Source organism: Callospermophilus lateralis, chromosome 17 (assembly GCF_048772815.1).
Source record: "Callospermophilus lateralis isolate mCalLat2 chromosome 17, mCalLat2.hap1, whole genome shotgun sequence".
In the NCBI taxonomy this organism is placed as follows: Eukaryota; Metazoa; Chordata; class Mammalia; order Rodentia; family Sciuridae; genus Callospermophilus; species Callospermophilus lateralis.
In genome coordinates, this window is record NC_135321.1 from 39,305,327 (window position 1) to 39,449,505 (window position 144,179).

Sequence of the window (144,179 nt, forward strand, 5' to 3'; positions counted from 1 at the left end):
CCAGATAGACTCTTGGCTTAAAAAACTGTACGAATGCCTTGGCAAGAACACTTGTGATGAAGTTTGACACAGACCCACCATCTCTGCAGCTCCAACCTCGCATCTTCAATTATTTGTACAAGCCCTGAAAGCATTAGGCTGTAGCCCTGATTGACAGGGCTTAGCACTTTGAACATGCCAAAAATTGAGTTGGCATTCATATTGGAACTTAGTGCTCATTCTGCATTGGTAATTATTTTTAAAACTAGAAAATTAGAAAAAGTGTTTGGTTTGCATATGTTAAAATATTAAAATCTATTAGAGCAACATGACAAAAAATTTGTTGACTGGTAGATAAATGAACAAACACATAAGTAAATAAGTTATTTTGAAGGCATAACATATTAATAGAATATCATGTTTTATTGATTTAGAGAAAAACTACATATTTAAATAATATTTTATTAGTAATTTGTGGCAAATTCTGAATCTATAAACAATAGTAATATATATCATGGGGCAATTTTTCATTCAAACAAAACTATTTTTTTTTAAATTTATTAACTATTGAAAATGAGTGATAACTGTTTTAAATATTGTGAATGGTCTCTTATTCTCAGTTTCTTAGAAAAGGTGCTTTTTGATAGAAAATTGGATATTGGAACAAAATGTAGTCTTAATAAGTTAGATTTGATTTTATAAGATATCCATAATGTGCAATTTTTATAACCATTATAAGACAATTTGAGGGCGTAATGTAATTTTCATTTCATGATGTACATGTTACTCTGAAAATGATATGCATTTAAAAAATTTTAAGTATAGCATTATAAAATTAGACATATCATAATATTGTCAATTATATTATTGAATGTAGGTATAGAATATTCTCTGAGAAATTAAAAATTGTTTGCTGAATGTAAATTTATATGTGTTTGTCTTCATATTTCTCTTATGCTTGCTTAAGTATGGAAAAGAAAATTTATAACTCAATATAAAAGTACAGTTAATGTCCATAGTTAGATTTCTCAGTTAGCAAGAAAAGACACATTAAAAGTATTATAAGAAATATTTTTAAAATGTGGGAAATGAATTTTGTATTAAGTAGTTTGGATTTTATAAGTATTATTAAAATGTGTCTCACAGTCATGTACAGTGGTGCATATCTGTAATCCCAGTGACTAGGGAGGCTAAGGCAAGAGGATCATAAGTTTGAGGTCAGACTCAGCAACTTAGTGAGACCCTGTTTCAAAATAAATAAATAAATAAATAAATAAATAAATAAAAAGAACTAGGGATATAGCTCAGTGGTAAAGTTTCTCTGGGTTCAATTCCTGGTACAAAACAATCTTTCTTCTTCTCCTTCTCCTTCTCCTTCTTCTCACAGAGAACCTATAACTGTTGTTTGATTTATTTCAGCAATTCAAAATCATTTTCTGTTTATGCACAAAGTAAGTGTAAATTGTATGATTGGTGAAATTTGTGAAACTCCACCAGACTGCTAATAAATTAGTTTGTTAATAAAATGCTATATTTTATAATGCTATATTTCAGCTAATTGTCAATTCACAAGTTAATAGTTATACTTAAGTCTATAGCAAGGGAAAAAACAATTCAAATTTTCTCATCTTGATTCAGATTTCAAACATTTCATGTAAAAAAATTCCATGAGAACCCCAGGTAGATAAAAATTGATCCGTGTAATTTTTTAAAGTGAGTTTCATTAAACACTTCCTAACTTTGAACTTTTAATTCCTCCTGAGTTTATAAAAAGCATTTCATAAAACCTGATACCTATATATATATGTTTATTTGTAGAAAATGCCATATGTTTCACTATTGGGAAAATGTTCAAACTAGGTGTTTTTGAGTTGAGGATGTTCTTGATACCTTTTGAAAATGTGTTAGTTGTGAAAGTCTTTACCCATTGAAAATCTTAACTACATTGCTGCATTGATCTAACCTCTTTTACCTCTAATAAATCTAAAAGTGTCTGACCAAATAAATTTAATTGTACACTGCCTTTGTCTTTTTGCTTGGATATGGAAAAGGAAAAAGAAGTATAGCAGGAGAAAGCATTACTAAGGATGGGTATAATGCCCTTGCATATTTTATAGGGCTTTAAAACTCTTGGAATAGATATTGTTTGCATAAAAGATAAAAACTTATACTTACCTCAAATCTTTAGTATCAACAATATTATAATGACTGCTTTCAAATATATAAACAGAGACTAAGTATATAAGTTCTATGAAAACAAATGTGTGAAGTACATTCAAAATGTATATTTTATAAAAAAATGATTTTTAAAGTTTTTACTTTTTAAGGTAAGTTTTTGATTGATGGAAATAAAGTATCCTTTGATCAATGAATTTACAGAATTAGATATTGCTTATTCTCTAACTTTGGTGGAAAACCAAAAAAAAAAAAAAAAAAAAACCCAAATTTGGCCCTCCTTTGATTTGCATTTTACCTGAGAATACACAAGATTAAAAAGAAAAAAAAAAAAAGACTCTAATTGTCAGTGTGCAATAGTCAATATCTGTAGTTGTGGATTTTTTGTCCATGTTTTAGGAATTTTTAAATGACAATTATTAATACTAAAATGAAAAGTCAAGACTTCATTTTAGAAACATGAGCTTTTATCTAGAATTCACACTTAAAATAGATGGAGAGTTATTTCAACCAGGTGAAGTTCAAGAAAAAAATTAAAAACAAAATAACAAACACTCATCCAAAGTGCAAATGAAAAGATTTCCTTTATTTGCTTTTGCCTTCCTGAAAATATATAATTAGGAATTAAAGGGTAACTAAGGAGTGGATAAACTTTCAGTCTCCTTTATAATGGAAATCCATCAGGACATTTTATCCATGGTAGGTATCCTACAAGGATGTGCGGCTATTCTAGACCTACCATATTTCTCTTCTAGGAGTACCATAGTTAAGAAAAAAAAAAATTACATTTCTGTCGGGGATTTAATTCCAGACCTTACTTTCTACCCCTGAGCTACAACACTGATCTAAACCTGAACTCTCAAAAAACTCTCAAAAACCCTCAACCCCTCTACTAAAATTCTAAATCATTGATTACAGATGTGATTCTTGGACCAACAGGATCAGCATCCTCCCTACACTGCATTGATATGTTAGAAATGCAAATTCCTGGATCCCTTGCCCACATCTACCGCAGAGGAAGCTCCAGGCTGTTTTAACCAGATCCCAGGGGGTTTCTGATGTCCTATCAAGTCTGAAAATGCCTGTCCTTGTGACATCTTTCTCCTCAGCACCAGCTCTTAGGTTTCCAGTATGCTATGCAGGCCAGCAGCACTTGGGGTAGTGGATTCCTGAGACCCACTCAGCCCTGTGGGATTAGAATCTGCATTTTAACATGATCCCCAGGAGATGTGCATGCCCTGGCAACTTTGATAAGCACTGCATTTATAGTTAAGTGAGATGAAAAGCACCAAAAACTAGTAGGTGAACATCATAGTTAGTCAATTAGAAGGAACAACACAGGCAGCCTAAGGCTGCAGGTCCATGACCAACCTACAGGGAAGCAAGTTTGTCCTGGCTCAGTTAGACACAAATTCAGGACCTGAGGAGTCTCACCTCTCACAAGGCAGTAACCCCTCCCTCTGTATATTCTTACCTCCCTGGACACTGATTTACACTTAATTACTGGGACCACATATTGGAGGGTCTACAATGACATAAAATAAATCAAATTTAAGAAAATCATGTATTCATTTCCACTTTACAGAGTAAATTTGTTTTGATAATCTATAATTAAGAAATCATATTAGTTTTGGTCAAGCCTATCCAACAAATTTACCAAATTATGTTTGAAAACCAATGTAAATATCCCTGAAAGTTGATTAAAAACTCCTGAGATCATTTTGACAAGTAGGTGCCTTGATGTAATCTTTGCTTACTAAACCAATTTATCCCCATGCATGCTCTAAAAACTTTAAGTTTGTGGGTGTAGCTGACTTCTAATATCACAGGTGTGGCTAAGATGTTGTCAGAACCAGTTATTTATATTAAGCAAATATATTCTATCAAGATTTTTTTTTGACCTGGAAATCATGCAAAAAAAAATTGACAGGTTTATATCCATTTTAAAATTGCAACATTTCAATGTAATATTAATTGAGCATTAATTTTGTTGCTAAATGTTGTTAAATATTCAGTATAAATATGTTATCTAATATAAGTAACAATTATTAAATGTAACATATTATTTATCATATTAAAATTAATTTAAAGTTAATGTCTTAATATTAAATATATTCACAGTTAAACATTAAGAGGACACTTACCACTAACAAACACAGGTCCTTTAGTATCTTATAAGAGTTGTGGCAGTGACTCCCAGCTATCTATTAACTCTCTCTTAACCTCATTCTTTTCTGGAGATTAAGAGTTTCATTAAGAGTGGCTCTGTGCCTAGCTGAGAGACCATTATTTCCCAACCCCTTGAACTAAATGTGACAATGTTTTAAATTCTGACCAATAAGAAGTGAAAATGTTATAGATGAGACTTCTGAGTCTGTAAGGAAATTGATGACGTTGGAAGATTTATTTTCCTGCTTCCCCAATTGTATTTCATAATATTTGAAACACAGATGTGATTCTCAGTGCCTGGGTGGTCATTTTCTGATCTTCACATTGGAAACCTGGGACTTCCCTGCCTTTGTTTGCTCATGTGAGTGAATTAACTTCTGTGTGTTTAGATCAGAAAATTACAGGTTTTCTATAATTTATAACTGAGTCTAATTTGACATAGGGAGGAAACAAAGATTGTATGGAGATAAATTTTACCCAAGTCATCATTCAATGAAGCTAAAATGCTGTAAAACCTCAATTTTTAAAAATTAAGAGTTAAAAAAAACTATATTGTCAATATCTTTCAGTGTTCATTTAAACAGCCTCAAAGCAATGCAAAAAAGGGATATTAAGGGCTGGGGTTGTGGCTCAGTCATAGAGTGCTTGCCTAGCATGCACGAGGTACTGGGTTCGATCCTCAGCACTACATAAATGTAAAATAAAGATATTGTGTCCACCTAAAACTAAAATATAAATATTTTTAAAAAGGGATATTAATTATTTCATGGAAATCACACAGTGTAACGATGGGTCCCTTGAACGTACTCTTCCATCCTCTAAAGTCAGAAAAGCCTTACTTTGTAAGAAGTCACAGATCTAGGAGCTGGGAAACTCATATTTATTTACAAATCTGCTGTGTGATATTTATTAAGTCATTTAATCTCATTTACTTTGACCCTTCAACTCTGAGAAGTATTTTATCTGTTGTTTTACCAAATTGTGGTTGTATGTGTGGGGTGGGCGGGGAGAGGGTTGGAATTGAACAAGGACCTCGTGCATGCTAGGAAAGTGATCTACCACTGAACTACATTCCCAGATCTTTTAATTTTTATTTTGAGATACATTCTAAGTTGCAGAGGCTGGCCTCAAATTTGTGATCCTCCTGTGTCAGATTTTAAGTAACTGGGATTATAGGCATGCACCACCACATCCTGATAATTAATGATGATTCAGGGATAATGTTATATTAATTTCCCTCCTACCTGTTGTTTGACAGGGTTTTGTTATATTTTGTTTTTAATACTCTTTTTCTTCTCTTGCAATGCCAAGATCTAACCCAGGACCTTGTGGGTGCTGAACGCACTCTTTACTACTGAGCTCCAGTGTTGTTGTTTTTTGAGTGTGAATACAAATGGAATTTAATATTTAATTGTTGCATTAAACTAAAAGTATAAGTGAAAACATATTAAGAATATACATTTTTTAATTGGCACTGCTTCCTGGGTTCCCAATGGTCCAAGGCTCTGTTTCTTTGACTTGATACTGTTTTTTTTTTTTTTTTTTTTTTTTAATGATTGCTCATATAGAACAGAATGAGTAAAGGTGAGTTTAACAAATAGAAATTGTGGCAGTTTCAGCTTGTGACAAACGAGAAGATTTTATGATTTTGTTGTGTGACCAATGGTGATTTCATACTCTAACTCACCAAGTTGGAATTCTGCTCCACATCAGAAGCTATATAAAAAGACATTTTATTTTATTTTTTTAATGAACTGGCCAGGACTTCCATGAAGCTGCTGGTAACAGAAATAACAGTGGCTTAAACAGGATGCAAGTTTATTTTTCTCTAATGTAAAACAAGTTGAATTTGGAGCTCATGCAGATATTCTTAATGCTATCCAATGTCCTAGGATTCTTCTCTTTTTCTGCCCAAATATCTTTTGTACCAGTTGTTTCACAGTCACAAAATGATTAATTCAACTCCTGCCATCACATGTGTGTCTAAAGCAAAAAGAGAGAGAAAGGGGATCTCTTGTTCTTATAGAACTTTTCCAGAAGCTCCCCCACAACAACTTCTGGTTGCCACACATTGATAGACCCAGCCTGATTTTCTCTTTAAATTGGGAGCCATCTCGCCACAAAGCCATGAAAAGATAATTTCGGCTTTACTATAAATTACAGCAAATTCTGAACTTGCTTGGAATGTCTGCCAGTGCCTTGAACTCACCCATGCCTGGCTCTCTGACCAGATAGCAGCCCTCTCTGAAACTTTAGTGACGCCTCATAAATCTTGGCTTTCCCTGGCCAGATAACGACCCTCTCTGAGGCTCTGATGACCTTCATAAATTTGGGGCCAGCAAAAATGTAAACTAGCCTTTTTTGTTGTTGTTGTCTGTAACCCCACTTTGTGTAATTTTCTGGGCTATAAATCTGGGCTGCAAAAAACCTGCGGGGTTGTCTTGTTCCCGCGGTTTTTGTTGGGAGAGGTAGCCTGGCCAGTCGAAATAATAAGCTTGCTTTAATTTGATTTTAATTGGAGTCAGTGGTCTTTTCTTGGGTCCTGGTCTAACAACATCCTTGTGAGCACTTGGTCACATGATCAGCTCTGTCTGCAAAGGCAAGTGAGAAATGTGGGTTTTTAGATGAGTATACCATACTGTAACTAAGGCTATCAGGTAATCCAGGGGGAGAGATACAAATCTTCTTTACCAATGTAACACTGTCCTAGGTCAATATAATTTGTTGCAAAATGTTCATTCCTTATATAATAGGTAAGGGACTGTCTACTTAGAGTGGAGAAGCATGATGTTTCATTCGCCAAGTTTTATTAAATATAGCAAACAAATACCTATTTAAAAGTTACATAAATAAAATCTCAGTATTTTTCAGAAATTAAAACCTGACCTACCAGGCCAGATATGGCTTGAGTTTTTTTAAAGAATTATGTTGGGGCGGGCCTTTTATAATTTAAAAAATTGTGAAGAAATCAATTCAATAAAAATGAGAACATTTCACCCAAATGCAAAATTTTGGCTTCTTTTGAAAAATTAGAAGACCTGGTAACAGTCCATATTCCAGAAGGATACACCAATTGACTGGAGGTAACAAATACCTCCATTTAGACAGTGTCCTTTGCATCTTGCCATTCATATCACACAGAAAGAACTATTTGCTACATTATCATGACATTTGTATGATGGTTTTCTGAAGGAAATTTAAAAGGGGAGTATACTTTCTGTATTATTACCTTTATCAAAAGTGCAATCATAAAACAAACAACAATAACAAAAAACTAACCAAAAAACAAAACAAAAACATAACAAAATAAAACACCAAAAAATAAAGAAAAAGAAAAGAAAAAACTGCTCTTTTCACCCAGCCTGCCATTTTTATTATTTTCCTAGACCCTGGGGGACTCATATTGGTGACTACTCTCACTATGTGAATTTCCAGCATAAAATGGATTATGTTGCCATTTGTCATATACTATAATGCACTTCTTTATCATGTTCCTTTTATGTTGTTTTCTCTCCCCTTCTGACTTAGAGTGCAAATTTCATGAGAAAAGGGCCCAGGACAGTGCATGCCATAGGTTTGTTAGTATATGTTTGTTGAAGAAATTGAAGGGGCAACTACTATGGGAAAGCATTACAGAAATATTTCCCAAGTGTTATCTCTTTTAAAAAGTTCATGATCTACTTTGAAGTTTAGGTCTTAATTTATTATTCCTATTTACCAATAAGACAACCAAGGCTAAGAGATGCTAATTTACTTAAAATCAGATTGGTAGATTTTCCCTGAGCCAGGATTTAAATACAATTCTAACTAATGATTGCCACCTGAACATTTCTTGAGACTGGCTGTCTCAGATCCATAGTACAATAGAAGAAGATGCTTACAGCTTCTTAATCATAACTGGAATTCATTTCTTATGAATTTGTGTTAAATATTTCATACAATTCATACCTTTGTACTACGTGAATTTGATCTTCAGCTAACAAATTACTGCGGGAAGAAGAAAAGCAAAACACAATCTTTTTTCCATTCACAAAACTCTCCCTGAGAATTTTATAGTCATTGTAGAAAAATTGTGATGTTCCTCAGAAAATCAAAAATTGAACTGTCATGCAACTAAGCAACCCCTAGGCAGGGCTAGCACCCAAAGGAAATGAAAGATATCTGCATGCCCATATATTTGCAGCATTTTTCAGAATAGCCAATCTAGTTAACTAATGATGGATGAATAGAAAAAAATAAAATGGAATATTGTTCAGTCTTTAAAAATGAGGAAATATTGCCTTTTGTAGGTATGAACTTGTAAGACATTATTAAGTGAAATAAGCTAGAGGTAGAAAGAAAAATAGTGTAAAATCTCACTTATATGTGGAATCTAAAGAAAAGTTGAACACATAGAAACAGAGAGTAGAACATACCTGGGGCAGGGATCGAGTAAAAGAGAGAAGAGGTCAAAGGGTACAACCTGCAGCTATACAGGATGAATAACTCTAGAGATCTAATTGACAGAGCCATGCTTATTATTGTATCCTATGCTGGAATTTTGCCAATATACTTGATTTTGGGTGTTCTCACCATATACCAAAAATGTAACAATGGAAGATAATGGATATATTAATTTACTTGACTGTGTAATCATTTCACAAAAAATATACATATCAAAACATATTTCATACCTTCAATATAAAACTATCAATGAGTAATCCCCTCACGGATAGAACATATGAGTTAATACCATAAAGAAATTATAAGTAGGGCTGGGGATGTGGCTCAAGCGGTGGCGCTCACGTGGCATGCGTGCAGCCTGGGTTCAATCCTCAGCACCACATACAAAGAAAGATGTTGTGTCCGCCGAAAAACTAAAAATAAATATTAAAAAAATTCTCTCTCTCTCTCTCTCTTTAAAAAAAAAGAAAGAAATTATAAGTATATGAGACGATATACATATCCTGATTTAATCATTCCACAATGTGTACACATATTATAACATCACATGTACCTTAATAACTATAAGTAGTTATTATTTGTCAATTGAAAATAAAATTAAAATTTTAAAATTAAATAGATTGCTCTAATTAGTTATCTGAAAAATATATTTATAATCAAATTTGTATGTGCACAAATCAAATGTGTCTTCTGAATTCCATATTCATATTGCTTACTGATTACTTCCATTTTTATTGTCCACAGAAATCCCATTCAATATTTTCAAATTATTTAACTCCTTTACAGAATAACATTTTCTTGCTATCCCTACCACTGTTTCCAACAACATCATCCACCAATTATCCAAACATATAATTAATCTGGAATTCTGCAATTATGAGAGCAAATGAAAATAGAAAATTAGTGTACTGTAGAAGAGACAGATTTATAAATCAAACAATTACAACACTTTGGTCAGCTGTGATAACAGAAGTACATGCCAAAGTTGTGTGTGTTCATGGAAGAATCGAGTGCTTTTTCCAACATGGAAAAGTCGGTGACGCCCTATGCAGGGGAGAAGAAGGTATTCTAGTTGAAGTAGAAGTAAAGACTCTAGCTGGGTGTAGTGGTGCACACCTGTAATTCCAGTGGCTCGGGAAGCTGAGGCAGAAGGATCGTGAATTCAAAGCCAGCCTCAGCCAAGCTACTCAGTGAGACCCTGTCTCTAAATAAAATACAAAACTAGGGCTGGCGATGTGACTCAATGGTCAAGTGCCCCTGAGTTCAATCTCCAGTACCCCCCCCCCCACAAAAAAAATAAAAGAAAAAGAAAACAAACTAAAAAACCTAAAGTAGAACAAAACAAGCGAGCTAACAAGAATCACATGAGATCCTAAAGACACTGTTTGAAAACAAACTTTATGCAGAATTGGTTGGAGGTGTTATGGAGCTGGGAGACAATCAAGATGGGAACCTGAAGATTGACAGGATGTGAGGAGGCGGTGGAGAGGATGTCTGGGATGACGCCCTAGTTTCCTTCTTGATTACCTGAGAGGATCATGAAACCATTAACCACAATGAGCAGAGAAGCAAAACAGTTTGATTGTGGAAGGGTAATGGCTTCGGCTTGGAATATTTTGAACTTGAGATATTTGTGGATATTTCACAAGTTGGAAATAAATAATGTATTAAAAGCATCCCCTTTTGTTATTTAGCATTCATGTAATTCATTCCCAGTACTGGGAGCTCATTTAGGGCACCAGCCACCTTTTATTTAACTAAGTGACTGGTAGTGTGAATACTTCTTTCTGTAGGGATACTCCAAACATCCTTTCTTTCCTCTGCTCAGTTTTGTTATGAAAATTAAAATCATCAATAATATGCTAGAAGGATTACTTTTTTTGAGGGAGATGTACCAGGGATTGAAACAAGATAATACTTTATCAAATCCTATAATCCATCCCTATTATATATTTTTTTTTCTTATTTAAGGACAAGGTCTTGCTGAATTACTTAGGGCCTCACTAAGTTGCTGAGGTTGGCTTTGAACTCTTGATCCTCCTGCCTCAGTTTCCTAAGATGCTGGGATTACAGACATGTGCCACTGTACCCATCCTAAAGATTATTTTGAAGAGAAATAAGGATCTGTCAGATGTGTTTAAAATATGTCTTTTAGTTTTATTTTTATAAGATATGCTGTTGTTTTGTGGAACTAATTTTTTGTGTTTTTAAATTTGTATTTGTACATTCTATTTTAGATATTTCACTAGGTTGTATGTTTTTAAGATCCATTCATACTGCCACATGTAGGCTATCAGTTCCCAGTGACTCATAGGGTGGATCTGCCATCAGATTTTACCTATTTACTCCCCAAAGATGGCCACCAGGCTGCTCCCACCTCCCTATACCATAAAAAACCCTTTGTAGATGTCAACAGGAATTTCTTTGGGTTGTATAAGCAAGAAAGAAAATGCTGGATTATAGGATATGACAAGGTGTTATCTTGAATCAGTACAACTACGTTATCTCCTGAATAGTTGGTCAAATTTGTAATTCTAAAACAATGTACCAGTTTTTTGTATGTTTTAAACATTTTCCCTTGTCTGTTTTAGTTATAACAAATATGTTCTCTCAATCTAATATCTGCCTTTGCTAAATGGTATCCTTTGCTAAATAAAAAGCATGACTTAAACATAGTCAACTGCATCTTTAAAAATTTCTTTATAATATATGCTGTTTGGATTTTATTCCAAAAATCTTTTTCTACCCCTGGGTGATATAGATATTTTCCTATGCTGTCTTCTGTTAACTTTATGTCTTTGTCACTACAGTAAAGATTAACCCATGTGGAGGCCACTTTGGTGTTAGGTAGGAAGCAGTTTTATTTTTCTCTAAGAATGTCTGCTTTTCAGTTCTGCCATGTAATCATCTCTCTGTTTCTTTGTGGTATCTGCAACCACTTTAATCAGATGTTAGTTCCTATTTATGCACTAGTTTCTTTCTTTTTTTCTTTTTGAGTTATAAATTAAAATGTATTAACATATTAGTGTGCAAAAAACAACAATAGAACTTCTATTTGGCCCATCTCCCATTTTATCAAATACATTCTACTACATGTCTATTATGTTTGGCATCAGATTAAAGAAAACTTACCCTGACAAATGTGACCTTGGCATCACTCTAAAATATCAATAAACATTGAAAGCAGAAAATGAAAAGCAAAAAATGACTTTCCAAAAAATGTTTACTACCTGGGCTGTTCATTAGCTCTGTAATCATTTTCCATTTGCATACTCCTTGAACAAATACTTATTGTCTGCTATGTACTGGGAATCATGATAGTGCAAGGGAGACATGGGTGGACCCCAAAAGACAGAGTACTACAGTAGTGAAAATGTAGTCTTTGGTGAGAAAGAAAAAGCTATTAATCAAGTAATTACACAAAGAAATTTAACAATGTGCCTGTGACAAGTACTTTAAATGAGAATCAATCATTTAATGAGTTTGACCAGAGAAGAAAATAACTGACATTTATAAGGTGAATGGGAGTGAACTGGGCCAGAGAGGTGGAAGAAGATTCTAGACAGAGGAAAGAGTACATACACAGCACATATGGGAGAAGGAGCTTCATGAGTGCAAGGGTGTGAAACAATACACATGTGAGTGGTGGTATTAGAGGCACAGAGATATTTGCAAGTTAGGGGACTAGTGGCCAAAATGACACAGTCACCAGAGAATGCACAGCCACAGCTGCAAGGAAAGAAGAAAACAGGAAGATGTTGCAGTTCAATTGCCAAGATCATAAATGTTCTAGAATATGTTCTCTGTCCAGTGTGTTTCTCATCTTTAAACCCATTTAAGAAGAGAGTAACAATTCATGATCCACAAAGAGACAGGAACAAATAATTTTCATATTGGTAATTGCTCATCTTTATAGAATGCTGTTTATTAATTGCTTTATCCCAAAGAAGTCAACATGATCTAAATCTCAGGTAGAGAATACTGTTGTTCGGACTAGCTATTTTATCATTCTTAAGTGCTGCCCTTGGTCAGGTGCCATTCTGCCTTGTTTACCACATCATTGTCAGTGTCCAGAACAAAGCCCAAGACATAATAGATGCTCAATAAATATCTGTTAGACTAGTTACTTTGTAAAATCAGTGAACTTTTCATAATTTTAAGGACATATTCTTTCATAGAACTCTGGAAGGCAAGCAGTATGTGAATATATCAACTGCATCTATTCATGGCAGATCAGACATTGTGAACTTTCTCCACTCTTATTCAATTCAGTTGTTTCAGAATTTATTCATTTATTGATTGCCTTTAAAAAAATTGAGACCTAATATTTGTATGTATTTTTATGGGGAATATTATGATAACTCAGTTTACATCTACAATGTGAAATAAACAAATTAGAGTAATAAGCATTTCCTTCTCATCAAGCATTAAAACAATGTTAGGTATTGGGAATTATAATACGCTTCCTTTCTAGATAGTTTGAAAAGTTTCAAGCAGTTGTGTTAGTCAGCTTTGCATAGCTGTGACCAAAATGCTTGACAAGAACAACTTAGAGGAGGCAAAATTTATTTTGGCTCAAGGTTCCGGAGATTTAGAACATGGTTGACTGTGTCCATTGCTCAGGGCCCAAAGTGAGGCAGCACATCATGGTGGAAAAGCATGGTGGGGGAGTGCTGCTCCATTCACAGCAGCCAAGAAGGAGAGAGAGAGAGAGAGAGAGAGAGAGAGAAAGGGGCCACAGGGAGATGAATCCTTCTAAGGCACACCCACAGCAGCCCACCTTCTCCAGCCACATCCCACGTGCCTATAGTTACTAACCAGTCACTCCGTTTAAACTAGGCTGGACTGACCTCCAAACATTCCTGCATTATCATAGAGCTTTTGGGGGACACAACTCATATCCAAACTATAAAATCAATAATTTCCCTACTGTGCTAAAAAAAAAGGAATTTCTCTATTCTTTACTGTGATTTTGATAACTCTCATTGAACTTGTCAGTAGCTTGATTCTACTCAGTGTCTACTAAATAAAATATTAATTGTAAGGATTGATTTATAGTTTATTTCTTACTTTACCATTCATTTATTTTAAAAATATACTCTGAAATATAATAAAAAATTCATTTGATTAGTACACTATGTTTCTGTCTTTTCTTTCTCCGTCTTTTCCTTTTCTTCTTGTGCTGGTGTTAAATACAGGGCCTCCTCATGCTAAGCATGCTCTCCATTACAGAGCAACACTGTCAGACCTGCATATGCTATATTTCATTGAGGTAATTTTGAAAATCAAGTTTCGAAGAAATATGCACAGCATTAGAAAACATTTCACTTATTGGAAAATGCAAAAATTTAAATATTTTTCTCACATTGGAAAGGATTCCTTTTTAAGAATTGGTGCAAACCAACTGGTGTCATAAAAAAAGATGACACTAATTGCAAAATCTCTTCTTAGTGATCTGTAGTTAAGTCAACTTTGCCACCTAAGGTCTGGAATCAGTGTTGAGGGAAAGGGAGTTGAAGGACTTGGGAGTGATGAGTGACTTAACACTAAAGTTCAGTAGGAGACCAAGACAGAGAGCCACTGGTGGAGAGGTACTGAAAACACAGGGTCACAAGGAGGAGTTAGGGTGGGTGATGGAGGGCCACAGATGCATGGAAGTACACAGTGCAGGGAAGTGAGATGCCTGTAGTGATTGACTTAGGGAGCACTTAGAATGCTCAGGTTTTGTTCTGAGTATATTTTATGCAACATATAATTTAATCCTTATGACAATTCTTGGAGGTGAATAATTGTGCCTGTTTTATCTCTACTTCCACCTTTAAATATAATGTCCTTTAATTTTGTTTCTTTTCCCCCTTATATTTGTGTCTCTCTTGCTTTTGAGTTCCACCAGGAGACAGACTTCCTCTAAAGACCACATCTTTCCATGTTTGTCCCTCTTCCAGAGGGTCTGGCAGAGGGCAAGGACTGGCAGGATTCATGTGGTTCAGTAAGAGCAGCCCATATGTGTACATCAGTGGTAAGTGGGATTTTTATATTGTCCTTAATATATTAAGTTACTGGTTTCTGAAATTAGAAAATTATGAAACTTGGTGGGGTAGACTTGGTCCATACGCCTTGGACTATAGACTTTTCATCTCTTTAAGGACCCTCTGGTTCTGACTTTCTACGATGTCTATGAAATAAAAACAGCCAAACTTCTCTATAAACCTGTCATAAACATTCTCAGTAGATTACTTTTGCATGTGGAAAGTACCACAGACAGCATCTAGGAATATTTTTGAAATCTTTTAACGAATCAAAGTGCTAAGACCTGAGAAGTTACTGGAGCAGCTCAAGACATCCAGAAAGTTGCTCCTTGCTTTGGTCTGATGCACCTTTTATTTTAGTGCAATGGAAAACCTGTTCATATCAATGGAATTACATTCATAGCCAAAGGACATTCCTAAAAAGAATCACATCTACGCATGTTTCATTGTCTCTTTAAACTTACGTCAGATGCTTCAAACCTATTTAATAGAGGAGGACATTTCAGTGGCTATACAGTCTAATCAAAATACAGTCAATACGTTGAGAGCTAGTTATTTAGAGTAATTTATATTTGATTCTTTTGTTTTAAAAAAATTTTATCATGAAACAAACAAAACCACCATTTTAATTGCCCAGTCAGTTACCTAGGATGAAAGATGACAATAAATATCTACGATGACTTCTTGTCAAATTGTCCTCTGCCTTCTTTGGAATGAGGAAAAACATGAGCCATCCTTAAGGCTGAGGGACAGGCAGGAGTTTGGAAACATCCTATTGTCAAGGCTATGATGACAGTCTGAGTAGATTTCTGGAACCTGAAACTAGCTTGCTTCTTGCCTCTGAAAAGCTTCACGCTAGAGACCATGATGTCATCATTAAGTCATTAACAGGATGAGGGGTATTTATGAAGTCATACCTGTAATAAAAAAAGGATTTAAAAATACGGAAATGGATGGATGGCAATTCCAGTCTCATGCTCATGAGCCAGGCTGATTTTACTAGCAAAGGCTCAATGATAATTTTATAGATGTGGAGACAATGGTCTAGTTCATTATGTGGCATTGGCTTATAAACATATCATGGAAAGAAGACATACAAGGCAACCCAGGCACTGTCGGACATTAATTTTGAATCTGAATGTGTGCTCAATAGTACAGTATGTTTGACTCTGTGCATAATAGTGTTACCATGGTCATCATGTTCAAGAATTTTTGAGTGATATGGTTGGCTTTACCAACAAGTTTCTTCCAAATATCCCTGAGGAGATTTAAGCCAAACAAAATGTTAGAAGTTTCTCCTTTGTGGTCAGACTTACCTGGTTTAAGTCAGTAATTGAAAAGAGGTTCAGGAGGATGAGTCAGAACGCCATGTCATTGCTTTCTGAGGAGCTGAAAGTGCACAGCGTGTACACTTTAATCTTCCTGGTTATGCACTGCAATAATTCATCCAGTTTAAGTGCACTTCAATTCAAAATTTCAATTACCCCATTCTTTTTCACTTCTCACAGTGAACAGTTTTAGATGGCAGTAAAGAAAGAGACAATGTTCAGGAGTCCAATATAGGAAAAGAGTCCAATATAAAAAAGTTTCTGGTCTCTGAAATTAGAAAATTTGAAACTTGGTGGGATAGTCTTGGCTTGGCTTTATTTGTGACAGGGAAGATTCTTGGAGGAAATATGCAGGTTACATTTAGCCAACGCCTAGGACTTCAGGTCTAGGATCTCCGCGGATGCGTTTCCCAAAGTAATTCATCTTTGGTTTCATTATTTTCCTGTAGTCCAGATTCCTTAATTTTACTTACTTAGATCCCTAAGTTACGGCAATTTTTTCCTATCACTGTCATACCAGGAACTTTCTAAAACAAGAGACCCTGAAAAATGATGTGTCCAGATAAAGTCCTGTCTGAACCTCAATCAGATGTCCATAGGCATTTTATTCCAGTAAGGATGAGTGCACAATCCTCCCTGGAGTCAACCCTGTAATAGGTGGGTGATAGGCAGCAGTGACAAATAATGCAAACTCTCCAGCTCTGGGCTGTTTTCTTGGGTCTAATTGCCCCCAGGGCAGGGACCTAGTTGGACCGTGAGGGCAGTAGGTTGGGCGGGGCCTGAGCGGCCAGCAAGCTGGGGAGTGAGTCTTTGTACAGTCAGGGCTTCTGCTGGGCAGGGCCAGCGCTAATCCAGCCGGGCGGACACCCGGGCGGGGGAGGGGGAGATGGGGCATATAGGTGGCGTCTGCTGGTGAGAAACACCTAGCACAGGTAAAAGGGTGGCGGCCCAAGGGAGTTCCCACCTGTTGAGTTCTTAAAGAAATGAAGACTTAAGAAAATAGCAAGGAGGGGCTGATCGGTGTCTTTGGAGCCCCACCCTCGGCCACAGGAAAAGCCCCTTGGGAGAGAGGCGGGCGCTTCAGAACAACTAAGAAAAGCACCGCTTCGCCTCGCACTCCTGCGCGGGCCCAGCCTGCAGCCGCTTCACCCGGCAGAGCTCTCCTACCCCGGCCCTCGGGTGCCTTGGCCGGCGACCGGACCTGTCCTCTCCATGGCGGCAGCTGGACCCACGCGCTCCAGGATCGGAGCCCTCTGTCGGCAGCTCCTGCTGACCCTCTCAGTGAGTGCCGCCGAGGCCACCGGCTCGGGGAGGGCGGTTCGATCCCCTGGGAAGAAGGGAGAAACTTGGGGAGCTGGGGTTGGCCAGCGAAGCTGGAGTTAAGGGACCTAGTGGTGATTGCTAAACATGGAGTAGGGGGTGGGGGAGGGCAGACAGGAAGAGGAGCGCGACCTGGGCGCCCGGATCCCTAGGGGAGGGAAGGGCGTCTGGGGTAGATGTAATCAGCGCGAGCAGATCGGGAGGGAGGCGTGAGCCGCGAACGCCCAGCCAAAAGCGTAGCCTCTGGGTGCTCGCCGGGGAGCCGGGTGCGCCAAGGTTGCTTCTGCGCGCCTCTCCCAAGTCTGGGGAGTGCGCATCCCCTCCGCCTCAGTGCGGGCTTCAGGCCAGGGACAGGGCAGCCGCTGGGCGGACCCGACTGAAAGCGAGTGTCCTTGGATGGAAGAGGGGACTCCTGGTCTTTGGGGGGGGGGGCGGGTATTGATCTTGGTGTGCGTTTAGATCTATGTGGGGGATCTTAGGGAAAAGGAGAGGTTCCACTCTGCTCCTGAAGACCGGCACCTAGGCGGACACTAGGTGACCCTTTGAATAGTTTCCATTGTTAGCGTAGGAGGCTTCCGTCCCCACATCATTGGGGAAAAAGGTCATCCTGGTACTGATCTCTGGTTCTCGGAGGCGTCTGGATCCCACCCACTTATCGTTCCCTTGCTCCAACTGCCCCCGCCTCCACACACACACACACACTTTGAAGAGTACCACAACGTCGACTTCACCCCTTCCCAGAGCTGGGAGCCAAAGCAGAAGACCTTTGGGCAGGACAGTTCCCCCCTCTCAGGCAGAAAAGACCGGATTTCGAGGGAAAGTCTGAACTCGGAGAAATCCTAAGTGGGGAAGGAGCTCTTGAGGAAATTTGGAATCAAAGGTGCCCCAGACGGGGCTTTTCCTGGGTTTCCTGCCAGAAAACGAAAAAAGTTTAATTCGGCAAGGTGCGAAAAGGTGCTCAATACTGCCCTTTCGTGTTGAGCCTTCAGCTTGGGCGCAAGTCAACTTTTAAAGACCTGGGGAGGACCTCAGAGAACAATGGAAGAGCGATCCTTCTGGGAGTGGTAGAATTGAGGGGCAGAAATATTCGAATAACCTCCTCTTCACTACGCTGATTTCACAAAGGATTTCTAAATTTTTAAATTGTAGGTTTTACTATTATTAGAACGTTTTTGGACTTTAAACCCCTAACCAAAATCCCCAGGGCATTATTAATCATTTAGCACATAGCAGTTAACATTTTATAGTTGAAGAAACTAAGAATAAGTAACGGTCACAAAATATATTGCTGATGACAAAGAGATGATTTTTGGTTTGGTTCTTAATTAAGTTGTCATTTCCTTTTAAACCACTGGTCATTATTATTTAAAGGAAAAGGAATGCTTCAGGTACCACAGTAAATAGCCTTTCTTTGCAGATATCTGCACTCAAAGCTTTCTGTGGGTCATCTTAGATCCTTTATAGAAGAAAGCACAGTTTGAGGGAATGAACTGAAATTGAATCCACCTCCCTTCCTTGATCTCCCTTAGCTTCAGAGTTTGATAGGCCAAGAGTGAGGCAAAGAGAAATCTGGCTCTGCCTGAACTCCTCATTGTACTCTCAAGTGTTTGTCCCCCAAGTTGTTGTTCCATGTTGTAGTGCGTATCTGTTCAAAGTCCTGCCAGCCTCAGGTGGTTGGCGTGGTTGTGAGAAATGTGTGCAGACTAAGTGTGAGATATTAAGTAAGAATGACATTAAGGGGTGGGGCACCCTTTGCATTGTGTCCTTCCCATGCAACTTAGTAATCCTTCACCATTCCACGAATCAGCTTCTCCCCACTTCCTAATATTTATTCACCTCCTACATATCTTTTTTTTCCTCCTTTTCATTCAACTAATTTATTTATTTATTTTTAATTTTTTTTTTTTTTATATCTTAACCACTTGAACTTTCTTATGCTTAAACACCTAATGAAGCCTCTCAGAGATCTCTCAGGCCACCAGGGATGTCCCTGACCCAAATAAGAGACACTTTCCATTCTTTGTACAATGCCACTTTGTAGATTACATATATATTCTTGAAATTCATTCCCACCTCCCTTTTCTGACCTTTCTGATCACTCAGAATCTGACGCTACCTGGTTTCTTTTTCTCCACTAGTGTGTGTGTGTGTGTGTGTGTGTGTGTGTGTTTAAAGAGACATGACATGAGATCTACCCTCTTAGCAATGTTTTAAGTGTGCTGATGGTGCAGTTTTCAATATAAGCACAATCTTGTTCAGCAGATCTCTAGAAGTTTTTCATCTTATATAACAGAAACTTTATACCTAATAAGCAACTCCTTATTTTCTCCACACCACAGCACCTGGCAAACGCCCTCCTATTTTCTGCTTCCATGAATTTGACTGCTTTTTCCTCCAATCTTAAATGGTGATTTTTTCTTCTGGCCTTATTTTAGGTCCTATTCCTTGAAATTGACACCTTTACCAGACCATTTCATTCACTTGTGTTGCTTAAAATATCACAAGGATGATATTTAGGATATCAACAAATCCTAAATTGCTAGTTCAGATGTCATCACTGAACAATAGGCCTTTATGTCTACTTACTAGGTGTGATGCAGCATTCATTGTCTTCCCAGACAATGTTGCTTCTCTTTTAGTGTCCTATGTTTCAATGCATGGCACTCCTATAGGCCTTTCTCCTCAAGTAGAAGACTGGAAGCTGTTTATTTTTTCTTCTTTACTGCTTTCCTCCCCTCGTTTATCATTAAGTCTCGATAACTCTGCATTCAAAGGTATCTCATTGATCTGTTTGCTTGTATTTATCACTTCTGCTGCTAGTTTTTACTATTACAAATAATGTCACAGTGAATAAGCCTGGTATGTCATTTCACTGTGGGAAGGTATAACAATAGAATACCAAAATGTAATTGATAGGAAAAAAAGTATAAATTACTCTATAATTGTGGCAGATACTAATTTCATACACAATAAAGTTGTGTATGACTAGATGAAAAGCTTTTTTATAATACATGGTATGTCACTAATATGTATGATGTTATTAAATAAGAACAACACTACCTGAACTCATTAGAAATTGGCTAAAAGATAAAGTAGAACTCATGCTTTATGCATAACACTATAGAAAACTAAATAGATGAAATTTTTAAATGTAAAATATGATAGCATGTGAGTTATATAAGCAAACACAATGAATTCTTATAAATTTGGAGTCAAGCTGGACATGATGGTGCATGTCTGTAATTCTGGCTATTTAGGAGGCTGTGTCAGGATAATCCACCTGGGTCCCCTGCCAGAATCCAAGTTAAGAGCAGCCTTAACCACTTTGCAAGATCCTGCCTCAAAATGAAAATAAAAAGGGCTGCAAATGTAGCTCAGTGAGAGCATGCTCCAGGATCCAACCCCCAGTCCTGAAATAAATAAGTAAACAAACAAACAAGTAGGCCCATTTATGACTTACTTCAAAAGCTGTTTTTAAAATTGGGAAAATCATTTATATAAAACACACACACATACACATAAACACAGTCTCCATAGCAAAAAATACAAACTAAACAAAGAAGAAACACCATAAACCTTTTTTTTAAAAGTTAAAATGTAGTTGATAAATTGAACAAAGTATTTGCAAACCATGTTTTAAAAGGCTAGTCTAGTATAAAGTGTTTGTATAAATTAAGAAGAAAAAATTAGCCAGATGGTATGTTGCACACCTGTAATCCCAGCAGTTTAGGAGACTGGAGGCATGAGGATCCTGAGTTCAAAGCCAGCATCAGCAAAAGGGAGGTACTAAGCAACTCAGTGAGACCCTGTCTCTAAATAAAATACAAAATAGGGCTGGGATGTGGCCCAGTGGTTGAGTGCCTCTGACTTCAATACCTGGTACTGCCCCCCCCACCAAAAAAAAAAAAAAGAAGAAAAAATCAACATGAACCAGGACATCAAAAATTTTTTTCAAATGACTGTATTCAGTCATATCAAATGCAAATAGGAATTGTTGTATCTTTTCCAATTCATGCCTCTAATATCTGCCTATTCTCCTACTGACAACTGCATTATTTTAATTATTGAGACTTTATAGAATCTCTTAATATATGTTTGAGCTAATGTTCTTTTGTGGCTCCTCTTTTTCATAATTTTTCTGTCTAATTTTAATCTTTCCTATGACATTTTGAATTAACTTCTTTAATTTCAGGAAATATTCTGTTGAGGCTTTGGGTTTTATTTGGATCATACAATTTATGATTTAACTTAGTGAGAACTGATGTATTATGTTGTTGATTTTTCCAATCTGAGATAATGATACTTCTTTCTTTCTTTTTGTGCAATTCTACTTTTATGACCTGAAGAAATACTTTTTCAGGTGTTCTTCAAATGGGTTTTGCAAGTTTCTTGTTAAATTCATTACTTGGCATTCTAACATTATTTTATTGCTTTTGAAAATGACTTATCATGTCATCTAACTGGTTTTATTTATGGGTACGAAGAGTAATGTTGTCTATATTTTAATAGTTATGTCTGCTGCCTTGACTGAATTCTGTTATTCTTTATGGTAACTTATTGGTTCATTTCCTTGGGATTTCCAGGTAAAGTAATAGTAAGTGAAGACATTTCATTTCCCCTTTTCCTTTGCAATTCATATGTTCTTGCCTAATAAACCTTCAATGTAATGTGAACTATATATGATGAGCTTGGAAAATCTATTTTGCTTGTAAGTTTAGCGGAGTTGCTTCTGGTGCTATTTTCATTTGTTGTAATATATAAAAATCACATTGCAGAAGCACTCATTGATTCCTAGATTTTGAGGCTTTTTAAAAGATAAGAACGATATTGAATTTGGTCAAGTACCTTTAGGTCACTAGGTGGTGACCACATGCCAGGCCCCGTTCATGGCTCCAGGATTCTAGGCCAAGCAAGTGCTGTGAATGTGGATCAGGAATCCACACAAGGTCTTTCTTCCAGCTCAGCCTTAGAATGAGGGGTTAGCATTTGGGGAGCCCAGACTACTGTGGCAAGGGTCTTTTCTTCAATTGTTCGTGGTTTCTCTGCTTTGATTTCATTCCTTCTCTGTAGAAGTCAGCAAATTAGAATCGAATCTTTGCAGATTGGAATTTGTTTCTGGGTTCCTCTTATTGATCTGTGTTCTAGCTTTATCTTCAGTTTTTGCCTAGTAATTCCTTATTATTTTTGTTAGCTTTTGGATGGTTTAGGATATTTTAAAAATATGTTATCCAGCATTTCTAGTTAGTTTTGGTATGGAGTTTACCTCACCTGCCTGCATTAGAAATGAAAGTTGTTTTGCTACATCCATTTTGTACATTGCTCAGACTCATATTCAAATATAAAGATGTATATGCAATTTATTTGCTTGAAGCAACTCTTTGGTTTCTTCTCAATATTATTTTATTTTTATTTTTTGGTATTGGGGATTTAACCCAGGTTGACTGAACTACATCCTCACATCCTCAGTCCCCCCCTCCTTTTTTTTTTAAGACAGGGTCTCACTAAGTGGCTGAGGGCCTCACTAAATTATGGGGCTGGCCTTGAACTTGGAATTTTCCTGTCTCAGCTGCAATTACAGGCATGTGCCACTGATTTCTTATTATCTTTAGGGAGAAAAATTCATATATTTGGTTGACATCATTTAGAAACTATTCCTCACCTAAATCGTGAATTCATTTTAAACCTCTTCCTCTTTGTATTACACATATCAGCCATTCTAGGTTTCTTTCTCAGGCCTGTGTCATCTTTGGGACTTTATATTATTTTGTTCTGTATTTTGAATTTAAGCTCTGCTCTTGCCGTGGCTAACTTATTGCCACTTTTCAGGTAATCTAATCTGGCTCTCAGCCCAGGTTATCCCCAACTCTCTCACTTTTCCACAGTGTCCTGTACTACAGGGTCCTGTCAGTGGGAAGTTCATATCAGGGAAGCACATGAATGATGTATATAAATATTTGTTGAGCATATGAATGAATGGATGCCAGGATGCCACTACACCCCCCACCCCAAATTGTCCTCCTAATTGGTCTTTTGGCTTCCACTTTCTCCTTAGTCATGATCTGTTTTCCACAAACTTAGCAGATGTATTTACCACTCCCCATGCTCTAAACCTGCTGTGGCTTCTTTTTACATTAAAACAATATCTGTTTCTTACCCTGGCCTTTTAGACTCTAGATGATATGCCCTGACTGACCATTTGTTTTATCTCCTCATTCTTCCTCATCCTTTTCTTCACTCTGCAGGACTACCATGAGCTCTGGGAAAGTCCTCTTCTAGGGCCTTTGTTCTGGTGTTTAGCCCCACCTGGAAGAATTCCCCAATTTAGGAACTGATTTGTTTCCTCACTTCATTTAGGCTTCTGTTCTTCTCTTTGTCATCTTCTTTCTCTGATCTATTTTCCTCATAACCTTTATCTTTCTTTGCCTTAAGATTATGTGAGATTTGTATATTTATTTTTTTGTCTCTTATTACAATGTAATCTTTACGAGGAAAAGAACTTTGCTTTGTTCACTGCCTGTAGCCTTTGACTCTGTTGAACACCTAGTTACCAACCAATAAATGTTGGTTGAATGAATAAGGATGTATTCTGTCAATCACCTTAAACTAGAATCCTTGGAATCATCTGATCCTACTCCTACTAGCTCTCAACTTGCTGCCAGTGGAAATTCTTCTCATCTTTTAATTTTCAATTCAAATACAACCTCTTCATTGTGTCCATCTTTAACTTCCAAGTAAAACACAATCTCTTATCTGATCCTTTATATGCTATGTAAATTGCACGATTACAGGTTCCTTAGTATGCATTGCAAATAAAAATTGCCTTCCAAACTTAGATGGTAATAGCTCATATTTATGAATTTTGTGAATAACACAGTGTAAATGCCAGTTAGCTGTGTTGGTTTTGGCTTTGGTCAAATGCCTTTGCAAAACTGAGGAAAAAAGAATGTAAACATTTCAGAAGCAGCCATTGTCAAGTTTCAGAGAGAGAAGAATTAAATTTCTACATATTCAAATATATGTTGGAATGGGTTCATCATAAATCATTAAAAAATGATTAAGTAAAACTATTTTCTAAAATAACCTTAAATTAACTTTGACTTATGAGAAAATGCATCTTCACAGTAAGTTCTCATATCGAAAAGTTGCATTGTTTGTGTGAAATAATTACACATAAATACTCACCAGATCACTCCATGGCGTTTTCTTTAAAAGCACCATATTTTCGTATTGGAGATTTGGGAGATAATGGGTTTGGTATCATAGCTCATAGTCGATTAAAAATTTACTGCAACAATTTGCTGGCTCATTAAATTCATTTTTACTCCTCATTCCTATTTATATCCCTGTGCTGTCCTTAGAACTGTCTTTAGTTTTAAGTACTCTCTCACATAGGTTGTTGAATCCTTACTAAACCCACTAAGTTATTCAGTGCTGTTACAAGTAAATAAATTTTATAGAACAGGAAACAAAGCTTAAGAATGTACATAATTCTCTTGAGTTTATGTGCTTTGTGAAGGAGGGAGATAAGACTTTTATGGTTTCATTCACCCCTTTGATAAAATTTTCTTCTGATTTCTTACTCTAGCATGTTTTTAGTTTTATTTTGCTAATTATATAAACTGATTCAAAATTATATAAATTTTATGCAATAATACATATATTTACATATCTAATATTTTATCTATGTAATTAAGTGTACATTACTTAAAATATAAATAAAATTTATATAAACAATGTACTCATCAAAAGGATCTTTTTAAGGCATAATCTGTATTTGTTTTTTTTTTTTAATAGATCTTATCATTTGCCTGTGACGCCTGCAAACAGGTGATACTACGTGTTCCCTCCAAATTAGATGCTGAAAAATTTGTTGGTAGAGGTAAGATACTACTAAAAGTATGTAATTACCCTAATTTGTATGATCTGTTAAAAGCTAGTGTAATTTTTAAAACTATAACTGTATCAGGCAATAGTTAAAACTAACAGTCCTATATCATTTTTAATCCATGTATCATGTCAGTGAAAGAATATTAGTCTTTGTTTTAAAAATGTGCAATTATTTGAAGATAAAAAAGCTTTAGCTTGAGTAATAAAATAATTTTAATATTAGATGAAAGATATGGTATAGGCTAAATATGCTTCTAAGAAATTGAGAAATATATTGAAACTATTTCTTGAATTTAAAGATATTGTTTTTGGATTTTCATCATGAAATATTTTGACATCTTATTATATTTTATTTTCATGTACTATTTTTTATTGCTTAAGCTTTTTACATAACTCACTTATATAAGGAAAGATCAAACTAGTGGGAACACAGAATTTGATGAGTATTTCACAGTAGATGTTATGAGTTCTGTGATATTTTAATTTAAGAACCACTGTTTCTAATCAATTAGATTGTGTTAGACTTACTTCAGGTACTCTTATGTGTTCCTCTACAGCTAATTTCAGTTAATAAAAACATTTTTCATTGTTGGCTTAAACATTCAAACATTGTTTCAGGACAGACATTTTAAAATAAGAATATAAAGTAAGCCAGGTGCAGTGGCACTCACCTGTAATCTCAGCGGCTCTGGAGGTTGAGGCGGGAGAATCACAAGTTCAAAGCCAGCCTCAGCAACTTAGAGAGACCCTAAGCAACTCAGTGAGACCCTGTCTGTAAATAAAATATACAAAGGGCTGGGGATATGGCTCACTGGTTAAGCATCCCTGGGTTCAATCCCTAGTACCAATAAATAAATAAATAAATAAAATAAGCATTAGAAGTGATGTTTGTGTTTATGCACAGTGTAACCCACATAGTTTCATATATCCTTTTTTGGGGGGCAGGTACTAGTGATTGAACTCAGTGACAACTGGGCCACTCAGCCACATCCCCAGCCCTATTTTGTATTTTATTTAGAGACGGTGTCTCACTGAGTTGCTTATTACTGAGGCTGGCTTTGAACTTGCAATCCTCCTGTCTCAGCCTCGTGAGCCACTGGGATTAACAGGTGTATGCCATGGCACCCAGCCTCATATGTCCTTTTAAAAATGCTAAATATACTAGTGGGAGTGTAATTTAAGTGGCTTCCTACACAAGCATGCATTACTGTTAAAACTATGTATCATTGTGTTTCACCTTAAAAATGATTGCTATGTTTATTTTATACAGTTAACCTGGAGGAGTGTTTTAAATCTGCAAATATCATTCACTCAAGTGATCCTGATTTCCAAATTTTAGAAGATGGTTCAGTCTATACAACCAGTGCTGTTCTCCTGTCCTCAGAAACAAGGAGTTTTACCATATTACTTTTTAACACGGACAGCCAAGAGGAGAAGGAAATATCTGTCCTTTTAGAGAAAGAAACACAGGTATATGAAAATAATATGAACAAAGTATAACGATGTCTCGTCTTTAGGTTTTATAATATTGACGGGGTAGAAGTGGAATCAGAAAAGATATGGAATAGATTGGTTTGAATAATGAAAACAATGAAACAACAGTGTGTAAGTGAAAAAGGGCTGTATAAGGTAGTTTGTTAAAGGTTGTATTCCTTCTCATTTAGGACATGAAAGGAGAAATTGGGATAAGCTACAGCATGAGAATTTGAGATTAGACACACACACAAAAAAAACATTTGCTGGTCTTTACTATAGCATGGATTTCCAAAAGCAAAATTTGAAACTCTGTCTCTAGTAAAGAAAAATGTTTCTTTTTTTCTCATGCATCTTAGCATAACTTGTAGTCTTAAATAGATTGCTGTTTTAGGAGGATGGACCACATGCATGCTTATTATCTTGTGACACCAAAAATCAAGGTGTCTTTGATTCAGCATTGATCATTCCTTACTGAAGTAATTGAGAGGTGTCACCATATTTCTCTCCTCATTCTGACACAGATCTCTTTGTTGGTCCCCTGGCTCTGCTTAGTTGCTGGTGAGTGGAAGATGCTTATGCTAAATTTGGAAGGGCACATACTCACTTCTTTTCTTTGCATATGCCTCCTCCTGTGTTTTGGCATGGCAATGTGGCAACAGTCATTTTCTTTTTAGTTTTGCTTCTAGGTTTCCAATTCCATCTCTCTTTCTTCCACATTTCCACCAAGTTATTCTCTCAAAAAGGATTATTGTCATCATAGCTATGCAGCTATTAGTTTTTTTTTTTTTTCCCATTCTCTTAATGTTGATATTCCATTTGGTTTTCAAGCACTACTGTCTTATACCTCCCCAGCTAATCCTCATGAGAGAAGATGTGTCTGACTTCTAATGTTTGAGAATAAAGTGGTCATTGACTTTATTTGTTGATGTATTTCTATCTTCTAAATTGAGGTACAAAAGAGAAGACAATCTAAAGAAAAAGTTCTAAGACGTGCCAAGAGAAGATGGGCTCCTATTCCTTGTTCCATGATGGAGAATTCCTTGGGTCCTTTCCCACTTTTTCTTCAACAGGTACAGTATATTTTCCCTCTGCTGTAAAATCCGTTGTTTCCATCTTAACATCAAAATGTGACATTGATCATGCAGTTATTTAGAAATAATTGTGTCAGGGTATAGGATGTACCTCTGTGGCAGAGCACTTGCCTAGCATACACAGGACCGTGGATTCAGTTCCCAGCTATGCAAAAAAAAAAAAAGAAAAAGAAAAAAAACCATAGAAAAGTGATATCATATGAATATTTGATTGCATGGGGATATGTATACATGTTCAGCATATGGATACAAATATATTTCTTTATAGCTTTATACACTTTTTTGTAGCTTGAGCTATGCAGAGGCTAGCTATCGAACTATAAAACCCATCTAGCACTTTCGAACACCTTTCTTTAATGATTTCTTTTTTTTAATCAACAGAGGAATCACAGACCTTGGGCACAGCCTAGAAAAATTCCCAGGTGTCTTCCATAATAAAGGATGAAATTACAAATGCCACAAAAGAGGAAGACACTTCTGACTTTCCATTACAAAGTCCATTTCTTAAATCACACCAAATGCACATTTTCTCTTTTCCTTTTTAACATTTAGTGGACACCCCAGTCAATCTTCTTCCCTTCTTCCACTATTAGTGGCCACTATCACTCAATCTCTGACTTGGGTTTCTTTTCCTTTAATTTCTGAAATGGTGAGGGAGATTCTTCCTTTATACCCCACCAACAAACTGAATGCAGCTCAGAGGAGAACAAATTAAAGTTGAGAAAAATTTGTTAGGAAATAATTGTGTTAGTCATCCTGTGATAATGACAGTCAAGATCTCAAAGAGAAAATGAAAACAGCTTGGAAGAAATTTTTTATGAATCAAGGACCAAATATTACCCTTGCCTGGATATTATTCCATTTTTATTCTCCTTCACATATATTTTTTTTCACTTAGCTCTTATAATAAGGAAGATAATAACAAATACTAAAACTCAGCAAGGAATAGTATACTTTAAACCCACTTTCTTAATTATTTTGTCACTTATAATAAAAATTTATTTTTCTTTTTAAAATAGCCAAGTAATTTTTCATGCTCAGAATATTTTGTTTTCTAATACAGGAAAAACTTTTAAATGTTGATTCACATACATACCATTTAGCCTTAATATATTTCTTAGTTATTCTTGGAAACCAAGATTCTACTACATCATTTTGCTCTTGCCTTTTTCTTAAAATTTCTCAATCATGAGGCTTTTATATGTATAATCATAAATTAAAGAGGGTAATATTTATTGTGATAAAATTGAGAATGTGATTGTACAAATATACAGGTAAAAGTTGTGCTGAAAAAAAAACTTGTCTCATAATTATATCTACTCTCTAGGTCCAATCTGATGTAGCCCAAAACTACACCATATACTATTCCATTAAAGGGCCTGGAGTTGACCAAGAACCTCTAAATTTATTTTATGTGGAGAGGGATACTGGAAACCTGTATTGTACTCAACGGGTAGATCGTGAGCAATATGAATCTTTTGAGGTAAAACTTAAAAGTTTGTGTGTTATATTAATGGTTATTAAGCTTGGCCGTTGTTTCTCACATCTCTAATTCATTTACCCTTTTCTATTTTGTGAATTTGTCATTAATACTCTGGCTTTATCTGATAGCACAGCATTGACTTGAAACATAAGAATTTTCATAACAATCCTATAAGATTGTTCCCGGGATTATGGTTTTACTCTTTGTTTTTGATTTTTGTTTTTTTTCTTTCAAAAGAAAAAAATAAGTATCATTTTGAGAACAGGTCTTAAGTTGGTAGAAAAGATTCGTGAACCTCTTTATAGTACAGAAGTAACATGGGAGGTAAATGAGGTTCAGAAGTGACATATACCTGAGAACCTTTGCAATAGGAGAAAGTTAACCCATGGGATCAAGTAAGGAGTGTGGCCAGTGCGTAATGTGCTTCATTCAGTCTTCTCCAGTCTCTGCATCTCTTTCCTGTGGTGCAATGTGGGTTCACGTGTGAGAACTTGACCTCATGCTTGTTTTATTTCCAACAGGACCTGGTCCTCTTGCTTAACTCAGTTTTTATTATTTTACATCTATTATAGATGAATTAATATTCATCAGAAAATCAAATTAACCTACCAGACAGATAAATTTTGGATTAAGTGTTTAGGTTTAAGATTTCTATGATATGACCTTCTAAGTATTTGTGATGCTCTTTGTCTATGATATCTATTATGAAAAAAATTAGAATTGAAATTCATCTTATGGAATCACAAGAATGGAATATGTTCCATACATAATTTATGGCCATTCATGTGTTCTGTTTCTGAATCTTGCTTTTTAAATTAAAAAATGATTAGGAAAATACTAATCTAAGTATAAACATTGATATGCATAGAGTTTTAATTAGTAGAAAATAAGATAATATATAGTTAAATCCACCTGGAGAATTTATAGTCCTGAAGATCTAAGTTAAGAAAGATCCAGAAAGTTGTATTAAAATCCTTGCACCCAAAACTTTCAAACAAAACAAAATCCTCAAGCCTTTTTTGAAAATTATAACAAGAAAGTTATACTTATGAACAAATATAACAATGGTGAGGAAATTAAAATGATCTATGTTACTATATTAGATAAATTTAAGCATCAAGTGCTCAACTTCTCCAAGGAATTAGCAACCTCTATTGGCTTAAAGTTATGTCCACATTCAAAATCAGTAACAAGTGGTGAGACAAACATTGCAGTTCTGAACAATCTCCAAATTAAAGTCCAAGCAAGTTGAAGCCATACTTTATTTTAGAGAATAATTTGGGGGAACTGAGGGTATAGCTCAGTGGTAAAGCATGCATTTAGCATATGCAATGCCCTGGGTTTGATCTCCAGCACCATACACACAAAATGTATTATTTTCACTCAATTCACAGCTAACTGCCTTTGCAACAACTCCAGATGGTTATACACCAGAATATCCATTGCCTCTGATAATCAAAGTAGAGGATGAAAATGATAATGCCCCGATTTTTACAGAAACAACATACACTTTTATGATTCTTGAAAGCTGCAAAGTTGGTGAGTATCCACTTTGATGATAGAATACAATTTTAATGCATTTCAGCTCATGAACTGAGTTTCACTATGGCCATTAGAAAGCAGCATATAGTGGTGGTTGGAACACTGAGTGGGATTTTACTTTACCTTTCATTAGTTGTCCTTGCTCAAGCTTCCTAGTTTTGACAAGCCTTAATTTCCTCATCTGTAAAATGGGGTTTCAGTATGCCAGATTACTGTGAAGATTAAATGAAGCATAACATAAATGGAATGGAAATCACAGTGCCTCAGAAACAGGAGTTAATAAAAGTTTTTTTGCCTTTTTTTTTATATTAGGGCAAATAAATGCTTGTAAGAGAGCATACTCCAAAAAATGAGTCATTGAGTGATTGGACATAGTCCTAAAGGTGTCTACTGGTGTTCTATAATGGTTAAGTGAGTGATGATATTCTGGGGGTGGTTATAAAAGTCATTGAGAATAATACAAATGTTTTCTCAATCTTGCAAAAACAGTCCATTTTATCTGGAAATCAGAATGAGCCTTTCTTTAGAAAGACCCAACTGCACCATCAATTTTCAAAGAAAACTGGGTCATGTGGTTGAATATAGGCTTGCAAATAAAAAAAGGCTAGGGCATAATTAGAATATTTTAGTTTAGAAATGCAAAGATCGTAAGGTGTTATATCAACATTTATAAATTCATACGTGAAGTACAATTAAATAGATTTAATTACCAAACTCTACAATGTAGCAATGCTGTTTTTTTTTTAATTTGTTCTAATTAGTTACACATGACAGTAGAGTGCATTTAGATATACATACATAAATGGAGTATAACTTCTCATTCTTCTGCTTGTACATGTTGTAGAATCACACTGACCATGCAATCATATATGTACATAGGGTAATAATGTCCAATTCATTCTACAATCTTTTCTACTTCCACACCCCCTCCCCTCCCTTCACTCCCATCTGCCTAATCCAAAGTACCTCTATTTTTCCCTAGCCACCCCCTCTTATTGTGAATTAGCATTTGCATATCAGAGAAAACAAATTTTTTTTGAGTTATGTGAAGAGTGAAGTCAGTAAGAATTTGATTATATGAAAGCTTTGACAATTAAATAGGTTGTTGTATTCACAATTAGGTTCCATCGTGGGACAGGTGTCTGCAACTGACAAAGATGAGCCCGACACGATGCACACACGCCTGAGGTACTCCATCCTGGAACAGCTCCCGTCCTCACCCACACTCTTCTCTATGCATCCATCTACAGGTGTGATCACCACATTGTCATCTCAGCTTGACAGAGAGGTAACAGAATTATTAACAAGTACTACTTGACTGTAATATGGCTATTTCATAGTACAAGTTAATATTCCCTAATCTGAAGACCTGACATCTGAAATATTCACACTGTTTTGAGAAATGATATGAGATCACTAGTGGAAAATTCTATACCTGATCTCATGGGATAGATCACCATCAAAAGAGAGGCATAGTAATATGTGCAGAGTAAGCAGGTTATAGTGGCACACAACCTGCAATCCCAGAGATTTGGGAGGCTGTGGCAGGAGGCTTTCAAATTTTGAGGTCAGGCTCAGCAACTTATGAGACTTTGTCTAAAAATAAAATAATAAAAAAAAAAAGGATTGGAGAGGTAGCTCTGTGGTAGATGCCCCTAGGGTCAATCCCCAGTGCCCTCAAACATACAAACTCAACAACAACAACAAAGCAAACAAACAACAACAACCAAAAAAAAAACCCCACAGGCACAAGCTATGTATAAATGAAATACAAATGAATTTTGGGTTAATGTGGGTCCTATCACCACGTTATCAAATCATGTGTATGCAGATATTCCAAAAATCTAAAAAAAATCTGAAAAACAAAACACTTCTCATCCCAACTATTTCAGAAAAGGACATTCTACCTGTATCTGGTTGTCTCTGTATACCATCTCTAAGTGTGTAGTTTTTTTTAAAGATATATTCTCTTTTTTTATACATTTTATTTTTTCTATTTATTTTTTAGTGGTGCTGAGGATCGAACCCAGTGCCTCACATGTGTGAGGCGAATGCTCTACCACTGAGCCACAACCCCAGCTCTAAATGTGTTTTTTAAAAGCATGATGTGAAAAAAAATTAGAAAAAATATTGTTGTTGTTGTTGTTATTATTATTATTATTATTTTTATTATTATTATTATTAGAATTGAAGCCAGGGCCTCATGCAGCCAGGAAAGAGCTCTACCATTGATCTATCCCTCCACTTTTAGGAAAATTGTTATTTAAAGTACGTTTTAATCTTCCAGAGTGCTAATTTTTAATCTTAATTTTTAATCCTACGAATTTAATGTTTCATGAACCAAAATTTCAAATAAAAAAATACTTACAGCATTAAACATAATAAGGAGTGTCAAATATGAAAAGTGAACCGTTTGGTAACATGCAGAAATTTGTTATCTATGAGAGAGATGTTCCTCTTATCTCATGCCCTCTTCAGGGGTCTAATCAATGTTCTTCTTCTTACATAGATGGAAAAAAAACCTTAATCTCTCTAACTTTAGGTTGCCATGTCCAGTTGACTGCTAGAAATCCTTATTTTGATGTTTCACAGGTTCTTTGATGTATCTAAAATTTAACTCATCTTCTAAACATCCTCGCTTTCCCATATTTTTTAGTTAAAATAATATTAATGAATCACCTATTCATAATTTTCTGTTGTTACCTGGGAGTCATATTTTCAAAGTTCTATTTGAGTTCTACTTGTACCCTCTCAATCAAATCACTTTCCAAAGTATGTTGACTATTTTACTTTCATATTGTCTGTTTCCAATGTAACTATCCTACTTTAATTATACATTTACTTATTCAACTATTACTTCTCCACCACATTATGCTTCTGAATTTTTATAGCAATTTGTCTTGTGTGCTAATTTATATTCCTTAATCTCAATACATAGTAATATGTGATTATCTGGTATTTTTTTGATTCTTGAAACTTCCGATAGATTCATTTCTTCTCCATTTCCTTATCCCCTTGTGAATGAGAGCAGTGATCTTCAAAATTTTTGGTCTATGGCCCCTTTACATTCTTAAGTATTGTTGAAGATCCTGAAGACCTTTTATTTATGTGGGTTGTATTTATTGCTTTTTAACCCATTAATATTAAAAGCCAAGGATAGTTTAAAATATGTGTTAACTTACTTAAAATAACAACAAAAGTACTACATATTAACACAGATAAAATTTGCATAAAAATAAGTAAATTTTCCAAAACAATAAATATCTTTACTATTTGGCTTAATATAAGACAGGTGGATTCTCAATCTCCTGCTTTCTGTCATAATAAATAGGTAGTTGTAGCAGAAGTGTACAAAGAACATTTGACATTATATGAAGTGAGAAAAGAGGAGCATTTCAATAGTAGTTGAAGGTAATTGTGTCTGTTCTGTAGTATTAAAATCAAAACTGAATAAATGGTTGTTACCTAAACATTTTTGGCAATGCGGACTTTGAAGTCTCATCAATGAACTTTTTTACTTTGTCCCAATAAAGTCCATTAATCTGTCTCGTACTATGAGTGGATACTTCACTGTTGTATGATATTTACTATCATTGGTCATTTGGAAAACATTGGTTCAGAATTATATAGATATTCCAAATGTTCATGTATTTCATTAAACAATATTAAAGAAATAACTTCTTGATTTCCATTATTATCTCAATGGTTGATACAAGTTTTCCCAGGTTCTTATTTTTGCTTGAAAACTCTAATTTATCATTTACAAAAAATAATTATTTGTTAAGTGATTTGACAAAGTATCTTCCAAATACTCTAAATAACCACATGAAAAAATAATATTCTGTGGGGAAAAAAAAATCCCAAAACAATTTTTAAAAATCACAATGGCTGGTTTAGCTTGCAAGTCAAACAATCACACAAGTACTTTTACCTTAAATAGATGTTTCTGGTAGAATCATTTGAAAGCATTTTTTACCACAGAGTTTACCCAGTAGTGCTCTATAATGACTTTTTGACTTCAGGATTCCAGTTTCATCTGTTGTCTATAACTTTAATGCACCAGAATTTCCCTGCCATTTGAATATATCACGAGTATTGAGGATAGCCAAATTTAATTTTTCTTTTCTTTTCTTTTTTTTTTTTTTTTGGCACTAGAGATTGAACCCAGGGGGCTTTGTTACTGAGCTACATCCTCAGCCCTTTTTTCTTTTTTTATTTTGAGATAGGGTCTCACCAAGTTGCTGAAGTTGACTTTAAATTCAAATCCTCCTGCCTTTATCTCCTGAGTTGCAAGGTTACAGGCATGTGCCACCCCACCTGGCTAAAACTTCATTTCTTTATCAGCCAATTGATTATTTCCAACATTTATAAGTTCACTGCAAATAAAATATATAATTCCTCTTGAAAGCATAGTAGCACAAGGCTTATAAACTTTTCAGTCGAAATAGGCCTTAATTTTTTTTAAGTCTACACATAGTTTATGAGGGAGGAGTAAATCAAGAAAATTACATGTGTCAAATTATGGGAAGAAGGTGGCTTTGTATAAGAAGGGTGAACATTTTAGGTGGATAGATTTTCACAAATTACTTTGTCTTGGGAAAAGATTAGGTAGGAAAATAATCATTATAATCAATTTATGGTAGAAAACTAGGCAAAGATATATATCCCACTACCCAAGATTGCACATGTTGTGTTTTGGGGTTGAGAATGGAACCCAAGTCTCCTAAAGTCCAGTCCAGTCCAGAAGCTATTATAATCTTGCTGTTTTATTCCTTCTGTATCTCAGTTACTCATGATAAATGGAACCATTATGAGGAGAAGCACATATCTTTAAGGAAATAAATGAGCCTTTTGTAACATCTGATGAAAAACCCTAAAAGCTGGATTCTGTGTTCCATGTTACATTGCCCCAGACCTTTACCTTCATACTCATTGAATGATCTTTTTTTTAAAAAATGTAAAGTAAATCCCTAAAATCTTATCTTTTCTCACAAGAGGACATTTCATTTTGTTTATTGCGAAACTATTGTAAAAGTCACTGCTCTATATATTTTTAATGTAAGAATCTACTTGGATAGAAGAGCAAGATTTTGATTAATTGCCAAACAATTGTAAATGTACTTATAACTATAGACCTTCTTTTTTTCTGCTGCAGAATGATAAAATCAATTTATTTCCTATTAAAGTAGATGAGATTACTCAATTTTCACAAATTGAAAATTACTAGAGTGAAGAAGATTCCTTTTTTAATTTGTTCTAATTAGTTATATTTGACAGTAGAATGCATTTTTGACATATTATACACAACTTCTCATTCTTCTCGCTGTACACGGTGCAACATCACTCCTGTAGTGTAATCATACATGTTTATAGGGTAATAATGTCTGTCTCATTCCACCATTTCCCATTCCCACAGCCCCATCTCTCCCTCCCCACTACACAAACTGAAGTTCCTTCAAGTTTTTCTTAATTACATGTGCACCATTAGATTTAAATGCACCTCAGGTTATTAACGAATGGAAACTTTTAGAGTATAAACAAAGATTTTATTTATAATGTTGCTGTTTTCACCCAGTAATTAAGTTCTTTTTTTGTTTTCAGTTAATTGATAAATACCAGTTGAAAATAAAAGTACAAGACATGGATGGTCAATATTTTGGCTTGCACACAACTGCAACTTGTATCATTAATATTGGAGATGTGAATGACAACTTGCCAACGTTCACCCGTACTTCTGTAAGTATATGGTATTTATATAAGAAAAATATGTAACAGTGTTGATAAATATGCACATCTCCATCTGTGCTTCATGATTTCAAATGAAGTACCACAATGACATACTAGTTTGGTGTTGTCAACATAGTTCTTTAGAAATTGGAAGAACAGGATGTGAAGGTGATCTGGCTATGACGTCTGTCACCCACTGATTGACTGATCTGACTGCCTAGGCAGATGTCACCTTCCTCCCTGACCACGTGCATCCCTCCTGAAGTTGCTGTTCACTTAGTTGAAGGGGATCACCTTTCCTGATAGAGGAGATAGAGGAGGACCAGTCTTGGGTCAAGGGTATAGGAGTTGCTGTGCTCCCTGGTAGAACCTCCAAAAACACTCTCAAGAAATTGGAAGGACATAGCTTTCTTCATATGGTGGTTTATTTTTCTGAGGGCTAACTAGTGAAATATTTTGTTTCTTTTTATTATTTTTAGTATGTGACATCAGTGGAAGAAAATACAATTGATGTGGAAATCTTACGTGTTACCGTTGAGGATAAGGATTTAATTAATACTCCTAATTGGAGAGCTAATTATACCATTTTAAAGGGAAATGAAAATGGAAATTTTAAAATTGCAACGGATCCCAGAACCAATGAAGGTGTTCTGTGTGTAGTTAAGGTAAGAATAAATTAGTATATCAGTTGTTTGTAATTTATAATATTATGGAACAGCATATTGGGTTTTAATAGGAACAAAGAAAATTATGTAGATGCAGGAATAACATTCATACAGAGGTAAATGTAAATGCCTATACACACACACACACACACACACACACACACATACATATATATATATTCAGTTGTGGTGATCTTTATAAAGTCATGGTTTAAAAAAACCATTTATATGTATTCAATTAATTTGATATAGTATCTGCCTTTTAACCAAAATCTCTCAACAATTCAAAAGCTAGCATAGCTTTGAGGCTAATTGAACAGAGTCAAGCTCTTCTAGACTGTTCTTTCTTGTAGCTGGGTTAAGAAATCACCACTTAGTAAACTTTCCAAATGAGTCACTCCTAGTCAGACCCATAGAGAAGCTGTCTTTTTTGTTCATATATATCGAGCATACAATATATTCTTAACTTCCAGTTTCAGAATGGGAATCCTAAACCATTCAAAGATGTACATCTTCTAAGACTTCTTTCTAATATCATTTTTATATCTGAGGAGAACTCAGTGCTAATTCAGGAGCTAGAGATAGCACATAAAGCAACCTGAGCTATTTTGACCTTGGGCAAAGTCATACACATTTCTGCTGTATTTTTAATAACTAGAACACGATTCTCTTGTGGATCTATAGAACTTTCTGTTTGCACTTATTCTCAATTAGTATGGACCAAAAAGGGCAATTTTTTTCCTTGCAGTGATGAAAATTAGCTGTACTTTGTGAGTTAATTTCTATTTTTCAAAACAGCAAAGAAAAATCTTTTTGAGTCCTGTCTCTATCTTACCCACCCCTTGCCCTAATCCTAAGAAAATGCATTTTTGTGAAGTCTAAAACCTGAAAAAAAAATCTTTTATTCATTTTCATTACAAGTACAAATCAGGTCAAATACAATAAAATCTTCTATCAAACTTGGTACTTCCAGTTTTTAAGAAAGGGGGTGGAGGGCAGGAAGATAGAAAAAGAAAGAGTCATGTTCTTAAACTTTCTATATCTGGTGTCTCCCCTCCTAAATATATTTTACAAAGCTTGGCTCAGTTTTTCTACACAAACCAAGTCCAAGTAATTTTTATTCATCTCAAGAGTGTAGGACAAGCTGTCCTCAAAAAGGGAATGGTATAGTAAATGACCATTGATTATGATATGAAACCACTAAAGGAGGATTCTTATTTGTTAACATCGATTTTAGTAAATTCTTCCTGAAATCATTACCAAGACCTGTTATACTGCCTGTGTTAAATTTGTAGTTGAGGAAGAGTTTTTTGTTTAGTTTGTGTCAATTGCACTCAAATCTGAATGAGTTGAAGAATTCCCCTCTCTTTACCACCACCATGATTTTAGATACATGTTTCATATTCTCATGACTGTTTCCAACATAGTACTTATGTATTTCCAAATTTAACAAGTTATTGGTACTTGTCAACATTGCCAACTCTTAAATATCTTGATCTGATTTTCGACACATTTAAATTGCCAGCCACTGAATTATGAAGAAACACAACAGGTGACCCTACAAATTGGAGTAGTTAATGAAGCTCCATATTCTAGAGAGACTAGCTCAAGATCCGCCATGAGTACAGCAACGGTTACTGTTAATGTGAAAAACCAGGACGAGGGCCCTGAGTGTAGCCCTCCAGTCCAGACTGTTCGAATCAAAGAAAATGCCCCAGCAGGGACAAGAAGCAGTGGCTACAAAGCATATGACTCAGATACAAAAAGTAGCACTGGAATAAGGTATTTATCATTCTATTGTTCGCTCCAAATTTATTGTGTTTTAAAGATTTATAATTTACTTATTGTCATTTCACTTATAATACTTTTTATGACTTTAATTCATTGTTGTTAAACAGGTATAGGAAAATAAGTGATCCAAAAGGGTGGGTCACCATTAATGAAGATTCAGGAATAATCACAGTTTTCCGAAGTCTTGACCGAGAGGCAGAGGCCATCCCAAGTGGTGTATATAACGTTACCGTCCTTGCGTCAGATCAAAGTAAGAAATGTGTTTTTAAGCCTGCTACATACATCTTTGGCAATATACTTCCATTTTAAAAAAAGTGACTCTAGACACTTTTAATTTTTCCCCAAAATGACATATAAAGTAATTGAGAGATTTGCTATAATTTATTAACTCATGTCTGCTTTCTAATAGCATTTCCAGGGTTAAATGTAATTATAAAGCAATTTAGTCACAGACATACTTGAAACTGTAACATATTAATATTAAATAATTAGGAAAAATTGAGAAAATGACTTTGGTAAAACTAACTTCAATTTATCTACTCATTTCTCTTAAAATCTTCATTTTATTGGGAAAGTTTATTACAGGGAGAACATACTTATTGCCACATGGCACACTTCTGGAAAGCAATTATAACTTTTACAGGAATTTAACAGTATACTGAGGGGCTATAATTGTGATTAAAAACATTATACAAAGATAAATCATCCTCACAGTAAATGATATAGTTATAAAATTAGACAACACTATGAATCCATAAAATCATATAAAATGTAAAATTATGTTCTGTGCATCCTATAAAGTTGAGAGGAATATGAGTAGAGTGATTATATATAAGACTCATTTAGTGCACAAAATACACTTTTACCATACATACATTTGAACTTTGATCTTTTGTAAGATAAATATGCTAACTATAATAAATTCGTTATTATGCTCTCACTTGCAAAATTAGGATTCAGCCATGATTTTGGAAGATGATTTAGGTATTCAAATTCTCTCTGAATTAATTCTGGAATATACTCAGTGACTAGTCTCCTTAAATATTGTTCTTCTGCTATTCTTTTCTTTTTTTTTCTAGAATTCCCATTAGATGAATGTTGCTATTTTATTTCTACTGGAATTTGAGCTGTAACTTCCTTTTTAAATAATTAATGCATTTTCTTTAAATCTTAGAAGATTCTAACTATACCTGCTTCAAAGAAGTCTTACATAGAATTAATCTAACAGTGATTTTGTTGGATTTTAACATTGCTCCTTTGGGAATTTAATTGGCAGGCTTATATTAAATGGGAGGTATTTGGTTTGCTTTCTGCTTCTATTTTTTTTTTCCTCTTCTACTGTATCCCATCTCAGCTAGTAGTCTTATAGTTGCTTGTACCTGCTTTTTTGTGACCCATGGTTCAGGACCAGTTTTGAATCTGGAGTTCCAAGTATTCCTGGCCCACAATGGCACTGGAACTACTGCAGGTCCAGTCGCTGGTTATGACTTCCGGGATCTGCCTGGTCCTCTGGCTATCCTGTGTTGATAGCTCCCTATGAGACAGAGCCTCAGGTTTTCTTCTTCCTCTTCTTCGTCTCAGTGTTCAAGGCATCTTTAATAATTAGAAGGAATAACTGATTGAGAGACAGGACTCCTGATCCATGCTCTTCAACTTCATACCTAATAACGTCATTACTAATTTGTGTCCCAGATTTATTTCTGCTTTGTCTTTGAATCTTCCAGATTTGTCGGTGTAGTGCCTTGCACAGAGTACTTACTCAGTGAGTTTTTGCCAAATATATAGATTAATTACTTAAACTACATCCATGGTGATTATTTCAGTTTGCAAGTGGTTTTCCACTCTTAGAACATTTTCATATACTATTTTTGTTTTATTTTCCAAAATATTTATCTTCTATCATTAACTTTTCTTGGAAAACCTTAAGCGCTTCCTGTAAAAATGGATATTGAAATCTACACTCTCTAGTATGGTATTCAAAGATCCCAGCCCTTTTCTCCACTCTCAATTTCCTGCTCCCTGCTCTCTGCTTCTTCCTTTATTTTCTCCAGATCAGGGATATGTACAGCATGCTTTCTGACCTCCTTGAATTTCCCCATGCTTTCAAACATTCCAGAAGTACTATTGTTCATACTCTTTTCTTTTTTCCTCTTAAAAACCAATCAAAACTCACCTCTATAAAGATTTCTATATTTATTGTAGTGAATTCTTGAATTGGGTAAACATACCTAGTATACTAGTTATTCTCTGCAGTCCACTTGAATATAGTATTCTTATTCTTCCTTTTTTTTTTTTTTTTTTTTTTCTAGTACTGGGCATTGAACTTAAGGGACTCAACCACTGAGCCAGAACCCTAGCCCATTTTATATTTTTAGTTAAAGACACTGTCTTGCTAAGTTGCTTAGGGCTTAAGCTAAATTGCTGAGGCTTGCTTTGAACTTGTGATCCTCCTGCCTCAGCTTCCCAAGCTGCTGGGATTAAAGGCCTCTTGTGATACTACACCTGGCCATAATATTCTTTTAATGTTCCCTGAGGATTTAGCTTGTGGCTGTGCTTGTGACAGTAACTTATAGGTACTCAACAAGTATTTAAAAATTTTCAGTGTATAATTTCTTGGCAAATCTTCAAACATTAAAAATGTATTTTTACTTTGATTTTCCTAGATGGGAGAACTTGTACGGGGACACTGGGGATTATACTTGAAGATGTGAATGATAATGGCCCGTACATACCTAAGCAGACAGTAGTAATCTGCAAACCTACTATGTCCTCAGCGGAGATTGTTGCTGTTGATCCTGATGAACCCATAAATGGCCCACCGTTTGATTTTAGTTTTAGGAGTTCCGATTCAGAAGTACGGAAACTGTGGAGACTGATGAAAATTAATGGTATGTGTTTCGAAACGTTGCCCTTTTCTTTTCAATGTCATCTAGATGTTTCTTGATGAAACAGAATAATGCAGTTCTCAGTTTGGGCGGGCACTAGGCCTCTCTAGTGTCTGCCTGTAATTCTATGCCAGAGTTTCTTTAGGCAAAGTTTCATGAGTTTGCATTTCTCACTCTAAGAACCCATCCACATAGATTCTTTACATGACAATCATACCCTACATTATAAGGGAATCCCTCTCTTTTGCATATTCGTCCTCTGAGGCAGTCACTCAAGCAGAATATGTATTAAGAAATTTGCTTGAAATCAGCTGTGAAAGGAAGGACTGGGGAAAGGAGAAATGGAGGTGCAGCGCAGACCAGTAACAGCTGAGCTGATCCCATGGGGAGTCTGAGCTCAGGTCCTTTCACAGTGGTTCCATGTCGATTCCCCGTTCTCTGTCATTGCTCCATTGGTGGACGAGGCAGCCCAAAGGGATATGAGTTTGAGTAAAAGGGATACTCATAGAAGACACTGATGACAGTCCTTCATTGCATGGGGATCTGGTGCCCAGACAGTGTCCACCATGCCATCACTCCTGTCTACCCCTGTGTTGACTCCTGACCATTTTGTGTCCGTTGTTTTTCTTGGGATCCTTCCTCAACTTGGTTCCCAGTCTTTACTTTAGACTTCAGCCCATAATGGTCTTTGGTGACAAGAATGGTGAAAGTGAAGGTGACCTCTCCATTTTCACCTTCCCGTCATTCTCTACATCAGCAATTCCCCATCTCCTGCTTACCTGCCTGTGGACCATGATGTTGGTACTGCTGGTTATCAGGGACGAGTCCTGTCCCTCACTTGTTGAAGTATAATATTAGAGAAACATGCTAAGGCAAGCATATAAAAGAGGGTTTATTTAAAAAAGGGGTAACATAGATTTCTTCTGGGAGGGAGAACAGGGCCATAGCTAGTATCCTGGTATACGCAGAAGTGAGAGCGTTTGGCCTTTTTATAGTCCTAAGCTTCCTTTGTTCTCCTGCTCCCTTCCCCTTATCTCTCTCCTTCCTGCATAGGTGACTGGGTGACTAGGTGAGAAGCAGATGGGCTGGAGGGGCCAAGGTGAAGTGATCTGGGCAGGAAGGGGACTAATTTACAACTCCCTGAAGGAGGGATGATCCCTGGGAGAGGTTACCTTAGCAACAGGTTGGAGCAGGGGCAGGTTATCTTGATAAGGGTGGAGGAAGAGCTCTGAAGGAATTAACAGTTCAGTCCCTCCATTCTCTGGATCTGACCCTTGCCTATCTGCCTGTCTAATTCTGACTTCAATGTCATGTTCTGCTAGTTTTTATGACTCAAGAACCTCTGTAAATCCAGTAAAGTTTGCTTTAAAATATCCTTGACCATCGTTAAATCCCACCTTTTCAGTGACTGACTCTCACATTCCTATTAGGACAAATTAGAAAAGAAAGGTGAGAAAAATGTAAAGTGGAATGGGATGGGGAAAGGAAAAGAAGGACCTGTAAAAATAAGTAAGCTACTGACTGTGTCTTGAAGCCTGTCTTGTGAACCGGCAAGATGGCTTTAAAACAATATTCGATTTTGTGTGTATTCTTTCTTAAGAAGAGTTAACCTTATTCTTAGATTTTTGACATTTCTACTCATTTGGTGTCATAACATCATTGTTTTAAATAATGTTGATAGGAAGTGATAATTTAAAAAATATATACCCCTACTTGCTGGGTGCAGTGTCGCATACCGGTGATTGTAATGATTCAGGAGGCTGAGGCAGAAGGATCACAAGTTCAAAACCAGCCTCAGCAACTTAGTGAGAACTTCAGGAACTTGGAAGATCATCTCAAAGTAAAAAATAAAAAGGGCTGGGATGTAGCTCTGTGGTAAAGCATCCCTGGGTTTAATCCACAGTACCCTGCCCCCCAAATATATTCATATATATATATATATATATATATATATATATATATACACACACACACACACACACACACACACACACACACACACACATAAACATACTTTGGCAGAAGTATGTCCAAAACTTTGTGGGTTTTGTTTTGTTTTGTAGTTCTGAGTATTGAACTCAATGCTTTGCACATCCTGGGCAAGTTTTAAACCCCTGAGCTACACTCTAAGCCCTCAAATTTTATTATTTTAAAGAGTTACTGGTCTGTGAGTTCATCCCAAACCAGGGAAACAACAAGTTAAGAAACACCAAGAAAAGACTTTGAAGTCCTATGGTCAAATGCTGGCCTCACCATTTATTAGTTCTGTAGATCTGAACATACTGTTTATTCTGTTTCAGCATCAATTTACTCATGTGTAAAGTGGGATTATTTCAGAAAGTAAATGAGATCATGAATGAAATAGACCAAAGCACACTGTGAATCATTAGTTTTGGTTTTGTTTGTCTTATTATTTTTATTATTCCTTGTATAATAAACTTGACAAGGTTACCATGGTTTATCTTAAAATCTTAATAATTTTCTCACCTAAACATCCAATTTACATTGAGAGCCTCAAACACCGCACCAAAAAAAAAAAAATCAGAATGTCAGATTTGGCATTTAAGGGATTGTCCTTTGGCATGTGACAACTATATTTAGTACCATGTCTTTGGTTCTGAATCCAAAACTGGGCTTGTGGTCTAGATCTCTTTCTACCTTTGATCTAACAACAACAACAACAACAAAAAGGTCAAAATAAAAATCTGTGCAGGTGGACCCAATGTCCTTTAGGAGATGCAGTTCCAGCAGTGTGACCTATGACCTACTAATATGTTCAAAGTCAGGTATGTTCTAAGTTGTTAGAATCTGTCTCTGATAATAAATCACAAGTGTGTGTGTTTACTGGGCACAGTATATGAGAAAAAATAAAGGGAGATACCCAGAATTTCAGATCATTCCTTTCTGATAAAGTCAGTGAAAAGGAAATATACACTGACTGGTTTAATTGAATATTTTACAGATATGATAAAAAACCAACCTCTTATGCCCCTTAGCTATGATAAAAGGATTTGTTTTTGAACAGGTAAAATATATTATTTCAAGACCAACTTTTATATGCAGTATGCAATGGCTATAGGTTAGAACCATTCAGACCATTCACATTTACAGTCTGCTAGCAGTTGTGCTACCCCATTGAATATCCACTTGTAGGGAAATATGATAACTGTCTGATAAGTAGTTATTGTTGCCCAGGACAAATCAGTGATGTTCTATAATGTTTGGTTTTATTTCGTAAATAGTTATTTTTGCCCAGGACAAATCAGTGATGTTCTATAATGTTTGGTTTTATTTCGTAAATAGTTATTTTTGCCCAGGACAAATCAGTGATGTTCTATAATGTTGGGTTTTATTTCTTCCTCAGATACAGCGGCAAGTCTTTCTTATCAGAACGATCCTCCATTTGGGTCCTATGTAGTACCAATTCAGGTTACAGATAGACTTGGCTTCTCTGCAGTCACTTCACTGAATGTTGTTATATGTAACTGCATTACCGAAAATGACTGCACCTTTCGCACAAGTGGAAGGACTGGCAACGGAGAAGTAAAACTTGGAACGTGGGCCATCCTGGCAATATTGTTGGGCATAGCATTGCTATTTTGTAAGTCCTTTCTTGAATTTCAATAACAGTCTCTAGGGTAACTTCCAAGACACATTCTTATAACCGGCACTCTCACCTATAGCTGATCGTTTGCATATAGCTTAGTTTCTATTTAAAACATAAATATTTGTAGTGCATATTTTAAGTGCACTTATGTGTAGCTCTGGTGTCTCCTCAATTAACATAGACATAACTTTCAGTGTAGACATAACAGCATGTGGCATGCACTTGCCACATGTATTTAGAGCAAACTTTTGTATACTGCTTTGACATAAGCAGTCTCACTTATATGCTCTAGAAAGTTATGATTTATTTTGTGTATGAATCATTGTAAATTCATACTTTCACATTATCTTATGATAGACTTAAGTAGAGTTCTTTGTTTCTTCCTCCAGGTATACTATTTACATTAGTCTGTGGGACTTCTGTGATAAACAAACAACCAAAAGAACTGCCTGATGATTTAGCCCAGCAGAACCTCATTGTGTCGAACACCGAAGCTCCTGGAGATGACAAAGTGGTAAGCCATTTGTCTTAAATAAATACAAAGGATGAATTAGTGTATAATGTAGATTCTTTCTAGAATGGTCTTTTCTGAGCAAAGTTCTTTTGAGATCAGGTAATTTACCATAAAATGTCATCTCCCTCATGGAACAGATAAAATGACTGATTCCTCTGGGGACACATGGTATTTTGATTTGGCCATGTAGTGCTAGTTTATAGTAAAAATCCTTTAGCATGTCATTAGTACTTTCTACTTCAGATGTTTCATGGTTTCAGTGTTAGGCCTAGTTTTCTGCATCTATTTAAATTGCTGCTTCTGCTGTAAACATGTTGCATTTAATTAGTCACAGATCGCCAGGGTAATTGTTTTAAATTTTTTTCTGGCAACAGCAATAAAATCGCTACAAGCTTTGATCGTCGTGGGAAGAAGTTTAATGGATTTTGTTCTGGCTGTAATGTGGGTTAGAGAAGAGCCTGAGGTTGAATGTCCAAAAGAGCAGTGCTAGCAAGTGACAAACATTTCTCTGACTTTTTTCTAGCCCAATATGTGGAAGAGGAGCAAGTAAATTCCTTATAAAAAGCATAATTAGTGATCAGAGCAGAAAAAAAATTGGAAAATAAAAGCCTGAGGTATTTAAGGAGGGATTGAAAGAAATAAAACTTAAATTACATTAGTGGCCAGAGCTTTGATGTTCTTGGTATCTTCCCTGCTTGGTTTATTATTTGCATTTATGTGGATTGCAAGAATATATTATTATAGCTAAGATTCTTACAGCAACATCATTCTTTTTATTCAGTTGAAGTGAACGGAATTGCTGAACAAAAAGGCTAATTATTATTTCTGTTTCTGCCTTGTCAGATAAAAGGGGATGGATTTACCTATGAAAGTAACATTTCATAATTTAACTATGAAAGCAAATGTATGTGAGACCGTAGTGATGCTTTGGGGTGTGATATGCAGGAAGGAGGTAACAACTGAAGTTGTGCAATATAAGAAGCTTTTAAAGAAGGAATTATACATCAAGCTTTCCAATTTGTCCAAGTGCCACTGACAGCTGCAACTTGTTTCTTATGATAAGATCCTAAATTTAATATTGGGATTGTAATAGTCAGATGCTTGGGATTGACAAAACAGGCTTAGTTTCTGTCCCCAGAGAGCTTACTACTTTCTAGGACACAAAACAAATCAAGGCAAATTTCAGTAATGATGTTGATTTTTCTTTGTCTTTTGTGTGTGTGTGTGTGTGTGTGTTGTTATTATTATTATTCTTTTCTGTAATTTCCCCAATGCAAATTGTTTTCATTTCAGTATTCCACAAATGGCTTCACAACCCAAGCTGTGGGTGCTTCTGGTCAGGGAATTTGTGGCACCGTGGGATCCGGAGTCAAAAACGGAGGGCAGGAGACCATCGAAATGGTGAAAGGACACCAGACCCTGGACTCCTGCCGGGGGGCTGGGCATCATCACACGCTGGATTCCTGCAGGGGAGGACACGTGGATGTGGACAACTGCAGATACACTTACTCCGAGTGGCACAGTTTCACTCAGCCCCGACTTGGAGATGTGAGTTTCCCTAGGTGTTCTACAAATCTATTTTAATTTCCCTTAAACTTTATAATGATAAAGATTTTATGTTTATATCTATCTCTGTTTTTATTTAATTATGAATCTGCTCATTGGAAGTAGTTTCTTCTTAATTCTGATTTAGTTATGTTCCGATTTGAGTAGTTATTTACTTTTCCTCAGATGTTGTTTGGGTTTTATTATTTTTAATGAAATCAGATGTGATGATATTTAAATTATTCTCTCAAGACTTTGTGCTAACATTTCACATCTGATAACTCATGTCTTAGAATCCAGAAGTGTAGTATAAGACAATACCCATGTGCTTCATCACTGTGCCTGTGTGTGGATATCTGAGCTCATATCCATGTGGGTTCAGTTTAATACATGCATTTTCACTTTTTGCCATCATATTTGAAAGGGGAAATGTCTGATTACCTAGAATGAACACTAGTTACTTGCTGCGTTGTATGTGACAAATAGAAACTTGCTATATACTGAATTGATAGTGTGATTCTTGATCATACAGACCAATCATGTGCATTTTTTATATGTAGGAATCCATTAGAGGACACACTCTGATTAAAAATTAAACAATGAAAGGTAAATCAAAGCAATTATTTTTATGTTAGTATGTTTTGGTGTTTAAAATAATAATAATAAAATGTGTTGTGTTTTTCCCCTTGACAGAAGGTGAATCAGTGTAATCAAGATGACAGTCACAAGCACGCTCAAGACTATGTCCTTACATATAACTATGAAGGAAAAGGATCGTCAGCTGGTTCTGTGGGCTGTTGCAGTGAACGACAAGATGAAGATGGGCTTGAATTTTTGGATCATTTGGAGCCCAAATTTAGGACACTAGCAGAAGCATGCATAAAGAGATGAACATGGTCTCATAAGTCAACCAAAGCCAGTGGCTTTATCATCTTTTAATTTGTGTTCCTCTTCCTTTTAGTTACAAACGAGGATTTTTCAAAACAGAAGATGTTATGTTTGGAACTTTTCTCTGTTTATTTTGCACAATCTCTTTGGCCAAATGCATATTTACGGGAAACCAAATAAGTACACAATTTTTTGGACTTCCATGTAGTTTTTGATTACTTGCTCCCAAGTACATTTATTTACAAACAGGAAACTTGCATTATTGTTTACATTTGGGTATAATGACAACAGCCAATTCATAATGCAATAAAATTTAATTGACTCAAATCTGTATTTAAAGACCACTTGAAATATAACCTGATAGAAGAATGTAGAGAATATTATCTCCGGTTAATTAATTACTTAGTTATTTGTGTGGTGCTTGGAAACTGTTGTTTTTCTAAACATTCTAAAGTGTATACACTGCATCTTGCTTTATTTTGTAGCATGACCTTTCTTTGTAATGGGAAGGGAGATTTCTAACTAGATATTGATTGTTATTACAATTCCATTTTGGTGGAGCTCACTTTTAGATTTTATTTCATGTAGAATCTTATACTGAGTCTATAATTTCCCTGTTACCGACGCTGTTAGTGAAACTTGTTTCAAAAGTGCTTTCAGAATGTTTTTGCTCTTGCAGTTTTTTTGTCTTTGAAATGCCCAGTGGTGTGTCTGTCTGTCTGTCTATCTCTCTCTCTCCTATTTGTCTTCTATTTTTTTCAAAAACTTCTACTTAGGTTAGAGAATCCAGATGTTTTTCAAAGTTGTCTCTCTTTTTCCTTTTGTATAAAGTGAATTCTTTTTGTTTTATGTAAGCATATGTATTCTTTTTTTTCTGAAAATCAATGTGTTAACTTTATTGTTTTGAATATCTTGGTGATTGCTTCATTACCTCCTCAACAAAGAATTTTGCCATTGAAACTGTAGAACTATGTTATGATGTTTTAGATGCAACATTCTATGTTAACAAAAGGACTGGTGTAATTAGATTGGGATGAGGATATTTAGTGTGCAGTAACACAGTTATAGTTCATATCTTTAAAACAAGGATACAGTTTATAAATGCCAAATAGTGTTGATTGTTTTAAATAAGCTTCAAAATACAGGGATCTTGAAAGTTCTCTAGGATGACAATTTTACTTTTTTTTTTTTTTTAAGATAAGATGGTTAGTCCTATCTGTTTGTAAAGGTTTTTTGTTTGTTTGTTTGTTTTTTAATATTACACAGTTACAGTTTTTAGCAAATATACAAATGAGCCAGACAACTTAAATTTTAAAACAATAAGACAAAATTAAACTTAATATCCAAGCAAATTTCAGATTTATGGCTTACTTCATTGAATTCTTCACGTGTGCAAATATATGGACATTCTAAATATATTTCTAATATTTAATATTGTTAATAATGTGCCTGCCTTGAATGTACAAGGTTGGCTTATAACAATTATTTTTCAAAATTAGCATTGGATAGTTATTCAGTAACCATCTATCTTCTCAAAAGTTTCATTACTACTCAGTCAAAAATACAATTTCCCAGAATTATTTTTAATAAATTATGTTTAAAAATCTTGTGTATTACTAGTTATGCAATTTTTAAAAGTGAGTGTGAATTTTTTGGGTCTGATATGAATTTAAAGGGTCATGCTTTTCTGATATAGAGAAATTGAGTCCCTTTTATAGACTCCTGTTATACATTTTTAGAACTTCAAGTTTGATTCAGAGAGATCTTTGGAGCACTGTTCTCAACACGTTTATGTTCATGCCATTATAAGAACTGTGAAGCTGGGGTCCTGATTAAATTGCGTACTTTTTTCTTGTGTGTATTTCTATCATTTTAAAGTGGGGAATACTACTAGAACTCCTTTCCTATGATGGTTGTAAGATACTTGAATAAAAAATGTTTTTTAAGCATGAAAGTCATATAGAGTGGTCCACCTAAAAAGGCACATGATAAATGATTTTAAATAAGTCAAATGTACAACCAATTCATGTTAACAACAACAAAAAAATCAATTAAAATAGGATAGTGGGGAGATTTTTTTTTAAAAAATCTTACAACATGTCAATCAAGAATATGTCTCTTCATAATGATCGCTTGATGACTGGGTCTTAGATTGGGTCTCAGCTGTTCAGAACATATAGTGCAAAGATTGCTGAGCCGCATCCATGTAAGATGACCTAGTTTGTGATACTATGAAATTACAAAGTTGAACTTGGATGGAAAACAAAAGCTCTTTTTAAACTGGGTGCTAATTCTGGAGCCCTATATATATATAAAATTACACATTTAAGATTCTTTAGCTGCTTTCCTAGCTGTCTTGCTAAACATTAGCAATCACTTGTTGAAAGTCTGTGTCTCTCTGGTGGTTGCCATGATAACCCTAAGGGCAAAGACTCCAGGGTAAGATTCCCTGATACAAATCTCTGAGACACACTCTTGATAGAATTTGAGAAGTCACTTAAACCTTCTTTGCCTAGTTTCCTCACTTGTATTGAGCTGGGTGGAGAAGACTACTTGAATGGATTCCTGTCAGTGTTAAAAGAGTTAAGTCATAGGAATTGGTGCAGAGTTGCTGTCAATGTGTCTTTAGTCCCCCCTACAGCTGTTTGCTTGCCTTGTCACTTGGCTTCACCTTTCCCAGAAGCCCAACCAGCATTTTACCTGTGATGGCCTTTGGCAACTTCATGGTTCATAATAGCTTCTAGGTCTCTCATTCTTGGTATTGAGAAAGCTACATCTTATTCATAAACCAGGAGTCAGTGTGATGCAATTTTTGATCAGCCATATTTTGCCTCAGGGAGGCCAAATCTTAGGATTCCCCAAAGAAATAGGTTGTGCTTCTTTACAGGAGGAAGGCATTGTTAGTTCAATACAGTTCTATTTGGTTTCTCCCTATAATTATTTCCTGCTTTTTTGGGAAAAAAAATCCTTATCTTAAGATAAGGTTACTTACTGTTTTTTTTTTTTTTTTTTTTTTTTTTTTTTATCTTGGGTCCTGATTCCCTCATGCAAAATCTGACTACAGGCTTCCTCCTTAGTCTTCATCTCTATCCCTTTTCCTGGGAAACTGGTGGAAATCTTGACAACTTATTTTGCTCTGCTCAACACTGTTAGTAACATCCTGAGTCTAAAAATACTTTTTCTTCTATGTGTTTAGACCCTCCTTCAGTAAAAGAAGTCCTAAGAAGTTACATGATACATGATATCTATGAAGACTTACAGCTCTAATTCAGCTCTTCTATGAGGTTCTTGTTAACCCTCTAGGATTTCAAGCTCATTAAGTAAAAAACAAATACGTTACGCGTCACACCAGATCAGGTTCATTCTGAGTTTCCCATCTGAATCATGTGCTCCTAATTACTTTGACTTGAATCTTTGATCTCTATCTCTTTTTTGCATAACTCATCCTATTTGTTGTCCAAAACTGCCAATGTTTTTGCGAATTTTCAACACAATTTCATTCCTTAAAAAATTCATTTCTATGACAGTCACTTAATGCTTTCCCAGTGCAGTCATGCATGCTCTTCCTAATATGCACTATAAAGCCTGTGCTTCTATGACACAAGATGAATCAGCTTCTCTCTCCGCCCGCATACTCTAATGCAGGTCTCGACATGGTGGATTGCGCAAGGAGTGGACCAATGCCTGTAAAACATGTTATATGATGCTTGGCACATAGTAAGTATTAAACACATGTGAAAAAAATTCCAGATGATGCCAAACAACTAACACTGTAGTGTGTGAACTTGTGCCCCACTCTTCCCAAGCCAGGTGTTCCTACTGATGACCTGTATCCTATCTCACTTATTCCTCACTCCTCTCTTCATTATGCTCCCACCAATACCCCATGCAAGCCCTCCACATGTCTCAGCTCCACTGGTGTTTGTGCCTCCAGTTTCTTCCATCTTTTCTTCATACAACTGCCCCCAAAGAATAGACATGATCATGGCATTCTACTGCCTACAGGCTACTTATGGCTTTGAAGGATAAACTGGAAACAAAATCACAATCAAACCCCTATCTCCTTGTAAGAACCATACACAGCTACCTGTGGTACAACTGGTTACAGGCACATTCGCACAGTTCCTGGTGGGAGGGGGTAGGTGGTAGTCCAGGTAGCTTAACTGGACCACAATACGTGGTTGGCACCTCCATACATACTCTCCATCTTGCTCATGTTGGATCCTACATCTGCAATGTTCTGGCTCACTTATTGTTTATTTCTTCCTTTGAAAAAATATGACTTTTTGAGGATCTAGTTCAAATATATCTCCTGTAAAAAGAATTTGTATGTCTAGAGAAGATTCATTGATATAGTTTTCACTTACAAGCTTATATGTATAAGTGTGTGTGCATGTCTTTCCTCATATAGAAGCTCACTGAGGTTGAAAAAAAATAAAGATGCCTATCCTTACAATGCTATCTGGCAATATTTTTTCCCACCAATATTTTTTCAAGTATTGGAGATTGAACCTTAGGGTGTTTTACCACTGAGCCAGGTATCCCCAGTCCTTTTTATTTTTTATTTTGAAACAGGGTCTTGCTAAATTGCTGAAGTTCTCCCTAAGTTGCTGAGCCTGGCTGTGAACTTGAAAGTCTACTTCCTCAGCCTCCCTAGGGGTTCACAGGTGTGCACTATTGCTCCTGGCCTGTCAATACATTTTGACGAAATAAAATTACATTGACCAATTCTCAATGGAAAAAAAAAAAAAACTATTGAAGATGAAAAACTAGGATTTTTGGTGGTTCCTACCTTACTTTCCCTTGGCATTAATGTTCCATTGTAGACATAATGCTTATAAGATTCTGCATTGAATTCTTTCTCTAATGCAGAGATACTGAGTTAAAGATTTGCATTTACAACTTTGTACAAGAAAGCAAAGTCCTGAGGTTCTGGAACACTTTCCCTCTGGTGCATAGTGTGGGTGGCAGACAGCAGAGATACTGCCCCAGCATTGTGGTTTGGGTCAGCTGAAAGAGTCCTACCACCAATAATTGCACAATCCTGCTTGTAACCAGCTGCACCACAGTAAAATATAACCATCAAGCGCTCTTGTCTGTCTTCTTTACTGTATGCCAGCACATAGAGGAGTGGACACTCCACAGATTTGTTGGATGAATGAGTGAGTGAATGTATTAGGTACCGGACCAGGATTAGATCTCAACATTGCCTTTTTTTCCTCATTGGCCAATGTGAAAATACTTTTGCAACTATTCCTTCATATTCTAACACTATAGTGATTATTTTATTTATTTATTTTTTAACTAAAGAAGCACTTGTGAGAAAAAACAACTTAAGAATGAAACAGAAACCTTCCCAGCATTAGCTGGACAGGATTATCCCTCATATAGTAAAAGAACAGGAAGATTGGGCCCATATCTTGTGTGTCATTTTTTGGAACATTATCAGCTCATAGCACAGCATGGGGGATTTAAGAAATGATTCTTGAGTTTGCCAAAGCTACATTAATTATTATTTTTAAAAATATTTTTTAGTTGTAAATGAACACAGTACATTTTTTAAAATTTATTTTTATGTGGTGCTGGGAAGCGAACCCAGTACCTCACACATGATAGGAGAGTGCTCTACCACTGAGCTACAACCCCAGCCTCGCCATTAATTATTTTTGCGCTGTCTTCAACTCAAGAATTGTCTTGTGAAGCCAGAAAGCAGGGAAGGGGCAAACAGATTTAAGAGGTTCCTCTGAGTTAGACTGGGAGGACACTGTGGCAGGGCATCTCAGAACTCCTGTGTGCACAGAGAAAGCCTTCAATGGGCCCCACCTTCCTGTTCTCTTACCACATGAGGGACAGACCTATCCAGCTAATTCTGGGAAGCTTTCGGTTTCATACATGGCAGACAGCTATGTGCCTGGTTTCTGCCCTTTTGGGGGGTATCATTTCTACGCATTCTTGTTATTACAATTTAATAATAGTAATAATTTCTGTTAATAATTTTCTCTCCACTGGTTTGGGTTTCTGAGATTTGGGGGTCTGAGGTCTCTCCCTGCCTGTCTATGTCTTAGGAGCAACTTAAATTGCTTTTGCTTAAATTGTATTTTAGAGTGCAGTTCACAATTATCTGTATCAGGATCACTTGTGGTGTTTATTAGAATAATGATTCCATATTGGATCAAAACCAGAGACAACAGACTGGTGGGGGAGAAATGAAATTCTTCACTTTTTAATATTTTCTAGATCATATTTGCACACTCTGAAGCATGAATACCATTGATAGGGATTTAGTCCATTGGTTTATGTGGTTATTTGAGGGTTTATGAAGAAAGTGTTTTAAGTTTGCTGTTAGAAGCTTCTTCATATATAAGATACGTTAAGCATAACGTTAGAAATGTAAGAGTTTAAACACACTTATTAATAAAATCCCACAACCTCAATAAATTAAGTATTTCAGAAAGTATATTTTCCCTCATGGCTTCTATTTACCATATGGGAGAGAACTGGAGGCATAATCTTGGAACATAACCAGGCTACATAATAAGCATAATAAAAGGAACTAACTTTACCACATTGCAGCTCTTAGTCAATAAGATGCATGCACACTGTGTTGCATATATTCCAAAGTCCAAGTGGGAATATCAAATCTTCGGAGACAATAGGACTAGAAAGGTCAACTCCAGATGAAATTGGTGACTGGCCAGGAGGTGACAGCTGTTCAGTTGTGCTATGCCGTCCTGTGGAGGCCATGTAGGATAAGGTGACAAATGATCTCCATTGAATGATTTCTGTATGGTCAGGACTCAGAGAGGGGCCTATGAACAGGGAGGTGGATAGGGGCAGAATCAAGTCTTTTCTGCTTAAAATATATTTCCATGGGAAAGAGGTCAACTGGAAAATTTCTAGGAATCAAGAACCTGAGGAAATTAGAGGCTAGGAAAGTCAGAGCTGAAAGTGTCTGAGGGTCTTGATATACAGAACTCTGATGCAAAATTACCATTCAAACAAGGGAAAAGATTGATCTCAAGAAGTAAGAGAAGAATGAACGATTCTACTCACCTGCAAGGATGTTTGTCTCAGGGGCATTCAATATGTGAAGAATTGAACTAAATGTCCCATGGCAGAGAAATAATTAAATGATTTATAATATGTTATTGTGAGACAATGACCACAATTGAGGACAATGGATATAATTATCACGGCCACTGACTTTGTTGTCAGATACAGATCAGTGTCACAGCTTGTTCTCACTGAATAAACTTTTGAAGCAAATGCACAATAAAAAACCCTGGCTTAGTGTTTGATTTATCAAAAGATGAATAAATCACAGTTATTAGTTTTGGTACAAGGATGATGATGATTGAATATCATGCAGTTATTTTATTTTGAATAGAATGGAAAAGTCAAATCATAGTATTAATAAAAAGAGAATAAATTTTGGGGTCAGTGCAATCCCAAACTTAAATAAACATGAGGCCATGTGTAATATAATAAAATATTGAGTGATTATCTCAAGGTCATGGAAATATATCTTTTATGTGTTTCTGTGTTTTTATTTTATAATGAATATATATTATTTATAAAGTTGAGGAAGAGGTTAATATAAATGAAATATGGAACAAGAAAAAGTTTGGGATTTAAGGTTTTTCAAGTCTTACAGATTTGTAAAGAAAAACCTTCCATATTAGTATATGAAGCTTACACTAAACACATTCACAGGGAATGATTGAACTGAAGCAAGAAAAAAAAAGAAAATATTGCATTTTCTCACATTATATTCAAGTGCACTCATTTTTTTTTGATCTTAAAATTTTACTTTAACACATTTGGGGTTTGGCATCTTTAACTTTTCACCAACAGCTTAGACTCAGCAATAATTTATTAGAAATGTCAAAAGAAATACTTCAAAGAGTATCTGCATAATAAATGTAACCTTAAACCAATTACATTGTTCATTTTGTTGCAAGCTAAGCTACTCATTATTTCTTTAAATCTTTGTCCAATGAATAATACGCCGGTCTCCATTAGTACTTAAACAATATAACAAGGTGATCTGGGCCAGAGCCTGAACTCTGGAGTACCCGGAGTCAGATCCTTAAGGTCCAACCTGGGCTCTATTGCCAACTACCTGGGAGAACTCAAGCTCCTTGGCCTTTGGCCTCATCATCTGCAAACAGAATAACTCCTATCTCAAAGAAAACTGAGGATTAAGGAAGTTCATACACATAAAACAGCAGCAGAAACATAATTCTATGTAAATGCTGGGCATTAAAATTTATTCAGTATCTACTATATACAAGATAATTAAGATAAGGCTTCTGCTCTAAAGAAATATGTAGTCTTAAGAACTAGATAAAACATTCACAGAGTTGTGCTATTAATAAATGCCATAGAAGTTTTTTTTTTTTTTTTAAACCAGAGAATGAACCCAGGGGCACTTAACCACCACTGAGGCACATCCCAAATCTTTTTATTTTTTATTTTGAGACTGGGTATTGCTAAGTTGCTCTCTCTAAATTGCTGAGGCTGGCTTTGAACTTGCAATCCTCCTGAGCTGCTAGGATTATAGGCATGCACCACAATGCCAGGCTCCACAGAAGGCTTTTTTTTTTTTAATTTTTTTTTTTTAAATTTGTAGATGGACAGTATGCCTTTATTTTATTTGTTTATTTTTATGTGGTGCTGAGGTTCAAACCCATTGCCTCACGCATGTTGGGCAAGTGCTCTGCCACTGAGCTACAGTCCCAGCCCCAGAAGTCTTCTTAATGGAATGTTCTTACAAATGCTAAGTGTGTGCATACACAATTGTGCCCCCCCCCACCCCCCCACCCCCCCACCCCGTACCCCTCCAAGGGAAATGGGAATCCCTTCACAGCTTAAACCAGTAAGAAATTCCTTAGGAATTAACTGAGAGTTTCCCTCAGTTGGGAGATAGGTATATTGTAGGCTTCTCCATCATTAAGGAAAGAGAGTTATGGAAATAGTTTCTAGGTTTAAGATTTTTAAAAAGATTTTAAACAGAATTATGCCTGACATTAGGACTTTCACATTTGTAGGAAAGTTTTAAATTTACCTTTTTTTTTCTTTGAAGTTCTGCTAATTTTAGTCTGTTAAATAAACTGACAGGTATCTCACAAAAACAAAAGAGAGAACAATAGAGTAGAGGAAGGGGATCAAGAAGGACAGAAGAGGGGAGGGCATGCAGAAGTACCAGAGAATGAAATCTACCAAATTGTGTGCATGTGAGGTAGCATAAAGAAAATAAGAAATAGGTAGAAAGGAGACATGAAGGAAGGACAAGTAAACAATATTTTAATTCCGAAGTTTCCTATAATTTTTCAGGGCAGTCACTCTTTAAGTCAGTCTTTCTTATAGACCTGATACTCCCAAAATTCTTGGAAAAACTGCAAATCTACTTGTTCACTGTTAATTAATGACCCTAATGAATAGATTGAGCAAATAGAGATATGATGCTTTGAGGAATCTCTAATTTAAGGAATTTTTCCAATGCTATTGATCAGATAATGAAGACCATATCACCCTGAGGGGCCAGAGACTCACCAGACCACCAGAACCGGTCTTGATATCACCAAACTGATCCCATTTCTACATACTTCCCATACCACCTCTAAAGAAATTTTCTTTACAAGAAGACCTGATAACCCCCAAACCACATATTTTACTCTTGAGATGGCCTACATTCTCCCTTGAACATGTACCTACTTTTCTAAATAAATCTCTGTGTATGCCTCTGACTGTCATGTGTGGAAATTCTTTTCTATCAAGTATGACAAGAACCCTGCTGGTCCTGGATTAAGTTCCCCTTCTCAGAGAACTCCTCCTTGAATGCTCCTTCTGAGACACTTCTTCTCCTGTGACACATTTACAAATATATCACAGTAGTGAATCTGGTATGTATTTATGTGCCTGCACAAACATGGCGTATTGAAGCCCACTATTGAGACAGTAGTTTAGGGATGTCAAGATGGTGGCGGCAGGGTACAAAATACATGCCTGAGTACAATGGAGAGAGGAGTCTTCATGTCCCTGTTTATGGTAAGTCCCATTACAATAGCAATATCTGCCACAAATTCTACATTTTAATTTTGCAAAAATAAAGTAACTGATGGAAAAAAATCAGCAAGGTCTTCAATCAGGTCCATAGGAAGGGGAATGAGGCACAGCTCAGCATATAAGCCACCCTTTTTAGCTCTGTACCACGCTACCTTAGAGAGTGTACCTTCACTTTCAGTAAATCTATCCTCTGGCTGCTCCTTTGTGTGTCTTACTCAATTCTTTGTTCAGGCTGCCAAGAACCTGGACCCCCAACTAGACCTTCCACGGGTACCACTATTATGTATAATCAAAAAGCACCAATAAAAATCATTTTTAAGAAAGAAATGAATAATAGATAACAAGTAAAAGAGTATATGGATTTTATTAAACACAGGAGGATGAGATTCAAAGAGGGTTAAAATGATGGAACAATATGTAAAGTTTAAAAAAGGGATAGGGGCTTGGATACTTTGGGGAGAGGAAAGGTGGCACAGGCTACTGATCCAAGGTTGGGGGAAGGATGTGCACAGTGGGCAAGGGTTGTGTTGTTATGTAGATGAATCTCTCAAGTAAGACCCACCTGTGATAATCTCTGTCAGGACCAGAAGTCAGATTCCCACCTCTTTTTCCTATGGAAAATTCTTTCCCAGGTATAAAAGGGTGGAGGTAGATATCAGATAGAAAAACCACTTCTAGTGTAGATATATGCAGATTTCTTTCACAAAAGGACAGCTTTTCAGGCGATTCCTCTGCCTAAAGAGGTCTACAGACCCTCTGAATAAACCACCTCTTAATATGCCAAAAAAATGTATTTGGGATGGGATCTTTTACTCTCTCAAACATTATTATTAATGCTGAATGTTGTTCTGGAGGCAGATTGTTTTTTTATGGAATCAACTGTTTCCCTTTGAAGCTTGTTCTTAGGGAAGGTTTAGGGTAGATTTTTCCTTTGGATAATTTACTGTCCTTTACTATAGTGTAACTCTGCAGCCAATACCAGAGTGTCCAGTGTGGGCAATATTTCCTTTTCATCTTCCCAAACTTTAATAAGTATGCAACTCACTAGATGCCTCATGCACTTAGGATTTTATGTGGAAATTAGGAAACAGAGGTTATGTTTCACATCTGGGGTGATGCAACATAGAGAACAGTACATAGAGAAAATGTACTGTCCACTAAACTGAGCTAATGAAGGAAGATGAAGAGCTCAGAACTGGGGCTTAAAAAGAAAATGTCAAATGACTTTCTGGAATATGTAGGGAATTTGGGAGTCACTGCAGAGAATGAGACTTAGCTTACTTCATTTAAATTAGAGTTCAGTAGAATTAAGTGGAAACCAGGAAGAGGAACCTCTGGGTATTCATCTCTGGTCATTATCTTTACCACCTTAGTAATACTATAGCATATGAAGTTAGCTGGCAACTTTTCTTGTTATAACTCCTTTTCTATCCAAAGGTCTTCTCCATGGTATAGAACTGGGGTAAAAGAATTGTCAATTGAACTTCAGTGGAATTCAAAAGCCTACTTACTCCAGTTTTTTAAAATATTTATTTATTTGTTTATTTTTAATTTATTTATTTAATTAGGTATATATGACAGCAAAATGCATTTTGATTCATTGTACACAATTGCAGCTCTACTTTTCATTTCTCTGATTATACACGATGTAGCATCACACCATATGTGCAGTCATACATGTACTTAGGATAATGATGTCCATCTCATTCCACCATCTTTCCTGCTCCCATATCCCCTTCCCTCTCCTCCCTCTCTTTTGCCAATCAAAGTTTCTGCATTTTTTCCATGGCCTCCATACCCCCCTTAGAGATCAGCATCAACCTAACAAAGAATATCTGGCTTTTGGTATTTGGAGTTGGCTTACTTTGCTTAGCATGATATTCTCCAACCCCATTCATTTACCTGCAAATGCCATAATTTTGTTCTATTTTAATGCTGAGTAATATTCCATTATGTACATAAATCGCAGTTTCTTTATCTACTCATCTATTGAAGGGCATCTAGGTTGCTTCCACAGTTTAGCTATTGTGAACTGAGCTGCTATACACATTGATGTGGCTGTGTAACTATAGTGCGCTGATTTTAAGTCCTTTGGGTATAGAACGAGGAGTGGGATAGCTGAGTCAAAATGGTGTTTTGACCAAGTTTTCTAAGGAATCTCCATACTGCTTTCCAGATTGGTTGCACCGATTTGCAGTCCCATCAGCAACGTATAAGCGTACCTTTTCCCCCACATCCTGGCTAACACTTATTGTTGTTTGTATTCTTAATAACTGCTATCCTGACTGCTGTGAGATGAAATCTTAGAGAAGTTTTGATTTGATTTCCCTAATTATTAGAGTTGTTGAACATTTTTTTTAATATATTTGTTGATCAATTGTATATCTGAGAAGGGTCCATCCATTCAGCTCCTTAGCCCATTGGGTTGTTTGATTTTTTGGTGTTCAGTTTTTCAGTTCTTTATATATCCTGGAGATTAGTGCTCTATCTGACGTGGGTGTGGCAAAAATTTGCTGCCAAAATGTAGGCTCTCTCATCACCTCATTGATTGTTTCTCTTGTGAGAAGAAGCTTTCTAGTTTGAATCCATCCCATTTATTGATTCTTGATTCTATTTCTTGTGCTTTAGAAATCTTGTTAAGGAAGTTGGGGCATAATTCAATGTGATGAAGATTTGAGCCTACTTTTTCCTCTATTAGGTGCAGGGTCTCTGGTCTAATTCCTACTTCCTTGATCCACTTTGAGTTGAGTTTTTTTGTATGGTGAGAGAGAGGGGTTTAGTTCCATTTTGCTGCATATGGACTTCCAGTTCTCGCAACACCATTTGTTTAAGAGACTGTCTTTTCTCCAATGTATGTTTTTGGCTTCTTTGTCTAGTATGAGATAACTGTATTTATGTGGGTTTGTTTTGTGTCTTCTATTCAGTACCATTAGTCTGTGATCCAGCAACAGAAAGAAAATTGAGATATTTTAGGGAAAAATTATTCGAAGGGTATCATTATCATACATTCACAGGTTTGATGGGTGTGGAATGAAAACAGGGAGCAAAAGCAATAGGTACTGCCTCTTAGTGAGGAAGTGGGGTCATCTTGTACTTTCTCACTTTGCTGGTTGAAAATTTTCTTTTCCAAAAAACCAGAGAAAAAGAACAGAAAAGAGGGAGGTAAGAATAAAAAATGAAAAATAAGGATCATTTTAAATTATCTTAGTGGATCTCTTATCTCACACAGTTTCCATAATCATCAGTTGATTTGAATTCTTCTTCATTACATAACATATATAAAAGTCTTATGAGAATCAATGTAGAAAAATAGTTCTCTGTAGGAAAAATACCCCTAAAACTCTTTATATGGCTCATTGATTCCCTACAAGGCTCCAAACAATAAATTCTAGAATGATGAAATAATTTGGATAGTTTCCTAGAAAACAGGATTTAACCTGCAGATACAGCTTCATTTTCTACAACTATAATTAGGTACTGTTTCTTCCAAGAAAAACAGTAATAATTTAAACCCTGCCAAAACCTTTCAGACTTAAATAGAAAAAAAAAAGAAGAAGAAGAAGAAGAAAGGCCACACCCTACCTGCCTGCAATTACCACACATTAATCCATTCAAATTTTTAATTTATCAAAAGAATTAATCCACAGATTAGGTTAAAGCTCTCATGATCTAATTATTTTACCTTTGAACATCCCCTCCGTTTTCTCAATATAAGCTGTTGGGCAACTATGTAGATAGACAGGAATCAGTGAGCTGGAAAAAGATAATGAAGGGTGACTTAAAACCACAGGTACATTATCTGACAGATAACCATACAGAAGAGGGGGCTTGGCAGATCAATTCACAATAGCCACACTATGGAACCAGCCTAGGTGACTGTCAACACATGAATGGATATAGAAAATTGTGTCTATATACATAATGGAGTTTTATTCACCCATAAAGAAAAAATAAAGTTATGTCCTTTGCAGGAAAATGGATGGAACTTGAGACAAAGGATCTCACCCAGGAGCTTTAGGGGGACACCTAATATCTAAACCATAACAGGGGGAAGTGATATTGTCCAAATTATGGTTTTTTATTGTATGCATTTATGAATATGTAACATCAAATACCATGATTATGTGCAACTATAATAAAAAGATGTGGAAAGAAAAAAACAGAAAAGATGGGGCCTTGGTATGTTATAATCTCCCTACCCTTAATTAAAAAAAAACAACTACCATTTACAGACCATGTCTTGTACCCAAGTCTTCAGGACCCTCCTTTGTCACAACCCCAAATCACCTTGAAAGCAAAAACATCAAGACCTTCACAAGGAAAAGTTGATGGGTGCTTTAAGGAGGCAGGAAATTAAGGAAAAAATCACATAACAAACCTGTTTTAGTCAGCTTTTCTATAACTGAGACTAAAAGAACTGAGAAGAATAATTTTAGGGGAGAAAAAGCTTATTTAGGGGCTCATGGTTTTGGAGGTCTCAGTCCATAGAAGGCTGGCTCCATTTCTTAGGGTCAAGATGAGGCAGAACATCATGATGGAAGAATGTAGCAGAGGGAAGTGGCTAACATAATGATCAGAAAGCAGAAAGAGAGACTCCAAGTGCCAGATACAAAATATGTACCTCAAAGGCATGTCCAGAATGGCCCACATCCTCCAGCCATACCCTACCTGCCCTTAGTTTCCACTCAGTTAATTCTATCAGGGGATTAACTCACCGTTTGTGTTAAGGCTCACATAATCCAATCATTTCTCCTCTAAACCTTCTTGCACTGTCTCACATATAAGCTTTTGGGGAACATCTAGTATCTGAACCATAATAAAACCTATTGGGGGACAATAGAAAATTGAGAAAAAAAAACCCAAGTTGACTCAATTTCCTTAAAAACATCAATTTTGAACACCACACCATCCTCTCTTGGAAGTGGTCTAGGATGTTCCAGTCAAAAGTCAAAAGGTGGTCTTGAGCAGGATTCAGGAAACTTTCTGGAATCCCCAATAAAACTGTAAGGCAGGAAGGATGATCCCTTTCTGCCTTTCCCTTCTAATAATCTCATGCCAGTTACTCAGCCAATATGTCTGAAATCTTTCTGGCATCATTTCATACATAGGGTGAAGTGGGGGCCTTCATGCTGTCTCAGTTTCCCAGAAGGTCTCAACCCTATACCAGGAGGACACTTCATATACATTACAGATTGATTTGGGGTTAATTCTGTACCCACGTGAAGATGGTAAGTGGACCTTGATAACAGGCCTGTAAGGGACAAATTCAAATTGGCTTCTGTCTTGAATGGAGAACTTTTCTGATGCTTCTACTGTATTTTTATATGGATAGTCACCTGCACTCAATTGCTTAAGAAGTTTCCTTTGTTTTTGTAGCCTGAGCCCCTTTAGAAACTGCCAATGATATTTTTAGCATTTTGAAAGTCTCTTAAAGTTTGGACAAAATTTCTTGCTCAACTCTTAGCATTTTGATGGGAACTTGAAAATTGCTATATTTTACCATGGGATTTAGTCAACTTACCTTTTTTCCTTTAAAGAGAATAAGAAGAATCAAACCTTTAAAAAGTTGGCCCTACCCAGAAATGAGGGACTAAGTGGCTCCCAGGCAGGTCCTTCCTACGGAGGTAATCCAGGGGATCTCTGTGCTAAGGGATACTGTAGGAGGGAAGAACAGCCCACACTAAGAAGCTATATTGCTTGACACAGAACAGAGATTAGATGCTTAGCCCTCTGTATTTAAAATGTTCAGTACTGGAACATCACACAACACCACTGTTCCAAAGCTTCTGAAATATCCTATTGAAAACTAGATTCATTGTGTTATTGTGTTTCGCTAGTCCTCTTAGCATGCTAATACAAGGCTAAGACAAATCTTAACACTAGAGATAAACTTCCATATTCCCTTGTATCAAACTATGAGAGCGATGTAACTCTAAAACTCAATCAGTTTCTTTGTCTAAATATCCAGGAGTAAAAAGTAAAATTCAGAACTTAGTGGTAACAATTAATTCACATCAGATGCTCTACTGAAGCCTAAAATTTTAATCTGTTTTAGATTATTGATTTGATAAGCCTTTTTCAAAAGTAGTTGGAACAACAACAACAACAACAAATGGAAGCTTGGTAGGTTAAACCTTCCCACACTTAAGAAAAACTACCATTTCTGGACCATGTCATCATGATCTCTTGTATGGGCAAACTGTAGGCAACTCTTAGCTGGAACAAAACATGAATAGCCTCTAGTCCAAATTCCAGGAGAGTCCTCCTTCTCCTCTGAAACCTCAAGAGTTCAGACTTTACTGTCCACAGTCCTATCAACATCCTGATCTTCTGAGCTCCCACCAGCACAAAAAAACTTCTGAGCTTGATGTTAACTGTAACATCAACAAGCAAATATGAAAGAAGCAACTAAAATTTGACAATACTGGGATACAACATTAGTTTGAGAGCTGTCAACCTATATTATCACTGAATTGGAAGATAATGAATAGAAATAAAATATATTAAATAGGAATAGTAACTATGAAACTATTGTTCAAGGATATATATATATATATATATATATATATATATATATATATATATATATATTGATTTCCAATGCATGAAATTGGACATTTTTATTTATTTGTCTTTTGTTTGTGGTGCTGGGGATTGAACCCAGGGCCTTTTACCTACTATACAAGCTCACAGCCCCAGAAATATTTCTTATAGTGGATTGCAGTTAACAATTCCAAACACTGACCTAGTAAATTTTCTATTTTATACTTTGTCTTTAAATCTCTAATCCACCTTCCTCCTTTTGTGTCGGATTTCAATTTCAATTACAAATCAGAAGCAGAAGAAAACTCCTTCATCTTCCCACCACCAACTGTACCTGAATGCAATTATCTAAAGTGGATCCCTTCCAGTTGAGACTTTAGATGACTCTGATGGGCAGCCTGATGAGCCTTGAGCTCAGAGGACACAGCCAGGCCAGGCCTGACCCAGACTTCTGACATGAGGGTATTAATGTGTGTTATTTTAAGCCTATATTATTATGATAGCTTGGAGTTACTTAGTAATACTTCTTCTCTTCTAAATACAACTCCAAGGTGCATTCTACATTGTTTCTTAGAAGGTGATCAACTGGATTAAGTCCATTGTATTCATGAGTTCCATAACACACCTTTTATTGACCTTTTAATTTTCCCATTCACTGCCTTTGCCTCTGGGTTTAATCTCTCAGTAGACTAGTTTCTCTGACATTTGTTTCAAGTTCTACTTTAGAAGAATCAGTGTGACAGATACAGGGAGCGATGACCTGAGGAACAGTTGCCTGTCTCATTCCTCATCACCTCACTTGGTTGTCTTTGGCTCTCTGAAACCCTCTTTCCATCCCCGCCACTTCAATCCATCTTACTTTTCTTTTGTCACCATTGACTTTTTCATGTCAAATCAATAATCAGTTCTTAGTTATAATCTTTCTTGACTTCTCAAAATCCTGTGCCACTGTTAAGTATGTTCTTCTGGTTGGGAATAAGTCTCCCTGGTTTATGGGATACCATGCTCAATTGCTGGCCACCTTATCTTAGTCTAGAGGAAGCCCGTTCCTCTTTTTCTCATGATTTCTGGACTTGAAGTACCCGAAGACTCTGTCTTCACTCACTCTTTCATCACTCATTTCCTAGATCTTTTCTTCCAGTTCATAAATTTTAAATCATAATCTCAACTTGGATGTATAACAGGCATCTCAAACTTCACAGGTCCAATAAAATCCTTTTAAGTCTTAACCCAAACTACTTCCTCCCCCTCTGTTCCCCCATTTATTCATTCCACTCACTCTGTTGTTAGTGCAAAGCCCTTGTTTAGTATCCATGAGTTTTCCCTTTCTCTAATATTCTATCACTAATCTATGATCAAGTCATATGAGGTCTAATATCAAGTTATATCACAGATCTAATAAATGTGCCATTTATTGTCCTCTACAATCTGTTTTCTTGCATTAATTATAAATGATTTTTTTAAAATGTATACAAATGATCATGCCACCTCATACTCAAAACCCTTCAATAGATTCTTATGAATAGATGAGGTTAAAATAAAGCCTAACCCTTTTAATAAATTCTTTCTTTTCTTTTTAATTCTTTTTCTTTCTTTCTTTCTTTTTCTTTTCTTTCTTCCTTTTTTTTTTTTTTTTTTTTTTTTTTGGTACCAGGGATTGAACCCAAGGGTGTTTAACCACTGAGAAATACTCCTTAATACAGATTGTTATTTAAATTAACTGAAGTCAAGGGAAAATGATGGCGTACAGAAAACAACAAAAATGCAGGCAGGCAAAAGGACATAAATTACAGTGTATTTTGTCGTGCACACCATGAAAGGATCAGATGAAATACACAAAGGTTGACCTAAGCCTTTCTTTTAAAACACAGACTAGACAGATTCTACAAATGCTGCAGAGAGCTAAAGCATACGGAATGAAGATGTTGCTTTTAAATCAAAATAAATTAGTTTTTCAAAAGGATTATTTAAGAACCTGCATTTTATAAAACTCCAGAGGTCTCAATTCTTCCAAAATGGGTCCAATTATTTCAAAAGCTTTCTATCCTTCATTATACTTCCAAATGTGCAAAAAACAATCAAGATCCTAGTGGTACTTATACCACTCACCAAGGAACCACTTACCTAGAACAAGAATCTTAGCCTTGATCTGCATATTAGAGTATCCTAATATGAAAGTAGATCCCTTAAACCAGAGAGTCTGATGTATTTGGTCTGAAGTTGCACTTGGTGTTGGTGTTTATTAAACTCTCTCCAGGAGACACCCACATGCCACCAGAGTTAAGAACTACTTTTCGTGGTGAAAATGCTCCTAAATGCGTTTCTTCACTTCTGAGTTTTTCTTTTCTTTTTCAAAATTTTTTTGTTTTAATTAATTATACATGACAATAGAATGCATTTTGATACATCATATATAACGGAGTATAATTTCTTAATTCTTCGTGTTGTACATGATGTAGAATCACACCAGTCATATATTTATATATTTACATAGGGTAATAATGTCTGATTCATTCTATTACCTTTCCTACCCTCATACCCATTTCCCTCCTTTCATTCCCCTCTACCTAATCTAAAGTAACTCTATTCTTCCCTAGGATCCCACCCTTGCATTATTAATTAGCTTTCACATATCAGAAAAAGCATTCGACTTTTGGTTTTTTAGGATTGGTTTATTTCACTTGATGCAGCCACGACAATGCTTACAGCAGCTCAATTCACAATAGCTAAACTTGTTTGCTTGTTTTTGAGATGATCTCACTAGGCTGCCCAGCCTGGCCTGGAGCTCATAGATTCATTGATCCTTCCTCTCAATGCCCTGAGACTCCCAGCTGGAGCTTCACTTGTGGGAGTTACAGATCCTGGTCAATTCTGGCTCATTTGCAGCTGAAACTTCCAGCATCATCCAGTCATTTGCAGAGCTTGGTCTCTTTTCTTTATGACTATAAACTTTGTCTTGGCAGGTAAAAGAAAATATTTTAAAAAATATTTATTTGTATTTATTGCATGCTGAATTTACTCCCTTGCCATAAACTTTTGTTTACTGAATTTTTTCACAATTTTTGTTTTCTTTTATTTTCCTATGCAACCTGTTCTTCTGGCCTAAGAGGTATTCTCAGGGAGGATCACCTCATTGTGGAAGGGGGAGCTCATGCACAGGTTAATCTGTCCATGAGTTCTATAAGTAAAAAGGCACATTTTGAGTGTTTTGTTCACTTGAATATTGAATATATTCAATGACCAGAGAACTTATATCTAAACTCTTGAGTTCATAATTGTTCTGCATGCTTAAGCAGGTAAACAAAAATTCAGTACTCTTTTTGGGCCATTGACCCTGTGTCCAGCCCCATTGGAATGACATACATTTCTTCTTTACAATGACATTTCTCAGGTACTTGGTGGTTTTTGGGACAGGCATACTCTTGATAGCCTGTGTAGTCTTGATAGTCTTAAAGCATATGTGCAGATTTGAACCTCCTGATTTGTGTGATTCTTCGAGGTTTTCTGGGTCAAGAGATTAGGGAACGATTTTCATGGATCACCTCAGGCTACTTACAGGAAAAGGAAGAAAGCCAGAAAGAAACATTAAAAGCGTCCTTTGTTCCATAAATTTAGACAAAAATGCACTAGAGAAGATAACTTTGCCATCATATTCCCAGGTATAAATCCAACCTATGTAAGAAAAACTTAAATTTCTATGAAAAGGAGGAGGTGAAGGAAGGAATTGAATTAGGTTTTCAATAAATAAAAGATAATTCTATTCAAAGTGTACAAAGTTTAAATTTACTTCAATAAGCATTTGAATAAAATATATTTTTATAATATATTATATATAAATATTTGTTAATAATCAGTAAACATTGCTATCATAAAACATTAATTAAAAGATAAACAACCCAATTGTACTTATAATGCCAAATAAGTACATTAAAAAATTGCTCAAAAATCATTAGTCATCAGGCAAAAACAAATGTAAAATAAAATGAGCTATAACTTCTTCAGGGAAATGCAAATTTCAGTCACAATGAGATACTTATAATGGTTACAACTATAATATTTGCTAAAATGTGTTTGTAAAGTTGTAGATCAACTGAAACATTCAACTACTGCTGATGAAGACTTGATCTGGTAGTAGTAATGAAGCTAAACAGTGACCTATGCTGTAGAAATATACCTATTAGGAGAAATTTACACAAAAGAAAGGAAAGCTTACTCCCACAAAGAGACTCTACATGAAGGTTCACGGCAGCTTTATAACTGCTAAAATCTGAAAACACAATACAAAAGAGAAGAATTAAATATCTTTTAGTAAAATCATAAGCTGTAATGTTATTTGATATTAAGAGAGGCAAGCTACTGATACACTCAACTATATTAGATGAACATAAAACATGTTAAATGAAAGAAACCAGACACTAAGGCATCCCATAATATGTTTCACTCAGCTTCTAAGATGGGATCAAATGGTTTCTGCCTCCTGGCATTGGCATCATTTCCTAGGCCGCATATTGTTCCTAGTGGCTTGCTTTGAGCCACTAGAATTCAAGCAGAGGCGCTAGGGAGTCACTTCTGATATTGGGATACAAATGAACTATAGTTTCCATTTTGAGGATCAAATTGTTTTTGGCTTATTCTAAGGGAACCTAGGTATCCATGTTGTTCCCTGCCCTAGAAAGACCCTTGATGTCTCTGTCTGATAATCATCAAGGACCTGAGGCTTGCCATATGAGTGGGCTTAAAACAGCATTTATATATTCCAGTTGAGCCTTGAGAAGAGGGAAATTCCTGCTAAACACTTCAATAGCATCTTTTATGATTGCCCCCAAGCCTGAGACAGGTAGTTCAGTCATGAATGGATTGCAAAGAAACCGTGAGATAGAAAGTCTTTGTTTTAAGTTATTATATTGTTTACTAATTACTTTTATAAGTCATGTCCATCAGATAAGAATCGACACAGCAATAGTTAACGAATAGTGTGTGATTTCATTTATGTGAAATTCTAGAAAAGTCAAAACTACTCGTGAGTGACAGGAAGCATAAAAATGGTTGCCTAAAGGAAATAATTGGAATAGACTCGGATGAAGGAAATGTCTTGATTTGAATGATGGTGACACAGGTGTATGTATTTGTCAAAACTCATTGAACTATACATTTGTGGTATATGAATTTTACTGCATATAATTATAATGAATGTTTTAAAATCCAGGAATTTCAGTCTTTGACCAACAGGCTGAGGTAACTTTGGATCCATTCAGGTATATAGATTATCATAATTGGATCAATAGGAAAGGAAAAAAAATATTTTCCAAAGGTATCTGTCTGTACAAGATGGAAGGGCCAGAGATTTTAACAACCATGAACTTAGTCCAAGACAATAATGCCAAACAAGTTAACAGACAATTTAAAACTTCATTAGAGGCTCTAAGCAGATGAGGCTAGAGAATCCAGAAGTGGCAGACTGGAATTTTTATTCTTTGGAGAGCAGGTCTCTTTGTTTTACTAATAGGATGTGATTGACTAAATAGTCTCTTTCCTTTTCTTCAACAGTGGCCACATACAAAGATTTACTGTGAGTTAAATAACACTATTTCATTTGTTCAAAATTAAGAGAGAGTCAAGGGGAGAGAAGTCAAGGGAGAGTCAAGGACCTGGCCAGAGGTCCTTGGATAATCTTGGGAGTCATAATGGTATTCTCATGGCCAATTTCAGTAATATAATGCTTCCATAATTTGTGGACAGATGGATTTGGAAAACTGTCAGTGGGCCTAGCAGAGTAAGGCTCAGACCACCTTATTCTTGGGGAATAATTTATTATTTATAATAACATATGGTATATAAGGGAATGTACATAAAATGTGTTCTTTATTTTACATTATGTCCTAAGAACTTATACATGTTTATAACATTCCAAAATCTTTCAAGTGAGAGAAAGACCAACTCTCATTGTACTAAATGAGAAAGGAGAAGTTGAGGTTAGCTGACATTGGTGTCAGTCATCTTGGGATTATTATAGACAGACAGGGCACCATAAAGGAGAAAAGATGTCATGACCATAACCATGGTGTATGTCTGTTTGGAATTTCTTTTTGTCTACCTAGGATATCAGGAACAGGGCAAAGAGAAGAGTCCAATATTTGCTTAGACCTTTGGAACATCAGCAGTTAAAGTCAGATAATTCATCATTACAGAATTGAGAAATTTTTCCTGATAATATTTGATCATTACTGTTTTAGTCAGTGTTCTGTCACTAAGCAATATACCCAACAAGAACAACTTAGAGGACAAAAAGTTTATTTTGGCTCATGGATTCAGAGATTTGATTCATGGTTGCCTACTTTATAGTTCTGGGCCCAACGTAAGGCACAACATCATGGTGGAAGGGTATGGTGGAGGAAAGTAGCTACTTTCATGACAGCCAAGGAGCAGAGACCTCAGCTCACTGGAACAAAATACAAACCCCAAAGACATGCCCCCATGACCTACTTCCTCCAGCCACGCCTGCCTACAATTACCACCTAGTTAATCCATCCAAGTGGATTAATTCACTGATTAGGTTACAGCTCTCATAATCTGATCATTTCACCTCTGAACATTCTTGCATTATCTCACGTGTGAGTTTTGGGGAGAGACTTCATATCTAAACCATAACAGGGGAGAGACGTCATATCTAAACCATAACAACCACTTAATGCTATCTTGTGAAGGATATAAGGATGCTCTTTTGACTGGTGTCTCTTTGATGTTGGAATCATTTATTTTAAAAACAAAATTATTTATCACCTTTTATAAGTGAAGCATTATAGTTAAATCCAGGATTTTCCCTGATCAACATCTAAACAGAATTTGAAAACTAGGAGAAACAGCCAATTTTATTGAATGTCAAGAACACTGAAATCTTAATAGAAAGAGGGAACAAAATAGCCATTCTGGTACATACCTACATACCCAGTAGGCAGATTGCTAGCTCCTAAGTTTTCTTGATGTTCAGGAAGAATCTCTGAATTAGGTGTTTTTAGAAGAACAGCAATCTGGTAGAGCCCTATATAGACATCTACAAGTTAAGACTAGTGCCTGTCTATTAGGGTAGTATGTCACTTTTTATAACATGGAAAGGCAGACGTTAATGTGATTCTTGAAAGCAATGCAAGAAAAGTACTAATTAATGTGGCGTGGGGCCTGTTCAGTGAACACTACAATGCTGACTGGTGGAAAGCTTCTCATCTAGTAATATAAGGGCTTAGCAAACAGCAGGATGAAAAGAAAAGACAAATTGAGATGAATATATCTTAAGGTAAATAAAATTAATTGATACATGATTGTTAGTGAAGAAAGTAAGAAATGAATGAATGTTGAATTTAATAATGTATTACCCAATGGGTATAGATCGAGGTGACAGATAGGTGGGTCAAATGGTGGTTCCATTCCCTGTTTTCCAAGGAATCTCCATACTGCTTTCCATATTGGCTACACCAATTTGCAGTCCCACCAGCAATATATAGGTGTGCTTTTTTCCCCCACATCCTTTCCAACACTCATTATTATCTGTCTTCATAATGGCTGCCATTCTGACTGAAGTGAGATGATATCTTGGAGTAGTTTTGATTTGCATTTCTCATACCCAAAGGACTTAGTAGCACAATTCACAATAGCTAAACTATGGAACCCACCTAGATATCCTTCAGTAGATGAATGGATTAAAAAAATGTGTTATATATACACAATGAAATATTTTTTTCAGCAATAAAAGAGAATAAAATCATGGCATTTGCAGGTAAATGGATGGCGTTGGAGAAAATAATGCCAAGTAAAGTTAGCCAATCCCCAAAAAACAAATGCCAAATGTTTTCTCTGATATAAGGTGACTGACCTATAAAGGGGTAGGGAGCGTGAACATGGGAGGAAAAGACAAACTCTAGATAGGGCAGAGGGTTGAAAGGCGAAGGGAAGGGGAGGGATTTAGCAAGGATGGTGGAATGTGATAGACATCATTATCTAAAGTACACATATGAAGACATGAATTGGTGTAAAAATACTTTGTATACAGAGATATAAAAGATTGTGCTCTATATGTGTCATAAAAATTGTAATGCATTCCATTGCCATGTATATAAATAATAAACTCAATTAAATATTTTTAAAAATGTGTTATCCATAAGGAGCTTTGTAGGAAAAGCTACTTCTCTACTCCTGAGTTAGAAGATGTGGCACTTCCCCAGGCTGATGTTGCGGGATGATCCTCCTAAACTTCTGGGAAAAGAGACGGCTGATGGGACAATGATTCAGGGTATGACTCCAGGATAAATGACACATGAGATCTGGCAGTCAGCCCACTCAACACCTGTAACCTTCATGCTTGAGCAATGTCTTTTTTACAGACAGATGTACACAATGGGCTCCTGGGGACATGAGAAAATCTGGGGAAAACTGGAAGTCTCTTTCTAGTAGGAAGAGACTTTCTCTCTGAAGGAAACCCAAGTGAAGACTTATGAGATGACTCCAAATGAGAGGGACTAAAAAATGCACTCATTATTGGGGCTTTGTTTCATTGCTTTTGTTCAGTTACTGTAAGTTATCACTCACAACATCAGGGCTTTGTTTGCTGTGTGGAAATTACCATTCCTTCCAGCTCAGTGACAAGTCACTGGGAAAAGGCTCCTCCCTCCCTAAAAGGACTGCTTGTAGAAAAGGAGATTTGTAAGGGAGTCTGAAGACTGTAGTGGAGGAAGAAGAAAACCATTGTAACAGTTCTTGACTCATTAATTAACTGACTGGAAGGGAACCTTTCTGAACCTGGCACGCCCTATCTGGATTGGATTCACTGCCACGGTGTTACTGGAGATTGGATAATTATGAATTTGAGAAAAGTGCATGAACATATTAATCTCTCTCTCATCTCTCTCTCTTTTCGGTATCAAGTATCAAATCCAGGGTTTGCCAAGTTGCTTAGGGTCTTGCTAAAATTGCTGAGGCTGGCTTTGAACTTGAAATCCTCCTGCTTTGGCCTCCAGAGCTGCTGGGATTACAGGCGTGTGCCATGGCACCTGCCATGTCAAACTTTATATGATTGTTGCTGAGGTTTTAGTGAAAGGCCACTCCTTTGTGGACTGAAAAGGATAGTCCTGCTGTCAGTGCCCTGGGGAGAAGTTAGTCCTGGGAGTACTTGAGGAAACCCACCACCAAGTAGGGAGAAGGGGAACTTCTCTTCCCCCGGACACCAGGGATCATTTGGGTCTAGAATTGAGGTTCTCTTTGGGATATGGAACACTCCTGTCTGGGTGGAATTTGATCTGGGGAGAGTGGGCTTGCCCTGGGAAGACAGGAGAGGTAGACAAGTATTCTGGGATGGCTCCTGCACTGGGCAGCAATATAATACTTATAGGTTACTAATGACTTTGGGCTTCCCATTATCCCCAAGCCTTCAGCGATCTTTTGAAATGACCAGAAAGTCAAGGTTGTTTTCCGTGGTGCTCTGAGGAGCTAGCAGAGGGCTTCTAGTCACTCTTTTTATCTTAAATCATATTTCCAAAGTGCTTATGAGCTAACAATCCGTGGCAGACTTTGTGTCACAAGAACTATTCAAACTGAACTTTTACTTGCTTTTAATTTAAGTTTCTTTTCATAGATTTCACTTTTCTTGCTAGCAAATTTGTTTCTGACATCATATGGTTGTCTGGGAAGTATTTTATAAAGATGGCCTACATTTGTCACATGGCTGACCATGAAAAGACAGAGAGGTGAGTTAGACCTGTTGGCCTTGAAATGCACAAGGCTGCCTGGGTCAGTGGGCCGGGGTCAGTATCCACCTTGTAAGATCAAGTCAGAAGATTAAGTCCATGCTCAGAAATTCCTATTATCTTAGGCTTTTTTTTTTTTTCCTGCTAAAAATGTTACAATTCCCTTGGATTCCTTGGTTTGTGCTACATTTTTTTTTTCCCTAAAATCTCTTCTAGTTTTTGATCCTTTGTTTATTGCTGCTCTTATCTTTCAAACTAAAACCAAAACAAGGGAAGATAACTTCACACTTTGATCCATTATTCATTTAGCATAACTGGCTGTACTGCTTAGGGGACAGGATAATAAAATAAAGATATGTCTCATGCTGATTGAAATTAATTTTATTATAGAAAGCTTCCAATTTTAACTTCATTGAAACTGAAATTCACATTTTAAATACATTTTCAACAAACTCATCTTAAATTATAACCTACACAGGAAAAATATTAGCAGTTTCATTTATCTTTAGCACATTTTTAGGTTGTCATTATAACTGTGTAAAGATTTTTCTCTAAATAATAAACATGCATTGCTTTATAATAGAACTCAGATTAATATACTCATTACAGACAAGTAATTGCCTTAACAAAAGAGAAAATTCCAAAATAGTTTCTAATACTACCTTTGGTTATTTAACAGTCATGTGGGACCTGGATATTTTGAATATGAATTACAAGTATCTCTAATAGCTTTCTTACAGTGTTTCTAGAATAGATTATTACAGCTTTTACTTTGTAGAAACTAAATGTGGAAGCTCAAAGCAGTTGACATGTAATCAGCAAGCTTAACAACATCCTCTTTCAGACAGCATAGTCCAAACCACCAGAGGACAGCAATTTTATAGTTTTTGTCACTTGGAAGATAGTCTTAATCAGGTTAGATTAGTTAATTTGAAGATACTGTTCAAGTCATAAGAAAACTTAAATAGAGAAAATTCTATCAAAAACCATGTGCAATATGAATACTAAGTGAAATCCAAATTAAGTGATAAACAGGTTCATTAATAATGTACAAACTCACCAAAAGTGATCAACTCTGTAACAGTACTCAGCAACTCTTTTTACATACTGAGGATGTAAATCCAGTTTCTCAGCAAGGTTGGTTAGGAATCTCATTTTGGTTGGATTCCCAGCCAGAATCTGGACAGAATGAGATTTTTTTGACTCCTGCTTCCTTGATCTAAAAAATGATCATAAGTCTCTTCAGGGCTCCTCACATCCTGCTCCTCTTCCATTTCCCTGGAACATTCTCTGACCCCTTCCACTTCCTCTGTTCTTACCTCAGGTATCTTTGCTTCCTCAAGGTCTTCTTCAGATGAGTTTGAGCCTCTGTTCCAAAATTTCCTAACATCTTAGCCCTTTACTTTAATTCTCCAACCCCTTTGCCCAACCCTTTCCTTTAACAGTTGCAGAGAGATTGTTGGGCGATTGGTGTTGGCATCTCCTTTCTTCATCTGTGTTTCAGAGAAGCCAATTCCACTTGTGTTTCCAAAGACTGGCTGGGGCTGAAAGAGACTTTGAGAAGCTATCTCTGAGGTCATGGGCAGAGGTAAAGATTTGGAGGATGGGAAGTGAAGATTCTGGAGTGGAAAGAAGTCTGGAGCCCTTTCTCTGAGCCTGGAAGTTCCTTTCAAACCGATTTCCTCTGATGGTTGTGTCAGGTGCCACAGAGATGAAACTGGGCAGCTCAACTGGTGTCTGAGTCCTGATAGATAAGATTCAGGAATTTCAGGGAAGTCCCAGTCCTCCTGGAACACATGGCTTGGACAAGGGGTCTAAGGTGGGATGACTGAAGACCATCATACCCTTCTTTAATGATTCTGGACTGTCCTAGGGTTCTCACCACCAAACTTTTGAATGGTCTTTGAAGAGCAGCAACACATTTCTGAGATGGTTTTGCTCCTGTATCCAGTTTGTAGGGGATTAGAAGACATAAAATTCAGTTTAGAGAGAACTAAAGGAATTATCACCTATACTGTTATGAACTATGCATTGTATGCTCTGATAATAGCCTTCCTTCCCTCCTAGATTGCTCTGGGCAGTTCTGGGTTTCCTTTCCTACAAACCTCCAGGTAAGGCCTGGTGGACTTTGGAACTTGATAAATACTGAACGATGTTAAATTTGAGGGCCTCATTTTCTAGCAGGTTTTGTGCACCAGATTTTCCTTCAACCACAAACTGAAAATATTCATCTTAGTACAATTATGGAAGTAAGCACCAGACTACTAATTTACACCTAAGGACAATTTTTTTCTTAGAAGGTTCATATAAGTCCACGAAACTTGTCAGTAAATAAGCTCTTAGTGTAATCACTATCATTTTGGGTGTGTAAAAAATGATCGGATCTGAATTTCTTTTCACACCAAAATGCCAGTTTATTCATGCCGCTTGGGATAATTTCCCTTCAATCCTTTATAGTGTCCCCTTAGACACATTCCGGAGACAACACATTTTTTTTTTTTTTTTTTTTTTTTTTTTGTTTAAAAACGACATTGCCCAGAATTTGCTCAGGAGTTGAAGGGAGAAACTGCTGATCCAATCACAAGGTGTTCTTGGCACCCAGGAGGGCCCGAGTTGGGGCAGGCAGATTTGGGTTCTGCAGTGGGAATGCTCAGCGCAGCGCAGCGTCAGCGTTGGTGGCGCCTCAGGACGATCTGGGCGGCTTCCTCGCTGGGCAGACCAGGGGTGTGGGAGAGCGGGTAGAGGGTGGGCCTGGGACCGCTTTCCCGAGAGCGAGCGCCCGCCAGGACGGCCACGGGGAGAGAGATGGCAGGCTCGGGCAGCTCCCCAGCGGCTCCCGCGGTGATAAAACTTGAGAAATAACTAGGAGGGGCTGCTCTACGCCTCCTGGGTCCAATCCGGTTTCAGGAGAGAACACGCTCCCGGGCAGACAAGCCTGAGAGAGGCCAAAGCGACGACAAGACAAGCAACAGCCAGCAAAGCTCCTCCCGCGCCTTTGCTCCCGGCTTCGCCGCCCTGCGCCCGCATTCTCCTGCCACTGTCCCGCGCAGGCAGGGATGGCCGCCGCCGGTCTCCGGGGGCCACTGTATGAAGCCCTCTGCATGCAACTGCTGCTGACCCTGTTGGTGAGCCATCGGTCCCGGTCCCTATCTTAATTATGGAGCCTGGATGGGGAAGGAGGTCGATCCGTCGTGGTCGCTGCGCGTGGGTGTGATGGGGTGGAAGGGGACGAAATGGAACGAAAGGTCACATCCACGGTTCGGCTCAGTTCTGCCGGGCAAGATACAGGCCCCAAGTTCAGTCTTGGGGTGAAGAAAGAAAGAAAACGGATCTTTGAGGGGCAGCTGTATACTCAGATTTTTTTAGCCTAATTGTGTGAATCATGCGTTGCTTTCCAACTTCTCCGCACTTGGCTGAGAGCTGTCGTGGGTGGGCAGGGAACTGGGACTCGCTATGCTCTTCTGGCTCGCAGGGTGGGATGGTAAAGGTAACAGGGCGCGCCTTTGGGTGGAGAGGGACAAAGGGTGATTGTTGGTCAGTTAGGATCCTGGAAGGAGCAAAGACAGACGTGAGATGGGGCTCGACAAACTGCCACTCCTTGCCCTGCTCCAAGTTTTCTGTTGACCTGGAATGGGGACGTTTGTGAATGGAGCGGTCGGACCTGTGCCCTGAGTACCCTGTGGGGTTTTTCTCCCAGAAACGGGTTTCCTGGCTGTGCGTCTCCTAAAGGCTACTCAGGAGTTCGCCCAAACTGTCCACCCCCTTGTCACCCAGCCCGCAGCGGTGCCTCTCTGGGGAGCGAGGGTGTGGGAAGGTTGGGCAAGGGTTGCTCTTGGGGACAGGGTGGTAGCACGGATGGCGCAGTGGCTAGGACTGGGGTGAAGCTTAAGAATGAAATCAAGGTCGGTTGGGATGAGATAGGAAGCGGTGGGATGGGTGGTACTTAGTCCGGCTCTGGGAAGCCCTTTGGCCCTGCAGAGACCCACTAAGGGTTTTCTTTGCCTTTTGGCTGAGGACAAGATTCGCTTGGACAAGAAGTTCTCCCAGAACCCAAGGTGACTTGATAAAAATTGGGAAATCTGACAGCAGTTATCTGTGAAACTTCACACCTAACCAGAGTGATACTTGAGACCTAGGAGAAAGAGCTGCAGACTTCCTCTTGTCCAAACATGGACATGAGGTCCGGAGGGTGAAAGGACTGTGTCTACCAAGTGGGTTCACTGTGGCCAAGCCAGTCTTGGGATTCCCTCACCCTCAAGTAGGACGAGTGGGTCCAAACTTTATTCTCTCTTTAAATGGGAGAGCTATGAATACTGGATTAGTAGTTGTGATCTAAGATATATCTGCAGGCAAGAAATTGTACAAACAAAGGCATGACCAGCTCTGCAACTGTTCCCACAAAATGAGTTCAAGAACTGACTCCTTACACATGGGAACTGCTGGCAAAATGTATTCTGTGATATTTTGAAGACATTTCCTGCAGTTCTATGAAAAATCTTGAATTTGGTGTTTTGTGTTTTCTCTGAGAAGGGATTAGGGAACGGGGAGAAGAAACTGCAGGTACTATGTTTCCAGATTCCCAGTATTTGCTCCAGGGGAGGGTGCGGAAGACACCTAGCTGTTCTGACCCAGAGTCACAATAGGGGTAGGCAGTACCAGTGCCAAAGTGGGTAGAAGTGAAACAGAGAAAGCTTCAGCTCTGGTCTATGACATACTCCTTCAGGATTATTTTAAAAAGGAATTTTAGTAGTGTACTTACTAAAATTAAGTAAGTATATTTGGAGACCTGGAGAGTTTACACAGAATGGTAATTTCTTTCATCTGCAACCCTCAATTTACAAATTCTTTGGGTCCTGATGGGTAAATTAAGACCTCAATTGATTCTCTCTTTTCTGTATGTTCTTCCAACTTTGAGTATATCATTAATAGCATATCATTTTAGAAAAGCTGGTCATATTCTAGAAACTAATGAGTCTCTTCAAAAACAATTGCTTGTTCTAAGGAGAAAGCTTTTCAAAGGAAGTCTTAACGCAAATCTGAGATTTCTAACATGTTAACCTTCTCATGGAGCTCTGCCAGAAGGTAGAGAAATTTTCCCAATTTGCACTTTTCTTTTCTTGTTTCTCTTTCCCTCTGTTCTTTCCTCAACCAGACTATAAACTGCTGTCAGAGAGTTTCTATTAAACACACACACACACAAACTGAGGAGAGAAGAAAAATAGGAAAGAAACATGTTCAGCAATATCACTATTTAAAGTTTTTAAGTGTCTTTCTGAGTGTTTATTCTCTTTTTGGGGGAGCTGTATGGGGGATTGAATTCAGGGGCACTAGGCCAGCCCTCCTACTTTGTATTTTATTCAGAGATAGAGTCTCACTGAGTTGCCTTGCCATAGCTGAGGCTGGCTTTGAATTTGCAATCCTTCTGCCTCAGCCTCCTGAGCCTTTGGGATTATAGGCTTGCCCATAGTGTCTGGTCAGAGGGTTTTTTTTTTTAATATTAGTTTTTAGTTATAGTTGGACACAATAACTTTATTTTATTTATTTATTTTTATGTGGTGCTGAGGATCAAACCCAGGGTCTAGGCAAGCACTCTATGCTAAGCCACAACCCCAGAGTGTTTTCTCTTTTAATGTAAGAAAAATTATCAGGGATGGTGAAAACTAGTTTTCATTAGATAAGTTGTCTTCTCAATGTTACAAATAGTAGGACTCTTTAAAATATGTGTTTAATAGTGTTTTCCATATCAAATCTACCTTGAGAATGGTATCATTCCCATTTATATGTTATAAATGATATATTTTTGGATATAGTCTATCATTTGGCTAAGAGGGCTTTTCTTCCAAAGAAACTAAAGTGGTAACATTTGGCATATGAACCCCTCCTCCACACACTATTGTACTTTTCCCTCTTGGAATGAATATATATATATATAAACTTTACCTGCACCTTGTGTTGACAAGTGTGCATTCCATCTTTTCAGGTTTTATAACATTGATCAATGAGAATGGTGTGTGACTCCTTTATGAGACCTTTTTGACATACCCATACTTTTTAAAATAGAAGGGAACACAACAATTTATACTGACTTATATGCTTGCCAAAAAAAAAAAAAAAAAAAAAGATTTAGGCAAGTAAAGTAAGTAAATGATAAGGAGTTCATTTTACAGTCACAATCTTAAAAAGTCAAATTTTAGTATATATTTAAACTGATGCATTATTAGTTACCTTTATAAAACAAAATTGTTGATGTTCATATTGAGATGCAGCTAGATCCAGAAGCCACCTCTGAATGACTAAATGAATGTACACCCATGCACATTTTTTGATTCTGTTGTAATCCCCACAGCAGTTGTCTTCCATATATGGCACCTGCAATTAATCATACTTTCCTTTTAACCAGAATTCCCATCTTAAAATGAGATTGGTCATAAGGAAATTTATTAGAATGATCTAAGTACTTTGAATATAAAGAAGTAAATTTTGCCATTTACCTTCCAAGTGCTAAGAATTTGAAAGGCCCTATTTCAATTTTGTAGAAGGCAAGTGTTCACAAGAGAAATAAAAAAAAAATTAAAATTTTGTTATCTTTTTGCTCAGTCAAGAGAATCCCCTTTACATTTCAGATACCACATACATTTCTTTTTTTCCCCCTTTCAGTACTGAATATAAATTTTAACAAGTCCATAGAATGAACAACCATTACTATAACATTTCCATTGCCTTAAAAAGAAGGCTCATGCCCATTACAATCCCTTTCCATTTCTACTCCCAGTGCTAGGCAATTACTAATCTGTCTCTAACTAGTCAGTTGCTTTGGTGGGGATATTTCATGTAAATGAAATTATACAGCAGGAACCTTTTGTTCACTTATTTTTACTGGGCATAATTATTTGTCTATGTAGTAGCATGCATTTGTTTCTTTTTATAGCTGAATAATATTCCACTTTACCAATATTTACCCTTTTGCTATCCATTCATCAGTAGATATACGTGTGAGTTTTTTAAATACTTCTTGGTCATTGTGAATAATGCTGATGTGAATAGTCATGTCCATGCTTTTATGGAGACATAGGTTTTCATTTCTTTTAGACAAAGTAGGATTACAGAATCATAGCCTGAGTTTATGCTTAACTCTTTGAGGAGCTACTGATCTGTGTCCCAGGTATTTGCACCAGTTTACATTTCCATTGTCAATACAGGAAGTTCTCATTTTTTCCACAACCTCATCAACAACTGATTGTTTTCTCTCTTGTTTATTTTAGCCATCATAGCAGGTATCTCATTATGGTTTAAATTTGTATTTTCCTAATGCCTAATAAGGCTGGCCCTCTTTTAGTCTATGTAAGGGCCATTTGTATCTCTTCTTTGCATAATATCTATGCAAATTCTTTGCCTATTTTTTGTGTCATTTTGTTATTGAGATAAGGTATCTTCATATATTATTTATATAGGTCATTTATTATTATATAATTTGAAAATATTTTCTCTCATTCACTGAATTATATTTTCACTTTGCTTATATCATTTGAAAAGCAAACATTTTAAATTTTGATTGTGTTGTTTATTGATTTCTTGATCACTTTATGTTTTTGGTGTTATATCCAATAAATTGTTGCTTGACTCAGGAACACGGAGATTTACTCTTAAGTTTTCCTTTGAATAGTTTTAGTTCTTGCATCTGGTCTTCAATCCATTTTGAATTAATTTTTTTGTGTGGTATAATTTAGGGGTTCATATTCTCTTTCATTGAATGAGGATATCTGATTTTCTCAGCACTATGTGTTAAACAGATTTCTTTCTCTTGAACTTTCTGGAAGCTAACAACAAGTGAAGGCTCATTTCCAGAATTTAGATTCTACTCCACTTATCCACATAATTATCTTGTTGCCATTTCAAACTCTGTCATCTATTTAACCTTATAGTTAGTTTTGAAAATGTAAAATGTAAGTCTTTCAACTTTGTTCTTTGTCAAGTTTATATTTACTTATTGCATTTCACTAAGGATCAATTTTCAGCTTCTTAAAACAAAAATAAAAAATAAAAAGGTAGCTGAGATGTTGATAGGGGTTTATTAAATCTGTACATGAGTTTGGGGAATATGTCTTTCAATCCATGAAGATAGATGCATCTCCACTTAGTTGGGTCTTTTTAAGTTTTTTTCATTAACATTTTATTGTTTTTATAAAGAATTTTGTACTTGTTTGACTAAATTTATCCCCAAATATTTTATTCTTGATTATATTGCATGTGGATTGCAAGTGATATTGCAATTTTTATTTGTAGTTCATTTGAAGGAGTGCCTCAGTTCTGCAAACAGACCTTATCCACTCAAGTCATTCTACTTTGTTTAGTTTTGTTTTCAGATTTTTCATTGCTAGTGTACAGGGATGTAATCAATTTTTGTATGTTCATTTGTATCCAGTTCAGGCTTGCTGAATTCATTAACTTTTTTTTTTTTTTTTTTTTGGTGGGGTAATAGTTATTCAATGGATTCCTTAGGAGATTCTATAAACAAGATTATGTTATCTGTGAATAGAGATAATTTTACTTCTTCCTTCTCAATTTGGGTTTAATTTTATTTTCTTGTGTAATTACCCGGGCTTGTTTAATTACCAGTACAATGTTGAATAGAAGTAGTGACAGTGAACATTATTATCTTTTTCCTGATGTAAGAGGAAAGTTTCTTCATTAAGTTGGAATTAGTTGCAAATTTTTCATAGATGCCCTTTATCCCATTGAGCAAGTTCCCTTTGATTTCTAGATTTTTGAGGGGTTTTATGGTAAATGGGCATTATATTTTTGTCAATTGCTTGTTCTACATTTATTGAGATTCTCAGGTAGTTTTTGTTCTTTACTCTGTACTGTACTAATGTGTCCTTTGTTTATTCTAGGTCTTCAGTTCTGCTGGCGAAGCCTGCAAAAGGGTGATATTTAATGTACCCTCTAAACTAGAGGCAGACAAATTGATTGGCAGAGGTGAGAAATTGCAAAACAATCTTTTTATGTTTTTAATTTTTTTAATGTGATACTGTGTTTGAACTCAGGGCTTCACTCATGCTAGGCAAGTGCTCTACCACTGATCTACACCCTGAACCCTGCAAAACAATCTTTTAAAAATATAAATTTAGTTTATTCAGGCTTGAAAGGATACAATATACTATTTTTGCCTTTCTGGAATTGGCCTGAATCTAACTGTAAGTATACAAAATTCAAAATTATTTTAAATGTCTTTGCTTTTTATGACTCTTTTGGTTCTACCATAAGTGTTCTCATACATGTTTTTGTAGTCATTTGTGTTTTAATAGTTTAAAAAATCCACAAAGAATTATACATAAAGCATAGTTCTTTCAGTATTCCAGGTTTCTAAGCATTAAAGAAATATATATGAGGAGCTGAGAGAATCAGAGCAGTATCTTAAGCAGTGCTTTTGCTACATTGAGCAACATAAAAATGTGAGTCATTCCATTCAAAACTAACTCATGCTACCATTTGCACATTGAACACTGAGGAGCTGGGAATCTCAGACTTTCTCAACAGGGGAAATGCTCTGCTCAGATGGGCTGTCCTAGTAGATGTGAGAATATTGGAGGGAAGCATCATGACTTTTTTTTTTTTTAAAGGTATAGTGTCTTCCAGAGATATCAAATCTTACTTTTTCAACAAAATATTTCATTACTAGACCCTCAGATAACTTTTGTAAACAAATGACAACTTTATTCCTATGGGGAGGAAGAAAATGAATGGATATAGAGAGGTCCGGGGTATTTCTTTAGGGGAATACATCAGAACTTATCATTTGACTAAAAATGTGAGAATAAGAGAAATATTCACTTATTTTGGCTAAACATCTCCACCTGTGACATATTCAGATTGAAATGAAAGTACTACGCATGTATATAGTATATGGATCCTTTGGGAGGATTAATTTAATTAATACTCAATTATTAATTTATCTGTTTGGATTCTGCAAAATATGTAGATAAAGAATGGGATATATTTTCATTATCTCTTACTAAAGGTCAAAATTTCTAGGGAGGGAAGACACCATGTAGAGTTTTTAGTGGGATACCAGAAAGCCAGACCCCATACATACATCCTTGGACTCATGGGGGGAAAGTACACAGAAGAGAGCCAATGGGTAGAATTCAAAGGTTGATTCTTTTTTCTTGACTGTTTGCCTAACTCCATTGTTCTTTGTGCTCATGTGTAAAATTTCTGAGCGAAGACAACTTAAAAGACTTACGGTGTATTGTTAAGGGAAACTTTTCTGTGTGTTTATTCAGGTGTGTGTGGGGGTGTATAGCTCAACTTTGTCATGATTTAAATGCCTACTTCTCTTTAATTGGAAGGTCACTTTCATAAGCCTATGAGAAGCATATTAAGGCTTAAGACACCATGTTTGATAGAAATATGCAATTGAGAATTATTTTTTAATTAGAATAACATTTTCTAATAATGTAAGAGGACTAGTTCATATATTTATTAAATATAAAGTGGTTTATATAATTTCACTTCTTGGTGTTCTGGAATATTATAGAAATGATTTTAGTATACTTTTTCTTTTTGCACATGCTTCTACCTTATAATTTTTTTTTTTTTTTTTTTTTTTTAAATCTGCAGTTGATTTGAAGGAATGTCTCAGGTCTGCAGACTCCGTCCAGTCAAATGATCCTGATTTCAGAGTTCTGGATGACGGTTCCGTGTACACAGCCAGAGCCATTGTGTTGTCTAGTGAGAGAAGATCATTCACCATAGGACTTTCTGACAGAAAGACACAGACCCAGAAAGAGATTTATGTGCTCCTGGAACACCAGAAAAAGGTACATCAAATATTTCCAGGCATGATGTTCTTTTCACTAAAACACACTCCTTAAAAATTGCCAAGAGGACCAAAGGATACATAGTATATTTTCCTCTCCTTCCTTTCCTCTTCCCGTTACCCTCTCTCTCCTTTTCTCTTTCTCTCCACACCACTACACATTGGCTTTGGTTTTACTCTGTTAAAATCTAAGGGATATCCCCTCTGTGAAGTTTTCTTCCATCTCTAAATTTTGGTTAATGACTTTTATGCCCATCATCAATTTGGCAATTGTACTATTATAGCATTGAGGATTTTTTTATTAGTGCAAACAATAAAAGAAAATCATGATGAATGGGGATGTGAAGGTACTCACAAAATGTTGAAAGCTTAGATCGTGTTACTCCTATGTTAACTGCACAAATGATAAAGTTAATTAAAATGACTGCTTAGCACTTGACTCAGTGTTTAATATAATTATTTATTTTCATCAAATCTAATGTCTCCCTTGCTACATCCTGAAATGAAATGAGTATCACTAAAATGTCCAAAAGAACTTTTCTGTCATGACAGAAATATTTTCTGATCTGCACTGTCTGGTATGATAGCCCAGTAAAAATGGCTACTGAGACATGTGACTAGTGCAGCTGAGGGATTTTCATGTTATTTAATTATAGTTAATATAAATAAGCCCATGACTAATGATGGCCAGTGGCTACCATACAGGAAAGTGTAGATAGAGTGTTAAGGCATCGAAGGACACACATATGATTTTTGTGGTTCACATGAGAATGTGAGGCTTTAACAGAAAGAACAGATAAGTGCTGTGTAGAGTGAGAGTGTTGTTTTTTTGGTTTGGTTTTGTTTTTGTTTGCCATGCTTGGGTCCGATCCAAGGCTTTGAGTATACTAGGAAAGCGCCCTATTGCTGAATTTCACACCCTCACTTCCTACTGATGGTTATAGAGAGGATGCATTCTCTATTTAGGCCAGAGTAGAACTAAGAGTATAGTGATTTTCCTAACCTATAAGTATGATCAGTGCTGGGAAGGTATGCAAAGGAAATTCTCTAGTCCTGAAATCTTTAATATCTGTATACATTCTTGTACTTATAATGAGCAAGGATTTATTAACTGGTTTTAGCTTGAGCATGGAAATTTCTAAGCGAACCTCTAGAGAGACTTTATGTTTATAAGCTGCCCACCATGTTACAACAAAGCAGACTGTGATGCTTTTGTTTATTTATTCTTTCTTTAAATTCAGGTGTTGAAGAAAAGACACACTAAAGAAACTGTTCTCAGGAGAGCCAAGAGGAGATGGGCACCTATTCCTTGTTCAATGCAAGAGAATTCCCTGGGCCCCTTCCCTTTATTTCTTCAGCAAGTAGGTCTATATTTTTTCTGTTTATGAGTGTTTATTTATGAGAGTCTTTTTAGTTCAGGTTTAGAAGGATATAGTAAAGACAGTAGAATGAATCAGACATAAATTTTCTATGTTCATAAATGAATATACTACCAGTGTAACTCCACATCGTGTACAACCAAAAGAAAAGGATCTGCATTAGAATAAGTTATACTCTGTGTATAACACATCAAGATTCATCTCTACTATCACATATATCTAAAAAGAACACATAAATAAATAAATTGATTAAATATGTTTATGAAGTATAATAAAAACAAATAAAGTCAAAAAGTTATTAAAATACTGATGATATCAGATGGACTCTACAGCCATCAAATGATGTTTATTCACTTATTCATTCATTTAGCAGATAGTTATTGAGCACCTACCATGTTCTGTGGCAGGCATTGCTTTAGGTATTAAAGATGGAAACAAATTTAGTCTTGGCCTTTGCTCAGTGTAGTTCATTGACTTAGTAAAGGAGGTAGAAATAGATAAATGATTATAACTCCTGGTAAGGACTTCAATGACTGAGATATAACCATTAGAGTTAGCTGGTAATGCATGTGTTAAATCCCAAGTCCTGAGATCGGGTATTGAAAACAAGAAAGGGCTCAAGGGAAGAGTTGTTTGAATTGAGACCCGAAGAATGGGACAATTCTGTGCAGGTAAATAGTTGTGGAAGAAGAGAGAAGTACAGAGATGAGAGGAATGAGAGCAAGCCTGGCCCCTTAAAGGAGTGCTGGAGCTTAAACCTCCCAGGCATGATAAGGGTGGAGCAGAGGGAAGGGGCAGAAACAGCAGGTATGTTCCAAGCGCTAAAAGCCCTGTGCATTTTCCTAGGAAGTTCCACTGCATCTTAAAAACAGGGAGACAATTTAAACAGTACAGTAACAGGATCAGGTTTAAAGATGCTCTATATGGAGCATGGTCAGGAAAGCAATTGCTGACTGCGATTGCTCTTTAAGACTGTTGTGATCTGTGTGCCACTTATTTAAGTTTTCAATATTCTTTCCATAATCTTTCTCATTCAGTTTTTATTCTTTTTTAAAAAAATATTTATTTTTTAGTTTTTTAGGCAGACTCAATCTTTACTTTATTTTTATGTGGTGCTGAGAATCGAACCCAGTGCCTCACGCATGCCAGGCGAGCACGCTACCACTTGACCCGCATCCCCAGTCCTTCACTCAATTTTTATTCTACCCAGAACTTGACCCTTGCTTCTTCCTCATGAATATCCTACCTTAAACAGTGATGAGGCGTATTGAGAAATGACTCCTGATTATTGAAGTTATCCTGATCATAGATAATTTTAGTCACTGCATTACTAAACCTCTCTGTCCTTAATTCCTTGAAATATGTACATTGGACATACCTGACCCTTCCCTCTCGGAAACCTTTTCCTTACTTGGCTTCTAGCAAACCATTCAAACAATTTTCCAATTTCTTCATTGGCTTTTTTTTTTTTTTTTCCCCTGAGGCTCTTTCTTATCCTCCTTCCTCAGCCAGTCTCTAAACTTTAGAGAGCGCCAGGGCTCAGCCATGAACTTGCTTCTTGTTTATTTATGTGTACTCTTTTATCGATCTCATCCCTTCTCATGACTCTATGTACATGGCTCACACTTGGGAGACTGGAGCCTTCATATTTCCAGCTCAAACTGCCTAACTTAACATTTCCACTTAGAAGTTTAATACACATTTTAAAATTTAAACTTGCATATACATATGAAAGTTTTGGTTTTTCTTCCAAAAACTTTTCCCGTTTCATTTAGTAATTCCTGGTCATTCCTGTGTGTTTCATCCTAAGGTTTTAGTTGGAAAGAGCACACGTCTCTCCAAGTAGACAACCGATTGGGATTTATTACAGTAGGTCCAGTACTTTAAAGAATTGTTAGGAGAGCTGAAGAAACAAAATTTAGTTTGAGCTTTCAGGAACAAATCCCAAACTAGCCACACCACAGAACCTACCGCCAGGGGTCATTTTGCTTTCCTTGTGATAGAGAAGACACTGATTCTGAACCAGAGTGCCACTGCTATAATCAGAGAAACAGCACAGCCAGAAGGCTCCTCCTCCTCACGTAGCTCCAGAGTAACTCTGCGCCATTCTAACCAACATTACAGATTGACCATAGCCTCTCTCTCCACCTCCACCAAGTTAGTGAATAAATACTAGAACTTCTGTTGATATAGGAAAGAAAGAAAGAAAGAAAGAAAATTGCAGCTAAATAGCAAAAACAGTAGAAGCAGCAAAAATAAAAAATCTGCCTCAATTAAAAGTGTCCAAATCTTGCACAAGCACATCTGACAGTCCCTATTTCAGTCTAGAACTCTGGCTACTGAGATGCTAGAAATTTTAACATTTTTTTTGGTTGGGTTTTGTCTGAAATACTAGAAATTTTAACAATTTTGAGGGGGTTTTGTCTGACTCTTTCCAGCATCTACACTATCAGAGGACACAGTAGAAGGAATATGAAATAGATGTTGAGTCCCAATGTATTAAGTCCACCTCTTCTTCTCCTAGCTAAGTTTTAAATTTTTGATTATTGCAGGACACTGGCATGGTTACATTTTACTGAAATCCAAAATAATAGTGGTGTAAGCAAGACAGAGGTTTACTATTCCTCAAAAAGAGTGACCTAGTAACAAGGCTCTAAAGTAAGGCAACACCAGGGACCTAGGATTTTTTTTTTTTTTTTTTTTTGGTACCAGGGATTGAATCCAGTATCGCTTAACCACTGAGCCACATCCGCAGCCCTTTTTATTTTTTATTTTGAGACAGGGTCTTGCTAAGTTGCTTAGGACCTCATTAAATTGGGGAGGCTGACTTTGAACTTGCAATCCTCTGCCTCAGCCTCCTATGTTGCTGGGATTACACGACTGCACCACTATGCCTGACTGGCTTTTTCATTTTTTATCTTGACCACACCTGAAAACTCATTTACATCATCTTAGAAAGTAAGGACATACTTCATCTTCTTTTTCTAGAGCACAGCCTGGATTTTGCACAGCTATTTTTATTTTTACTTTTTTAAAATCTATTTTATAATTACCATTTATATTATTTTTATCTACATCCTGTGGACCCGAACTTTCCACGTGATCTTACCTAATTTTAAAGAAGACTGAGGAATACCTTTCTTCTGGGTATCTTTGTGTTCAGCTATAAATTCTAATACTAAGGAAGATAAGCAGAAGAGATAGTAGGTGATACCATATCACCCTCTGATATGGTATCATGCTTGACTTATACCTTAACTCCACATATCCAACCCATTGGCAAATCTATTGACCGGACCTTTCAATTGTATCCAGAATCTAACCATTTTTCACCACTCCTCCTGCTACTGTTAGTTTAATAAACAATCTTCTCTTCCTTGAATTTTTGTAGTAACTTTCAAAATGGTCTCCCTGCTTCTTCCCTTACTTCAGACAAAGGAACAAGTATTGCCCTTTGAAATGCAAAAAAGAAAAATAATCCTTTAAAAGGCAATCTATGGAATGAGAGAAAAAAAAATGTAAGCTATCTGTAAGGGATTAATATCCCAAATAACCAGGAACTCACATAATGTAATAGCAAAAAGCCAAATAATCAGATTAAAAAATGGGCAAAGGACCTTAATGGATATTTCTCCAAAGAAAACAAAAATGATCAACAGGTACATGAAAAGTTGCTCACCATCAGTAATTATCACATAATATAATCACAGTGAGATTTCACCTCACACCTGTGAGGATGTCTATTATTAAAAATATAAGAGAGAGAGAGAGAGAGAGAGAGAGAGAGAGAGAGAGAGAGAGAGAGAAAAGTGCTGGTAAGGATGTCAAGAAAAGGGAACACTTGTATACCACTGATAGAATTATAAACTGATTATAGTCATTATGGAAACCAGTATAGAAGTTTTTTAAAAAATTAAAACTAGAACTACTATATAATCCAGCAACTCCACTTCTGGATATTTCTTTGGGTATTACCCAAAGAAAATGAAATCAGTAGGTCAAAGAGACATCTGTACTCCCCATGTTCATTGTAGCCCTTTTCACAATGTTCAAGCTGTGGAAACTACATGATTATCCACTGACCAGTGAATGTGTGAAGACCATCATGATGCATGCAAGACACGCACACACACACACACACACACACCTATCGGAGTATTATTCATCCATAAAAAGGAAATCCTGACAGTTGGCAACAACACAGAACCTGGAGGACTTTATGCTAAGTGAAATAAATCCAGACAGAGAAAGATACATACTGTATGATCTCACTTGTGGGATCTAAAAGAGTTAAACTCAAAGAAACAAAAGTGTGGTTGCTGGGACATGGGAGGTGGAGAAAAGGGGGAGATGTTGTCCAAAGGGTATAATCTGTCAGTTGTAAGATGAATGAGCTCTGGGAATCTGATGTGTGGTGATTGTTGGATTCGTTAATTTGACTGTGGTAATCATCACACGATATATATCTATAAGGGCAACTCATCAGGTTGTATATACAATATTTATTTTCAAAAAATTTAATTAAAAATACTTAAATTTTTAAGTATTTAATTTTTTTAAAAAAATCATTTAAAAATTATCAATGTTACTCTTTTTGATAGTCATCAATGACTTTCTATCTTCATTTTCTACAAGGAAAATGTGGCTTCCTTGAAATCACCTGCATGATGTGGTCCCTCTCATCTCATTACTGGCTAATCTCCTACTCTCCCCCTGGCTCTTCTGCTCCAACAATAGTGGCTTTTTTTGCAGAACTTTGAACACCCCAGGGACTACCCTAGCCTGATTCCATTGTACTTCCTGTTTTCTCTGTCAGGAAGAATCTTCCCTGTTTTTTCTTACAGCTAGCTCATTCTTGTAATTTTGTGAGTTCCTCTCTCTAGTGTACATTTCAATTTCCTCACCGGTATGGGAGATCCTGTTTGCCTCAACCTTGTGAATAATGGGTATCATTTTTCTTTTCTATTGAATTCTTCTCTTTAAGACAAAAATGTATATGAACGCATCAGCTGATTTTTTTTAAAGATAGCATTTTAATTTTAATTTCTCACATATATATTTCTCCCTTTTAGGTTCAATCTGATGCAGCACAGAATTATACCGTCTTCTACTCAATAAGTGGGCGTGGAGTTGACCAAGAACCTTTAAATTTGTTTTTCATAGAAAGAGACACTGGAAATTTGTATTGCACCCGGCCTGTGGATCGTGAGGAATATGATGTTTTTGATGTAGGAATTTTATTGAAAAATATGACTTTATATTTTTATTAAATTGTTCTTCCTTTAGTACTCCACCTACTCTTTTCTATCTTCTTGCACTCTATCTTAGAGGGTATCTTAAAGTCAAAGGAACATAGAGTGTGCCACAATTTGGAATGCTTGGTCAATACTTCATCTTAACTTTTGTTAGGAAATCCTGAAATGAAACAAAGAAATTTAATTATATTTGAATGTAAATTCTAGTACCTTTGGAGGAATTTGGTTTTGCTTATGAGATACTTTCTCTGGTCACTGGTACCTTTTCTTCTCTCCAGTACTTGTCCAGAGTTGAAATAGATCCTACTTCTCTACTGCTTTACTTTTTTGTTTTCTTTCCACGTTTATGAATTTGTAATCGTGTCTGAAAACTAGATGAAGAAATAAAAGTGAAAGGAATAAAACCAAGCTCAAACAAAGGCTAGTAAACAAGCATTCTGATAGAGAAGAGCTTGTAATCAAAGACAAATAAGTCAGACAATTTTCATTATAATGTGGTAAATACTATGTATGATGATTTGGGGGTTCATTAATTTGACTGGGTAATCATCACACAGTATATATCTGTATATTCTCCCTGGTGGGTAGGAGGAAGGATTCCCTATTGGAAACAGAGATTCTGTTTTTATGGGAGGAAAGAGCTTCTGGGCCAGCAAATGTGGGAGACATCCCCCATATAATATACTTTACTTTTGCTTAGAAGATATTCAACTCAGTGAGCACAGTATATTTCTATAAATAGAGTGTATTTCTATACAGACTGAATAGAAATACATTTAATTTGACCATATTTTGCCTTTGGTTAATTAGCAATGGAGAAATTAGTAAGTTTATTTTGTTAGAAAAACTCTAACAAATATGTGATCTATGAGGTGAAAAAAAAAGGGCTTAAAATGGAAAGTTTGGGAATTATTACTTTATGTAAATCACATAGTGGGGATTTTTCCCATTGCAGTGACATTATTTATTCTTCCAATGTGACTTTATGATTATAGAGAAAGTAAGGTCCATAATCCAAGTTATTATAGCCCAAATAATGCCTCAGAACAGCATGCAGAATTCCCGATTTTGCTATATTCTGACCTAGGTTTTATTTGAAGTGAAGCCATTTCTACCAAATACTAAAATTTCTTTGCAATAAAATGTTTCTCCATTTGGTGCTTTGATCTAAACAGCATCAAATAAAAATCTTTGAAATTGTTGCTGAAAATATTTGCAGTGAAAATAGTTGATAGAGCATCCTATCCTTTTGCTCTAATTGATATTGACTTTTGAAGCTACTTTTCCTGTTTTATAGTTAATTGCCTACGCATCAACAGCAGATGGGTACTCGGCAGATTTACCTCTTCCACTTCCCATCAAAGTGGAGGATGAAAATGACAACCACCCTATTTTCACAGAAACAATTTATAATTTTGAAGTTCCAGAAGGTAGTAGACTTGGTAAGGCTGTTTCTATATTAAATATGTTTGTGTGCATTTTGGAGACACTGATTTTTTTTTTTTTTAATACTCGTGGCAAGGTCATTGTGAGGTAACACTGGATTAGTACCTACTTATTAGAAAACTTTTATTCACATTCTAGTTAACATGTATCTTACCAGGTGTTTCAGTAATCTTTTTAGCATTGTCAATGTGACACTAAAGGACTATAATGGCAGCCAACAGTTATTCAAGCTTTGTATCATATTTGACTTATGTATTTTATTTCATTTTCTTATTATGTGGGTTTATTATTATTGTCACCTCCAAGGGGAAATGAACAATAAAACTAAAAAATAGTGAAGATTTTTAAATGGGGTTTCATATAGAGAGGTGTTAAATGACATCCACTGAGAACACATTTTTTAAACATCTTTTTTTTTTTTGTAGTATCTCTTCTTTCAAAATTACTACTGCAATACTTCCAATTTAGAATGAATACTGGAATAACATTAGAAAAAGTTACATAATGCATTCCCCATCCTAAACACTCTCACATGTGGAAAATCAAAGTATTTCAGTTTACTTGGCCCCTAAATGTGGCATTCATGATGTCTTCTGAGACTTGCAAAATGAAGAATAGGTATCCTGTAATAAAGTTGAAAGAATGTGCACCCCATCATGAAGGGTGACTTTGCTAACTCATCTATTAAGGTTTCTCAGGGTCACTTAGATTTTTGCAGCATTATTTCGCTTATTTTTCCTTTTTATATTTTACTTTGATAATTTGGTGTCATCAATGTAAACCTCTTTATTATCTACATGTGCAATTAAAAAAACACAACGATCATTGGTTTGGAGTTTAGAAAACAGAGTTTTTCATGCCGGTTCTCTAACTCATGAATTCATGAGAACTCAGGGAAGTTAATTTGAGTTCTCTCACTTTAAAAAGAGTTAATTACATTAGATGACCAACACTGTTTTTTAGCGTCACAATTCTATGACTCTGTTTCATTTTTCCTTTCTCAAAAACAGAGAAAACAGTTCCAGAATTATTTTTATGTTGAGGATTCTGCTTTTTTCTTTTTTATCAGTAGCAGTAGAGAACCTAGGGTGAATACTTTGATGCCACCATCAACACCTGGTTCTTGAAGCAATCACATCAGGAGATTTATACCAGTTAAGGCTTTCATACTAAGAAGTTGAAAGAAAATGAATCAGAGCTTAGAAAACAACAACAAACAAACCATAAAAAGGAAATACTGGGCAATTGGACTATTAAAGGTCAACTTGACTATCTATATGATCTTATTCTAAATAGGTCTTAGTTTAGCACTTAATCAAGGGTTTAATTTGCAAAAATCTGAATTATTTAGGAGACATGGTTTATTCTTTCAGCTAGGTTTGTTATTGCAAAATATAAGAGTATGTATTGAAATTATTTTTATTGCCATTTTTTAGTAATGTATTATCAAGCATTTTAAATTGTAAGCAAAATACAAGCTGGTTCTCAGCATTAAAATGTTTTATTATTCATATAAAGTCATCTTTATTAATTCTATGTAAAGAGCATTACCTCTGGTAAGAAATACATTTTGAATGAGGAGTTCACCATCACTCTTAAAGTTTGAAAAGTGTAGATACTTCTAAATATGTTTTGCAATTGTGGAAATTAAAAGTTCTTTTTTTTTTTTTGTACGGGATTGAACTCAGGGACTCTCAACTACTGAATCACATTCCCAGCCCTGTTTTGCATTTTATTTAGAGACAGGGTCTCACTGAGTTGTTTAGTGCCTCACTCAGTTTTGCTGATGCTGGTTTTGAATTAGCAATCCTCCTGCCTCAACCTCTTGAGCCACTGGGATTACAGGTGTGCCCCACTGCGCTGGGCTTAAAAATTCTTTTAAATGCACAGGTACAACAGTGGGAGTGGTATGTGCCACAGACAGAGATGAACCAGACACAATGCACACACGTTTGAAGTACAGCATTTTGGAGCAGAATCCGAAATCACCTGGGCTCTTTTCTGTGCATCCCAGCACAGGTGTGATCACCACAGTCTCTCACTACTTGGACAGAGAGGTAATAGCCACATTTTGCAGAATGCCATTTTACTGGGAGTTGAGCGCCTTTTGCTCCTTTGCTGTAATTTGTTATCCTATGGATTAAGAATTTATTAATTTATTACAGTTTTAAGACAATAAGGATTCCTTGCATTTTTTATGTCCTTTACATTCTATTTCCTTGTCTGTGGTGTCTTGGTTCCTGTTCAATAAAGGCTCCAGTTCTCAGGTAGGACAATAAGTTTTGCTTATTTCATGAATATAGATCATAACTTGATCCCTCTTCAGTTATTACAGATGTACATACTTTTTATCAGAAAAGGATCAGTTCAAATAAAGGTGTTGAATCATTAAAATTCTGTAAACTATTTTAATGATATTAATAGCACATTGTCATTCATATAGTAATTTCTGCTCAAATTATTTATGCATAGATTTATGTGGTTTTTGTAATTTCCTTGTTTGACTAGATAGGTGATATGTCTAACCTATAGAGGAGAAATGTCAGGGTCAGAAAGATTGACTTGACCAATTCCAATTATTTCACAGAAACTTCCAATCTTTTGTTTTTATTATTTCTCTGTCCACTGTGTCAGGCTACATTTAAGTCAGAATTAAACCTTATTAACTGAGGCAAAAGAATCAATTTCATATCTATAAAATAGCTTTATTGGAAAACTTCAATGATCCCTATTATGAGAATAAAGTAAATAGTAGGGTTGACATGCTAAGGAGATTATGAAAAAGAAATCAATGTAATTGACACCAAAGACATAAGAGAATCTATAGAAAGGAATTAAAAGTAATCTAAAAGTTGTAGTTACCATCATTTTAATTTTTTTCAGGATTGGAGCATTTATGTGGTAAAGCACATAATGATAATAACAAATAAGAAAGACTAAAAGGGATAATATGAATGTTTTTGTATCTTTGGTACATGTACAATTAACATGGCAATCAAGCAAGACAAGGTTTTCCCATTTAATTCAAATGGAAATAAATGATGTTTAGAAATATTAACTATTTTAAGATTATAAAATATATTTGTTCCAGTTTAGGGGACATCCAGGTGTGTTTGCTTCGTGTAAAAAAAATAATCTAATGGAATTTTGTGTGGAACAGTTGGAGTGTATGGTAGAGAACCACACAGGAACTTAAGAAATGAATAAGGGGGAGAAAGAAACTGAATTTAGGTGAATGGAAACTGGGCAAAATGAAGACTGAGGGATGAGAGAGGGCACAGAACCCGCAAAGAAACCAACAGAAGGTCAAAAATGAGTAAAATAATAAGAGGTTACAATGATGAATGTTTCACAATCTAATGAATTCATTTCACATCACCACACCATGTGCAGAAGTCAACAGTGGCTTCCTAATTGCTCAATCCAACAGTTATGTCTCTGCTTCTAGTTGGCACTTACGAAAACTGTCTTCCCTTGGATTTCCGGTTCCCCTCATTTCACTGATCTTTCCTTTTTTAACGTGCTTTGAATTGACTTCTTATTTTTCTCTATGCTCCAAATGCTATTGTTCCTCATGTCCTCAGCTCTTCTCATCCTGTAATGTCTCCTGAATAATCTGATTCCCACCACAATTTCAACCACTCTCTACATAATGATGATGCCCAGGTTGGTATTTCTGCCCATGATCTCTCCATTAAGTATGGAGACATATACCCAAGTACTTCTACATTTCTTTCATTCAATTTACCTTAGGCACACAAAATTCAGTGTTTGTAAAATGAAACTCTTATTTTTATCCCTTCACTCTATAGTTCACACCTTCAGAGAACTGTCTCTCTTTCTGCATCTCCAGCATTGGCCAGTCATATTCCTGTCCACCTGTCCACGTAGACACCTATGCATCATACTCAACCAGTTCTCTCTTTTCTTCTTACGTTGTATATGGAATCTACTATCAAGTCCTACTCCACTGTAATTCCTAAGTGCTTTCCTGTTACCCTTTCTCTCTGTCCCTATTGCTACTGCCTCGGGTTTGGACCAACAGCCTTAGGTTATTGTAGTTTGTGAGTGAGCTCATTTAGCTTACTCCAAATTATGCTCAAACTTCTTTAAGAATCTTCTTTCTAAAACTCAAATGTGTCTACATTGCATTTTCTCTGCTTCCCATAAAACTTTCCCCTATTATCTGTTAAAACGTAAACCTAAGTTCTTAGTATGTCTTTGTAATTTAACCTCTGCCTATGTTTTCAGTTTTACCTTTCTCTACCAGATTCTGAGAATATATGGAAATATGAAAATAGAAAAGGGTACAATTGAGGCTTCCTTTATGAAATTAAACAAAAGTATCTAAGATTAAGCACTGGCTTTGTTTTCAGGTTGTAGACAAGTACATATTGATAATGAAAGTCCAAGACATGGATGGTCAATTTTTTGGATTGTCCAGTACATCAACTTGTATCATAACAGTAAAAGATTCAAATGACAATGCACCTACTTTCAGACAAAATGCTGTAAGTATATAATATAAAAATCTGTCTGCCTTGTCTCTTTTTTTATTAATCTGAATTAATAAAATATTTGTCATACTTTGAAACACATGTAATTCATGAATAACATTAAAATTTATGTACATTATATAATACTTTCATTTATTAATACTAGTATTTATATGATCTACCTCATAGGCCAATGACATTCTAGTCTTCTCAAGTAGGGAAGTTCTTTTATTTAAAAGATAACATTGAATGAAATAGTTCTACTTATGACTCATGGTCTTAAAATAATCTATAAGAATAAATGGGTTTTTTTTGTGGTACTAGGTATGCTTAACTACTGAACTACATCTGAGCCCCTTTTATTATTTGAGACAGGGTCTCACTAAGTTGCTTAGGGCCTCACTAAGTTGCTGAGGTTGGCTTTGAACTTGGGATTCTTGTGCCTCAGCTGCCTGAGCTGCTGGAATTACAGGTGTGTGTCACCATGCCTGGTGCCCAGCTAAGAATAATTATTTTTAAAGAGGAAGAAACATTTTACTTTCTTTGTAAAAATTTTCTTTATAAATCAAATTTTTAATGAATTCTGTTTCTTTCAGTATGAAGCAACAGTAGATGAAAATGCATATAATGTGGAAATCTTACGAATACCTATAGAAGATAAGGATTCAATTAATACTGAAAATTGGAGGGCTAATTTTACCATTTTAAAAGGAAATGAAAACGGTTTCTTCAAAATTAGCACAGACAAAGCAACTAATGAAGGTGTTCTCTGTGTTGTAAAGGTACAGTAACAACAATTTATTAACAATGTGGAAGCTTCACATATTTTTATCAGCTTATGGTTTAATCAACTAAGTAGTTTCAGATCATGGACTCTACCAGCTCAAAGAGAACTTAAACCTATTTAGTCTGGCTCTTCCTATTTGAGACCTGCCTTTTCTGTAATTTTATTGCCAGTTACTAGTCTCAGAGCATATGCTTGAATATTAATTATTAGGATCTCTATATCTCCATTGGCAAATTATTCTATATTTGGAGAGTTCTGATTCTCAGAAATTATTACTCCTGTTATGCACAAATTATTCTCCTTATAATCTATGTCTTTCATCCTGATTCTACTTCTAATGCTATTGAGAACTCATACAAGTTTTGGAAAATGCTGCCATATCTCTTTTCTAGGATATATTCATAATTCTTTTAATCCTTACATAATATGAGTTAGAATCACACTTCTCATTTTATATATATATGGTTACATCTGCTCCTTTAGGGGCAATTTTGAAATTTAAGTATAGTAGCATTTCAGACAGCACAGAATAAACTTATTTTTTGTTCTATATATTGCACATTTGGTAGAACTGCTATATTCTAGGGCTCAGGTTTTAAGAAAGGATGGGCTCTGTTTGAAAAGGATACTGTTTTTATATTTCTAGACAAGAACAAAAAAGAGTAGGTCATTCACTGTATGAAGGAAATAATAAACTGCAACAATATAGTGGCATCTTGGTTACATAGACCTATTTGCAGTTGTTTTCTTTTTAAGAGTTTTCAGGGATGATATACTATGACAAGTTCTATCCAGACGTGAACAGTCAAATATATTTAAACTTCTCCCTTTTTCAGTTTGAATAGTAAACACCAGCTACTTTTAAAAAATTAAGCTTTATATTAAGAGTAAAATAAGAGGAAATAAGAAAATGTTGTCAATTATTTTTTTCTGCCTTACTGGTCCATCCTGTACTTGGACTCTCCAGAAAACCAAGTCCAAAACAATATAGATAGATATTTAGAAAGACAATCCCCGGAAGCCAGAGTGAAATGGGCAAACAAGACAAGGAAGGATGAAAGCCAATCAAGTCTGAATTCTTGGGTGTTCAATCATTCAAGAAAATTTTTAGACTGTACCCCAGAATTACCTGTTCAAAGATGATCACCCTAGGCATTTACCCATTAACCCCCATCCTTAGACCACTCCCCTGCACTCTGGGCTGGGCTGTGCCTGCCATTTGTCAAAAGAACTTTCTGGCTTTGGAGGAAATTCTGAGTCTGAAGAGCTGAATCTTTGGGTGTTCCAGATGTGAATCAGTGTAAATGAACTCTGTCCACCATAGCTGTGGCTGAACTTAAGGGTGGACTAAAGGGTTGTGGTGTATGATTTTTTTTTTTTAATAAAAAGTGTTGTTATGCATCTAGTGCAGTTTCCAAGGCTGGAGACTTCTGTAGTACAGGCATTTGATTCAAAATTGATGTAATTGCAAATATTTTCCTTGCATCTCCTTTTCCTCCCTACCACACATATCTTTTTTTTTTTTTTTTTTTTTCTTCCTGGAAATAAGTCAAAGAAGTAGTCTGAGATCTAGAGTGGATAGTTTATGCCACCTGAAGTAAGAGATCCAAACTCAGAAAACTTTGAAAGTGCTTCCAATCTGCTTCCCTGTCAGAAGGCAACTCTTTAGGTTTCCCTCATTCAAGGCCAGTACTCAAGGCCCATTTGAAGAAACTGTATCATAAATATTATTATTATTTAAAAATCTCAATGGTTTTGTCTTGCTTAGGGAAACAAAATTTAAATAGCATTAAGAATTAAAAATTTTGACCAATTAAAAATAATATCTAGTAAACTTTCTCAAAAATGCATTTTAAAAGAACATCATCACTGAGTATAGGTAAATATATTCAGTATGTCTTTTTTTTTCCCAAGAAGTACTGATAACAGATATTAAAGTTTTTGTCCAAATTTATTTGGAAATTATAGTCTAGATCCTGAAATTTTTCTGATTCCAAGTGAGTGGTAAACATCAGTTTCACTTCTTGTGAATGTCTTAATTGTATTTACAGTAGTCCCCAGAATGGACAGTAATTAGATGTCGTACTTTCCTATTCTGTCTCTAGTTCAGTTTACATTAATTTTATATATGAAGAATATAAAAATTTTCTGCCCAATAATATTTATTTTTATTATTTTTAACATAATATAGTCCAACTTTTATTTAACAATTTTATCTTAGTTATTACATCTAGTACTACTCTTAGTATTTCAAGAATGTTAAAAGTAGTTGCTATGAACCAGGCACATTGTATATCATGAGGAATAATACTAGGTACTTTATGTTATATCTAGTTTTCATATCCCCTTTGGGACTAAGCATTATTTTCTTCAATTTATAATAACATCAACAACAACAATAATAACCTGAGGCTGACGGAAGTAAATCAATTCCCAAACATTGAATATACTGTAATTATCCAGCTTGGAATACAAACCTGGTTAATATTGTTCCAAAGTCAATGATCTCTCTATTACTTCCAGTCATGCCCCATTAAGCCCACATAGCACTCTGTATTCAATATATGATAGTGTCCATTTGCTGCTTCTTATTGCAGAATCCAATTATATTATCACATTCACAATTGATAGTAAACCAACAGTTGCAATAATGACTAATATTTTTTATTCCCTGAGTGCAAGACGTCATGTCAAGTGTAGTATCTTATTTGTTTTAGATGTTAATAGATAATTAACTTATAATTAACGTGTCTTTCATTTTTAATTTAAGTTTTGAAAAAGAAGCCCATTCAGAAGTCCAAAAGTAAAAGTGTGTAATAAAAAGTAATTTACCCAGGTCCCCCAACACTCAATTCTTGGAAGAATCAATAAATGTGTTACCCATTTATTGATATTGTTTCAAAGGCATTTTATGTAGATGCAATTGTGTTTAAGGAACTTTACCATGTTTCTTTATTAAGCATGTATTAACATATCTCTGAAATTATTATATTTCTCACTCTGATATTTCATGGTATGAACACAGTATTTTGAAGTAGATAGAATAGAAGGGGCTGGACACCTGAGGAATTTTCAAGAAGCATGTTTATTGACAGCAGGATTCAGAGGTGGCTCTGGCCTAAGAATTCTTCCTCTGAACAATGAGTATAGAAATTCTTTGAACTTTATACCCAGTGACAGGGCTGGGGTGGGGGTGGGGGGAGTACACAGAGGTTTCACAAGTTTGTTTGCTTTTTTCTGCACACCTGGCATTTATAAAAAAGAGGAAACTACCAACCACAGTGCCCTTCTGCATGAAGAAGTTTTTGCTGATAGAAAGCTTTCTGAAGAAGAGGAATTTATATGTTACAAATATAATGGGGGTTTCTGTTTAATTATGGCAAGAGTCTTCTGGGTGGGGGTTTCTGACCTGCTTCAGTATTTTTAACCTGTTCCCTATCCATGAATTTAGATCATATCATTCTTTATTCAACAACTTATCTCTGAGAAAATTACCATTAGATATGATGTTTTCATCTTTAATAGCTATATGTTATAGATTTTATAGTATAATACTCATATAACATGAATATAAAATGTTTTATCAATTCATATAAACTGAAATTTAGGCTTATCAATGGGAATTATAATCTCTTTTGTGAATTCAAAATTTTCTACAATGAATAGCCATGTATACATATCACTTTACAATAATGGAAGATAAATTTATAGAAATGGAATCACTTAATTAAGATAATTTCTATTTTTTATGTGATAAATTAAATTTTTAATGTTCTTTTCTTGTTGAGGTTTTTTCCCCTAATATCTATAGGAAAATTATCTATAGATAATTTATATCTAGGATTTATGTCCAAATCCACAAATGAGATTTGCTTATAGTTTATTTCTTTTGTACAATTGATGTTTTTTACTGTCAATTTTATGCTTGTTTCATTAAAATAATATATCTATTTTTCTTTGAAAGAGTTTTAAAAAACTCAAACACCATTGAATTAAAAAAAATGTATTTCATGTTCACAGCAACACCAGGTGATTCTTACTCTCCCTCCTCCCATTTCCAGATGAGGAGACAGAGACAAGTAATATATTATAATTCATAGGTGCCTAGGACAGATGATTTGTCCCCTGAATTCAGGTCATCACATGTGTAATTATCCAGGACAGATAGCTCTGTTTTTATATTCAGAATGCCAACCCAGACCTGATGAATGCAGGGTCCTTATTCATAATCCCTGGGCTGTTCTTCCAGCTGGGTACACTTGTGTTACTTGGCTTGATAAAGCAACACCTTCATTGGCATCAGGGTATTTTCTCTTATTGGAACTTTTGATTCACTTCTATTTTTCTGGGTTTGATTTTTAAATAATCACCTTCTGTCCTTATCATCTCCTTTGCTATGCTATTCATTTTTAATCTGAATCAAATGCTATTTTCTAACATTTTGATCAATAAAATTTGTATTTGTCATATTATGTCTTCCTTTCCATATTTATGGAAAATCTTAGAAAACCTGAATTTATCAGAGTTCCTTTAGTAGCCACACTGGATTTAAAAGTATCATATTCTTTTCCTTGGAAAATGTTTGTGACTGTGTAGTTGTACCTTTAAACTCAAGTGAGACATCTTCTATTTTTTATCAGTGCATTTGAAATTCATCTTTAAGTCTGGTAGCCTGTCTTCCAATGAGGATTGACCTCCTTGTTGGTGAAATATGCAGTGTTCTTCTCTACTCTAAGGGAATTCTCCTTTTCCAGTGTTCTGGTTTTTACTTTTGAGAATCATGTTCAGGAAAAGTGTACATTTTTCTTTTTCTTTTATACCTGAAGGATTAAGTAATCAGTAGAGTAAATTAAGAATTGTTCAGTTATATTTCTTTTGCTTAATAAATTAATAAAATGCAAACATTGTTTTTTGTTAGTTTATCTTATTATTGCCTTATAGCATTTTGACTGTTAACAACAACAACAACAACAAACACATCACTATTCTCTCAATTTTCCTGCGTAATACCTGGTTGTAAGGACAGGTTAAAAACAATTTATCAGTTTTGATTTCGTTCAATGTTTAGCCAGTGGTTGTATTGATAAGCTGAAAGAGAATCAGAGAAAGTATGTTTTAACTTAACCGTGTGGTGGAAAATAGTGTAAAGCACTTACTGTACATTACAGCAATAAATGTAGTTCTTAAACCAACTGAACAGACCAGAAAGTTTAGGATAGGAAGCTGTCCCAAAGTCACTTAGCAGAGATGTATTACAGACAAGGTTTGGACATATGTCTATGGTTCTAAGCATGTGCTGTTAAGCATTATGTTAAGTTGCTTCTCTTTGTTGTGACCTCTCTTTGTATTATCTGTAAAATGGAAATAATGCTTCTCTTACTAATAGTTACTCAACACAATGAAAGTGAAAACACTTGGTGAACTATAGAATTTTATTATTTTATTCTAAAAAGTCATATCATATTCTTGGGACCAATGTTACACTTTTCCATAACAGATGACTTTTCTGTAACTATAGAGTATGAGCTGACTCCGCCTTTATCTGAGTCTTGGAAGATCTCTCCACCTCAGTGTTTTCTTTTCCTGTCAGGGTCAACAGTAATGCATATGGATTTGAGTGAGGACAGCATTGTTCTTCATCATTCTCAACATGGATGGCTCTCAGTTCCATCTCCGCTAAAATACATGTCCTAAGGAGTTACTAAAAATTCAGGGAAGATATGGGATATTTTTGAGCAACTCTTATTTTTTCCATTGGTGCATTATAATTAGACATAATAGAAAATTCATTCTGCTGTATTTGTACATGAACATGAAGATTTTTTTTTCAAATAATAAAACAAAAAACACTGCTGGTGGAAGAGAATTTACCTTTTTTCATTAGTCATTGAGATTCGGCCTACCAGATTTCAAATCTTTTGCAGAGTTTTAAGGAACTAAGGTAATATCCAATTTAAGCCTTGAAAAATTACCTGAAGAAACTGTAAGCTTAGCAAGATTTTCTGGATCACATAACTGCCCCCCTACTAGTGCAACATTGCCAACAGTTGCCTTTCCACTCTGCATGGGCCTGCCAGCATCTATAATTTGTTGAGATGTTCATCAGCATCAAAAAGAAAATATTAGCCTTCTTTCCTTCTTGACTTTATAGTTTCTGGGATATTCATAAAAATAAAAAGCTTCACCTATGTTTTATGTATTGTATGATTTAAAAATTTTCTTGATTTCTTAGAGGGTTTATGATTATCAATCTCTCATTCTGTTAATACCTGGTTGTAAGGACAGGTTAAAAACAATTTAATTTATCAGCTTTGATTTTGTTCAATGTTTATCCAGTGGTTGTATTGATAAGCAGAAAGAGAATCAGAGAAAGTGTGTTTTAACTTTACTGTGTGGTGGAAAATAGTGTTTTAAGGGTTTTTCTGGATTTACTACCTAAAAATCAATTACTAAGGTGTTGACTTAAAAATTGACAGAGGCTAGTGAACCAATTAAGCAGCTTAGTTTAGCAGAGGGATTATAGCCAGCTGGTTAAGGAAAAAGACTTGAACCAGAGAACCTGACTTCAGATTCCAGCTCAAACACATACTTTTGGCTTTAGGAAAATCAGTTTCTCTCTCTCTTTTCCAGTTTGCAGCTCTGTAAAATGGGGAGGATGATAATACCTACCCCACGAGAGTATGAGGATTCAGTATATTTATCTTCACTTCTTAGAAAAGGGGTGTGTATTTAACAAGTGCTATTAAGACCCTCATGTTTATTTGACTCCTGTTTCCTCTATCAGAATTTCACTGGAAAAACTATAGACAATGCCAACATATTATTCTCCGATTGTCAAAAACTTAATTTGCATAACTATAGGTAGTAAGGGAACCAACAAAAGGACAAAGTAGACTCCTAGGAAGTAATGAGACCCTGGATGGATTTGATCAAAGAAAAAGCTGCTATGAGATGGCTTAGTTAGAAGCCTTATAGGGAATTAAAGCAGATATTTGGACTATCTCTTCTATCAGACAGAAAATAAAATCATTGTACCTTTTGAGTTTTGTTGAAGTTAATATCTAACTGTAGAAGAATTGTCAACTGCTTGGGCCCCAAGTCAGTGGGAAGCAGTCACAGTTGCTTTTCCCTAGAAAGTTAGGTAACTCCTAAGGCCAGTCTGCTAAATATTGTCTTCATTTTATGGTATTTCCATATTTCAGGACAGTTTTCCTTAGTAAGAAAGAAATATAAGAAAGTTTTCCTTAGTAAGAAAGAAATATAGAATTTCTTTTCTACAATTTTATAAAACTACCTACATAAAGTTTTGGATGAGTCTTACCAAAGGCTTTTTAGCTCAGAATCACCTCTGTCCTTAGGAAGAGATAGAAGTCAATATTGAAAAAAAAAATGTGAGAATGAATTTATTGTTCATATTGACAAAAGTTCACTTGCTATTTGAAATATCAAATGTATTTTACACTGATGTGGATACATCTGTTTTTATTTTTATTTTAAAGCCACTGAATTATGAAGAAAATCATCAAATGATCTTAGAAATTGGAGTAAACAATGAAGTTCCATTTATTAGAGATATTGCAACCAGAGTACCCACCATGAATCGAGCTTTGGTTACTGTTCGTGTGAAGGATCAGGATGAAGGGCCTGAATGTAACCCTCCAGCTCAGTATGTGCGAATTAAAGAAAACTCAGCAGCGGGGTTAAAGGTCAATGGCTATAAGGCATATGACCCTGAAACTAAAAATAGCAATGGCTTAAGGTACAAAGAAATCTGTAACAATTTATTAATAATATTTGTCACAATTGAAATAACTTCTTATTTTAAAACATATCACGATGCCAGAGTTTATTCTTATTTTTTTTAACAGATACAAAAAACTGCATGATCCTAAAGAATGGATCAGCATAGATGAAATTTCCGGATTAATAACAGTTTCCAAAGTCCTGGACAGAGAAGTTATGGCTCCCAGAAATGATGTTTATAATGTTACAGTCCTGGCAATAGACCAAGGTAAAAAAAAATCAAATCAATCTAGTGTTTCATAAAGGAATGGGAGAACAAACTACAATTATTCCTGTGCAGAATTATTTTTGTGATAAGCATATGCAATTCTTAGAAATTATCTTAAAGACTGTTCTTATCTGTCTTAATCATCTAACAAGGTGAAACTGATAGCAACAGAAGCCTATCTCTTATTTATCTGTGTATTCTCAAGATGTATGGCAGGACCTCAACTGCTTATGTGGTTCTCTATGTTAAAGGACAAAGATAAAATTTAAATCTAGAACTAGATGAAACAGACTCATGAGATTCCTCCAGGTCTCTTTGTGTCACTTTAAATTGAGCATTTAAATAGTCCAGGTGATTATTAGGTCAAGATGATCCTTTCCTTGAATTATGTTTCATAAATTATCCTAGAATATCCCAAGTCTGGCTTCATATTAAAATTAAAATGTCAAGGCATAGATATTACCTTAGACTAATTGAATCAGAATATCTGGTTGTGGAGCCTGGGAATCATATATTTTAAAAATTTCCCTGAGTGGTTTAAATACATGATGGGATTAAAACCTAACCAAAGTTAGGATAAATTTATGTAAATGTCTCACTGCTTATTAACATTTGCACCAGGAACTCAGGGAAACAGGATTTGCATTTCAGACATTTATATTTATTATTTGGAGTAATTCTGGTAAAAGATGTGTTAAAACTTTTATCTGATATTATTAACAGCTGTAATTATTTTAAATTATCTGCAGATTTTATTTATTCATGTTCTTATTCACCATGCCTATAATAATCAGAGAGTTTATTTTAAAGAACTCATACATCATTGGAATTGGAGACTACCAGACTAAGTGAAATAAGCCCGTCCTCAAAATCCAAAGGCCAAATGTTCTCTCTGATTTGTGGATGCTAACCCCAAACAAGGGAGATTGAAATAGAAATCCATTGGAATAGACACAGGGAAACAAAGGGAAGGGAGAAGGGTGGGTAATAGGAAAGAGTAGAATTAATTGGTCATAACTTTCCTAGTCTTGTGTTTGTATACACTACCAGGGAAACTCCACATCACATACAATCACAAAAGTGGGGTCCTCAGTAAAATAAGTTATACTGTATGTACATATGTTCTGCCAAAATACATTCTACTGTCATGTAGATGAATGGATAAAAAATGTGGCATTTATACACAATGGAATATTACTCAGCACTAAAAAACAACAAAATTATGGCATTTGCAGGGAAATGGATGGTATTAGAGCAGATTATGCTAAGTGAAGCTAGCCAATCCCTAAAAAACAAATGCAGAATGTCTTCTTTGATATAAGGGGGGCGACTCAAAACAGAGCAGGGAGGAAAAGCATGAGAAGAAGATTACCATTAAATAGGGAGAGGTGCGTGGGAATGGGAGAGAGAAGGGGAATTGCACGGAAGATGGTCTATGATCCTCATTGTTATGCAAAATTACATATAAGATGGTGTGAGGGGGAAGAACAAAGAGAGAGAGAGAAACACTTCACAGTAGATTGGGTAGAAAGAGGGGAGGGGAGGGGTGGGGGGATAGAAGGGTAGCACAATACAATAGACACTAGTATGGTCCTATGTATAAATGTGGCTGTATAACCAATGTGATCCTGAAATCTGTACACGTGGAAAAACAAGATTAAGATTACATACCCCATTTGAATCAAATGTATGATATGTCAAGATCATTGTAATGTTTTGAGCAACTAATAAAAAAATTTTAAAAAAAATTTAAAAATAATTCATATGTCATATATAGATTATAAATGACTTTTTTCCCCCTTAAGAAACCACAAAACAAAAATTCTAAACCTGGTTTCTTCCTCTTCTCAGATGGCAGATCTTGTACTGGAACCCTTGCAGTGAACATTGAAGATGTGAATGACAACCCGCCCCAGTTACTCCAAGATTACCTTGTAGTTTGCAAACCAAAGATGACATACGTTGACATTTCAGCCATCGATCTTGATGAACCTGTCCATGGAGCTCCATTTCATTTCAGCTTGGCAAACACCTCTCCAGAAGTCAATAGAATATGGACTATCAACAAAGTTAATGGTATTTAGTCAAAACTCGTGATTTATATGCTCTGAAATGAAAGAATTACTGGAGGATGGATTTACTTGTTTACTTACACAAAACATAATGCAAAATTGATTTTCAGGAGGTCAAATAATCTTTTACAAATACTGTGTGGTGAGTGTGTTACATATTATAAATAAAATGAAGGGAATCATAACTTTTATGCAAGCAAAATTTACATTTACAAGACAGACAAAATATGTTTTTCAAAACATTGGGCAGCTTATTGTTAAGATAAACTTTCATTGTGTTTTTAAATTAATACCAGTCAGGGGAAAGAGAGAACAGAAGATGTGTAGCTTAAATTGTGAGACAAATATACTGTGGTGTTCTGTACAGGAACATGGTGGAATATGAAAAGGGGCCTTGGCATTGGAACCTCCAAGAGATACCTCCTATGATCACAGTTTTTTTTGGGGGGGTGTAGTCCTCTGTATTTCATTCACATTTCACTCTGTTGTTTTGTTACTATGTCATTTTTTTTTTTTTTTTTGTACCAGGGATTGAATCCAGGTGTGCTTTAACTACTCAGTTTCATCCCCGGCCCTTTTTATATTTTATTTTGAGACAGGGTCTTGCTAAGTTGTTCAGTGCCTCACTAAGTTGTTGAGGCTGACTTTGAACTTTCGATCCTCCTGCCTCAATCTCTGAAGCCGCTAGGATTTGTCGTGCTCTTTTATGCAACTGTACTTTTGGATATTCTGTCCCTTCTTCCTAGAACAACTCCTTTCTTATTTCTTACTTCATATTGATTTGTAATATTTTTGGAGCACCTACTATTAGGAAGTGTTCAAGATCCCAAGGAGGTGTGTGTGTGTGTGTGTATGAATGAATAACAGACGCAATCCCAGCTGGGATGCTCAACCTCTGGGAAGTCTTTCTTGAATTATAAGGAGCAGCACCACAGCCTTATGCTGCCTGCATTATTTCACCTTTCATCTTGTATTGTCACATGGGTTCCTCTGTCCTCTAGCACATGAGTTTCTCACAAGATTTGTAATTCTTTGTTATTTCCAGTACTTAGTCCAGTGCTTAACAGTTCCTAACTGCTTAAAAAGTATTTAATCAATATTTGATTAAGAAGTATTCATAAAAGAAGAAACATACTAGAGGAACAAGTGGATTGTTGTTATTGGAGTCTAGAAGGTTTTTATAGGAATGCTTAGTTTGGGAGGAAATTTTGGTGATGAAGAGTTTTAGGTGCCAGACTGAGGAAACTGACTTTGGACAGTAGGTGACAGCAGGTATGCACTGGAAATGTTCTCAGAAGACAGCGCTGTATCCAGATTTAGGCCCTATGAAGTTGACATTGGTGACAGGAGGACAATTTGAAGAGGGCATAATTGAATGATAAGGAACATCAGAGGCTCCACTTCTGTGAATAAATAAAACATGATGATGGCTCAACTGGAAATCTTGAAGGAGGAGTGGGACTTGAAAGTCTCACTCTAGACATTTATGGTCCTGAAGGCTCCCAAATTAACCCTTGAAGGACTTTAAGATATGAGGTTCTGCCGCAGTCTGGCTGCAGCAAACTAACCAGGGGGTGACGAGGAACCAATGCTATTGGCAAAATGCCAGGGGCCATTCTGACTCGGCTGTGGCTCTCAGCAAGGTTCAGCCAAAACCCTTCAAGTTCTCAGAGTTAGAAATTCCAGATCACGTCTAGTATGTATGTTTTGCTAGTTGGTTATATTTTTAAGTCTGTTATAAAAATTCAAGGAGGTTGTGATTACCAATGAATGTCTGTGGAGTTTTTAAAGTAAGGTATTAAGACCCCGGGAGAAAACTATCACATTAATGAAAACAAACTGTTATGATGTTCATTATCTATTTTTGCATCAGTCTTATAATTAATCTCAGTGACACAATCAGCTTTTTGGTGTTGCAATTACTTCCAGATGTAAGGCATTAATCATGAAAGATCTATTGAGAGCCTTAAAAACTTTCTTTCTCCATAAAGATAAGGAACAGATACCAGAAGGTAAATGGATAAGAGAATGCAAATTCTTTATGTGTGTATGAATTGGTACTAAAGAAAACGGCTTGAGCTGTATATTAAGATTGAAGCTAGCACTGCTAGTTTGCATAGCTAGGAATATTAAATATTGCTGGAAGGCTACTGGGTCATTCCAATGCCAAATTATTTCTTTACGGCCTCCTTCCACAGAGTTACAAGGGGTAACGTGTTAAGTAATAGTATTCCTTGAAAGGGTTGAAGATATTTCTCTATTTGTATTTATTTTCATATGGCTGGCAATCCTAATAATAATGCCTTTTAAAACAAGTGTGGTCAAACAGATGCGAAGGGAAAAATACATGATCATTCGAAAACAACTTTTTTATTTTTTACAAAATTTTCTTACAGATACAGCTGCCCGTCTGTCATACCGGAAAAATGCTGAACTTCAAAAATATATCATTCCTGTTACTGTGAAAGACAGAGCGGGCCAATCTGCAACCCGAAACTTGCGAGTTGATCTCTGTGACTGTACTCACCCCAGTCAGTGTGTCTCAACTTCAAGAAGTGCAGACGTGTCACTTGGAAAATGGGCCATCCTTGCGATATTACTGGGCATAGCACTACTGTTTTGTAAGTATCGTCACTTACTTCATGTTCACATGCACAATAGAAGATCTGAGTGCAGAAATGGGTCTTCAAACAGTCAGCTTGTGCAAGAATCCATCAGATGTGAATCTGAGGTTCCCTTTGTGTTATTATCTGAGTTTGTTTTGAGACCTTACTATGGAAGGAAACATGCTCTTTCTTGAGATAGAAAACTTCATAATGTGGACAGAATCGTTAAATATTTTTTTAGATTGCACTACATCTACTAACATACAGTTTCTATTTCTTGATCCTGGTGTTACCACCTTTTAGGGCTGAAGAGAAGCATCTAAAACTCCTGATATGAGAGTTCACAAAAGCCTTTCATTTCATGTCTTCTTGCCTTTCAGCCAAAGTCATGGGGGAGATGTTCAGATCACAGAAATCTCATCTTGGGTTTATCTTGCAAATTTTGAATTCTATTAGCCTCCCTCATGCCAGCTATATAGTTCTTAATGGCACCATAATTCCCTCTGCTTTTACTTCTGTCCGTGCTCTAGCTTGGATTAGCTCTGTTCTGTGATAGGAGTAGTGCTTAAGAGTGAGATTCTGGATTTATACCCAGCCCTAATTACTCGCAAGCCATAGGTCCTGGGGCAAGTTATGTAACTTTAGTTTTCTAATTTGCAAAAGGGGACAGTTGTAGTAACCTACTGTATGGGGTAGCACTGAGGATTAGCTGAGTTAATTTACCTGAAATGCTTAGAATAGTGTCTGGTAAATCTCTAATAAGTGTTTGTTATTTTTCATCAGCCCAACTATCTTATCTATCTGTAGCATAAATGATATATATTAATATGTAAATATAATTTAATTGGTTCTTTTTAGTTATACAAAATAAATATATATATTGAACATCTACTATATACCAGAAAAAGAGCACTTTCGAGTATGCAAAAGTTGGTACACTTTTTCTATAAAGGACATGAAAGCATATTTTTTAAACTGTGCAGACAGTTTCAATTGTATTTAATCAAATCTGCCCTTGAAATTAAAAGTAGCCATAGGAAATATGTAAATGATGGACATAGTTGTATTCTGATAGAATTTGATACAGATGCTAAAAACTCAAATTACATGTAATTTTCATGTCATTATTATTATTGTTTTTTATTATTTTGTTTTTTTTCCCATCATTTAAAAATATAAAGTCTTAGCCCATCGGTCATACAAAAACATATGGTGGGCTAGATTTGAGGCTATAGCTTTGCCAATCTATTATAGAGTCTTTAAATCATTGTAAAGAGTTGTTGGTATTACTGTTGGTTTTATTATCATATATCATGAATCTTCCATAATTATAGTACAGAACAAAGATTCTAGATAGATAGATGCAAACTAGGTTTAATGATAAAGATAAATGGAGATAAATCTACTCTCAGAATAGAGTCTGTTTTGAGCTTGGTATGCTTGCATATGCCTGTAATCCCAGCAGTTGGGAAGCTGAGGCAGGGAGATTTGCAAGTTCAGAGTCAGCCTCAGCAAAAGTGGGCACTAAGCAACTCAGAGGGACTCTGCCTCTAAATAAAATACAAAATAGGGCTGGGGATAAGGCTCAGTGGTTGAGTATCCCTGAGTTCAATCCCCAATAACCCTCCACCCCCTAAAAAGAAAAGAATCTGTTTTGTCAAGTTTTTACATAGACTAGCCACCCTTTTGGGAATCAGTAAATCTCTTTAATATCTTTGTCTTAAATGAATGTCAGTGATATTTAAATGTGTTACTTAACTCATATGCTTTAATGTGGTGGGCAGAATTCCCTTAAATCAGAAAATTATCAAAGCACATGGATGATCCTTTCAAATTTTAAAATCTAAGCTGAATTGTGGTTTATTAACTTAGGAGGCCAAGATAATTCATGGGAAATTGTGCTTGTTAGTTTCATTTTCTTCTAGTAGCCCCTAAGTTATGAGAAATGAGGAATGACTGTAGTTGTACGTGGTTATTTTATTCTGCATATGTTAAATTAAGGTGTTTTTTTTTTTTTTTTTTTAAACTCAGCTGTATTGCTGACTTTAGTATGTGGAGTTGTTAGTGCCAGAAAAGGGAAAAGTTTCCCTGAAGATTTAGCACAGCAGAACTTAATTATATCGAACACAGAAGCCCCTGGAGATGATAGAGTGGTAAGTAGGTTTTTTGTTTTTGTTTTTGTTTTTGGTGAATCTTTACCTATCTACTAAAGTTTATTTCCTTTAACTCATCCTCATGAAGCTTTTCCAAAATTTAGGGGTTTATTTACATTTCTAATCAGGTCCAATTTTATAAGTATTTGGTTTGTTAGTATTCAAATGTTTCTATAGTAGTATTTATTAAATATATTAAACCAGATTTGTGTTTTAGTTATATTTTTGACTTTATTTATTTATTTTGAGACCTTTGAGTCAAATGAATTGACAGCTTTTTTTAAAAAAAATTCTCTTTTCCATATTTTAAACTGGTGCATTGTATATAGTGGTGGGATTCATTATTATATCTTCCTGTATACACACAATGTAAATCTATAATTTTCTGGAGCTATTTTTTTTCTTTAGTATTATGATTTAAAGCTGATTCTTTAATGTGAATTTATTGTGACAATAATATTTTGGCTGCTCTTTTCAATTACATTTCCAAAGCTTATTCATTTAATCTTATTCTTTGATTATTTTGTAATAAGATTTAAAAAACTTTCTAAAAGTTTTCAAGATAAGTAGAAAAATAATCTGTTTAAAAATTGTGATGGGGGATTTGGACCATTACTGTCACCCTGTTTCCTTAGAGCTGCTTGGTTCTATGCTTATCATTTTGTGGGATAGATATGAAAAAATACTTACAAGGCATGGCTCTTCTTCTGGGAAACAGAATCTACTTGAATGGAAAAGATAAATAAGAATATGACAGTAAACTAGTGTGATAAAACACTGTTGGAATTCAAAGACACCTATAATCTATAAGTATAACGTTTATGGTTTGAATCAACTAGGAAGGCCTGGGAAAAGGGGTGTGGCTTTCATTGTAGCTTAGAGGAGATGGAGAGAATAACTAAAGAGGGGAAAATGGTCTAAAGAATAATAAAGGTGATGGCAATGTCTGGGGACTGTTCCAACAAATTGTAAATAAATTGCTTTGGAATGGAAGAAACCATGTTGGAATAGAGACTTCAGATGAAAGGTTGAAAGGAAGAGGTGGGAGCTGGGATTTTATCACAAGAAAGACTTTATTTTCTTGGTAGGAAGAGTCAGGCCAGACATTTTCAGAGGAGAGTGACATCATGCCAGTCACTTCTGAAATGCTGAGTCAGAAGGAGGATCAAGAGAATAGGAAACCATTTTTTTTCTTTTTTTTTTTGTGTGTGTGTGTTAGGGAAGAAGTTAAGGCTCTAGATCTTCTGAGAATTTAAACATGAGGTAGCACTATTAGGATAATGGAAAAGTGAATTTTAAAGTAGGAATGAAAAAGACATATTTTTGAAGACATAATGTTTAGCTGTTTACTGAATTTGAAGGACAAAGTAAAAAGTATAGATAAAGTGGCAGAGGGTATAGGCAGGAACAATGATGATGGGTGTCATTTTCTATATCTCCAAATGAGGAAGCCTTTCTTATTTACCATGTGACTCTTTACCTCCTTCTCACCATTAAAGCAAAATTATAGCCATGTATGCTTGACATGTCTACTTGCAGAATGCTATTATCATCTCCATAATTGTAAAGTATGTCAGAAAATGGGTTTAGGTGCTAAGTAGCCCTGAGTCATAGTAAGTTCTTATTTTATATGTGAAAATGGAATTGATAAGCTTTACTTAATATTTATTTTTTGCCATTTGATGCTAGAGCTGATGGTATTGATGGGCCACTTTACTATATTTACCTGTTCTCTATTAGGAACACTTTTATTACTATTATTATAATTAGTAGAAGTTGAAGTAGTAGTAGTATTCTGTAAGGTGCTTGGTATCATTCATTCATGCCAGAACATAATTTTAAGCAAATTTTTACAAACTTTAACAACATTTCACAGTGATTACATAAATTCTCATAAGTACAATGAGGAAAGGTGATGATTTTAGTTTTGGATCAGAGTTTTAGTTAAAAGTATTCAGAGGGGTTGAGCGTTGGGTGAAAAATCAGAAAAAAGTAAATCTGGGGAATTATTGACCTGAGTAGGGAGTAGTTGATCCCTGTGAAACTTTGGGAGAAAGCAGATAAATGTGAGCAGGAAGAAAACAGAGAATAGACCCAGTGTCTGGCACTGTGGGGTCAACATCAGCATAGATTTTTGTATATTTTCAGGTCTTTCATTAACTTGGATATGTATTTATTATGACAAAATTTCACCGTCATGGAGATTTTATAGTCAGGAATCAATTTTTTCTTGTAGTGGAATCGGACTGTAGCAGCAATCTAAATATGGGGTAGCACTGCCACCAAATGGCTACTTTTCAATTCTCTTTTTTTATTTTTTTAATTTATTTTTTCCCCAAAGGCAATGAGATAGCATGCATGACTTGTAGATATATTTCAGGTTAGGTAAATCATCTGAACTTGAATATCTTCCAGTTTCATTAAAGACTCTAGACATTAAATAGTAGAAACATTAAATCAATAAGAGGATGGCACAATGGACAGTCTGATTATAGTGAAGGTTCTTGTTGTGACAGTAGCATAATGGTGTCTAGTCAGCTGACACAGCAAGTTACTGCTATAAATAAACCCCTGACCTGTGGCCCAGAGTGCTGGAGTGAAGGTCCAGGGCTAAGTTAATGTTTAATCAATCTCTTTCATTTCAAAGCATTTCCTTGACACTTGGCGAGTTACCCTCCCTCCCTCACTCTCTCATTCTTTTTTTGAAACTAACTTCTGGAAAGAAAAAAAATATACCAGATTCATCTATAACTTTACTTCTTATTTACTCGGTACTTTTTGGGATTTCCTTGACAAAGGTCACCAATGACTACTTTTCCATTTTTTACTTATATCCAATGGGCACATCCTGTATTTTTTAAAAGAGTTTTTAAAAAATGGACACAATATCTTTATTTTATTTACTTTATTTATTTTTATGTGATGCTGAAGATGGAACCCAGTGCCTCCCATGTGCAAGGCAAGCACTCTACCTCTGATCTATAACCCCAGCCCCAATGTCCTGTATTTGAATTAATTCTTATCATGCTCCAAATTTTTAAAAACTCCTTGATCACTCTCTCCTTCTCATAATCCTGTCTGCATGGCTTCAGAGTCCTACTTTTTTAGTTCCCTCTATTATCTCAGTGGTTGTTCCAGACAGATTCTGTCACAGCTGTATTTCTCTTCTCCGTGCTTTGAGACATGATTTTTTCTTGTTAACCCTTTTTAAATTTTGGTCTACAATTTTCTCTGAGTACCTTAATTATTCCTAAGGTTTCAACTATCACCCCAAAATTATGACTCCCAGAATTATGTCTCCAGATTAGGTCTCTCACATGAGCTCTAAGGCTGCATATTTATATGTTCAACTTGAAACTTCATGTGTCTTAAATACATGACTCCAAAAATTGAGTTGCTCACCCTCCTCTTGCCCACAAGTACATTTTTATTTCTGATTTCAGTGAATTGTATTATTATCTAGTTGGCCAAGTAAAAGGAGTCATTCCTGACTCTCCCTTTGCTGCTCATCCATCTAGCCACCAGAACACTCTGTATGGAGTCCATCCACTTTGAGTTCCTCATTATCTGCCTAGGGTTAGGTCCTTATAATTTTTCATGGGGAATAATTCAGTGGCCCATTTGACCTTCATGATATTAATTTGTCTCCATCTAATTTATCTTTTACATTATTGTCTAGAATGATATTTTTAAAATGTGTTTCTGTAATAATTGAAAACACTTCATTGGGTCTCTATAATCTCATTGATAAAGTTGGAATTTTTTTTAGCACATCATGGAGGACTTTTTCTCCTTCATCTCTCTGTGCAATCTTTTTCTCCTTTGGTCCTCTTTCATCTCTCTGTGTGCCTGTCACTCTCTCTCTCTCCTGACTTCATGTGGTAGCCATTCTCAAGTCACTGAAGTTGAGGAACCCTGCAGTAAGTACCCCATTTACCTTTGACTCCAGACTCTTCTAGAGTATTGCATTCTTCCCCAACTCCTACAGGTTTTTAGTCCCTCAGCTCAGAGTTTTCCCAGTCTACTCCACTTATTCTTTCTGGGATTGTGTTTTAATCTTTGACCTCTGTGTTGCTAGCATTTTGTGTTGACCCACACAGCAGAGTAAACACATTCTTAAAAGTCTTATCTTTTTTTTTTTCTTATTAGAATAAAAGCTTCCTGCAGTCACGGAGGGACTATGTCTACTTTTGTATCCCTGTGCCTTTGCACTTATAGTAAATATTGATAAATGTCTGTTGAAAACATGAATGAATACGTAGAAGGTTGAATGAATGTTCTCTCTCCCTTGCCTTCTTGCTACTTTATTTGAAATTCATTTCCTCCCAACACAGATGGTTTTACTTTATTTTGTATTAAATTGTAGTGTTCTGCTAATGGATTCACAGCCCAGACTGCCAACAACTCTAGTCACGGCTTTTGTGGCACCTTGGGATCTGGAATCAGAAATGGAGGGCAGGAGACCATTGAAATGGTGAAAGGACACCAGACCCTGGACTCCTGCCGGGGGGCTGGGCATCATCACACGCTGGATTCCTGCAGGGGAGGACACGTGGAGGTGGACAACTGCAGATACACTTACTCTGAGTGGCACAATTTCACTCAGCCCCGACTTGGAGAAGTGAGTTTCCCAACGTGCTTCAACTTTGAAGTTTAATATGTGTATATTTTTAGAGATTGCTTTTATATATTGTTCCATGTTCTTTCTCTTGCTTTCTCTGGTCATTTTTTAAATAAGCTCTTTGATTTTGTTACATTAGCTACTTAAAAAATCATTTCCTCTGTCATATTCACTTCCATAAAATTAGAGGTCTAGTTCCTTTTATTAAAGTTTTAAATTTAAGTGTTCACTTACGTCATGAATTCTTTTGATATAGAAGAATGGGGAAAATTCTAATTTGTCATGATTCCAAACTTCCCAATTCAAGCATGTATTTCTCTGAGAAAACAAAAATATTTATATGCTATTGAGAATGAAAATGAACATTATTTATATGAAATATTTATTTATTATTTGTTTCTTTAGCTTTTAAGTTTATTCTACATTGACATAATTGTATATTGATATTGGGTATGGTATCTATATATGAGGTAGAATGATAAAATCACCCAAGAAACCTTTTTTTTTTTTTTTGTATGTGTGTATGGTAAAAACATTAGAGATTTGCTCTCCTAGCAATTTCAAAATATTTTTTAAATGTCACCTTTGTATGAAATCTTTTTAGTAGATAAATCACCACACAAAAATGAAGTGTTTTTAATCTAGAAGAAAGCAAGAATGTGAAAGAACAAGGGATTCTCAGTCCACATCAAAATGCCTTAAGAAGATTGTGGAAAATACTAATGCCAATGCTCCACTTGGAAAGGTTCTAATTTAATTGATTTGGCTTCTTTTAAAAAGTTTCTAAGGTGACTTCAATGTTAAGTTAGGGTAGAAAGCCACTGGTCAAATATTTTTGCTGATGTTAAGTTTTTACCTCTTTGAACCTAGGGTACCATTGCCATTGTAGAAAGGACTGGACGCTTAGTCCCTTGGGTGGACGGCAAATGGGCAATATCCTGTGGTAGGGCTGTAGGTTATCATATGTCCATAGCATTTTTAGTTTTTTGTCATTTCAAATGTTAATCCTTTATCTGTTTGAAGACGGATGAATACTCTTGTATTCATGTAAGATCAGGTTGAGAACGAGGAAAGCTTAAGAGTACACACCTGCTAATGAGATTAATGAAAGGTAAGATGAACAAGGTCATGAAGAAAGGCACTTGATAACATCAGCCAACCAAAGGAACATCAGTTTAGAGAAAGGTGGGCATGCAGGTGGGGAAAGGGAGGAAGAACAGAAGTTTGACAGTCTGGCAGACAAGATAGCAATGGGAATAGATATGGTCGACCTCTTTATTACAAAAAATCCAGTTTTTGCAATGTGGTTTATGTTGATTATTGTTAATTTAAGTGTATTATCTTGTGCATTTCTGTATTTTGCCATGTTTTAATTATCTTGGAAATTTGATTCTGAAGTCAATATGGTAATTCTTCCCTACTCTATCACTGCATATAATAGTGATTTTAGTTGACATTTATTGTACAATTATAATATGCTTGGCATAATAAGCGTCTATTTCTTGTGTTATTTTATCATTAATTTTCAAAGTAATCATGTAAGTTGATTACTGTCTTTATTCTCATTTTGGACAAGAGGGAATAGAGACTTAAGGTCTTACTAGTAACTTGTTCAAAGTCATAGTTGGTAAAGCCAGAACTTTAACTCAGAACGAAAGATGTTCTATAGGAAAGTCCTATATATATTGTCTAGGGGAAGTAGCCTGAATGCTAGAATAAAATATAAGGACACATATAATGATAATACTTATATACTTAAATATAGTATTTGTATACATAATCTTTTATTTGTGTGGATTATTAGAAATGTAAAATATATTGACTTTATGATATGGTTATAATATAGACCAATCATGTGCATTTTTTGTGTGTAGGAATCCATTAGAGGACACACTGGTTAAAAATTAAACATGAAAGGTAAATAAAAATAAATTTTATGTTCATATGTTTACGTTGTTTAAAACAATAATACAATCTCTCTCTCTCTCTCTTTTTAATTTTACAGAAGTTGCATGTGTGCAATCAGAATGAAGACCACATGCCATCGCAAGACTATGTCCTCACATATAACTACGAAGGAAGGGGATCTCCAGCTGGTTCTGTAGGTTGCTGCAGTGAAAAACAGGAAGATGATGGACTTGACTTTCTAAATAATTTGGAACCCAAATTTCTTACATTAGCAGAAGCATGCACGAAGAGATAATGTCACAGTGCTGCAATTAGACACGTCCTTGTGAGGCATTCTGGATGTTTCAAAATCAGATATACATGGTCCTGGACTTAACAATGGTTTGACTTACAGGTTTTGTTGTTGTTGTTGTTGTTGTTTTCTTTTTTGACTTTGTGTTAATCTGAAAATGATACAGATTCATGGGACACTGGACTTTGAAATTTGAATCTTGACCTTTTCCCAGTCTGGCAATAGGCTTTATGACACTCTTGTAATGCTGTGCAGCAGCAATGAGCCTCGGCTCCCAGTCAGTCGGGCCATCAGGATGAGAAGCAACTGATGCTTCACAGGGTATTGCGTTGCTAAGCTACGGTGTTTGGTAAATAAGGTGTATCAAATGCATTTTCAGTTTAATGACGTTTTTGGCTTATGACAGTTTTATTGAAACAAACCCCCATCATATGTATAGGAGCATCTGTATATATAATGGATTTTTCTAGATTTTGAATTATATGACTTACCAAGTTTGTATTTTAGAAGCAATTTGTTACTTATCTTTTCCAAGAAGTGAAAAATGTTAAAATAGACAACTAGCAAATATCATGCTGTAGTATTGAGATTAAGGTCTATAAAGGATGTACTCTCTAAAGATATTTTTCTGATAAATATTAGTTCAAAAATAGTAAAGCTATTATCATATACTAATTTCAAGGGATAGGTTAAAAAATAGACAAGAAATATTAAATATGAACAAAGTTTTGAGAAAAAAATCATTAAGAGTAAGTTAAATTAAAATTTTTGTTGCTCTGAAGATTTGGGACCAACCCTGGCCCTATTCCCACTTTCAAATTCCTCATTTGACCTTGAAGGCAAAATTTGCTGAACTAGCCTATTGAGTGGCAATAGTCTATAGGTATATGGTTCAAAATTAATATGTATGTGTATGAAATTATTATCAATTTAACATTAAAAATGAAATGAAAACAAAAATGAAAGCGACAACTTAAAATGAGGCTGGGCTGTGGTTTGTCCTTTAATAACAATCAGAGGTTTAAAAAAAAAAACAGAGCTTCTTATGCCTAGTTCTTACAAACTATGTGATAACTGAGTGTATCGGGATAGTTTATGTCCTCATGTATAATTTGCTTAAACTTGTAAGCAAATTATACTTGTCTTTTAAATTATACTTCTTCAATAGGAAGAAAGGAGGGAACCAACTGGAACAGTAAATTTGTTTTGCAGTATAAAGATTTCTGTGTCCACAAATTAGTAGCAGACAAGGAAATACCTGCCATAGTTAGGACTCCCAGCTTTCTGGTGGAAGGTTCCAGAAATAAGTTGTTTTTCCTGGTAGCATATACTAAAACCATATTTTAAACATTATCTCTGCTGAAATTAAATCCTCTATCATTTTTTTTTCTCTCTCTTCAATTTATGAACATCTTTTTTATTTAGAACCAAATACCCGTTTCTTCTAAGTCACAGTATAGTGGCTAAATGGAGCGGGGAGGCAAATCTTACTGAGACCATCCAGTTGGCAGTGACTGTCCATCAACTCAATCCTGTAGACTATATAATTTATACTGTGTTCTAATCAGAAACAGGGGGCTATGACACGTTTTCCTGACTCACTGTCTTGTTATAAATCTTGATTCAAGATAAGCCAGGTTTCAAGAGCCCCCTCTTTTATTTCTCTCTCATCACTGTACCCCAAACTTCTAGGAGACATTCACTTAAATGGCCAATACTCTAGATTTTCAATCATCTTTCAGTGTAAATTATTGTTTTTTTTTTATCAATTTATTTTGGAACAAGAAATGTTGCATAGAAGAAATCCAGAATTCAGAATGCATGAAAGAAAGAGATCAAGTTGTCCTTGAGAACACAGTGGAGGGCAGGCCCAGGAGATCAAATTGTCATTTTGGAAGAGGGCCAGCCTGAGTGGAGTATTTGGCAAGTCAGAGAGCAACAGGTCTTCAAGGTCATGGAGTGACACCAGCAAATGCTGGGAGTGGTAGTGAAGGCCAGTGGTCTGCCTCATAACTCTTTCCTATGCCTGGCCCTGCTTTTCCCTTCTTAAGTCAGTGCAGCAGTGGTTTGATTGTGGAGAACCCCTTCATCATGTCTCTTCTTGTTTGGAGTGTGGAATAGGGAGAGGGCGGGCTGCATGATGAACCTGAGGCTTCCAGGATGGGTCTGAACTGGTTGTGCAGAACAAACAAGGCACTCAAGAAGAACGCTTGATTCCCTCTGGACACGAAGAAAGTCTTTACCCTAAAAGTGGTTCTAAACTTCGGATTGGGTTCTCCATTTTCTTTTCTCTCATTTACTGCTGAAATCTAGGTTTTTTTAGACTTAGATTTTTGATACAGTCATTTTCCAAGACTTCTAATTTTAATGTAATCATTTTAACATGTAGAGTTGTTCTTTTCTTCCATGTGTAAGGTGAAAATTATGCTATTTTAGTGTATAAGAATTAAAAAAAAAACTTTACATTTTTTCCTTGGGTTTTTAAATTGTAAATATGCAAATTGTTTTTTTCTTACATTTATAAGGAAGCAGTTAACTATCTCAAGTGCAATGGGGTTTATTTTGTTATGTTTTAAATACAGCTTTAATTTTGTCATTAGAAGAAACTATTTTAAAGAAACTTGGCAGGCTAAAATAAGCAAAGATTCAATGTGTAAATAGTACTTACAGTCATACAATATAATAAAACCGTGCTAATATGGTTTCTTGTCTGTATTGTGTTTAGAGACTGATTTGGTGTAAATTGCAAAATTGTTTTTCAGGTTAGCATAGAGATAGAATTCCTCAAAAGAGTCACTGTTGTATTTGTGGGGAATATTTCAAAGAATGGGACATTATCAAGTTGTCAATATCATTAATATATATTATACTTTGAGGTGAGATTGCTATTTTGAGGTACTGCTTTTTAAATGGGTATCTACCTATGTGTATGTTTACATTGGAGTTTGATTTCTCATGAATATTATTACAAAGTAATTATAATTGCAAGGTGTTCCAGAAACAGTTCACTCAGACAGGAGTTTTATTTTAAGGACCAGTATAGTCAAGGGAAATTATAAGTTTAAATAACAAAAATCCAAAGCAGGCACTCAATATTCCAATCTGGGTTCCTTCACTTACTTGATAGATAATGTCTGACTTTTATCACAAGATGATCCAAACCAAATAAGGTCGTGTGTACTTCATAGTGAATATTTTCCCCATGTATGAAAGTGATCCCTCACAAAGGTGAGACTGTCCATTTCAAAAATTTGTTAGTTGAATCTAAAGCTTTAAATTTTAAATATACTTTGGAACACAATTTCAATTGCAGGAACTTTTATTGTGATCATTATTTTTGTGTGCAAGTATTTGACTTCAAGGATGTTCATTAGATTTTTGTATGTAGTAGCAAAATTGACTAAATCCATGTGTCCAGCAGTATTGATTTAGTTAAAATATTGGGTCATAATAGTTGGGAGCACAGACACCAGAGCCAAATTGCTTGGATGTGAATCCCAGCGCTGTTACTAGGAGGGTCTCTTAGGCTCTGTATCTTCTCTCAGCTTTTTCATCTTTAACATCAGAACAACAATATCAACTTTATGGGATTCTCGGGATGATTAAATTAATGAACATATCTAAAGCATGTAGAACATTGCCTGCACATAGTAGAAAATTGGGTTAGGTATATAGTCAGTAAAATCATGTAGCCGAATATGCTATAAAACGATATCTGCTCTTTTTTCAGGGTCAAAATGTTTGTGCTTACCACAGGGGAAGGAGGGGAAGAAATTTGAATAGAGTCTTCCCAGAGAATAGAATTATGATTGACTTTTGCATTCTGAGTTTATTTTCTACAACCAAAGAACAAAATTTTGAAGTGTGTTTTTGTAAGGTGCTACCAGACTAAACAGCTTCTTTTCAGCTTTTTATTATTTAGAATTAGAGTTGGTTGCATAAATGAAAAACTTAGTGTCCAGGGTAAGTTGGCAACCCTCTATGCTCTGATAACTTATTGTGGTTCCTCATTTGAATTTCAAAGCTTGTGTTTTGTCTTTGGTTTTTTAACAAATTGTAGTGAAACTCACAAACTATAAATTTCACCATTTCAACCATTGGTAAGTGTACAATTCAGTTGCATTTAGTACATTTAGAAATTTGTGCACCTATCACTACAATCTAGTTCAGAACATCTTCAAGTACTGCAGAAGGAAAACATTCAAGCAGTCATTCCCCATTTCTCTACAGCCCCAGGAATTTTAAAAATGCCTTCCTGGGGCTGGGATTGTGGCTCAGCAATAGAGCACTCACCTAGCGCTAGTGGGGTGCTGGGTTTGATCCTCAGTACCACATAAAAATAAAATGTGGTATTGTGTCCAACTACAACTAAAACAAAATATTTTAAAAAAATGCCTCCCTTCACTTTGGAAAGAAATCCTAGGACATCTGAAAGGATCTAAATATTTTCAGAAATAAATAGGACTATCATTCTCTTGTCTGATTGAAAATCAGGATCCTTTTGTGACAATCAAATGAATGAAAGCAAAAACAGATCTGATAATAAGAATAACAGTATATACTAATTTGTTATTTGTAGAAACATTGTACCCTTTTGGTAAGAATTTACAGCTACAAAAATGGTCATGGTTAATGGTCACAAAGAAAACTGAGAACACCAATGCTATAATTGGTAATGTTTGATACAAATACTCAATTGAGCAAATGCATCAATTTTGTATTAAAATACAAAGATATTTATTCCTATTTAAGTAATTTTAGTGAGATATAAAATACAAAATCAGGAAAAGTTTAACTTTGTTGTACAAGAATTTGGAAAATCAAAATTCCTTAATTTTATCTGGGCTGGAAAATATTTTCCAGACAAGTTTGTCAGTCTGGTTGTAATTCTACTATCTGTACTCAGAAAGGTAAACTCTTCTATTAAGTTGAAATTCACACTTCCAATTGGCTTTATTCTTTCTTTTCTTCTGATGAGAATAATAGAACTGTGTCTGTCTTTCTGTCTATCCATCCTCTACATGCTGCCTGAAGGAGTTGGATCTGGAGTGTGATCTCTGATGAAGGCCCATGTTGTGTCCTGTGCTGGGATGCTTTCTGTGTAGCATCATTGAACTTTAGGTAGTCCCTGTCTACATTTTGCATATTCATCTTACTATCATATTCATCACTGAAATACTAGCCTCTGCTTGAAAATAAATTCACCAAAGCTTAGCAGTCTCATATCTATCTATAAAGAAACTATCAGACTTGCCAGCATATAAAATACATTTTTCTTCTAGATGTGCCTTAGGGAGTTTCAAGAGACTCTGAAACTGTCCCTGTCTGAGGACTGACAAACATTAGGACTTGGGGGAACAGAAAAGCCAAAGAGTTTAATTATGGGTGACTGGGGAGGGAAAAAGGGTGATAAAGAAATTATTCTTTTCCCCAAAATATGAGCTTGTAATACACAAAAAATTTTGCAATTTATTTTTTCTTTCTGGCAATTTAATTTGTTCTCAGCTCCCAACTCTAATTCCATTTAAGCAGATATCTTTGTGTTGATTAGTCTCTCTGAGGGTTTACCATAGGATTAATAGAGCCTCCTGGTTTGAAGCTCCCCGAAGATCTGCTCTGTGATTAGTGTGGGCACTGCCTCAGTGACCATTGGTATGAGTCAGTTTCCAAACATCAGCTTCTCTGCTTCCCCAGCCCTTGTGCTCCCCCATCAGAGCTGGCAAATATTAATATTAAACCTCAGAAAAGTCAAGGTGAAAATAAAACCCCAAATGACTGAGATTCATCTTCTATCACTTGGCTCAAGGTAGTCTTGATGTAGAAACTTATTAATATAAAAACAAAAGGAGATATATTTTTGGGATGTATGAGAGATGCAAAGATCTTTACCTATATTTCAACAAAGAAGCCATTAGAAATAAATCCAAGAAATAAACTTATTTACACCGTTCTTTTAATTTTTTGACTAGGTAAGTTCTACGTGAGTCCGAAGGTAGGAGAGACTTGGTGTATGCCTTTGCCTCTGGCTCCCAGTGTCCATGGCTTCTTTTCAAGTATCTGCCAGAGAGAAGGGGCACACCCTTCCATGACTCACATCTCTCCTCTCCTTTAGAGGGAACAGGAGTGGCTCCTGGGGCAGGACAAACACATTAACAGAGCCTGGAATCATGTTGTTAGTACATATAACTTCAAAAGTAGAAGGTTCTTCAGGAGCAAATTTGAAAATGCTAAATTTTGGCAGAAAAACTAATAAACTCTCTCCTGTATAATTTTTCTCTGCCTCCCGTGAACAATGCGATCACTGTGGGAAGAACATGCACTTTGGATACTACGAACTAGCATTTTCCTTGGCCCAGGCTAATAGATACAGTATGCACTAGATAGACGCAAGATGCAGAGGGACACTAAAAATGTTGTTGCGGAATTCTCAACACAATTTATATTGATTTTATTATTTTCTTTTCAAAGTGCCTTAAGGTAAATGTATGTTGTGTGATGCAAGTGCATACGCATTCATTTTCTTAAAAAGATAGATTTCAATTGTCACCTTAACAGATTTGCTTTCTCTACATATAAAATTTGAGTCTGTGACACTGGCTGTAGAGTTGTGCTTTGTTTTTGAACTTACTGCTCATGGACTATGCAGGTTTCTGTGACATGATGTGACGAGTTCCATGCTAAAGGGCAATTTCACAGATATTCCTACACTGAAGCTGCTTCTTCTTCTTTAAATATGAATCATCACAGACAAGTTAAAACAGACATATAATATTTTAAGATTACTTGGGGGAAATGCCAAAGAATGGCTTAAGCATATTAGGCTAGGAAGAGAAAAGAATGTAACGAGTTTTATTGGAATCAAGTTGCTTTATTCACATCTTTGTTATTTGACTCTACTTGGTGAAGGGGAATATATCATATCCATAATGAGAACAGTGTTCAGAGTTAGACATGAGTATGTTCCTCAGTCCAAATCTTAAAAAGCCATTTTCTTCAAAAGGAACCCCGTTCACCTCATTCTCTTGACAAAGATTCTGTATCTTGAACTAAATTTTATATACTAACTGAGGCTGCAACTAACATACCCAATAACAAATTCTTATACCCTTAAAGATGTTGAAAATATACCTTTATTTCTTCATAACTTAATTTGTCTTTATTTTGGCACACACACACACATGCCCATATACCTAGGTAAAAAAAATGAAATAAAAATATAATTTTATTAGTAGTTTACAATTAGGACTCTCTCATTCCTCTATTACTGAGCTGTGTCTAAGTTTCAAGCAGTTTACACCTTTTCACACAGTTGGTGAAGAGCTTCTGTTTTTGAGATCTTTATACCTAGGATTCTCCAACACTTCTTATTTTAAAATTGTCTTTTGGTGAAGGCGTTCCTGTACCTGCTGTCTGACAGGGTCATAGTGTGGGGGATGCTGCGGCAGGGCCGCACCATCTGGAAATTAGAACCATTAGGAATGTTAAGTGTTTGTTTATGATACTCATGATATAGATAATAGGGCATATATCAATCATTAATAAAATTATATATTATCTGAGATTGCAGAAAAATTCCCAGAATGAGACTAAGGATACAATTGAGACATGCCATGAGGTGTGTTTCAATATCTCTCAGGATACAAACAATAGTGTTATTCCTCAAGCCTGAACAACAATAAATATTTATCCCATGGTTAACAATTTACATTAGCCCTCCCATCCTATCCTAAAGCCACAACCTGTACAATAGCCCAGCTACAGAAAAACAATTGCTGTGCCAACAGTACAACGACCACCATACGTAGCTTATGGTATCCCTTTTGAGGACAAGAGGCTAATAAAAATACATTTTCCCAACCAATAGACCCTCCTTTGCCTTATACAGAAACTTATGATGAAAATGGAAAACAAACACATACTTAATATAAATGACAAATGGGTTGAGGTGTAAAGCCTGCCCTTTAGTTAAAGATTACAAAGACATAAGAATTGGTGTGCTTTGACCAAGGATCAAGGAAGTTCTTTAAGAAAGTAGTTAAATAGGTCATGTGAAAAAAGAAGATTACCTTGGAAATTAAAAATAGAATAATGTAAAATTAACATAGTTATATTTTAGAGGCACTTCAGAGTAGTAGGCTTTTAAATAATAGACTTTCATTACTTTAAGTGTGTTTTACTGGGATTTTAGTTTAGAAGTAAGAAAGCTTACCAATAATCATAAGTATGCTTTAAAGTTAAAGGTTAATGGAATAATTATAGGTATGCTTTAAAGTTAGAAGTGAATAATAGGTCAGGAGTCATGTAGTCTAGTTGTGTCGCCTCATACCTAGTGATTGAGGTAAAAACCTAAAAGCTTAATCATGATTGACTAAGGTTACAGAAAAATATTTTGAACCATGTACTCAATATCTCAGGTAATCAATGTATGTCAGAAAGGATTGTAACTCTTGAAAATTATGTAAGTAAAAAAAGTTTCAGGCTTTGAAGCTATACATTAACTACCTGAAAAGACACCTGTATAAAAGGTATAAAAGTAAAGGTCCCTCCATGGGCAGCAGAGATTTCTTCCGGAGGCTGCTTGTAACTTGCAACCTGTTGTCCCAACTCTTCTTCTTTCGCCGAAGCCACTCTTCCTTCAGGATCCCTGGAACCCTACTCCCTCTTGCTGGGGCTGGACCTTGGCAGTCTTTTGCTAACACTTCAAAAAGATGTAAGCACTTCTAGTCAATTTCTGACCAGATTTGCTAGGTAATATAATTAAACAAATTATTTCAGCCAGCCAGTTAAACTAAACTCTTGTCTTCAATCTGTACATTAACATGCAAACCAATCATATAACAAAAGAATGAGGTTAGTATCTTAATAGATGAGAGTAAGACAACTTGAAAACAATGATCCAAAGAGAAGGTCCCCAAACCAGAAAAACAAACATTTACATATATGAACAAAAGGTAAACTTCGAATCTGAATGTAATTAATGTGCAGAACAGGTATAATAATTGTTTGGCCTAACATGGGAAAACCTTTCATTTGCCAAGTAACCTGGATAAATACTTAGTTTATCTGAGCTTCAGTACATAGTTTAAACAAGGCTCCTCATTCATTCTTTCAATCAGTCAGTGACATACTTTTTGATCAACTCCCACATGCCAAGCACAATTCTAGATGCTAAAGACATAGCAATTAATATAATAACCAAAATCTGAGTTTTCCTGGTAATTATATCCCCAGAAGAGAGGGAAGATAGATTATAAACAAATGGAGAAATACAGGAATAATACGTCATGCAGCCATGGGTGACATGAACAAAGTAAATTAGAATTAAGAGCCTAGAGAAAGACGGGAGACTTTTTATTTTATTAAGAGTGGTCCAAAAAGGCCCTTATAGTAAGATATTTGAGTAGAGACCTGAAGGAAGTGAGAGAGCAAGCCATGTAGATTCAGGGCAGAAAATGAGAAAAGATAGTCCAGGGAAAGGAGACAGGGAACATGCAGGCCCTGAGGTTGGGATTTGTTTGGTACGTTCAAAAAAGCTAGTATGGCTGAAGTTGGAAGAGAGGAAGAAGGGGAGCAAGGCCATGGGGAGAAGCCAGGTCTCCAGGGTTCTGTGACCTTAGACATTGACTGGCATCTTACTCTAATAAAGTAGAGGACTCTAGGATGGCTTTGAGAAGAGGAGACGCCCAAGCTCCAACAGTCCTTAACACCACAGGCTAAATGAGTTTTCTTCTTCTTCTTCTCTTCCTTTTGCTCTTTTTGCTTCAACCTCGTCTCTTCTTTTAGTTTTCTTCCCTCACTGAGTTTCTTCCTTGTCTCCTCTTGTCCTCCATTTTCCTGGAGTTAGAGCTGAGTTTGCATCTTCACTTTATCATTTGCTAGATGTCCTTATTGGCTTGTCACAGGGGCGGCTTCCTCTAGAGGGCCTTTGGAATACACAAAAGGCAAGAACCAGCAAGTTCTAAGTCGCCAATACCAACTTTTGGCATCTTGCTCCTCTTGTAACAGTGGGAATCCAACTTCTCTTCCAACATGTCTTTACAGCCTTGAGCCTGATCTGATTTCAACTGTGCTATTTGCCCTTCAGCTGGTTTACATTGCCTTTGAATATTTTGTCTCCGCCCTGAGCCAATCCACTTTTGTTATAATGCTTGGAAAACATCTCCCTTTAAACAGAGCTTGTATGTCTTCACTAAGCTTGTATCATGCTTTGGTCCATGTATGCTCACAGTCTGGGTTTTCTATTCATCTCTGAACCAATAATCCTGTATTTTTTACATGCTTGTAAGAAAGGTAAAAGATATAAATATTTATGCTCCAAGAAGCCTGTTGAACAAGCATGCAGAACACTCTTCTTGGTGCTTAAGCAGATTAAAACAAAGATTTTAAGAAGATGAAATTTGACAATCTATGTCACTTTGATTACAAATTAAAAGTCCTCTCAATTGTGTTGACTGACGTTCAGTGTAAAGAGAGGACACCTGTCAAATTGTTCTACTGCAGAACTTTTTATTTCCACTTTGTTTATGTGTCTAAGTAACATGTTTTATATAACTTTGGAAGGCATTTACATGATTAGCGTATGATGGGTGATTATTAATCCATTTTATCTATTGTAATTTCAACTGTACCTGCATTTATAGTTAAATACCAGTTTCTTTTCCTCTTCTGTAGTTAAAACCCAATATTTTATTTCACAAGCCATAAAAGCTCAGGGTAATTCGTGTGTGTTGTAGATACCTATTCATAAGGACAGAAAGAATGTATTTCTGTTATTGTTTATACCAAATATGAATCAAATGTAGCTAACATGTTTTCATTGTAAAATTATTTTCCATACTTGCCAACACTAGATAAAAATCTCAAGTTTTAGACTGTGTCCTATTTTTTAAATCCTATTTTAAATTTTTGGTATTAAGATTTTAGGACAGAGACTAATTGGAGGATCTTTTGGGTTTTACTGACTTTTTAATTTTATTTTATATAGTATTTGTCAAACTTGTAGAAATATACATACGTTCTTCTATATCTATAGATAAGTTTTTTCTTTTTCTTTTTTTTTTTTTTTTTAAATCTGTCCACAGAATCCCTGCATTTTGGAAGGTCAATATGGAATTCTCTGAAGAATAGCTGGGAGTTTTACAAATATCACTACAAATCTTCAAGTAGAAAAAATAGGCAGGTATTAATAATACCAAAAATGTTTAATTTTAACTGTCAACTTATGTTCCGGTTTTAGCAACATGAAACATCAATGTGGTATAATTTCTGGATTCAAATTTCCCTCAAAGGAAATTTGCAGCATTTTTCTTTCTTTTTCATCTGATTTCTTTTTTTCTTTTTTGTTAGTGTCTTACAAGTCTCTTGTAAATTTCTTGTCAGAAATTGTGTACTGAATAAAGAAAAGAGCCCATGGGTGACTTTTCATAAGAGGGAATAGGAAATAGAATACCAGTACATTGATATGAAGAGTAACTGAGCTAGTACATAGAAAATACTTAAAACATTGCCTGATATTATTATTTATGTGGTTTAGTTTGTGTCCTGTGGTGATCCTTGACCACATTTCTTTTATTAGCCTAAAATATCACTGAATATTTCAGTGAAACTAATGATTTTTTTTTCCTCCTTGGAAGAGTAAGTAGGATTAGCATTAAATAAAATGGAATTTCCGGAGTCCACTTGTTAAGGAGCTTCATGGGGGTAAGATGGAGGGCCCAATCACCTTCCCAACTCCTCTGTTCTGTAAATTTCCACAATTATGGTGCACGGGTGCTATACTTTCTACAATGCTGCATTCTTTTCGTTTATGAACTGATTTAGGTCCTTGTTGGTGTATGCTTACTCCAGAACCCATACAACTTCTGAAAACAGCTTCTAGATCTTTCTATTTTAGCATGAGCTCTCACTAAAGGAAAATGTTTTTATTGGCACTTTTTGAGGATTTCCACTGGCTCTTTGAATGTACTGCTTCTTTCCTCATCATATGATTTCTTCTTGATTTCAGCTGCTTTTAGCATCTCTGGTATAAAGTTTGTTGTCTGAGGGCTATCCCTGCATATTGATTTTCTATTGCTCCACAGCAAATGTTCACAAACTTAGTGGATTCAAACTTTATGGATTTATTTTCTGTGAGTCAGAAATGCAGGTGCAGCCGAGCTGGGTCCTTTGTTCTAGGCCTCACAGGCTCCAAACCAGGTGTCACCTGGCCTGTATTCTCCTTTGAGAGGCCCAAAGGGGAAGAATTGCTTCCAAGTTCCTTCAAGATGTTGGCAAATTTCATTTCCTTGTAGCTGTAGAATGGAGATCTCCACTGTTTTGTTAACTCTGAGGCCTGAGTTCAGGTCACACAGGGCCAGGGAAGTTCTTTGTCATATGAGTTCCTTCAACATGGCTGCTACGCTCTCTGCCAGTCCTCTGCTAAAAGGAGTCTTCCAGGATATATCCTAATCAAGGGAGAAAAATCCCATCACCTTTGCCATATTTTATTGGTTAGAGAAGATGGAACAAAGGCATGGAGAGTAACAGGTGAGAAATCATTGAGGATCTCCTTGGGGTTGGTAACTATAATCTTTACCCTGGTTTCACTAAAAATGAATGTTCAATGTTTTATGTTTATTTGCTTTGATTTTAGTTGTTTTTTCTTCTTCTTCTTTTTCTTCTTCTTCTTTCCCTCTCTCTCCCTCTCCCCCCCCCCACTCTCTTTCTCTAATGCTTTTATATGACCTGCAGGGAGAAAAGTATAAAAGCATTGGCCTTTATTTTCATATTGGACATTCCCTGGAAGAAATTTTAATAGTTTATTGAGGGAGACTATTTCTTTCAGCCATATTATACATTTTGATTTGGAACATTTTTACATTTGTATGGTAAATTTGACACATTTTTAAGATTAAAATTTGAGTCTATATTGCTTGGGAAGAGGAAAGGAAGAAAATAACCCAGTATTATTGAGTTCATGTTATATAATTAAGCCTAGTATTCTGTTATATTTATTTTATAAATTGAAATACTGATGCTCATGGATTAAGGAGTTGGTACAGGGTCTTAGAGGTAGTTGAGGAATGATGAGACCAACACTCAACTTTCCTTACTGTGTCTCCCTTGAAGGATTTTTTTCAATTTCTTCCATATGTATTTTTTGTGCCTTAGTGGTTACAATGATAAAAATCATATAGAATACTTCTCAAATCAGTGTGGTTGACATTTCATTATTTGAAATTGTCAGAAAATGGGGGATTCTCTTTCACTGCTTCTCAAATTTGAAAAATAATGTCCATTCTGAAGTTTCTGTAGCTAGTAGTTTTATGCATGTCCTTTAGATCAATTTGGCTAATCAAGTTGTTCAGATTTTACTTTTTTTTTTTTACCACATGTTTTGTTTACTCATTGGATCACACATTCATTTTAAGAGAAGTATGTTAAAACATCCTACTCTGATTATGAACTTACCTCTCATTTTTCAGGAATTTCATACAAATGAGGAATTTTTCTACCTTCCTCTTTAGTTGACAATTTTTGTTATGAGACATTTCTCATTATTTTTCTTGCAATATTTTTTTGCCTTAAATTCTAATATGTTCAATAGAAATATAGTTATACCAGCTTTCTTTTTTCTTTTTTTTAAATGTTTCTGTGGTATAGCTCTCTCCCTTTCCCTTATTTCATCACTCTTTGTGTGTGTGTGTGTGTGTGTGTGTGTGCGCGCGAGTGCGCGTTTCTTGCATTGAGCATGTAGTTTGATTGATTTTTTTCTTATAATACCTACAACCCTTACTTATTAATTGAGGGGTTTAACTCATTTACATTTAATGTAATTCATCATTAATATAGTTTGATTTCAGTTTATCATCTTGCTATTTTTTTTATTTTAGTCTCATCTGTTAATTTTCCTTTATTGATCTTTCCCAACTTCATTATAGCAATCCAGTTTTATTTAAAAAATTTATTACATCTCTATGAATAGGGATTTTTACATTTGTGTATGTATATATGTAGAATATATGTATAACAGTTGTTGAAATGTATTTCACATACTATACAGTTCACCTATTTGTAATGTGTAATTGAATGGGTTTTACTATAGTTTACAAAGTTGTGCAATTATCTCTACAATCAATTAAAAATCATTTTCATAAACCCCCAAGGAAATTTTATACCTACTAGGTATAATCCCACGAAATCTCCACTTTATGCAACCACTACTCTACATTTTGGCTGTACACATTTGCCTATTTTGAACAATTCATATTAGTAGAGTCATATAATTAGTCTCCATTTGTGGCTAGCTTCTTTTACCTGACATAATATTTTCTAAGTTTATTAATGTCATAGCCTGTATCATTATTTCATTTTTTTTTTTTACAAATGAAAAATATTCCATTGTGGTTTTGATTTGCAATTTCCTGATTACTAATGATGTTAAACTTTTATTCATGCATGGGCTTATTGGCTATTTGTTATCTTTTTTGAATTCACATGGATTTAGACCCTTGTCTAATATGATGATGATGAAGATGATGATACTGGTAATTGAACGCAGAGTTCTGTCAGAGTTCCTACAGACTTGATTTTGATGGCCTCTTGTTTTTCAATGTGTCTGTGAAGGAAAGAGAATCTGGAGTGCTAATCTGTCATTATGCTGAAGTTGGATTTTATGGGTTGTTAACTACCTAAATAATTCCAACTTTTTCCATTTTTCTACCACCTTGAGACATTTTATCTTTGAAATAAAAGATAGGAAATAAAAAAAATCAAAGGATGCATTGTTGCCTGCTCAAACTTTCTTTTCCATTTAATCAAGGGTAAGATATTAAATCCGAATTAATTAAGCTCAATGTTAATATTTACTATAGAGAAAATTCACCAAATGTTTTCTGATTTAAGTGATATTTGTGGAAAACATTTTATGATACTATGCTTGATTTTCCTCAGAGTTAGTAAATATCTTTATACTTAAAATGCTTTAATATTTACTTTGAATGCCACTTAACATTTCTTTTGAATCATAGAATCATACAAGTATTTGCTTTTAACTTAAAAGAACATATACCTGTTTTTTTTTTTTACAAAATACAACATAAAATATCTTTAACTCTTTTTTAAAGTCCTTTTTAGAAAAGATTTTACAGATTTCACATATTTTTCTTTTTTAAAAAAATTATATGTTTTCTTCTGAGAACTGTAATATGTGGACATAGGAACTGTCTTTGTGAAGGTAATTTTCAAAATCATGTTGATTTAATCAACCCAATTAATGTAGTAATTATAAAATATCCTCACAAGTAGGCTTTAAAGCTGGCTTTTGCCTCCAATTACCTTTTCAATTAACTAAGAAGTGCTTCATGGATAAAATTTTGTCCAAATAAGACCTTTGAGAATAAAAGGGTCATTTTGAGAGAATGTCAACCAAGCACTTTTAAGGGATTATTTTAATAATGAAATAAGGGCACACATTAGAGAGAGATGAGCTGCTTTGTGGTGTCAACTGCCTGTAAAAGTGTGCCAGAATGTCAATGCCCAAAGAAGTCAATGACCACTTAATATCATGATAAGTCTTCTTGTGCATGTATTTTGTGTCTTTAATTATTTTATTATATAATTTTAATTGTACTGTTATTATGAATAAATACTGTTGTAATAAAAGATACAGGCTCATTATTAAAAAATATAAATATGGAAGGAAAAACACAAATAACAAAGTACATATCACCTTTAAGCTTTGCAGATCAGAATTATCCCTGTTAGGGATCTTTCCCTTTCCTGTGGTAGCAGAGCTTCATCTTCCATTCAGTGTAGTGCTCTGGAAGATGAAAAGTGTGTGATCTTGCAACCCAAGCTGAGGTCTCAAGGTGAACTATGAGAATGTTTGCTGCCAGCAGTTTTTTTCTCTCAAAGATTTTTCCTTTGTAATTTCCCCTGCAGCACCCTTCAGCTTATTGCAAAATTGAAGGCTATTGGTAGAAATACTCAGGACTGAAAAAATAATGTATATTCTTTCTCAGTATTCTCTCATTGGATGGAATGGGGTCAGAAACGAAGCTACATATAAAACTATAAATCTTTTCTTTTTTTTTAATTTGTCACTTTTCAAGGTTTTCGGAGCATATGATTAAGTTTCATTCCTTTTTGATTATAAAAGGTGAGTTCATTTTAATGCATTTTATATTAGATTATAATAAAGTCTGAGGAAGAAATCATTGGTGATTTATCTAGGTGTATACCCATTGGGTTCTCATATTCTAGCTTCATTTTCCAATATCAAAAATCTGGGTGGTAAGAGCAAACTCTAACAGGTGTTTTTTTTTTTTTTTTTTTTTTAACAATCTTCAGGTGTTTTTTAACAATCTAAATTAAAAATCAAAAATTATCATCTGTCGTTAGTCCATGGAAACAATGGTAGTTTATGAAAAAATTTGTAGTGTTTGGAAAACAATATTATCTCACTATAAAAAAATTAAAAACAAAAAGATGAATTTATAACTCAAAACTCACTTGAACAATTTAGCAGTTGTTCAGTTGTTATTCAGTTTATTTTCATTCTGACTTGCTGTGCATTTAGTTTATATACAATTGTCCTATAGTGAAAAATACCAGAATACTTGGTGTTTCAAAAAATTTTCATATGAAAAATATTTTCTCCTATAATTGATGGTAAATTTAGACATGAGTTATTTTCATTACATGGGGTGCTAGAGAATAGATTTTATTGACAAATAATTCTAAATCTTTCAAGACCATCTATTAAAATTCTTCATGGTAATTTCCTTTTCTTTGCAGACATGGAGTTTTAAAATCTCTGTGTGAGAATAGTGAGGAGGGAAAGAAATGCCCAACTTGTGAGGAGGAGGAAACCCTAGTAGGGCATGGATATTTTTCTGATTCCTGGAATTAAGTGAGATCCTTAAGATCAACGAGTTGAAGGGTGGTTGACGAGAAATATATACCATGTGATAAAAAGCAACCTTTGAGGAGGTGGGCTAAATCTTCAGGAGTAAACCATATACTGAAGCTAAGAGAAATGGTAGACAAAACCCCTAAAATTTATTCTGAAAACAAAATTTGAGCCAGACGTTTACTAAATAAACTATCTATGAAATAAATAAAAAAGAGAAAGATCCTCCCGAAGACAGATTAAACTCCTGCCAGAGTTTAGAGAAAGTAAGAAAAAACTAGAATTTTGGAAGCAAACATCTTCAAAGGAACAGCATTCAAGCTAAGGGTGTGGATTACTTTATATCGTAGAAGAATCTACTGGAAATAAGGAGGATTTTACTTAGGTAAAGATGTCCTTTACTTAGGAGAATTTTCATCAAGGGAGACCAAAGCAAAAAAAAGTGGGTGAATGAGAAGCAAGTATACAAGTCTGATTTAAAAACGGCTAGCCAGGCATAGGGGAACTCACATGTAATCCTGTGACTTGGAAGCTGAGGCAGGAGGATCCCAAACTTGAGGCAAGACTTTAATAATACAGGGAGACCCTGTCCAGAAAACAAAGCCCAAAACAAAACAAAACAAGGATGCAGTAATGTAGCTCAGTGGTAAAGTGCTCCCTGAGCACTGCAATTCCTAGAACCAAAAATAAACAAACAAATAAATAAAAATAAAAAAATAAATTATGACAGATCATGCAGATAATTTGAAACAGTAAGAGTTTGGCCTCTTGTTCCCATGTGCTTGTATACTTGAAAAACCAGTGTGGGCAGAACCATAGTAAATCAAATGGGAAGAAATAAGTGCAGCTGCCATATAACATCAAAGCATGGAAAAAAAACTAGAATTCAGTGGCAAGACCTTGGGTGGTGCTGAATAAGAAAAGGAACTGAAATTAATCTAGTGAACCAATCAGTCCAGGGTGCTGCACCCTATTTTGTGACACTGATGGTGAATGCTTTTTTGATTTGTGTTTCAGCTGCTAAAAGACAAAATCCATGTCTATGTATTTTTATTTGACTAGGTACCTCTTCTCCAGGTCATATGGCTTTTCTTTTCTTCTTGGAAGTTTGCTTCAAGCAAGAGTAACAATTGCCATTGCCTGTAATTTAAACAAAATGTGATATTTAACTTTTAACCTAAATCTTCCTCGTTCTATCAGAATTGCTGCCTGCATAAGCAGAGATGGAGCTCAGCTTGTGTGGTGGCACTGTCCCATTTTATCCTCCTCTTGTTAACTGTTTGCCATACAGACTTTGATGACCCAGCATCTGCTTCTGGAAGCAACCAGGAAAAGGAGGTCACAAGCAAGCACAGTGGTGATTTTAAAAGATAAACTTAGGCATATTAAATTTTAAAGAGTTTATTTGAGCTGACAGAGGTTGATTCATGAATCAGGTAATGTTTGCATGCTCTTTCAAGGTTAGTGTTACCAGCTAGACCCAAAACTTAAAAGAATGACACATCCCTGAATGGCTCACAGGCTGACAGCCTTGAATCTATGCAAAGGTTTGAAAAGCCAGTGTTTCAGAAGGAATTTGGATCCAAGGACAGGGAGACACTGCTGGGAATTTTGGTACTTCCCAAGTGGTCTGTTTTGAAGGATGTGTTTCTCTTTTCTTTTTTTATTCTAATAAGAATCATCTTTAGTGTAGGTTTTTCTCCTATAGGTTGTAATTCTTTATTCACTTATCTCCAAAACATTTACTACTATCTTTTATGCCTTTGTAAGCTTTTGTTTTGGAACTTAGAGAAACAAAGGAAGAACCCAATAAAGAAAAAACAAACCCTCCTGCATTTACTAAGGCCTTTGGGAAGACAGAAAAACCATTTTGCTGTGTGATTGGGGAATATCTGCAGCAAAGCTCAGGAAGCAGAACAGACAAGTAGCTGGTGGGTGCACAAATGGGTAGCTAAGCAAAAACTCCTTCTCCAATAGACAACAGGATGATGGTTCTGGAAAGGTTAGAAAAGATTCTAGGTTAAATTTGAATGAATTTGTGTGTGTGTGTGTGTGTGTGTGTGTGTATGTGTGTATGTATGTGTGTAATGATTTGCTTAGCATTTATTTGGTTTCCCAAAAGTGTCATGACATGGAGGCTAGATGTTTCTTGTTTATTAATTATCTTTGTTTATAAGCATATAATAAGGTACCAAATAAATATTTCAATGCATTTGTTAAGTAAATGAAATGGAACTATACTTAAGGGTTAATGGCATCACTTGGGAGAATTGAACCCAAGCTCAATTTTAATTATTTACAATTAACAGATATTATAACTATTCCTTTTTTTTTTTTTTTTCTGAAAGGCATCATGACTATTATTTACCTGAAATTGAAACCAGTCTTGAAAATCAGGATTGGGTCCCCTTGTTCTTCTGGTGTTGAAAATTGAACACACAGAGAGAGAAGGGGAGGGAGACTGGGGTGGAAGTGGGTGGGGGTGGATGGGACTCCTCCAAAAAGGAGGGACTCCAGAGTTGGTACCCCAAGGAATGAGGGGTGTCCTGCCCCTTTTGTAGATTTTAGGTTCTCTTCCTTCTCCTGCCCCCTCCTCCTATTTTGCTTAGGTGGCCAAAAGTGGAAAAGGACCCATCCTTGGGTACTTCTCCATATCTTTTTTCCATATTTGCCCAGAAAGGCAGGAAAAGAGCTACCCAGGGAGCATTCTTTAACAACTTCTTACTGGGAGGAACAATTCCCTGGAGGCAGGTGACCTTGGCAACTGATGGTGAGACAGGAAAGTGTTCTGGAGGTGTTTACTATTTTACTTCCTTTTGAATCAACCCCTGTGTTCCTGACCCAATCTACACTGACTGTCCTTTTGTCCTAGTCTCACAATGGTTGGAAAATTTATAAATTGAATTGCAGATAAACAGCCAGACAGAAATATGTATAAGTAGGCAGGTTAAAAGAGGTCTAATATTCAAACCTCTAGAAATACTAGTTAACTCTTACTTAAGTGTACTCAATACATTTTAAAAAGATGGATAAATTAAAAGAAAATCAAATAGATTTCCTAAAGAAAATGTTCATCACAAATTAAACTGTTGTCATGATGGAATTAAAAGTTAACCCAAATTTAGTGATAATCTTCTCTGAATTCTATTTCTGTACATGAACACTGTTAGTAGTATGGCCCTTTTTCACCAAATGTCCATTCCAACTGTGATTTGATAAATGGCCACTAGATGGCAATATACATTGATGAATTGAATCATTTTTAGCATTGAATCCAAGTTTTAGTTAGATGGTGCACAATTTTCACAAAAATTATAAAGATAAACTGAAAAACTTACATCAATTGAAACATAAGATACTTTAAAATGGGATTAAAATGTGTTTTCATGGAGTTTGAAATTTGTTTGGGTTTCCACTGTCAACAAATATTCTTGAGTTTACAACTAAATAGATTGAATATTTATTCAGTATTTGTGGTGTCAAAATGCTAATGCTATAAGTGATACATATCATAGTTCTTGAAATATAATATTGACGTTTTTGGCTTATATGTTTTAAATCAACATTTCTGAGTACATGGTAATAGCATTTAAAAGGCTGGATTTATAAAAGGTAAAATAGTTCTTTCTGAAGGACTTTTAAGAGACTTAATATATCAATGTGTATAATGTATAAAACTTCTCTTCAAAAGGAAAAGTATGTGAAATTTCCCAAATGGAATCCTTATAATACAACATTTCCTTAGAGAACATTCTTAAGGGAAAATGCTGTTATTGGTGAGGATTTATAAGCATGACAAGTAATACCATTTGAAGTAAAAGTAGGCATGTGTAAAAATGAAAAATAAATATAAAGCAAGAATATATGTACATCAAATATGGGTACTCTAAATCCAAAGTAATTTTTTAAAATATTGTAATTTTTACCCTTTAAAAAGCACCTAACATTCATTGGCTAGTTCATTCTGCTTGGAAATAAATTATGTTTTGTTCTATAAAGGGTAATGGGAAGTTTTCAAAAAATCCTGTGTTAATGAGCCAAAAATAAATTAATGCAGTCAGATGGATTTTTTTTGCACATTTTAATTTTTCTTTTATGTGAGAGAGAAATGGGAGTCGAAACAAGAACCTGGGCATTTATTTCCAAAAAACAGCAAAGTCTAAGGTTGTCACAGACAGATCTTTACATCTTCTCTGAAGCCATATATTTCTCACTACAAATTCTTTTTCAGATTGATAAAGCTGTGATGCTACAACATGCTATAGCATGAAAGATTCTGTCATGGCCTTTTAACTGGACTAAATTGAGAAATTACTTCGGGAGGTGTCATTGCAATCACACATGGATAGAACTAAATATCACACACACGTTCCTTGTGAATGAATTTGCTACCAGTTCCATGTGTTAGGTAGGAAAGGATTCAAGTCTGATTAATAACCTCTGTGGATGATTTTGAATTAAGCAATCAATTTTGATTTATCGTCCTATGCTGCCATCCTGTGGTTACTTGAGAAATGAATAAAGTGGAGAAATTCAATGTTAAAAAAAACGATATGAGCTCTTGGTTTCTATGGAATAATGGGAAAATGGGACTGAAGCAGACATAGGCCTTCTGTCTCCAGAAAGGATGATCTTCACTGACATTCCTTCATTTATTTTCTCTATCTTCCATCCTGCAGAGATAGGCCGAGTTTAAAATAGTTGCTGCATAATGTATGAAGGAGGAAAAAAAAAAAATCCTGAGAGGACCTAACAGTGCTGAGAAATAATTGTCTCTTGTTCTTAAATATTCCCAAGGGAGGAGGGAGGAAGGACATCTATTTTCACCTTAATTTTCATTTGATCAGGAGAACTCATTCCTTTCTGAACAGGTTGTCTAAACTAGGCTTTGAAAAATATCCATCATATCCATATAGTAATGCAAAAGCTAAAGCTGATCAGCACAGAGCTGGGCTGATTTATTTTGGAATACCACCACTTCAGGTTTTATCTTTTTTTATCTTAATGAAACATGCTGCTATTATGCACGTGTTCTTGCTATTACTGCAGAATAATCTACCCTGTAATGGAATGAAAGTCTCTTTTAGGCAATTCACTGTAGAAATGCTTTTACTTATACACAGCAGATAATGAATTATCTTCTAAGAGAAGGCTAGCTTCTGATCACCTGTTTATAATTTCAAGCAAATTCCTGCTCTTTTGTAGTTGCAGTTACTGGGAAAAAAATTAAAATGTTAAGAATTAACTGCAATGATATGAATATTTTTAATATTTACTGTTGTATTAATTGTCAAGTCAGTTACAATCATTAGTTAGTGCAATAATTATCAGGAGTCTTTCTGTTAAAATTTCTACTTAAATAAATATGATGATGTTTTCTTTGTCAATCGAAGTCACAGAGGATAACAGAAGTTGAAAGAAAATTAGAATCCTAAGCTAATTGATTCAGCTTTATGCTTAATTACTCATACAGCTTTTGATAATACATTTTAGAAAGCATTAAGTAGTATAATTTTATTATTAAAAATTGATTTGTGGCATATATGTTAAGATATTAATAAACATGGCTTTGCCTAATCAGATGGGATACTTGGATACTAACTTGTTAAAGTTTATTTCATCCCATTTATGGCTTCTAGTCACCTATTAAATATGAACATTATTTGTCAGATATTATTGTATTAAAAATCTAGTTGAAAAGAATATTTTTATTAAATGATTCTATCTTTGTAATCCAGGTTGAACTCAGGAAATATCATATTATAATACAGTCACCTTATCAATTATAAGTACATAGTTATAATAATTATTTCAAATTATACTAAATTTCCTTCTGTAGGAGGAAAAAGCTATATGCATAATGAATCAACATAAAATGAAAGAGGTAAACAACAGCTTGCTAAATAAACAGTGTAAAACAATTCTCCATCAAAGCCTCAGTAATTACTTTGTGGAACAGGCTGCCCTTAATAAAACAATTAATTAGTTTTTCCTAATGAATTATGCAAGCCAATAGTTTTTCTTCATTAATGTTTTGTTGAAATGATTACATTTTATTAATGAATACCATAGGAGGAATTAAATCTTTATTTTAACTTCTATGTATTTATGTGCTTAACTTGAACTAAATGTGTTTCCAGTATGTAATCAAATTGGAATCAATCAAATCGATTCACTGGTCGAACGTCCTTCTGGAGTCCTAGCTGCTTCACTTGGATGGCTCTTCACCAGCAGAGTGATCCTGAGGACACCTTGGTTCTGCCAAGTATCATGTCAGTTCTTAATTACAGTCCATCTGATTTGCTAAAGGAGGCTACTAGTGCTTCACACAGAAATTTATTCTCCGACTCTAATTGATGAATTTGGATAAAAGCTTAAAATTCATCAGTGCAAAATAAATGACTGTTGGCTGAGATGAAGCTCCTTCAAAGGAGTAAGAGGGCAGGAAAAAGTCATGCTAATCTTCATCTTGCGTGAATATGAACGTAGCCGGCCAGTACTGCTCCATTTTCACAAGATGTATGGCCACAATTATCAAAGAGTGTCTGAAGAAG

General features: G+C 35.5%; 2 protein-coding genes across 4 annotated transcripts; both read left to right on the top strand.

Moving 5' to 3' along the window:
• Positions 1–17,335: 17,335 nt before the first annotated feature.
• Positions 17,336–48,547, top strand: Dsc2 (desmocollin 2). Of its 2 annotated transcripts, none has more exons than XM_076836512.2 (16): positions 17,336–17,404; positions 25,238–25,322; positions 26,601–26,800; positions 27,757–27,876; positions 29,225–29,380; positions 30,775–30,919; positions 32,044–32,210; positions 36,524–36,658; positions 37,129–37,314; positions 38,840–39,096; positions 39,213–39,355; positions 41,769–41,993; positions 45,355–45,591; positions 45,987–46,111; positions 47,405–47,659; positions 48,350–48,547. In XM_076836512.2, the coding sequence occupies exons 1-16, from the start codon at positions 17,336–17,338 to the stop codon at positions 48,545–48,547; spliced, it is 2,703 nt and encodes a 900-aa protein (XP_076692627.2). The 2 variants fall into 2 exon arrangements, with proteins under 2 accessions (XP_076692627.2, XP_076692628.2); XM_076836513.2 differs by lacking the exon at positions 48,350–48,547 and adding an exon at positions 48,217–48,262.
• Positions 48,548–77,945: 29,398 nt separating this feature from the next.
• Dsc3 (desmocollin 3) lies at positions 77,946–120,737 on the top strand. 2 transcript variants are annotated; one of them, XM_076836765.2, is made up of 16 exons: positions 77,946–78,014; positions 83,781–83,865; positions 85,510–85,709; positions 86,950–87,069; positions 92,160–92,315; positions 93,640–93,784; positions 95,679–95,845; positions 98,165–98,299; positions 98,881–99,066; positions 106,571–106,830; positions 106,940–107,082; positions 108,934–109,158; positions 111,551–111,775; positions 113,792–113,913; positions 118,280–118,534; positions 120,540–120,737. In XM_076836765.2, exons 1-16 carry the CDS (start codon positions 77,946–77,948, stop codon positions 120,735–120,737), a joined length of 2,691 nt encoding a protein of 896 aa, XP_076692880.2. The 2 variants fall into 2 exon arrangements, with proteins under 2 accessions (XP_076692880.2, XP_076692881.2); XM_076836766.2 differs by lacking the exon at positions 120,540–120,737 and adding an exon at positions 120,409–120,435.
• The last annotated feature ends 23,442 nt before the right edge of the window (positions 120,738–144,179 follow it).

What these genes read in the sequence shown, in the direction of transcription:
- Dsc2 (XM_076836512.2), top strand. Translation starts at nt 17,336, where the DNA reads ATGGCGGCAGCTGGACCCACGCGCTCCAGGATCGGAGCCCTCTGTCGG. An exon ending in AGCTCCTGCTGACCCTCTCA is followed by an intron (nt 17,405 to 25,237) that starts GTGAGTGCCGCC and finishes TTTTTTTAATAG; the next exon opens with ATCTTATCATTTGCCTGTGA. An exon ending in CTCCTGGAGATGACAAAGTG is followed by an intron (nt 46,112 to 47,404) that starts GTAAGCCATTTG and finishes TTTTCATTTCAG; the next exon opens with TATTCCACAAATGGCTTCAC.
- Dsc3 (XM_076836765.2), top strand. Translation starts at nt 77,946, where the DNA reads ATGGCCGCCGCCGGTCTCCGGGGGCCACTGTATGAAGCCCTCTGCATG. An exon ending in AGACAAATTGATTGGCAGAG is followed by an intron (nt 83,866 to 85,509) that starts GTGAGAAATTGC and finishes TTAAATCTGCAG; the next exon opens with TTGATTTGAAGGAATGTCTC. An exon ending in AAAAATAGCAATGGCTTAAG is followed by an intron (nt 106,831 to 106,939) that starts GTACAAAGAAAT and finishes TTTTTTTAACAG; the next exon opens with ATACAAAAAACTGCATGATC.